Source organism: Eleutherodactylus coqui, chromosome 2 (genome assembly GCF_035609145.1).
Source record: "Eleutherodactylus coqui strain aEleCoq1 chromosome 2, aEleCoq1.hap1, whole genome shotgun sequence".
NCBI classification, from domain to species: Eukaryota; Metazoa; Chordata; class Amphibia; order Anura; family Eleutherodactylidae; genus Eleutherodactylus; species Eleutherodactylus coqui.
Window position 1 is genome coordinate 49,604,021 of NC_089838.1, and position 144,179 is coordinate 49,748,199.

Consider the following 144,179-nt stretch of genomic DNA (forward strand, 5'->3'; position numbering starts at 1 on the left):
AGAGTACGCGCTCGTCCCTGCAGGCTCTCGGGTCGGGTCCCGCGGCGAGAATTCTCGCTGCCGGATCCGACCCGCTCGTCTGCAGGCGGCCTAAAGGAGCCTATATACTTGTCCAAAGTGGGGTTGCGGCCAGGAATGGGTGTCCAATCAGACTTGTTCTTGGCCCCTAGTTTCTCCTGTGATTGGGTGCTTGAAAGTCCTGTCTCCTCTTTTGAAAGAGTTCTTACATGACAGTCTTAGTCTCCTGAAGTATTCCTCCATGTCACCGCAGAGTTCTGTTTTGTCAATGTTTTAGTAGGGCAGATGTCCCCTGGAGAGGACACTGAGCGCCACATTAGTGGGGTTGTGAGATGACAGATTGATAACGCAGCTAGTTATACCTGTGTCCATGTCCTTTTGGGGGTTCTGTTCCATCCTGCCGGAATCGGGGTAGACTGCGGAACCACCTTATCCTCGTCTTCTACAGCAACAAGAAAAAGGCCCTTATGGAGATACACACTTACAGAGGACGTGAACCTGGAAATGCAACACTATTACACAACAGTACGGTGCTGCCTGATTAAGAACAAGGAAAAGAAACTCCAGAGACTTTGACTTAGAGCAGGCCTGTATCCAAACACCGATCTGGAACACCCGAGTCCAGGGCAGGCCTGTATCCAAACACAGATCAGAAACACCCCGAGTCCAGAACAGGCCTGTACCCAAACACCAATCAGGAACACCCCGAGTCCAGAGCAGGCCTGTACCCAAACACCGATCTGGAACCCCTCGAATCCAGAGCAGGCCTGTACCCAAACACCGATCTAGAACCCCCCGAATCCAGCAGGATGGAACAGAACCCCCAACAGGACACGGTAAAATCAGCTGTGTTATCAATCTGTCATCTCACAACCCCAATAATGTGGAGCTCAGTGTCCTATCCAGGGGACATCTGCCCTACTAAAACGCTTGACAAAACAGAACTCTACAGTGACATGGAAGGACCTTTTCCATGACAAAGAGGACACAGGACGTTCAAGCACCCAATCACAGGAGAAACTAGGGGCCAACAAGAAGTCTGATTGGACACCCCCTCCTGGCCGGAACCCCACTTTGGACAAGTATATAGACTTCTTTAGGCATGTGGTGCAATCTACTATACTGGAGAAACAGAAAATGTTTTCTACACTATAACTGGCCACTAGAATTACTCCAAACAGTATAGATGAAAGTATATGCAAATAAGAAAGATGGAGAAATACCTCCACAGCGCCATCTATTGGATGGCAGAATTCCTTCAAATCAAAGTGACTTAAAAACTAGTCTTATCAATGATAGGGAATTGGAAACCAACCCAGAAAGCCATGCACAGACATACACACCTCAGGATGATTGCCCATCATCAATGTGCTGCAGGCTTCTGTCTTAGGAGAGCACACAAAAAGTGTGCCAAGACTAGAGGTGAGCGAGTATACTCGCTAAGGCTAACTACTCGAGCGAGTAATGCCTTAGCCGAGTATCCCCCCGCTCGTCTGTAAAGATTCGGCTGCCGGCGCGGGTGAGAGGTGAGTTGCGGCGGTGAGCAGGGAGAAGAGAGGGAGAGAGAGATCTCCCCTCCATTCCTCCCCGCCGCTCCCCGAATCTTTAGAGGCGAGTGGGAGGATACTCTGCTAAGGCACTACTTGCTCGAGTAGTTAGCCTTAGCAAATACTCGCTCATCTCTAGCCAAGACATATAGGAGGTGAGTGGATATAGGGATGGTATAGTCTGTCCCCAAGAAGAGCACCCAGAAGGGGTATGGGGACACCTAAAATATGAGTATGGAGACTTATAAGGCGATGCTAGCTCCTTTGGGAAATTTATGCAAATAAGGATGATGGAAAAAAACACCTCCACAGCGCCACCTATTGGATGGCAGCATTCCTTCAAATCAAAGTGACTATAACAAGTCTTATCAATGATAGGGAATAGGAAATTTCCCAGAAGTGCTAGCATCGCGTTATAAGTCTTCTTACTCATCTTTTTAGGTGTCCCCACTGCTTTCTGGGTACTCTCCTCGGGGAGAGACTATACCATCCCCTGACTAACTCACCTCCTAGGTGTCTCCACACACTTTTTGTGTGTCAACGCTTCTGACCCAGATGGAAGTATGTTACACTGTTACTGGTCATTAGAGGTCACCGCAGACTGTGGATTCCTGTGGTGATGTTCTCACTGGCCACTAGAGATCACTACAGACTGTAGTGACCAGTGAGTGCAGCACCACATCAATCCGCAAAGTGGTGTTGTGCTCATTAACCACTAGAAGTCACTGTAGACTGCAAATTGATGTAGTGCTGCACACACTGGCCACTAGAGGTCACTGTAGCTTGAATGTAAGAATATTATTTTAAAGTATCATTAATTCTTGGCCGCCGTACAAACGAGAAGAGGATGTAATACATTATAGTACATTACATAAGTATAATCTCCTTACAATGACAATCCGACCGGGCTCACCGCCAGAAGTGTCCTTTAATTCCACTAATCCAACCTATCTACACAGCTGCACGGTAGGCGGACAGTGAGCAGTCAGAGAAATTCAAAAATGAAATCCAGTGCTTCCCGGTAAATAAAAATGGCTTTATTGGTGAAAGAGTTAAACATCGCAGCATGTGGTGCAGTAAGTGCAGCGGAATTCACATGTTTCCAACCATAACTGTATCACAAGTGTGAAGCGTCTCAAGTAATACAGTTATTAATTTGAAATGTTTTCGATTTTCCTGCCAAATAAAATGCTGTAGATTTATCATCAAACGTGTAAATATTGCCTTTGGCGCCGCCGCACTTAACCCCTTACCGACATCTGCCCTTCATGTACAGTGGGTGCTGGGGTCGGTGTACAGAGCGGGTTCAAGTGCTAAGCTGCTGTATACGAGGCAGGTGCCAGCTGTCTTTGACAACTAACAACCAGCCACAATGGGTGGGATGGGAGATTACTCCAATACCAGCTGTTTAACCATTTAGCTGCCACTGTCAGTATTGATACATAAAATGTGATTGTTCTGCAACAGCCGAGCCTAGCGCGCCAAAGTGAGGGAGAACCATGAGGTTTGTAGAAGGGTTGTCACGGGTGGCTCTGTGGCCTCTCCTGACAGTAGCACCAAAAGTGCTCTTTTGGGGCTGTGCAGCGACCCAAAGAGTGTACCATGGTACGCTTACAGGAAGGCCTGTTTTGTCATGTGTGACGCCAGTACTCCAACTAGTCCCTCGGGATGGAATGCCGAATAAATAAATGAAACAAGTCCAATAGCTTGGGATAGTAATCTGGGAGTACGCAGATTTACTGAAGTTGGTACTTAGCAAAACAGTTGAATATACAATTTCTAAAATGCTACAAGACGGTTCAGCAGTATGCAATAGATTAAACACGGTGTAGAACACTGCAATATTGACTTACTTAAGAACTGACTTCAATGCTCTCTCCTTTACTTTCTCTGAACTGATTTGAGAGACAATTTCCCCACTAGTTGTCCTGACTGAAGGGATGACTTATGTTAAAGGAAGTGTAGATGAAGCAGAGTTTAAAGAGGCTGTTAGACTAATCCTGGCTTTGAATTCACCGGGTAGTTTTAGACCGACTTCAGAAAGGCTCTTCTCCTCTCTCCTCTGGAACCTCAAGGAAGCGGAATGATACCTTGCTCAACCCTGGGAAGAACGTGCTGCTACTGCTGATCTTGCTTGTATGCGTGCCTCCTCCTCTCCGACAGGATCTGACTGCAACCTCTCTTCTCTCACTCCTGTCTGAGTCTCTAACTGCTCACTGACTCCTCTTTTTTATTACCTCTCTTTCTTTCCCGCACTTTCTCAACTCCTCCCACTCTTGCATAGGGACTAGTGTCTGTCTTTCCCACCCTTGGACTCTGCACCAGTTACTTTGAAGCTATCAGCCAATAGGACACCAGCTGACATCAGGTTAAGTTCTAGGCTTACAGGATTTCTCAGACGTACAACACCTTCTATGTCCAAGCAAGGCACATAGACAGGTGAGATAGGACAAGTGCTGCTGTGAATGTTCTTTAAGACTTGCTGGGCAACTACAGTTTCTAGCAAGAGAAACCAAGTAAGCTTGTAGATATGATACCTTTTAATGGCTAACAAAAACGCATGATGTTATAGTGAGCTTTTCAACCTCTCAGGATTCTTCCTCAGGCATAACAAAATAGATCCGAAGAGGCATGCATATATGTACACACATGCTTATAATAAGCACAGACATAAATGTGATTTAATTTGCACTTAAAATAATATCCCAAAAGGATGAGTAGAGAAATAAATACTTAAATAGTCCACTGATAAACATATGACTGTTTTATGGTCCCTGAATTAGTGTTAGGGGGTCACCAGGCCAGAGTGTTATCTGTGCTATAAATTTCTCATACTTCCCAGTCATGCATGAATACTCGTGAAAAATTTAAACCTCTGTTGAAAGTTGTTATAATTTGTACTCCCAAATTCTTCTATGACTATGTGATTTGAAATTGCCTTTAAGTATAATAACTTTCATATCTTCTATGTTGTGTCCGTAACTAGAAAAATGCTCATCCACAGGTAATTCTGTCCCCCTCTCTTTAATCGCGTGGTGATGAGATCTCATCCTCGCTTTCAGTTTTTGCCCTGTTTCTCCAACATAAAGCCCCCCCCCCCCCCCCAGCAGGACATTCACTGCACATGATCAGGTACACAACATCAGACGTGGAACATGTGAATGTCCCAGGGATCTTATAGTTCTGCTGTGTGTTGGGGATTCTAGCAACATTTAAATGGCCTGGGAGCTCCCTCTGTCTGACAAATGACCACCAAAACAAAATTAGGAGGGACTGTTTGATTACTATGGCAGCCTGGGGGCTTGTGAAGGTCCCTAGGGCTGCCATGGATTTTTACCTATTAAGCTGTGCCTGTGGCAGGGCTTATTAGTAGCATTCAATGAACCCTGTTTTGAGTTAAACTTTGCTAAACGTTTGGTGAGAACCCAAACCTCAGGTGGTTCATCTCAGCTGAACCTGCTTAAGGGAGGAGAAAAAAAAGCATCTTATTTCCTTCTCTTTTCCTTCATCTTTTTCCTACTATTTTTCTTTTCTCCTTCATTTCTTTTTTTTCCTTTTTTTGCTCCTTTTTTGTTTTCTTTTTTTTTCTTTTAGCTCCCTTTTTATGCATTAACTTTGCCTTAAAAGCAGCTACCCTCCTAAGTGACCTAAGAGTGTTATAAAGGGCTTTTAGGGCTTCTTCTTCCTTCCTTCTCCTACTTCAGTGTTATACACCAGTTTTACAGGTATTGATTTTGTTTAAACTAATTTAGAGAAAACTGGGAATTTTTAAGTTGGCTCATCGCTATTTAATAGGATGCCTCTAAGTGCATACAATTGGACGCTTGCTATTTCAAGTCCTCTATGAAAAGAAAAAGCAAAAGTACCATGTATACCGAGTATATGCTGACTTTTTCAGCACATTTTTTATGCTGAAAAAGCCCCCCTTGGCTTATACTCAAGTGAGGGTCCCGAAAAATAAAATCTATACTTAATGCTCCGCCGCTGCCGGGGGCTCGGCGCGTCTAGCCGTTTAGGTCACTTTACTGTAATGAAGTTCTTTCAGCAGACGGGGATTTAAGGGCTGCGTCTGATTGGCTTAGTACTCAGCCAATTCATTTAATGGCCGAGCGCTGCCTGTGATCGGCTGAGCGCTGTGACCAATCACAGGCAGCGCTCAGCAGTCATTCAATGAAGGGCTGAGCGCTGCCTGTGATTGGCTGAGCGCTCAGCTGTAGTGGCCCAGTACAACGGGACCCCTTCTTGAATGGTGTGTATGCTCAGTCTTGTGTTGTCGGTGTCTTTCATGTTGCCAGATTGGTGTGTATTGCATAGCTGCAGCACTGAAAGAGTTAAGTGTCTGGTATGTGGATGACTTTCTGGTTTTGGATCTTTTCTCCGTCACATGATCATGCCTGAGATGTGTTCTGAGTCTGCACGGAAAAGGGAGTGGAGATCCATTCTGGGTCTTGATCGAGAGAGGTGTGCAAAGCAGCTGTCTGTGGGTACCTTCAACCCACAGACACATAATTGAGGAGGCCGAGAGGATGGCCTAGCGAATGTGGGAATGCTAATCCCCAGCAGCTCTGCAGCATGTTCTAATCTGTGAATATGAACCGGTAGAGTCAGAGAGAGAGAAAGAGAGAGAGAGAGAGAGAGAAGTGTGGTACCGGGCCAGGACCTACAGATAACTGTGGCCGTGGTTGCTCCTGACATCCCATGAGTCTTCCCTGTCACATCACTTGTCAAGTAGCTGCTGAACTGTTCTGTTCATGAAATTAAGTAAAACGACCAGTCGCCCATTCGTTTCCGGAGGCTGTGTCTTAAACTGTACCTGTGTGTGTGTGTGGATTTACTCTATCGCCCAGGAATTCCCCCACGGAAGCTACATGGGAGTGGATTTACTCCATCATCTGGGAATCCCCCGCTGTGGAAGAAACAGTGGCGTCACGAGACAAAACAGGACTCAAGGTAATCCATCCCTTCTGTTCTCCTTTATTAACCTGCCCTTGGCCCTTAGACATGTCACCGGTTACCCTCTGGGTGGGAGATGGTAGGGCTACCGTGACAAGGTTAAACTCTACCCCGCTGTCTCCTAGGCTGTGACCTGCTTCTCGGTCACTGCACAGCCAATCAGACGCAGCCTTTTTAGCAGGTGGGGACTTTAAATCTCCGTCTGCTGAAAGAACTTCATTACAGTGATGGGACCCAAGCGGCTAGACGCACCTGAGCCCCTGCAGCGGTGGAGAGGTAAGTATAGACTTTTGAAAAATTTTTCAGGACCCTCACTCGAGTATAAGCCGAGGGGGGCTTTTTCAGCATAAAAAATCTGCTTGAAAAATCGTCTTATACTCGAGTATATACAGTACGTTTAATAACTATTCCATTTTTAAAAAGTATTAAAAGTTAAACACAACCTCCCAGTTGTGACATCAAAAATAAAAAAAATGGCATTGCTGCATCTGTGAAAGTCCAATGTATTAAAATATCAGCTCATATCTCCTGCATGGTGAACGCCAACAGAAAACACAATTCAACTGCAATTTTTTTGGTCACTCCATCCGAAAGAAAAAATTTAATAAAAAGGGATCAAAATGTTTTGTCCATCCCAAAATAGTACCAAAAGCAAGCACGGCTCAGCCCTCAAAAAGAGACTTTACACAGCATATTATGGGGGGGCATCAGCTGAAAAATAAAAAAGGGATGGGGTCAGAAGATGGTGACAATCTTTTTTTTTTAAGTTCTTTTAAGTGGTACAACATAAAAAGGTATGAATCTGGCATCACTGTAATCGTGCTAAAAAACAGAATACAGACAGCATGTCCTTTTGCTGCACCATGAACAATGTAGAAACAAAACTGCAGGGGTTTTTTTTTCATTTCACCTCACTTGGAAAGTTTTCAAAAGTTTTCCTGCATATTTAGATACCACAGAACAATTCTGCTCATCCCTCAAAAAACAAGTCCTCCTGTTGCTAATATAAAAAAGTGAGTTTTTGAAAGTGGTGAGGTAGTAATTCAAACCAAACTTTTTGCTGGAATTTGGCGATATCAGCCGAACCAAACTTATCAAAAGTTTGCTGAACACTAACAATAACATTATTTAAGATCTTTTGTCTCTTTTTGTGGCCAGGATGCTGTTTTTTTCTTATCTTTCCTTCCTCCCTGTTTTTGAATGTCTTAATTGTGTTCCTGGATGATCTATGGGAGGTGGATGATAAGCTGTAATGGGGTCTGGTGTGTGTTTGGTTCTAACATTCTAAATAGAGATGAGCGAGCACCAAAATGCTCGGGTGCTCGTTACTCGGGACGAAATTATCGCGATGCTTGGGGGTTCGTTTCGAATAACGAACCCCATTGAAGTCAATGGGCGACCCGAGCATTTTTGTATTTCGCCGATGCTCGCTAAGGTTTTCATGCGTGAAAATCTGGGCAATTCAAGAAAGTGATGGGAACGACACAGCAACGGATAGGGCAGGCGAGGGGCTACATGTTGGGCTGCATCTCAAGTTCACAGGTCCCACTATTAAGCCACAATACCGGCAAGAGTGGGCCCCCCCCCTCCCAACAACTTTTACTTCTGAAAAGCCCTCATTAGCAATGCATACCTTAGATAAGCACCACACTACCTCCAACAAAGCACAATCACTGCCTGCATGACACTCCGCTGCCACTTCTCCTGGGTTACATGCTGCCCAACCCCCCCCCTGCACGACCCAGTGTCCACAGCGCACACCGAACTGTCCCTGCCCAGCCTTCAGCTGCCCTCATGCCACGCCACACTCATGTCTATTTATAAGTGCGTCTGCCACAGGAAAAGCAGGCACACACTGCAGAGGGTTGGCACGGCTAGGCAGCGACCCTTTTTAAAAGGGGCGGGGCGATAGCCCACAATGCTGTACAGAAGCAATGAGAAATATAATCCTGTGCCACCGCCATCAGGAGCTGCACACGTGGGCATAGCAATGGGGAACCTATGTGCCACACACTATTCATTCTGTCAAGGTGTCTGCATGCCCCAGTCAGACCGCGGTTTTTAATTCATAGACACAGGCAGGTACAACTCCCTATTGTGAAGTCCCTGTGGACCGACAGCATGGGTGGCTCCCTGGAACCCACCGGCGGTACATAAAAATATCCCATTGCATTGCCCAACACAGCTGAGGTAGTAATGTCGTGCTTAATGCAGGTGGGCTTCGGCCCACACTGCATGCCCCAGTCAGACTGGGGTTCTTTAGAAGTGGAAACAGATGCATTTATAATTCCCTGTGGACCCACAGCATGGGTGGCTCCCTGGAACCCACCGGCGGTACATAAAAATATCCCATTGCATTGCCCAACACAGCTGAGGTAGTAATGTCGTGCTTAATGCAGGTGGGCTTCGGCCCACACTGCATGCCCCAGTCAGACTGGGGTTCTTTAGAAGTGGAAACAGATGCATTTATAATTCCCTGTGGACCCACAGCATGGGTGGCTCCCTGGAACCCACCGGCGGTACATAAAAATATCCCATTGCATTGCCCAACACAGCTGAGGTAGTAATGTCGTGCTTAATGCAGGTGGGCTTCGGCCCACACTGCATGCCCCAGTCTGACTGGGGTTCTTTAGAAGTGGAAACAGATGCATTTATAATTCCCTGTGGACCCACAGCATGGGTGGGTGCCAGGAAGCCACCGGCGGTACATAAAAATATCCCATTGCATTGCCCAACACAGCTGAGGTAGTAATGTCGTGCTTAATGCAGGTGGGCTTCGGCCCACACTGCATGCCCCAGTCTGACTGGGGTTCTTTAGAAGTGGAAACAGATGCATTTATAATTCCCTGTGGACCCACAGCATGGGTGGGTGCCAGGAAGCCACCGACGGTACATAAAAATATCCCATTGCATTGCCCAACACAGCTGAGGTAGTAATGTCGTGCTTAATGCAGGTGGGCTTCGGCCCACACTGCATGCCCCAGTCTGACTGGTAATATGTACCTTAACAGTAACCTCGTTGGTGGTAATGTGGTGGTGACTGCGGACCTGGTAGCGCGGTTTTATGTAGTTGGTTTTCGGAATGTGGCCAGGATTAAGTGGGCCGTGGCGGGGGGATGGTGGTGGTGCTCTCTTGTATCGTTAAAGGTGAAATTCTTGGAGTGCCACCAGACTGACCAATGCAAAGGTATTTGCCAAGAATGTTTTCATTGTTGGAGGAGGAGGGGGATGTTTTGGAGGCACTATGTGTCCTCTACACGTGTCCGTGGTTATATGCACCTTAACAGTAACAGCGTTGGTGGGAAATGGCCTCGCCGCCATCATGTCTTTGTGAAGCCTCTGTTTCCACACCCCAGTGACATACCATTAGCAGCGGTATAGGCAGAGCCCACAATTATTAACATTTCAGCGGTAGCATTAGGGACAGGCCCCACTAACATATCACTAGCAGCAGTATAGGGGGAGCACAGTCTTAGTTCCATTTCAGTAATAGTAGCACTCAAGAGAGGCCCCAGTAACATTCCCATTGCAGCAGTTTAGGGAGATAACAGTCTCTTTCACATTTCAGTAGCTGCAGTATAGACAAGGCCCCAGTTACATTTATGTAGCTAAAGTGTAGGCCAACCCCACACACCTTTCTGTACCATGAGTGCAGGCGAAGAACATAGAAATTACTATGATTACACTGTAGGTGAGGGCCCCAAAAAATTGGTGTACCAACAGTAGTAATGTACCTCAGAAAAAATTGGCCATGCCCAACCAAGATGGCAGGTGAAACCCATTAATCGCTTTGGTTAATGTGGCTTAAGTGGTAACTAGGCCTGGAGGCAGCCCAGTTTAACGAAAAATTGGTTCAAGTTAAAGTTTCAACGCTTTTAAGAGCATTGAAACGTATAAAAATTGTTTAGAAAAATTATATGAGTGAGCCTTGTGGCCCTAAGAAAAATTGCCCGTTCGGCATGATTACGTGAGGTTTCAGGAGGAGGAGCAGGAGGAGGAGGAGGAATATTATACACAGATTGATGAAGCAGAAATGTCCCCGTTTTGGATGGTGAGAGAGAACGATGCTTCCATCCGCGGGTGCAGCCTACGTATTGTTTAGGTATCGCTGCTGTCCGCTGGTGGAGAAGAAAAGTCTGGGGAAATCCAGGCTTTGTTCATCTTTATGAGTGTAAGCCTGTCGGCACTGTCGGTTGACAGGCGGGTACGCTTATCTGTGATGATTCCCCCAGCCGCACTAAACACCCTCTCTGACAAGACGCTAGCCGCAGGACAAGCAAGCACCTCCAGGGCATACAGCGCGAGTTCAGGCCACGTGTCCAGCTTCGACACCCAGTAGTTGTAGGTGGCAGAGGCGTCAGGGAGGACGGTCGTGCGATCGGCTACGTACTCCCTCACCATCCTTTTACAGTGCTCCCGCCGACTCAGCCTTGACTGGGGAGCGGTGACACAGTCTTGCTGGGGAGCCATAAAGCTGTCCAGGGCCTTAAAGACTGTTGCACTGCCTGTGCTGTACATGCTGCTCGATCTCCGCACCTCCCCTGCTACCTGGCCCTCAGAACTGCGCCTTCTGCCACTAGCGCTGTCGGATGGGAATTTTACCATCAGCTTGTCCGCCAGGGTCCTGTGGTATAGCAACACTCTCGAACCCCTTTCCTCTTCGGGAATGAGAGTGGAAAGGTTCTCCTTATACCGTGGGTCGAGCAGTGTGTACACCCAGTAATCCGTAGTGGCCAGAATGCGTGTAACGCGAGGGTCACGAGAAAGGCATCCTAACATGAAGTCAGCCATGTGTGCCAGGGTACCTGTACGCAACACATGGCTGTCTTCACTAGGAAGATCACTTTCAGGATCCTCCTCCTCCTCCTCCTCAGGCCATACACGCTGAAAGGATGACAGGCAAGCAGCATGGGTACCGTCAGCAGTGGGCCAAGCTGTCTCTTCCCCCTCCTCCTCATCCTCCTCATGCTCCTCCTCCTCCTCCTGAACGCGCTGAGATATAGACAGGAGGGTGCTCTGACTATCCAGCGACATACTGTCTTCCCCCGGCTCTGTTTCCGAGCGCAAAGCGTCTGCCTTTATGCTTTGCAGGGAACTTCTCAAGATGCATAGCAGAGGAATGGTGACGCTAATGATTGCAGCATCGCCGCTCACCACCTGGGTAGACTGCTCAAAGTTTCGAAGGACCTGGCAGATGTCTGCCAACCAGGCCCACTCTTCTGAAAATAATTGAGGAGGCTGACTCCCACTGCGCCGCCCATGTTGGAGTTGGTATTCCACAATAGCTCTACGCTGCTCATAGAGCCTGGCCAACATGTGGAGTGTAGAGTTCCACCGTGTGGGCACGTCGCACAGCAGTCGGTGCACTGGCAGAGTAAACCGATGTTGCAGGGTCCGCAGGGTGGCAGCGTCCGTGTGGGACTTGCGGAAATGTACGCAGAGCCGGCGCACCTTTACGAGCAGGTCTGACAAGCGTGGGTAGCTTTTCAGAAAGTGCTGAACCACCAAATTAAAGACGTGGGCCAGGCATGGCACGTGCGTGAGGCTGCCGAGCTGCAGAGCCGCCACCAGGTTACGGCCGTTGTCACACACGACCATGCCCGGTTGGAGGCTCAGCGGCGCAAGCCAGCGGTCGGTCTGCTCTGTCAGACCCTGCAGCAGTTCGTGGGCCGTGTGCCTCTTATCTCCTAAGCTGAGTAGTTTCAGCACGGCCTGCTGATGCTTGCCCACCGCTGTGCTGCCACGACGCGCGACACCGACTGCTGGCGACGCGCTGCTGCTGCTGACACATCTTGATTGCGAGACAGAGGTTGCGTTGGAGGAGGAGGAGGGTGCTTTAGTGGAGAAAGCATACACCGCCGCAGATACCACCACCGAGCTGGGGCCCGCAATTCTGGGGGTGGGTAGGACGTGAGCGGTCCCAGGCTCTGACTCTGTCCCAGCCTCCACTAAATTCACCCAATGTGCCGTCAGGGAGATGTAGTGGCCCTGCCCGCCTGTGCTTGTCCACGTGTCCGTTGTTAAGTGGACCTTGGCAGTAACCGCGTTGGTGAGGGCGCGTACAATGTTGCGGGAGACGTGGTCATGCAGGGCTGGGATGGCACATCGGGAAAAGTAGTGGCGACTGGGAACTGAGTAGCGCGGGGCCGCCGCCGCCATCATACTTTTGAAGGACTCCGTTTCCACAACCCTATACGGCAGCATCTCAAGGCTGATAAAGTTGGCTATGTGGACGGTTAACGCTTGAGCGTGCGGGTGCGTGGCGGCGTACTTGCGCTTGCGCTCAAACACTTGCGCTAGCGACGGCTGGACGGTGCGGTGCGAGACATTGCTGGATTGGGCCGAGGACAGCGGAGGTGAAGGTGTGGGTGCAGGCCAGGAGACGGTAGTGCCTGTGTCCTCAGAGCGGGGTTGGATCTCAGTGGCAGGTTGGGGCACGGGGGGAGAGGCAGCGGTGCAAACCGGAGGCGGTGAACGGCCTTCGTCCCACCTTGTGGGGTGCTTGGCCATCATATGTCTGCGCATGCTGGTGGTGGTGAGGCTGTTGGTGGTGGCTCCCCGGCTGATCTTGGCGCGACAAAGGTTGCACATCACTGTTCGTCGGTCGTCAGGCGTCTCTGTGAAAAACTGCCAGACCTTAGAGCACCTTGGCCTCTGCAGGGTGGCATGGCGCGAGGGTGCGCTTTGGGAAACAGTTGGTGGATTATTCGGTCTGGCCCTGCCTCTACCCCTGGCCACCGCACTGCCTCTTGCAACCTGCCCTGCTGCTGCCCTTGCCTCCCCCTCTGAAGACCTGTCCTGAGTAGGCATTGCAAACCAGGTGGGGTCAGTCACCTCATCGTCCTGCTGCTCTTCCTCAGAATCCTCTGTGCGCTCCTCCCTCGGACTTACTGCCCTTACTACTACCTCACCGATAGACAACTGTGTCTCATCGTCATCGTCCTCCTCACCCACTGAAAGGTCTTGAGACAGTTGCCGGAAGTCCCCAGCCTCATCCCCCGGACCCCGGGAACTTTCCAATGGTTGGGCATCAGTGACGATAAACTCCTCTGGTGGGAGAGGAACCACTGCTGCCCAATCTGAGCAGGGGCCCGAGAACAGTTCCTGGGAGTCTTCCCGCTCCTGAGCATGTGTCATTGTAGTGGAGTGAGGAGGCTGGGAGGAAGGAGGAGCAGCAGACAGAGGATTCGGATTTGCAGCAGTGGACGGCGCAGAACTGTGGGTGGACGATAGGTTGCTCGAAGCACTTTCTGCCATCCATGACAGGACCTGCTCACACTGCTCATTTTCTAATAAAGGTCTCCCGCGTGGACCCATTAATTGTGCGATGAATGTGGGGACGCCAGAAACGTGCCTCTCTCGTAATCGCGCAGCAGTCGGCTGCGATACACCTGGATCAGGAGTTCGGCCTGTGCCCACACCCTCACTTGGCCCTTCGCATCCTCGGCCGCGTCCACGTCCTCTAGGCCTACCCCTACCCCTCAGCATGCTGTATTACCAGTGATTTGATTTCCCAGGCAGGAAATAAATTGGCGCAAGCCTGCTGTTAAACGTAGCTGGCTGCGTATGATTTTTGTTTACGTTCTCCACCCACCACACACGTACCCAGAACGCTGAGGACTGTCAGAGGCAGGCCAAATAGAATGTTTTCCCTTTTTTTTAAAGGAAAGGCCCACTGCGTATATTCAATCAATAATAAATATGTCTTCTGGCCCTGCAAATGTGTCACAGAACTGCAGGGTTGCAGAGTTATTAACTACAGCAGAGCGGTGATTTTTCCCAGGCAGGAAATAAATTGGCGCAAGCCTGCTGTTAAACGTAGCTGGCTGCGTATGATTTCTTTACGTTCTCCACCCACCACACACGTACCCAGAACGCTGAGGACTGTCAGAGGCAGGCCAAATAGAATGTTTCCCTTTTTTTTTTTAAAGGGAAGGCCCACTGACTATATTCAATCAGATAAGATTAGAAATGTGTTCCACAGAACTGCAGTGTTATATGAAGTGCAGCAGAGCGGTGATTTTTCCCAGGCAGGAAATAAATTGGCGCAAGCCTGCTGTTAAACTTAGCTGGCTGCGTATGATTTTTGTTTACGTTCTCCACCCACCACACACGTACCCAGAACGCTGAGGACTGTCAGAGGCAGGCCAAATAGAATGTTTCCCTTTTTTTTTTTAAAGAAAAGGCCCACTGACTATATTCAATCAGATAAGAAATGTGTTCCACAGAACTGCAGTGTTATATGAAGTGCAGCAGAGCGGTGATTTTTCCCAGCCAGGAAATAAATTGGCGCAAGCCTGCTGTTAAACGTAGCTGGCTGCGTATGATTTCTTTACGTTCTCCACCCACCACACACGTACCCAGAACGCTGAGGACTGTCAGAGGCAGGCCAAATAGAATGTTTCCCTTTTTTTTTTAAGAAAAGGCCCACTGACTATATTCAATCAATAATATATGTCTTCTGGCCCTGCCTACACAATTCTGTCCCTGTGCACAGCCGATTTTGAAAAAAAAAAAATGCAACACTGCTAACAGCAGCCTGCACAGTACTGCACACGGTTAAATGTGGCCCTAAGAAGGACCGTTGGGGTTCTTGAAGCCTACACTCACTCCTAACACTCTCCCTGCCTAACCACCACTTCTGTCCCTGTAGTATTACTGCAGGGCGCAATGCTCTGCACAGCCGATTTTGAAAAAAAAAAAAATGCAACACTCCTAACAGCAGCCTCCACACTACTGCACACGGATAGATGTGGCCCTAAGAAGGACCGTTGGGGTTCTTGAAGCCTACACTCACTCCTAACACTCTCCCTATAGCAGCTCCAACACAACAGCACTTTCCCTCAGCTAACTCACAACGCATCTGAGGCGAGCCGCGGGAGGGGCCGATTTTTATACTCGGGTGACATCTGATCTCGCCAGCCACTCACAGCAGGGGGGTGGTATAGGGCTTGAACGTCACAGGGGGAAGTTGTAATGCCTTCCCTGTCTTTCAATTGGCCAGAAAAGCCGAGTAACGAGCATCCCGAACACCCTAATATTCGCCCGAGCATCAAGCTCGGACGAGTACGTTCGCTCATCTCTAATTCTAAACATAACATGCTCGTCCCGAGGGTCCCATTCTTTGTATCAGGATCTTTATTGTCAAATTAGATCTCTGTGACAGTGATTTTTGTCCTTTTTCCAATCATACATTTTTGTTGTAGCCCTCCAAGTCTCGTTCATACTTGGTCTTCTTCGTGCCCATAATACTTGCACCAGAACAGCAGATGTGAACCCATTGTGCCACAGACTGATTTGGCTTACGGCTACTCCAGACGGCCACACCTAGAGTCCTCTGCTTCTCTCCCTTTAACCTTACCAACTGCAGTTTGGTCTTAGCTACAAGGTTCCCCAGGCCATTACCCCAAGAGTAGTCTTGGTACTGTGACTGATGATGCAAACAAGCAGGGAAGTGGATGATATACAAGGCTGAGGTCTGGACAGGCGCAGTTCTTATGTAACGATATGACAAACCTGGTGTCAGGGCAAACCACAGACAAATATAGCATGGACCAGATACAAGTTGAGGTCAAGAATGGATTAGATGTGAAAGCTGGGTGAAACCAGAAGTCTGTCAAAATACAAAAGCACCTTTACATGACCATGGGGAACTAATTGCTCAGGAACCACCCAGTGGGATAGAGTGCCTAAAAGAACCTAAGAACTATCCAGATTGGCCAGTAGTAGCAAAGCTGAGTATGTACACTGGCCGTTTAAGAGGTGGGCTATGCTTATTGAACAGCACATTAGGTTGTTTTAATCTTTGCATCACTAGGAAAGATGTTTTTATGCAACTGAGGTACCAAACTTACTTTTTACCTTTGCATATCATGTTATTTACCATGTCGTGTAGCGTAGGTTTCCATCCTGCCCGTAGGAGGCACTCGTTTTGTGCTTCTAATATGCTGCACTTGCAGAGGTATTTTAAGACCAGGATCTGCAGATGTTATTTAAAAACCTCCCAGACATGTTATTGTTTTTACTTTTTGTTTAATCACATTAATCTTAACCCCTTAACGACCAGCCCATAGTGTTTTTACGTCCTGCCCAAGTGGGCTTTATTCTCTGAGGATGTAAAAACATGCGTCCTACAGAGAATAAAGCCCCGTGGGCTCTGGACGTGACAGCTCCATGCTGTCGGTGCCCGCAGGTAGCCGACAGCATGGAGCTGTCATCCTGGGCTGCGGGCAGTCCCCCCCAGCATTGCGATCGGCGCTATCAAATGGATAGCGCTGACCACAATAAAGTGTAAAAAAAAGTTTAAAAAGTTAAAGATTCAGCTGCCCTGATGGATCGGATCCATCAGGGCAGCTGAAAATACTCACCCGATTTCCCCGATGTCTGCCGCAATGAATTTGTCCTCCGGGACCAAGCGCGGCTCTTCTGCGAATGCGCGCCAGATGAATGACGTCACGCGCATGTGCAGAAGAATGGGAACCCCAGGGAGCCGGGAACCAGGAGATGTCCCCGGACCCGCGATCGCCGCTATCCAGTGGATAGTGGTGATCGCGAAAAAGTTTTTAAAAAAGTAAAAATAAGCTTAATTTCACCTCCCCTCATGGATCGGATCCAGCGGTGTCCCGGTCTTCCGGGAACGGAGGCCCCTTCTGCGCATGCGCGCCCGATGATTGACATCGGGCGCGTGCACAGAGGGGCTCAGGACCCGGGAAATTTAAAATCCCACTGCTCCTGGCTGCCATGTGTAGCCAGGAGCAGAGGGATGTCCCTGCAAAGATGATCACTGTTATCCAATGGATAGCAGTAATCATTTAAAGTAAAAAAAAGTGTAAAAAAGTAATTAAAGTGTAAAAAAAACAAAGTTTAAAAAGTAAAAAAAAGTTCCATCCTCCCGTGAGGGAGGATGAAATTGCGTACCTAAGGCCCCTGGATTTATCCGCGGACCTTACCACAGCTTCTGTGCACGCGGCCGTCGCCAAAGCGGCAGACGCATGCGCAAAAGCCGTGGATTGCCAGGATAACTTAAAATCTCCCTGCTCTTGGCTACAAAACTTAGCCAAGAGCCTGAAAATTCCACGGGGGGCCGCGGTGAGCTGTTCCTGATCACGTGTTCGCCGTTATCCAATGGATAATGGCGATCACGTAAAAGTTTTTTTTAAAAGTTAGTTTCATCTCTCCTCACCGATGCGATCGGTGAGATGAGATGAAACTTTTTACCGGAGGCCTCCGTATTTGCACCCCAACGCGATTCTCATCCGTGAACTTACCCGGATTCTGCACATGCGACCGCCGGCAAAATACCGGACACATGCGCAGGAGTCAAGGAGCCCAGGAAACTTAAAATCTCCTTGCTCTCGGCGACCAACGGTCGCTGAGAGCCTGGAGCAGTGACGGGTGGCCTCATTGAGCGGTCCCCGGTCACGTGATAAAAAGGTAGAGATCTATCTTAGGTCGGTCTCACATGACCAGATAGGAATTACAGATTTCGCATGCGTCTGATCCGCGGTATTACGCAGATCAATCGCATTGGATTACACAATTCCGCTCACATTAGTGGGGTCGAAACTGTAATCCACTCACAGAACATAGAACGCAGCAGGTTCTATTTTACCGCGGATATCCGCAGCATAGAGCCTATTGTGCTCCATGGTCATGGATATACCCGCAGCCCATACGCAACTACCTTGTATACGAGCTGCGGGTACCCGCGTCATCGCTAAGCGACTGTGTGGGAAATACAAACAAAAAAAAATTTGTACTGCGAATGACCGCCTGTGTGAGTAGGCAGTTATGCGCAGTACATTACGCGGCCGTACGCAGGGTCACAGCCGGGCTCACAGATGGGATCCGCTGCGGGCCTCCCCAAGCGGATTCCGCCTACGGCTGCGTGAGCCCGGCGTTATTCAGACCGCTACCAGTAATACGTATTTTACAAGAAACCCCGGGAACGCTTGCCTTCCTGCAGTTCCAGGAGCAGCTTGTTGAGTGCCTTCTGTGTGAGACCACCGCACCTCACCTTACGGAGATTCACAGAGTGACACTTTTTACACCCCATACCCACCACTGAGGTCAAGAAATACCCCCCAAAAAGCATGAGAGGAGGGGGGATACACGGTTTTATTGCCCCATGTGCCCATCTCAACCAGCCTCCGTAATTACCCCTGTCTTCGGAAATACCACACAGTTCACATTATTACTTTTTTCTAAGATTTGTGAACGCCGAAAAGGGTGCGGAGTGTGTGAGGGGGGGGGATATTTTTAGGGAGTCAATTTTTATTCCGTACAAATAAGCAATAAGGGGCCTGAAATTTATTCAGTTGTGCCCTGAAATCCAACGGGTGTTCCCTCCTTTATAGGCCTTGCCATGGGTCCTGTAAGTAAATTAGGGCCACAATGGGTATATTTCTGAACACGGGACAAACGGGGGTATCCATTTGGTGGAGAGTGTCTTTATTCCTATGTACCCTGTACAAAAAAACTGTTTTTAAATTTAAAAAATTGCCAAAAAAATTGAAAAGCGTAACTTTTTCCTTCTGCTTTGCTTAGATTCATTCAAATACTGTGGGGTCAAAATAAGCAGTACACCTCTAGGTGAATTCATTAAGGGGTCATTTGAGGGGGTTCTTTATAGTTTTGGCCGCTCAATGGCTCTATAAGTGGGCAATGGAACCTGGAATTTATTCAGTTGTACCCTGAAATCCAACGGGTGCTCCTTTCATTGTAGGCCTAGCCATGTGTCCTGTAAGTCTATTAGGGCCACAATGGGTATGTTTTAGAGATGAGCGAACGTACTCGTCCGAGCTTGATACTCGTTCGAGTATTAGCGTGTTCGAGATGCTCGTTACTCGAGACGAGTACCACGGGATGTTCGAGTTACTTTCACTTTCATCTCTGAGACGTTAGCGCGCTTTTCTGGCCAATAGAAAGACAGGGAAGGCATTACAACTTCCCCCTGGGACGTTCAAGCCCTATACCACCCCCCTGCAGTGAGTGGCTGGCGAGATCAGGTGTCATCCGAGTATATAAATCGGCCCCTCCCGCGGCTCGCCACAGATGCATTCTGACATAGTTCAGGGACAGTGCTGCTGGTGCCGGAGCTGCTATAGGGAGAGCGTTAGGAGTTATTTTAGGCTTCAAGAACCCCAACGGTCCTTCTTATGGCCACATCTAACCGTGTGCAGTAGTGTGGAGGCTGCTTTTTGCAGTGTTGCACTTTTTTTTTTTTTTTGTATATCGGCCGTGCAGAGCATTGTGTCCTGCAGTAATTTTACATTGTCCAGGGGCAGTAGTGGTGAGGCAGGGACAGAAGACATATTTAGTGTATATAGGCAGTGGGCCTTTCCAAAAACATTTGGGAAAAAAAACTATTTGGGCTGCCTGTGACCGTCCTCAGTGTACTGGGTCCCTGCTGGGGGTAGTTGTCCTAATTCATACGCAGCCAGCTAAGTGTTACAGCAGGCTTGCGCAAAATTCTTTCCTGCCTCTGTGTTGCCTCTTACATCACCGCTGTATTCCTGTCCACAAGTGTACTGGGTCTCTGCTGGGGGTAGTTGTCCTAATTCATACGCAGCCAGCTAAGTGTTACAGCAGGCTTGCGCAAAATTCTTTCCTGCCTCTGTGTTGCCTCTTACATCACAGCTGTATTCCTGTCCACAAGTGCACTGGGTCTCTGCTGGGGGTAGTTGTCCTAATTCATACACAGCCAGCTAAGTGTTACTGCAGGCTTGCGCAAAATTCTTTCCTGCCTCTTTGTTGCCTCTTACATCACCGCTGTATTCCTGTCCACAAGTGTACTGGGTCTCTGCTGGGGGTAGTTGTCCTAATTCATACGCAGCCAGCTAAGTGTTACAGCAGGCTTGCGCAAAATTCTTTCCTGCCTCTGTGTTGCCTCTTACATCACCGCTGTATTCCTGTCCACAAGTGTACTGGGTCTCTGCTGGGGGTAGTTGTCCTAATTCATACGCAGCCAGCTAAGTGTTACAGCAGGCTTGCGCAAAATTCTTTCCTGCCTCTGTGTTGCCTCTTACATCACCGCTGTATTCCTGTCCACAAGTGTACTGGGTCTCTGCTGGGGGTAGTTGTCGTAATTCATGCGCAGCCAGCTAAGTGTTACAGCAGGCTTGCGCAAAATTCTTTCCTGCCTCTGCTGTGCGTTCCGTAAGCGAAGTCAGCCTCCAACCACAGGCCAATAAGCGGCACATTTAATTACAGCGTTCTGTTTCTGCACTACTGGTAATACACCATGCTGAGGGGTAGGGGTAGGCCTAGAGGACGTGGACGCGGCCGAGGACGCGGAGGCCCAAGTCAGGGTGTGGGCACAGGCCGAGCTCCTGATCCAGGTCTATCGCAGCCGACTGCTGCGGGATTAGGAGAGAGGCACGTTTCTGGCGTCCCCACATTCATCTCACAATTAATGGGTCCACGTGGTAGACCTTTATTAGAAAATGAGCAGTGTGAGCAGGTCCTGTCGTGGATGGCAGAAAGTGCATCCAGCAATCTATCGACCACCCAGAGTTCTGCGCCGTCCACTGCTGCAATTCTGAATCCTCTGGCTGCTGCTCCTCCTTCCTCCCAGCCTCCTCACTCCATTACAATGACACATTCTGAGGAGCAGGCAGACTCCCAGGAACTGTTCCCGGGCCCCTGCCCAGAATGGCCAGCAATGGTTCCTCTCCCACCGGAGGAATTTGTCATGACCGATGCCCAACCTTTAGAAAGTTCCCGGGGTCCGGGGGATGAGGCTGGGGACTTCCGGCAACTGTCTCAGGAGGACGATGACGATGAGACACAGTTGTCTATCACTTAGGTAGTAGTAATTGGAGTAAGTCCGAGGGAGGAGCGCACAGAGGATTCGGAGGAAGAGCAGCAGGACGATGAGGTGACTGACCCCACCTGGTTTGCTACGCCTACTGAGGACAGGTCTTCAGAGGGGGAGGCAAGTGCAGCAGCAGGGCAGGTTGGAAGAGGCAGTGCGGTGGCCAGGGGTAGAGGCAGGGCCAGACCGAATAATCCACCAACTGTTTCCCAAAGCGCCCCCTCGTGCCATGCCACCCTGCAGAGGCCGAGGTGCTCAAAGGTCTGGCAGTTTTTCACTGACAGTGCAGACGACCGACGAACAGTGGTGTGCAACCTTTGTCGCGCCAAGATCAGCCGGGGAGCCACCACCACCAGCCTCACCACCACCAGCATGCGCAGACATATGATGGCCAAGCACCCCACAAGGTGGGACGAAGGCCGTTCACCGCCTCCGGTTTGCACCGCTGCCTCTCCCCCTGTGCCCCAACCTGCCACTGAGATCCAACCCCCCTCTCAGGACACAGGCACTACCGTCTCCTGGCCTGCACCCACACCCTCACCTCCGCTGTGCTCGGCCCCATCCACCAATGTCTCTCAGCGCACCGTCCAGCCGTCGCTAGCGCAAGTGTTGGAGCGCAAGCGCAAGTACGCCGCCACGCACCCGCACGCTCAAGCGTTAAACGTGCACATAGCCAAATTTATCAGCCTGGAGATGCTGCCGTATAGGGTTGTGGAAACGGAGGCTTTCAAAGGTATGATGGCGGCGGCGGCCCCGCGCTACTCAGTGTCCAGTTGCCACTACTTTTCCCGATGTGCCGTCCCAGCCCTGCACGACCACGTCTCCCGCAACATTGTACGCGCCCTCACCAACGCGGTTACTGCCAAGGTCCACTTAACAACGGACACGTGGACAAGCACAGGCGGGTAGGGCCACTATATCTCCCTGACGGCACATTGGGTGAATTTAGTGGAGGCTGGGACAGAGTCAGAGCCTGGGACCGCTCGCGTCCTACCCACCCCCAGAATTGCGGGCCCCAGCTCGGTGGTGGTATCTGCGGCGGTGTATGCTTCCTCCACTAAACCACCCTCCTCCTCCTCCTACACAACCTCTGTCTCGCAATCAAGATGTGTCAGCAGCAGCACGTCGCCAGCAGTCGGTGTGTGGCGCGGCGTGGCAGCACAGCGGTGGGCAAGCGTCAGCAGGCCGTGCTGAAACTACTCAGCTTAGGAGAGAAGAGGCACACGGCCCACGAACTGCTGCAGGGTCTGACAGAGCAGACCGACCGCTGGCTTGTGCCGCTGAGCCTCCAACCGGGCATGGTCGTGTGTGACAACGGCCGTAACCTGGTGGCAGCTCTGCAGCTCGGCAGCCTCACGCACGTGCCATGCCTGGCCCACGTCTTTAATCTGGTGGTTCAGCGCTTTCTGAAAAGCTACCCATGCTTGTCAGACCTGCTCGGAAAGGTGCGCCGGCTCTGCGCACATTTCCGCAAGTCCCACACGGACGCTGCCACCCTGCGCACCCTGCAACATCGGTTTCATCTGCCAGTGCACCGACTGCTGTGCGACGTGCCCACACGGTGGAACTCTACGCTCCACATGTTGGCCAGGCTCTATGAGCAGTGTAGAGCTATAGTGGAATACCAACTCCAACATGGGCGGCGCAGTGGGAGTCAGCCTCCTCAATTCTTTACAGAAGAGTGGGCCTGGTTGGCAGACATCTGCTAGGTCCTTGGAAACTTTGAGGAGTCTACCCAGATGGTGAGCGGCGATGCTGCAATCATTAGCGTCACCATTCCTCTGCTATGCATCTTGAGAAGTTCCCTGCAAAGCATAAAGGCAGATGCTTTGCGCTCGGAAACAGAGGCGGGGGAAGACAGTATGTCGCTGGATAGTCAGAGCACCCTCCTGTCTATATCTCAGCGCGTTGAGGTGGAGGAGGAGGAGCATGAGGAGGATGAGGAGGAAGGGGAAGAGACAGCTTGGCCCACTGCTGAGGGTACCCATGCTGCTTGCCTGTCATCCTTTCAGCGTGTATGGCCTGAGGAGGAGGAGGATCCTGAAAGTGATCTTCCTAGTGAGGACAGCCATGTGTTGCGTACAGGTACCCTGGCACACATGGCTGACTTCATGTTTGATGCCTTTCTCGTGACCCTTGCGTTACACGCATTCTGGCCACTACGGATTACTGGGTGTACACACTGCTCGACCCACTCTCATACCCGAAGAGGAAAGGGGTTCGAGAGTGATGCTATACCACAGGACCCTGGCGGACAAACTGATGTTAAAATTCCCATCCGACAGCGCTAGTGGCCGAAGGCGCAGTTCCGAGGGCCAGGTAGCAGGGGAGGCGCAGAGATCAGGCAGCATGTACAGCACAGGCAGGGGAACACTCTCTAAGGCCTTTGACAGCTTTCTGGCTGCCCAGCAAGACTGTGTCACCGCTCCCCAGTCAAGGCTGAGTCGGCGGGAGCATTGTAAAAGGATGGTGAGGGAGTACGTAGCCGATCGCACGACCGTCCTCCTTGACGCCTCTGCCCCTACAACTACTGGGTGTCGAAGCTGGACACGTGGCCTGAACTCGCGCTGTATGCCCTGGAGGTGCTTGCTTGTCCTGCGGCTAGCATCTTGTCAGAGAGGGTGTTTAGTGTGGCTGGGGGAATCATCACAGATAAGCGTACCCGCTTGTCAACCGACAGTGCCGACAGGCTTACACTCATCAAGATGAACAAAGCCTGGATTTCACCAGACTTCTCTTCTCCACCAGCGGACAGCAGCGATACCTAAACAATACGTAGGCTGCACCCGCGGATGGAAGCATTGTTCTCTATCACCATCAAAAACGTGGACCTTTTAGCTTAATCAATCTGTGTATAATATTCATCCTCCTCCTCCTGCTCCTCCTCCTGAAACCTGACGTAATCACGCCGAACGGGCAATTTTTCTTAGGCCCACAAGGCTCAGTCATATAATTTTTGTAAACAATTTTTATATGTTTCAATGATCATTAAAGCGTTGAAGCTTTCACCTGAACCAATTTTTATTTTAACTGGGCTGCCTCCAGGCCTAGTTACAAATTAAGCCACATTAACCAAAGCGATTAATGGGTTTCACCTGCCCTCTTGGTTGGGCATGGGCAATTTTTCTGACGTACATTAGTACTGTTGGTACACCAATTTTTTAGGGCCCTCGCCTACAGTGTAATCCAATTAATTTTTTGCCCACCTGCATTAAAGCTGACGTTACATCAGCTGTGCTGGGCACTGCAATGGGATATATTTATGTACCGCCGGTGGGTTCCAGGGAGCCACCCATACTGTGGGTCCACAGGGAGTTGTAACTGCATGTGTCTACTTCTAAAGAACCCCAGTCTGACTGGGGCATGCAGTGTGGGCCGAAGCCCACCTGCATTTAACATGACATTACCTCAGCTGTGATGGGCAATGCAATGGGATATATTTATGTACCGCCAGTGGCTTCCTGGCACCCACCAATGCTGTGGGTCCACAGGGAGTTATAACTGCATGTGTCCACTTCTAAAGAACCCCAGTCTGACTAGGGCATGCAGTGTGGGCCGAAGCCCACCTGCATTTAATGTGACATTACCTCAGCTGTGATGGGCAATGCAATGGGATATATTTATGTACCGCCGGTGGCTTCCTGGCACCCACCCATGCTGTGGGTCCACAGGGAGTTGTAACTGCATGTGTCCACTTCTAAAGAACCCCAGTGTGACTGGGGCATGCAGTGTGGGCCGAAGCCCACCTGCATTTAATCGGACGTTACCTCAGCTGTGATGGGCACTGCAATGGGATACATTAATGTACAGCCGGTGGGTTCCAGGGAGCCACCCATGCTGTGGGTGCACACGGAATTCCCATTGCGGAGTTGTACCTGCCTGTGACTATTTATAAAAAACCGCGGTCTGACTGGGGCATGCAGACACCTTGACAGAATGAATAGTGTGTGGCACATAGGTTCCCCATTGCTATGCCCACGTGTGCAGCTCCTGATGGCGGTGGCACAGGATTATATTTCTCATTGCTTCTGTACAGCATTGTGGGCTATCGCCCCGCCCCTTTTAAAGAGGGTCGCTGCCTAGCCGTGCCAACCCTCTGCAGTGTGTGCCTGCGGTTCCTCCTCATGGCAGACGCACTTATAAATAGACATGAGGGTGGTGTGGCTATGAGGCCAGCGTGTGGCATGCGTGCAGCTGAAGGCTGCGCAGGGACACTTTGGTGTGCGCTGTGGACACTGGTTCGTGCGGGGGGGGGGTTGGGCAGCATGTTACCCAGGAGAAGTGGCAGCGGAGTGTCATGCAGGCAGTGATTGTGCTTTGTTGGAGGTAGTGTGGTGCTTATCTAAGGTATGCATTGCTAATGAGGGCTTTTCAGAAGTAAAAGTTGTTGGGAGGGGGGGGGGGCCCACTCTTGCCACTATTGTGGCTTAATAGTGGGACCTGTGAACTTGAGATGCAGCCCAACATGTAGCCCCTCGCCTGCCCTATCCGTTGCTGTGTCGTTCCCATCACTTTCTTGAATTGCCCAGATTTTCACAAATGAAAACCTTAGCGAGCATCGGCGATATACAAAAATGCTCGGGTCGCCCATTGACTTCAATGGGGTTCGTTACTCGAAATGAACCCTCGAGCATCGCGATAATTTCGTCCCGAGTAACAAGCACCCGAGCATTTTGGTGCTCGCTCATCTCTAGTATGTTTCTGAACACGGGACAAACAGGGGTATTCATTTTGGGGTGAAAGTCTTCATTTATACATGTGCTGTACAAAAAAACCTGTTTTTAAATTGACGCAATAGCCCAAAAAATGAAAATCGTAATTTTTTCTTACTGCTTTGCTTAGATCTATTCAAAAATTGTAGGGTTAAAATACACTGTACACCCCTAGATAAATTCGTTAAGGGGTCTAGTTTTCAAAATGGGGTCATTTGTGGGGGTTCTCTATGGTTTTGGCCGCTCAAGAACTCGACAAGTGGGCAATGGGGCCTAAAAGGACTTGAAGCAAAATCTATGTTCTGAAAGCCACTGATTACTCCTTTCATTTTGGGCCCCGTTGTGCATGCGGACATAATATTAGTGCCACAATGGGTATGTTTCTGAAAACAGTACAAACAGGGGTATCCATTTTGGGGTGCCAGTCTTCCTTCATATGTGTGCTGTACAAAAAAAGCTGTTTTTAAAATGACAGAAAAAAAGCTGTTTTTAAAATGACAGAACAAAAAAACCAAAAATCCTAATTTTTTCCTTTTGCTTTGCTTGAATTTATTCAAAAACTGTGGGGTCAAAATATGCAGTACACCCCTAGATAAATTCGTTAAGGAGTCTAGTTTTCAAAATGGGGTCATTTGTGAATGCATTTGTTTGCAAGATGAGGACAGTTGCATCATACGCGTTACGTCCTGTGTGAACTCTTACTAATATTTGAATGAGACTTGACCGCATGAATGGATGAGAGTTAATGACCCGTGCTCAGACTGTAATGAATGTAAAATGTGTGATGTAGGCGTTGTGTGCTGATAATTTGGAAGCCTGCCAACAAGCCACAATTATACTGTCTCTGAGAGAATGTTCTGTAGAAGAAACTCGCAAACGGCCATACCTGTACTTACACCTGCTGCCAAACTCTGCACCTTTCTGGGCCTTGTTTCATACTGCCGCCCATGGATCCACTCTGTTTCCGCTCTTATGCAACTACTCTATGACTGTCTTTCAATCATTCTCTCTCTCTCTCTCTCTCTCTCTCTCTCACCCCTGAAGCTCATTTCCCACCCTTTTACACTTTATCCTTTATTCTTTTCTGTACTGAATTTTCTGGCCATATGACGACAGTCTTGACACAAAAGCACGGAGGACAACCACGGCCACTTGGATACTACTCCATGAGGCTGTATCCAGTAGCTCGAGGAGCTCCCTCATGTGTTTGTGCGGTGGCAGCAGTACAGGCAATGGTTGACAAATCTTCGGAGTTGGTATTGAACTACCCCCTAGTGGTCCTCACCCCCCCATGACACCCGGAGCATATACACGCAAGTGCAACCCAAGCACTTATTTCTGGCCCGTCAAATCCAGCTACAATGTGCTCTTGTCATTCTTTGCACTGTTGTTATTACCTTGAACCCGGTTACTCTTCCAATTAAGTACCCTAGTTCAAAGGGGGGGGGGGGGGAGACATAGGTGATCTAGGTATTGCAGGTCAGCTATTTTTAAATTTAAAAATTTTTTTTTCTTTTCCTTCTTGCAACAAGGTTATGATCTATTTGAAATAGAATACCAGCCTGATTGTCTAGCGGTAATCAATGCAAGGGGTTTCAGAAGTGCCAATTCTGCTGGCAGAAACTGAACCGCTTGAGGTAATGTTTAACGGGCCTTCCTTGTGCTGGAAGGTCCTGAAAGCATATTGGGAACTGACGTGATGGGACCCTTGGGATGTTGTATCAAACTTCACCCGTCTGGTGAGGCTTGTATACACCCCGGGTCTGAAAGTCACCCGACCCTCTGTCGGATGGCAGCAGACCAAGCGACACCTCTCCCTGTCCTCACTCTTACGCACGCAGAGGAACAAGCTCTTAGCCCCTTGGTCCGTCAGTACCCCCTGGTACATGTCCAGGAAGATGCAATTGCAGACACTGTCTCTTCTTTATGTTATCTTAAAGCCCCTAAGGAATGTGTCTTCCCAGCCAATACCCCTTTTGTTCCCCGTTAAAGAGAAAGAGTTTAAAGGGCCAGCCAGACTGTCAGTAATTGTTTGCATTTATTTTCAGAGGAAAGCAGTACTGTTGGACAGTGCTGCCATAAGGGGCACAGAATAGCCTAAAACCAGTTCATCAGATGCATGAAGCTGGTATTAGACGCCTGGCCAATTCCCGAGGGCACCGCCCTCTTGTAATATGTTGATGACTTACTTTTGTGTGCTCCTGACCCAAATAGTTGCCTCAATGCATGACTAAACCTTTTGTGTTTCCTCCATCAGAGTAGAATGGCTGCAAAGCTAGCAAGACAAACTTCAGTTCTGCAAATCTCACGTAATGTTCCTGGGCCACTGCCTAGTTCCAGGTACTAAACACCTGACGCCGGAACGCACGAAGGTGGTAAGTGACATGCAACTTCCCACCTCCCATGCTCAGTTGCGTACCTTTTTGGGACTGGACTCATACTGGCGGTCATGGACACGCTCTGCCTCCATGACCATGCAGCCTCTGTACGACTGTTTGGGTTCACGGCCATTTGCCCTGACCCCGCAGGGAAAGTACAGATAACCAGTGCACCCGCACTGGAGCTGCCAGACTATGACAAACCTTTCCAGATGTACGTCACTGAGATGGCGGGACACGCCACCACTGTACTGACACAAATGCATGGTGACAAAAAGCGACCTGTAGCATACTACAGTGCCCATCTTGACGCGGTGGCTAGAGGGTCTCTATCATGCGTCCGAGCGGTTCTAGCAGTCCAGGCACTACTGGACAAAAGTTCTGACGTTGTCCTAGATCACACCATGGTGATCTACACCCCACATGATATACATGGTATCCTGACTCAGGTAAGCCGTAGACATCTGTCTTTTGCCAGACAGATACAGTGAAACTCGCAGTGCATTCCTCCTCGAACATCTCAAGCCAAAGGTGCACCACCTTGAATCTAGCCACCTTACTTCCATTAGGTGACGTAGATTCAAAATGGGGGAGTAAGTACAGGGGATCAGTTGTTTTACAACTCTCTGACTGACGAACAGGAAGCATTTGACATCGGAAACCAGCATGACTGTGTGGCCCTCATGGCCCAGGAAACGGCTGGGTTTGCGCATGTCACAGACAAGCCCCTGCAGAACCCCCAGTTTGAGCTGTTTGTGGATGGATCTAGATACCTAAATGACGAGGGAAGGTTTGTAACAGGTTTTGCAGTGGTCACACAACAAGATGTCCTAAAAGCAGAATGCCCCCGCATGTCTCAGGACAAGAAGCAGAATTAAAGGCCCTCACTGAGGCGTGTAGAGTGGCAAAAGGCAAGACGGCAAACATTTACACTGACTCCCGGTATGCATTTGGCATAGCTCATGATTACGGCCCAACATGGAAGGCCAGACAGTTTTCTTTTACCTCAGTAGGACAGCCAATTAAGAATGGTGCAGTGGTGCAGAGTCTCACGGAGGCCCTACTTACTTCTACTTGACAAAGTGGAAAGCTCACACCAATTCCTACACCAGAGAGACAAGAGGCAACGCCATCACAGACCACACAGCAAAGGCAACGGCCCTCAAGCCGTGGAAGAAAAGAATAAAAGAAGAATTTAACAATAACTTTGGACTTTGACTAAACTTTGGACTTTGATAAAAACTTTGGACTTTGATATAAACCTGGACTTTGATATGCTAAAGACTTTACAGTTATAAGCCAGGAAGGAAGAAAAAGACAAATGGACTAAATATGGGAGCAGCAGAAATGGGACGACGTATGGCAAACAGTCAACAGCACTTGCCCACCACGGTCCCTGTGCCCCATGATGGCCCAGCTGATGCACGGAAAGACGCACCTCTCAAAGCAGCAATGATGTTGACGCTTGAACGAGGACGGTTGGCTTCTGGGTTTTCTGTAGCTGCTGCATCATCATCATCTGTCCAATTTTGCATGATCTTTGCCGTAAGCAACAGGGCAGAAGTAAATTTGCCACATAACACTTGCCTAGACCACTCTACCCATTTCAGGGATTGCAAATTGGCTACACTCAGCTCCCACTTGTTGTGAAGTATGAATATGTGCTTGTTGTTGTTGATTTCTTTTCAGGTTGGAGATCTACCCCGTTACTAAAGTAAATAAGCAGGTAACCGCACAGAAGCTCATGAATGAGGTAATCCGCAGATACGGGGTACTAGAGACAATTGAGGGTGACAGAGGTACACATTTTACAGGTAAAGTGATGCGAGAGGTGATGTCAGCCCTTGGGGTGGAAGCATTTCACACCCCATACCACCCGCAGAGTTTAGACAAAGTTAAAAGATTAAATGGTACGCTTAAGTTAAAAGAAGTGTTGTTTGGCTCTATGCCAAGATTGGAGCTGTATCATCCACAGGCCCTACAGCAGGGCTATGACATAGTAGCCGGACATGTAAAGCACCTGTGTGACCAACTAACAGTAACCCAGAATCTAGTCTTTTTCTCCCATTCCAGACCCAGACAACCTAGGGGGATCTCACTCCCTACAACCTGGAGATTGGGTGGTCGTAAAGAGACGTGTCCGGAAATCCCTAGGGCCCAGATTCATGGGGGCCGATCAAGTCCTGCTGACCACACCTACTTCAGTAAAGTTGAAGGAACTGTTGCTTGTCTTGAGACTAATGGGACTTTTCACGCCCTACTTTGCCCCCCCCCCCCCCCCCCCCATGAGAAGGAAAAATGAAGGACATTTTGTTTATTGATGGACTTTTGGACTCCTCACTCCATGCTTCACCCTTATGAGAGGGTGCAAAAAGACAATGCCCAGAACCACTTTGTTAGACACCACCAAATACTGGTAGATGGACTGAACACCTCACAGGTGAAAGACTGTTGGACTTGTACACACACCTGGTGCCACTAGTTTTCCTAGTTTTCCTTTCTTGGCTGTTCCTGTTCCGTCGAAAGAACTGTTTGCATGGACAAATGATAACTCAGAAACCAGAGATAGCTGGTGGGGTAACACATTTAGTTCCTTGAACCCTGCCAATTGGTTTTCTGGTTTAGGAGGTTGGTTCATGGGGATTCTACAGAGTATATTACAAATTGTGATGATCTTATTATGCATATATATATAGCTATAAAAATTGTAATCTCATGTGTTAACAAATGTAGTGAAAAGGCTTTTGCTAAACTCTAACCCAGATGGACTTTGGGACCACCACATGACTTTAGGGAATCAGGCAGGAGCCGGCACCACTCGGGTGTAGTGCCTCGCATGATGTCCAGAATGGGGGATATGTAGGGGGTTAATTTAGTTGCTAGGTTATCAACATACGAATAAATAGTTTAAATACAAAATGTGTTCTGGTTAGGGAAACAGGTGGTTGAAAATGGACTTCTCTGAAGCTTCAAGGTCTCTCTTATCTAGTGAACAAGAACATCCTGTGTTCTAAACTAACAAGATGTACTGTCTCCTTTTGCTTTACAATAGCTCATTAAGAAGGAATGTATCCTTGCCATTATTTGCTGACCACAAGACAAGTCCTTCCTGCCTGGGCATTGGTCTATGGTTTTTATAATCCAATGTATTTCTTTCAATAAACTAGAAGCCATTTTGATCACACTCTGTGTCAGCGTGTCTTCTCCGAGCGCTCGATTGATTGCTTATACTAATTTGGACCTAGGCAACATTAGCATCTGGTCTCTTTTGGAAGGACCCCCGACAACTCGATCTCGCACAACTTCAAAACCCTTCTTCAACAATGCCACTTAGTGGATATATGGCGGGAAATAAACCCAATCACTAAAGATTACATTCACTTCTCAGATCCACACTCTCTATACAGCAGAATAGATCACCTCCTAGTTCCCGATACCTTCGTACCCCAAATTCCGCAATCTAAAATCCTGTCAGTCCCACGGTCTGACCATAGCCCGCTGTCCATCACCTGCAATTCCTTGATGTCTAAACCCACAAACACATCTTGGATCCTTAACGACTCTTTTATTGATCCCTGAGGTAGTTTCCCTATTAACTCCGCAACTGGAAGAATACTTTCAAATAAATAGCCCGTCCGTCTCCTCCCCAATTTCTCTCTAGGAAGCACACAAAGTAGTGATTCGAGGTCATCTGATACAAATAGCAGCCTGTCGTTAGTGAGAACGCTTGTCACAGCAACTGAAATTAGAACAACAGGTCTTCCAGCTTGAAGAGGTAGCCCAAAACACCCAACTAAAAAAAATCTCCAAGCATTATCCCGCGCTAAAACTGAACTTGATCTTTGTCTTACTGACTCAATAGAACAGAGGTTGCATTGGTCCTGTCAGCGATACTACGTATTTAACAATAAACCCTCCACACCCCTAGCTCGTAGACTTTCTCTCGCACGCCGACACAAACTCTTTTTGCAAATTACGTACAAATCAAAATAGAATTACGGCTAACCCACCCACAATAATGGGGGAATTCCAGAAGTTCCTAGTCAAATTGTACTCTCAACAATGTGCCCTCCCAGGAAATGAAATTACCTCTTATCTTCGAGAAATACCACTACCTAGACCTGAAAAAACATTCCTTGATAACCTGGCATCTAAAATTACCCAAGAAGAGGTGACAAATGCCATTAAAACACTGAAGACTAATAAAAGACCTGGCCCAGATGGTTTCTCGGCCCCATATTACAAAAAAATTTCATCAATTCTGGGCTCCCACCTAGCAGACTATTTCAATGCAATGAGAGACAGCCACCAGACTGGCCAGACAGCCCTTCTGGCTTCGATATTCATGCTACATAAGCCAGACAGAGACCCATTAGACAAAAAAAACTACTGCCCCATCTCCTTAATAAATGTAGATGTAAAGCTCCTCACTAAAATTCTTGCGGCGCTTTTAAATATGGCTCTTCCTTCACTAATTGGTAAGGATCAAGTAGGATTTGTCCCAGGCTGTCAGGCCCCAGATAGTATTCGTAGAATAATCCATCTCACCCACCTGTGCAGAGTCCGAGGTATCCCAGCTATGCTTCTATCCCTAAACATACATAAAGCGTTTGATACCTTTGGCTGGGAATACCTATTCTTAGTCCTTGATCGATGGGGGTTCCCTGATGAATTCCTTTCATGGCTTCAGATATTATAGGCCCATCCTAAGGCATTTGTACGCTTCTGTTCCGACATATTTCCGGTCCATCGGGGGACCCGTCAAGGTTGCCCACTGTCTCCATTACTCTTTATTCTGGCCATGGAACCCCTGGCTATCAAAATTCACAATAACCCTGATATAAAAGGGATTGAAATTGCATTGGTCCATCACAAACTCTCAATGTTTGCAGATGATCTGCTCATACTTATATCTTCCCCACACATACCCAACCTAATGGCGGAACTATTCAGATTCGGGTCAATTTCTGGCTTAACTATTAACCATACAAAATCTAAAGCATTTAACCTCACGTTATCACCTGAGTCGGTTGACTTGCTTCAGAGGAACTTTCCCTTTCAATGGGCGACAGGCTCTTTGGGCTATCTGGGCATCCAATTGACAAACTCCTATGCATCTTTATATAGTCAAAACTACATTCCTCTCCTTCGCAAGACTAGGGCACTCCTGGAAAGTTGGAGACGCTATCATATTTCCTGCATAGGGAGAGTTAACGCTTTAAAGATGTCATTTCTCCCTAAACTACTATATTATTTTAGAGCGCTCCCAATCCAGGTACCCGGATATTTGCTGAAGACTCTTCAGCAGATGTCCCTCCGATTTGTGTGGAATGGATCAGTACTAAGAATCTCGCGATCCACTTTATATAGACGAAAGGGAGGTCTGGGAGTTCCTAATTACTTAAAAATATTATCAGGCGGCCCAGGTGGCTCAACTAGCTCTCTTATACTTCTCCTCTAACACCCCTCTTTGGGTGTCTTTGGAATCAACCGAAATATACCCCCTTACAACCGACTCCATTTTATGGATTCCACCTAAACATAGGCCTCCGATCAGTAATCCCATTGTTAACCACTCCCTCCATATCTGGGACTCTATAAAGTACTCAGGGAAGCTGCTATCTCCCCATTTACCTTTTACGCCACTTTTGCATAACCCTATGTTTCTGCCTGGAATGGAATCTCCCCACTCGTTTGTGAAATGGAAAAAATCAGGCCTCGCTAAACTATACCATTTGCTTTCAACAGATGGACTCATCCCTTTTCCTATCCTACGGGAACGATTTAACTTACTGCCCTCAGAAATCTTCCGATACCTGCAGCTAAAACATTTTATATCTTCTCTCCTTAATAACACAAGCTCTCCATTAACCTTAACTCCATTTGAGAGACACTGTTATAAATACCCACACGCAAGAGGCCTCATTTCGCAGATTTACTCGGACTTGGTGCATTCCTCTTTTCGTACACAATTACCGTACATAATGCGCTGGGAAAAGGACCTTGGCGAAACTCTCTCCGAGGAAGATTGGATTCAGATATGGGAGTCTACCAACAGTAGCGCCAGAAATATACTAATGTTGGAAACCTCATTTAAAGTTTTGCTCCGCTGGTACTTAACCCCAGATCGAGTAGCCCATGCTATACCAGGGCTATCTCCCAACTGTTTCCATGGATGTTCAGCTTCGGGAGAAATGCTCCATATTTGGTGGCCCTGTCCTCAGGCTAAGAGGCTATGGATTTGAGTCTACTCCTTAATATACTCAGTCACAGGCCACAATATCCGCAAAAACCCTTGAGAGGCACTCTTAAATAAATGTATAAATAATATTCCCCCTGACTCTAGGAAGATAATCTCTTTTTTTTTTTCTGGCCACGAAGCAAGCTATTCCCCATTCGTGGTGCAAGGCTTCCCTGGACTTTACCGAGGTTAAACGCAGGATGGACTGGTATCTAATAAATGAAAAGCTGACCCCCATTCTAACCGATAAGCGCAAGAAATTCTTAAGAATATGGTCCCCATGGCTAGATTACTCCTGCCCCTGCAAAATAATAGATTCCTAACCTCCCTGTAAAAAAGGAGAATAATAAATGCCTAACTTGTTATTGTTCTATTGCCCAAGACTGTCCTCGGCAGCGTTCACCCCATTGGAAAAACTCTACTTATCTCAGAAACTACCCCTCCCCCCTTACCTATCTTTCCTAATTCCTCCATATTTCCCTCTAAATCCAGGTTAGGCCCTGGCCAGGCCGTTTGTATTCTGTTACTTTTAATTAACAGTCAATTTTCAAGATTGGGTTGGGATATAGTAAGAGAGGACTACTTCAAAAGTTGCCTACCAGATGTGTTTTCCCTTCTCTCCCCCCAATCCATATCTCTACATATTGCACTTGTTACATATTAATGTGACTGTAATGCTTTTCAGTTGAAAGTTTATTACACTGCTGTAAAATTTGAAAATCTCAAATAAAAACAGTAATAAAAAAAAGTTATATGTCGAACCTTAAGAAGGCAATAAACACAAAATTTAATAGGGCGAGCGTGAAACTCAAAGAAGCATACACCACATTCCTGACATCCCCATCCACACAAAATGGAGAAGCATGGAAAGATAGCAAAATCAGACTTTGATCTCGGGCTAGATAGAAAAGCAAGATCATACAAAGCATACTTCCAGGCAGAGCTCTTTAGATATGGAAACAAAGCGGGACGACTACTAGCCCAATTGGTCAAGGGTCATTTCCCCCTGTTAGGAATATTCCAAGGACCCCAAATGATATGTTGCCAAGTTCCGAATTAGTATATGTTCTTTCAGGCCAGGCGAATTCAGGGACATACACAGGTTGTTGTATCTCAAAGAATTATAAATTTTTATTACAACAAAAGGAGTTTTTATCAAGAAAGGAAAGGAGTGTACATGGCTTTATGCCAAAGCTTCACATAAGGTCTTGTGTGAAATTATTAACTCACGTAAGCAAGTTTTAATTCTCATGTAAAACTAACAGTACATATCTACAAAAACGTGTAACATTTCTACTGTAACATTCTTTGATAACTGAACAAACTGTATTTCATGAGAGATTCTGAAAGAACAAAGGAATGTCTGCACACCCAGATGAATCCTCCTCTCAGGTTGACAAACAGACTTTGGCTAAAGTTCATAGTTAGTGTTGTATGAGACAAGACAAAATGGAGTTTAACTAAACTTCAGTCTTAACATTTCGCCCATTTAAAACAGTTCATCTGAAGATTCTTGGTGACGTTGCGTTAAAGGTATATTCAACTGTGTCTCTGCGAGATTCCCACTGTCACCGACTCTTCAGTGGCTGTTTTATTTACAGGTAGACATTCTGAAGTCTCCTTGCTTGTCTCTGTTCTTAGCAGAACCAAAATGTTTATCAAACATAAAATTACAAAGAAAAACAAAACCAAATTACAACAGGTACAATAACAGATGGCATTATCATTATTTCTGTTTATCGCGCAGTTAGGCTAAGGGTTTTATCAAGACTGTTTTTGGCATGCCCAAAACATCCCATACATAGGAACATTAACCCTTTCCAATCCAATTATTTTTTCTCCCCCATTCTCCCCAGCTCCAAATAAATAAGCTGGTGAGAATGGATGAGAAAAAATACATTTCCCTGCACCCTCCTGAACTGACAGAGTTCAGGAGGGTGCAGATGCTCACTGCACCGTGGGGGGGCCTGCTTACCTGTCCAGTGTCTTCCGCATTCTCCCTCTGCTTCCCGGCTCGGTGATCATGTGACCGCTGGGGTCAGGTGGCACCCAGTGGTCACATGATCGCCAAGCCGGGAGACAGCAGGGAGAATGCGGAAGGCGCCGGACAGGTAAGCAGCCCCCCCCCCCCCCCCACGGTGCAGGCTCCCGGCTCGGCGTTCATGTGACCGCTGGGGGTCAGGTGACACCGGCGGTCACATGATCGCCGGCCGGAATCTCAGTGCATTACATAGCGCTAATTGAGCGCTATGTAATGTGTAAAGGAGAAGGCAGAAAGGGTTAAAAACCCTTTCTGCCTTCTCCTCGGGGTTCCTCGATGAGGACCAGTGCAGAAGTGTATCTGCACCCGATGTGTCTGATGATCGTGTGCAGATGCACTTCCGCACTGCAGTGTCGGCCCTGCCCCGACATCGGAGCTGTGGAGGGAAATTATGATGTCGGGGCAGGCCCGACATTGGATTGGAAAGGGTTAAGGAAGGTATACATTGTATGCAGCAACATAACAATATACAAACAACCAATCAAACAATCCTTGATCCTTATCTTCTTTTATTGATTGTACTATGCTCTGTATCTCCTGTATCTTTTTATGTATGGATTCTGCATTGTTAGTCAAATTAAAATAGCACATTTCCTTTAAACTCCTCACGCTGGTGATTTAAGGCCAGCAGCATGTAGTCAATAGTGGCCCTATGCTGTTAAGTGGCTTTAAGTACCCCTTGTACATCTAGAAGCAAAGTAGCATTCAGAGCCTTGGCCATGTCACATGCTATCCCATTTATTACTCGTCCATTGTATATTGCCAACCCCATACTCCAATTATGAAAGCTCCCAATGCTATCATCTCAAAATTACTTTAAAAAGCTGGAGGACCTTCACAGTTCTTGTCCAGTCCTTTTGTCTCACTCTTACTTCTGTGCAGAGGTTCTGGCTTCTGATACATAAAATACTTGGTCCTCCTGTAATATTTTCAGGAATGTAGGTATATGTAATATTCCTGCAAGAAAAGACCCAACCGGTAGGTAACTTTTACGGTGATGTTACATTTCATATGGTTGGTCATACTTTGGCACTTTGTTCGGTTACACAATATCATTAAATCAGATGTTGCTGACAACTGGTTAAGTGATATTTGTGCACATTTCCCTTTCTCAGATTTGTGCCGGTGAAGTTATAACAGACTTCTGCTCCAGCCACCTGTCTGACTTGAAACTTGGTCATATTTGCCCACTGGATATGTTCTGTTAAGCTCGCTCATGCCCATACTAGTGGGACCCTCGCGAGTAGGGTTCATAAAAAATTGCTCAACAGTCGCAAATATTAGAAAGGTCCTTGCAGTATTAGACACACTAAGGCATCAGACACATCCAGCACCAAATTCAGTACCAATATCCTTAGACGCCAAAAAGGCATTTGACAATGTACAATGGAGTTGGCTGGGTATGGTCCTGGATAATATAACATTACTGGGTCCTTTCTGTACTTACATTACCAGTATCTATAGCAACCCAACAGCAAGAATCTATACACCAAGATTCTTTTTGGACCCATTTCCACTGTATACAGTTACCAGATATGGCTGTCCGCTATCTCCCCTATTGTTTGATCTAGCGCTGGAACCCCTAATATGTCATATGGAAGACAGTACTGGTGCAACTTATCTCCACCGGAACAATGGGTGAAGACATGGGTTAGCCTGCTTGACATACAAGGGACAGCCTGGTGATTGGCTGATGCAATGTGTCACTTTCCCTATTGGGCCTCCCATCCCCACTCTTGACAGTGTCTCATATGCACTGGCATCTACCCTTGCGACCCTGCAGCTGACCTGACAGTGTCCCATCTCCACTGCCATTTTCCCGTTGTGACCCTGCAGCAGTGCGTGTCTCTGCACCTGGACGGGCTCACCTGCTCCCTGACAGGCTCTAATGGATCTGGCACCCTCCCATCTCTGCTCTCTGTAAGTGTATTAGCGGCCGGACAGCAATGCAGCCAATCGCCAGCTAGGTGCCTGTCAAACCCCTAGCTTCTGGTGCAGACAAGATGCACCAGTACCCTGGAAGACTCCCCCGTATTACAAGCAAAATCGGAACACAAGAAATCAAGAGCACTTTCTTTGTGGATGACATTCTCATATTTATGGCAGATCCTAAAGCACATTTGAAAAGAGTAATAATAGCAGACATAACTGAATTCGAGACCTTCTCAGGTTACCAAATTAATCCAACAAAAGTGAAATCCTAGAAATAGGTGTATCTAGCCCTATGTCTTTTTTGGATTTCCCTGGGATGTGGAGAAAGTGTAGTAAAACTGCATATCACATATCTAGGGATAAAAATAGGTAAAGATTAGAGATGAGCGAGCGTACTCGGAAAAGCACTACTCGCTCAAGTAATTTGCTTTATCCGAGTATCGCTGTGCTCGTCCCTGAAGATTCAGGTGCCGCTGCGGCTGACAGGTGAGTCGCAGCGGGGAGCAGGGGAGAGCGGGCGGGAGAGAGAGATCTCCCCTCCGTTCCTCCCCGCTCTCCCCTGCAGCTCCCCGCTCCGTGCCGGCACCCGAATCTTCAGACCCGAGCACAGCGATACTCGGATAAAGCAAATTACTCGAGCGAGTAGTGCTTTTCCGAGTACGCTCGCTCATCTCTAGTAAAGATCCCACTTCACTATACACCCTAAATTATCTGCCATTGATTGATGAGATAGCGGCAGAATGAAGGAGATGGTCAAATCTTCCTCTCTCAATGCTGGGAAGATGTCAAGTCATCAAGATGATGAGCTTTTCCAAACTGCTGTACCCTATGCAAACAATATGAATACTAATCAAGAATGTAGACAAGTCGCGACTTAACTCAGCTTTTACAAAGTTTGTTTGGGCAGGAAAGCATCTGAGGATAAGTTTGCATAAGTTATTGCTGAACAGGAGTGAGGGAGGAGTGAATTTCCCTAATGTCATAAGCTACAATATAGCATGCCTAACAAGGCACATTATAGATTGGATGCGAGGCACAGACATACGTTTATTCCAATAGACTCATTGAAGCCAACCTAGCCGCCCCTTGAAACCTTATAGCATGTTTGTATACATCTTTCTCTGACCTTCTACCAGCAATTAAGCGATCCATAGTACTAAGAGACATGATAGTGACATTGAAGAAAACAAGGAAACTCTTTGGATTTCCTTACTTGTTGTCCACGTCTGTGTTGTTGATAGGCCACCCAGAATTCCCCAGAGGTCATGATGACACAGTCTTTAAAGAGTGGCAAGAAAGAGGACTAGTGGTAGCCCAGCACTTCATGCGCGCGAGAGAAAGCAGATGGCTTAATCCATCTGAGCTCAAGACTAAGTATAACATGCCAGAGACACAATTCCTACAGATTGCGCAGCACTTCAGTTTTGCAAGACTAGGCTTAGAGATCTCAGTAGAGAGGCAGGCAAAACAGACTTTGATTCTATAATCATGTAGTTGCACGAAGTCTATGTTTCTGGCCCCTCTATAAATGTCATACATGTCATGTCTTCAATGTGGATGCACTGTGCAAATTGTCTAGTCTTCTGTTATGTATATTGCACAGCTGCAGCAAGTGAGAGGTTAATGTTTGCATGAGACTGGGAGATGTCTGTAAATGTATCAATCTCTGTCCTGTCATGTAGTATGAGAGACCTTATAAATATGAGTGTTTGAGAGCAAGGTGTGGCCGGAGTTCCATTCTCTTCCGGGTTCCTCATGTGGTGAAGAATGGAAGAGGCAGAAAGGTTTCCTGAGGACACCAATGCCAGGAGCTAATAGAGAGTAAGGAGAAAGAGAGAGGGAGAGTGAGAGGAGTAAAGAAGGCCAGGACCACCGTGCAGAGGCACTGTGCTAAAGGAGTGTCTGTGCAGAATTTGCCCCTTACCCTTCCAGTAGCGATACCATACAGTGAACAAGGACTGTAGGGCTGGCATCATCCTGAGTTACATCCCTGACCTCCTTTTTTCTGTCTTACCTGCACCAGTGTGTTCTTGAATTGTAAAGTGTTAAAGTTTTCAAGTAAAGTTTTGCCAGGCCCTGACTGTTCCCAGAGATAGTTAAGCACAAAAGCATGTGTGAATTCTCTTTTATTATCGCCGAGGATCATTCCGGTGAGTAAAGGAATGGTGGCGTCACGTGACAACATGTATTCCTGTTATATGTATATTGGCCATCCCTCTTCTAGGGGTGTCCGGAAGAGGCCTAGTGCTGCTCTGGCCGAGGCTATGTGTGTCCCTCTGGGAAGGAGTCTGGTATGTGCCACCATGACAAGTGACAGCTTTACCCTCCCAGCTCCTCAGCGTATGCCCTGTGTCCTGAGTCACCCTACAGGATGCTGCAATCGCACAACCAATAGGAACATTCTCATTATCTACGCTACAAAGGGAAATAAAATCCTAAAAATCGAAAAGCAAAAAATATTTTCCAGATGGGAAAAAATAACACAAGACACAGATATGTGAAAAAAGATCGTGAAGGGTTGGTCAAAAATCAGAGCCTGCTTGATCAGTGAGACCTGGAGGGAAGCCTTCTTCAAAATGATGCATCATTCCATATATGGCTTTGATACACCAGCATCTCCTTCATTCCCTGAGCGCATCACACAGTGCCCAAAATGTGGCACACCAGCCACAGATTTAGTTCATTGCATATGGAGTTGCGCTCAGGTGCAGGATTTCTGGAAGAAACTCATAAAGTATATACAGGATCAATGGAAAATAGTAATACCGAGGGAGATACAAACTATAATCTTGCACAATGATGAAAGAGCAGGACTAGATGGATCTACTCCTCTAAAATTCCCTAAATTCATCCACGTAGTTCTCCTAGCAGCGAAAAGACCAGGAATCACAGAGCTGGAAGCCCAATTTAAACACATATTAATCATGGAATGAGTAGAGACAGAGAGGTACAAAGAAAAGCCAGCAAAAACATTTTTCAAAAAATGGCAGATTTTTCTCCAGTCACACTACACCAACCAAGAAATCAGAAAGATAGTCACTGACCTTTGATATAAAACGTAGTATCTAATAGAGGAGGCTAGAGACTCTCTGGGAAGACTAAAAATCAACAGAGAGTAGGATAACGAGACAGACTAGAGTGGAATATGAGACATATAAGATAGGGTCTGGACAGGAAAGGGAGGGGGAGAGTAGAGGAAGAGGGCAACATTAAAAATACCCCTTCTGGTTATTTCTCTTTTTGCATTTTATTATGTTTTTGCTTTGCTTCTTCTTGCCTAATTTGAAATAAATAGATTTATATGAAGATAATGGAAGGATTGAAATTGACAAGTAAACCAAAATAAGGAAATAGCACAAGAGATCAATATATTTAATATTTTATTTCCCAATGTAAGTCATATCTGTAATTGCAAGGTTTTTGAAAAATATCATTGTATTGTTTCAAGATGTACTTTATTTCTGTATTTTTTTGGAATTGTAATGGAAAAATATTTACAAAAGCTCAAAATACATGTTTGAAAAAAATAAATAAAACAAGGGCGACAGAGACAACAACTCTTAATCGTTCTGTCTCCTGAGAAGATGACTGCAGCAACGTTATATGAACAGCGCAGGGAACTGTCAACCAGGGGGCGCAATTAAACCTAATAAAAAGCTTGCTCCATAACTCCCTCTTCGGTATGAGGCTTCTCAACCAATCAGCAGCGCTGAGGCTGGTCATATGACTCCTTTCCCCGAAGTCCTGCCTCCAGTAAGACTGGAAGTGTCCTGATTCTGAATATGTAGGGGGCAGGGCTTTTTTCTACCATCTGTTATGAGTTTTAGGGGGACATTTGCCTGATACAATCATGCCCACTTGTTCAGCCTTGATAAGACATTGTATATCTTCTCTTATCAATGGGAAATTTATTCTGGTGGTGGTCTCCCAGCCATTGTCTACTCATTTTATACATGGGTCCCAAATTTAAGACTCATGAAGCTTTTCAGACTTGATTTTCCATAATACTGCTTAAACAGAAACCAACTGCACCCCACTTTCACATGGTGGGCCTCTCAGAGTCTGATCATAGGGGGTCTCTATACTCTGATATAATCAATAGTTTCCGGTAAGATTTCCCAAGTCTTCCTGTAAAAGGAGCTCCGCTGAGTATATTTACTTTTCTAGAAGAACTTGGCAACTTCTAGCTGCCGTACATCCTTTGTATGTTTTATTACCGTGGTCTTTGGACTTTCTAGGGCTACAAAGTTATTGGCCACTAGTTGCTTGATTCTGCAGCAGAATTTACGATACCATAAAACACTAATTGCACCCACACCTGCGTGGATAATATGAGAATTAATATCTCATTACTACCTTGGATGAAGGCTTCGACTTGTGGAACCAGTTCTATTTTATGACTCTAAGGCTGCATTCAGACGAACGTATATCTGCTCGGTTTTCACGCCGAGCCGATATACGTTGTCCTCGTGTGCAGGGGGGGAGGAGGGAAGAGCCAGGAGCAGGAACTGAGCTCCCGCCCCCTCTCTTCCTCCTCTCCGCCCCTCTGCACTATTTGCAATGGGGAGAGGCGGGCCGGGGGCAGGGCTAAGTCTCAGAACTTAGCCCCACCCCCATCCAGCCTCCTTTCATTGCAAATAGTGCAGAGGGGTGGAGAGGAGGCGGGAGCTTAGTTCCTGCTCCTGGCTCTTCCATCCTCCCCCCCTGCAGAGCAGGGCGACGTATATCGGCTCGGCGTGAAAACCGAGCCAATATACGTTCATCTGAATGCAGCCTAATATAGAAAATAAAGCAACATTCCTTATCACCTTGGTTTAATAACTCTTACTCTCAGAAGTGTCGCCGCAGTGACAGGTCGAACGGGACATGGGAGTCCCATTCTGGAAATTTGGACTCATAATAGGTATTACCACATTCGTAATATCACAGACAATGAAAATATTTTGTTGTTTATCCCGCATGGCAAATGTCGTAAAAATTACTTTAAAAAGCAATGTTGGAATTGCTATCTTTCTTTTGCTTGCTTACAAAAAAATGCAATAAAAAGCAATCCAAAAGTCACATGTACCTCAAACTGATGCTAAGTACATCTCTTCCCACAAAAAACAAGCCCTCACAGAGCTCAGTGGCCGGCAAAATTAAAATGTTCTGGGTTTTAGAATGTGACAATGCAGATTCAATTATTTTTCTTTGAAAATGTGTTTTTATTGCGCAACAGTAGTCAAAATTGTGCCGATACAATAATTATTGTGTTATTTTTACCGAACGGTTAACGCTATAAAATCAAAACCCAAAAATGATAGTGGAATTTCTGCATGTTTTTTCCATGTATTCCCCCCAAAAGTAATAAAAGTTGTACAACACATTATATATGAACCCCAGAGAGGTGCCATTAAAAAAACCAACTCATCCGACTAAAAACAAACCCTCATACAACTGTCAACGAGTTATGTCTCTTGTAATGCGATGATGAAAATCACCTGGTCCTTAAGGCACCAAGTAGGCTGGTCTCTAAGGGGTTAAAACAGTAATATTCGTGAACTGGACAATTCACAGTCCACATACAACTTAACCAGGTATGACAATTTTTTTAAATAGCATAGGAGAAAAGTAAAAGCATCCACATATGTAAAGTGGATAGAAAACTATCCACACAGGTTCACGGCTGTCATTGCTACTAAAGGTAAACCTTAGGGTGCGTTCACACGAGCGTCGCCGTTTACGCGGCGAAGCGAGTGCGACGTAAATGCGCTTTGGCGGTCGTATTTCACGCGGAAAGTTCTGCGGTGTCTCGCCCGTTCATACGAGCGTCGAAGCGCTGGCGAAAAAACGTCGATAAGAATGCAGACGCTGCAAGCTGTGTGCCATTACCGCTTAATGAGCTGGCCCTGCCCCTTGGCTTACGAACGTTACACAAGGACTTCTTCACTCCACATTGACTGCACTTTGCAACAGGAGACACTGAATCCTCATTGCAGAAATCCTGCAGTTACTGTTCATATGCTGCCCATCACCAGGGACGATGCCGCCGCGGCATGGCTGCTGCATCGCCGTTTCTGTCGACGGCGCAGAAGGCAACGGCGTCTTTCTGGAGCAGAGCATGCATTGTTGCTGCATGATGAGCCAAACATGCTGCGCAGGACAGAAAGTGAGCGGCGCTTTTGGGTGCATCCCATAATGCTGTCAGCGCAGAGCCAAGACTTCTTCACACAGATGTATGCTGCATTACGCAGCTATCCGGAACAGTTTAAGCTGTTCTGCAGGCTCACGATACTGCAGTTTGACTCTCTCCTACAGGGTTTGTCTGTTGCTCTCACACGCCAAAACACAGTCATGCGAGACTCAGTGCCACCTGAGGAACGCCTCTTACTAACCTTGCGGTAAGTAAGCTTTTTAAGTAAGTTCCATAGCGTTTCGCAGACCACTACCTACATAGTTGTTCCCCTTTGGTTGACTTACACGCCAGGGCAACAAGTCTTTGAAATTAAAGTGCATTGTGTCTGGCCGAGAAAGTTACCGCGGGTTCATGTAGCGTAAATTAGCATGCTTATTGCGTTGTTTGCCACGAGAGTATCTTGACACAGATAAAATGAAATCTCTGCAGCCTTTTGTCTTTGCATTGCATTATCAGTGCAGGTTCTCTTGCATGCTGAAATGAAAGTGTTACTGGTATTTATGCAGAGATTACTGATGCGACGTACAGTATTTACAATAGCACTTTGAATGTGAAAGTTGCAATATTTCTTGGCACTGTTTTGAAAAGACGCGCCGGAAGCTTGCCAATACTCTCTTGAAACAAGGTGCTGTCACATACTGCCGGTGCTCTGCGCTCGCCAAGCTCATAGTCTTGCCTCATGCGCATGTTGCATTAGGGATACAGCGTACATAAAGATGCCATTTCTACGCCCCCACACCATACATTATAGCAGCCACAGTCTTTGTTCTGCTTGAGCTCGTAGGGCAGAGCAGTTAAAACAGTTAGGGTGCTGCAATCATTTTGTAAGCCTTTGTCACATTGTTGCCTATTCTAATATTGCAACTCTGCCAGTGGGCCGTTTAAGCACCGTCTGTGACTTGTTATAACACTACGTTACGCAATCATTGGTTACGCGCTGCAAATTCCATTGCTGCTAGCACTAATGAAACGGCGTTGGGCATTGGCTGTGCATGTCAAACGATCCTATGGCCTATGTGGTGGCTGTGTAGCAGGTGATAGTGGCAATTGTAAAGCGACATCACGTTTACCCATTACATCAACCTATGACATTTTGAGGTCAGAGTCTGTTCGAAACAGTAATGTGTAGTCAATGGAAGTCAAAGGTATTGTTATACTATTAACCCTTTTTTTGTTTCATAGGTTTCTGTCAACGGGACATTCATATGCATCGCTGCGGTTTGCATTTCAACGAGGGCGTTCCACAATTTCCGTTATTGTCCCTGAAACATGCACTCTCATATGGGAGTATCTAGTTCCTATAGTAATGGCCCCTCCATCGCAGCAAGATTGGCAAGAAGTTGCGAGTGCCTTCTGGGAGAGGGCCAACTTTCCAAATTGTCTTGGGGCGCTGGACGGCAAGCATATACGCGTTCGAAAGCCTCCTAATTCTGGCTCCCGATATTTCAACTATAGGCATTTCTTTTCTATGGTCCTTCTTGCCGTCGCCGATAGCAACTACTGCTTCCGCATAGTTGATATTGGAGCATATGGTAGCAGTGCTGACGCACGCATTTTTAGCACCTCACGAATGAGTAGGAGGCTTTCGGCTGGCCAGCTTGCCCTGCCTGAACCATGTGCGCTTCCTGGTCTGACTGAACCAGCCATTCCTTTTGTTTTTGTGGCGGATCAGGGTTTTGGATTAGCAACCCATGTTATGCGGCCCTTTGCTCGCAGGAACATGAGCACCAGGAAGCAGGTATTTAATTATCGGCTCACACGCGCCAGGCGTTTTGTTGAGTGCACTTTCGGGTTGCTCTGTAACCGGTGGCGGGTGCTGCACTCAGCTATACAACTCACGCCGGAGCACATGTGCGCTGTAATTAAAGCGGCCGTGGTCTTGCATAACTTCTGCCGGCGAAGCAATGTTGCCTGGAATGCTGCCATTCACAATGCAAACTTAAACCTGAGGCAGTATGCAAGGCAAGTACCAACTGCTGTGCGAGTGCGAGACAGTTTTTCTCACTTTTTTATGAGTCCACATGGACACCTTCCCTGGCAGATGGATCATGTGCAGGGAGGCAGTTGAACTTGCCCATCCTAGCAGCATTTTTTTTTTTTTTAAGCCTATAAGTTTTATTAAAGCAGATGAATTTGGGCTGCTCAGTTGTTGGTACAACAAAGGGTAGGGACTCGCAAGCATCGAGGACCCGTGACGTGGGTTGCGAGCTTAAGCATCATATGCCGTGCAGATTTCTTTCATTTTCTCCTTGCTTTGCACAGCTAAGCAACCATTTGCACGGCATATGTTGTAACTAATAACTCGATTTCTGATAATTCTAATGTCTTTAGCTATGTGTACTATTTCATGACAACATCGGGAGCTTCCTCAGACACTTACCTTACCTGCCAACTAAGCCCGGCACTTATCCAAAATTCGGTGCCCGCATTCACGACTCAACAGGAAGATGTCTTTATTTCCACAAATTTGCTGTCCATACTTCACAGCCATGTCCGATAATGAATGAGTTGCTAAGGCGATCGCCCGCAAGCTGTCATTATGTCTTTTGCTGGTTTGGCGCAACTTACCCTTTTCTTGAAACATCGTAGCATCTTAGTTGGCACTCTGGGAATAAGTTAGCAATGCAGTGTTATATGGCTTCCTCTGTTCTTGCTGTCAGCACTCCGTTACTGCAGTATCACTGATAAGTCAGCTGAAATGTAATAGCCTCCGTTTCAGCGAATACATTCTGTTAGCCGATAACGGAGTTACTGCCACTACCACAAAATGAGTATTCATTCCTGGAATTAAACACACTGTAGCTCGGTGAAGCAATTAGAATGCTGCTGCCGACGACCAATACATTGCACGGCAACACACAATACCGGTCCGGCCATTGTACCTGCTGGCTACTGTAATGCCCCTTAGCTGTTTATAGCATAACCCTTGGGCAACTGTTTTCACATGGAGTGTTTCTAGTTTTGTGCATCGGGACTGTAACAGGAAAGTGGATGGTATGGATAATTAGTGTAATGGTGGTGATTAAAACCTTCATTGCAGCAATTTTCCCCATAGGCTGAGCATTTAGTTCTTGGTTGAGAAATTCTGACATTACTGCTTTCCTAAATGCCACTGTTTAATACCTGAAGCCTTGCGTAACGCAGCACTGCTGTGGTTTCAAAGCTGTGCTCTGACATAAGAGTACAGCAACGGGCAATGGTTTGCATTACTGCAGACGAAAGCAACATCGGAAGTAAGGACCCAAACCAGCAAGCGACAGCATTTGGCCGTCGATATGCCCGTACCTCACCATGGTTGCTGCGCTGATCAAACAATGTCTGTGTGCCATACCGCTGCCATTTGTGTGCAGTATGCCACTTTTCAAGAACAGTGGAGGCCCAATACAGTGCTTTGCATTACTTTTCGCAGCTACAATTCTAAGCCCTGTGCCTACTAAATGTGTATTTATTTGTACTTGTATGGGTGTACTGCATGAACTCGCACGTTTAAATGCTTTGTAAAGTTAAGCTGCCCAAGACCTGATCAGTTACAGAACTTGTAAGGGAAGGTTTTTGGCATGTTCAAAGCTGCATTACAGCGGCGCATTTGCATTTTGCCGCCTGACATTTTCTGATTTACCGTCAGCTCTCCACGCTCGAATCGGTATGCTTTACGGGTTTTTCACCTCTTCGACTATTCTAAACTCTTTGGACACTCCACAGTTTATCGTCCGCGTTCACGCGGAAGTAGAAATACTAGGTGGTTACGTCGAGCGCACATGCGTTCTCCTCATGACCAGGGGGGGGAGCTGGAAGAGCCCTTGAGCAGAAGAACAGCTTGCGCTACCTCACTGTCTCATCTGCACCACGCTGCAATGTTTGCAAAGGGAAGAGGCGGAACGGGGTGTGTGGCTAACTTCCCAAAAAGTTGCCCCGGCCCCGTCCTGCCGCGCCTCCTTGCAAATACTGCAGAGCGGCGGAGAGGAGGCAGTGTGGCGGCGGGAGCACAGTTCCTGTTCCTGGGCTCTTCCAGCCCCCCACCCCCCTCTGCAGATGCGGACTACGATTATCGGCGCGGATTTAAAAGTGGCCTAAAAAGAGGACAACCGAATGCACACTTCTGCCTAAACAAGTTCATAGCTCGGTAAGTTATTATGACAAAGAAGGCAATGTCTCACTTCTTTGTGTGCGCGACAGGCTTAAGGGCAGAAGTGTTGTCGAAGTACTAAGATCCCTCGGGGCACGTAACGATGTTTCAACGCTGGACCGTGTGCTGCGCTGCCACATGGTTTTGATTACATTTTATGAGGGAATGCATGAAGCATTTAAAAATCCAGGCCATAGTGCGGATTCACGCATATGGGTTTCTTTCAAAAGGGCATGGGGCACTTGCAGTCCAATTAGCGGGGTTGTAAGGCTAACTTTCTGGTGTCCATTATGCGGACAGAGGGATAGAAGCGGTTTAGTACCTTTTTCAGCCCGTTTGTCTGTCTCGTATTGTTAGTGGTGTTCCAACGGCACAGCTATCATGTCTACTCATTCATGTGGGTGTCCAATGAAGAGTTGTATTGGGCGGAAGTTATTGTATCTGTAAGCGCATCTGCGAACACAGAACAATCTCCGTTGTGCATATCCTGCTACAAGTTGACCCAGCAGAGATAAAAGTAGTGCAGAAATTGCAGAAGTGTGTAACTTTTGTTTTAATACAAAATGACAGCAAGTGCTGTAATAGAACAAACACAAAAAAAAAAACAAATACAAAGGGCTGCAATGTCCAATTTAAAAACAGGAGTTAGGGCGAGCACCCACTGGCGTTTGCGTTTTCCGCGGGAAAAAAACGCAGCGTTTTCCGCGATTTTTCCGCGCGTTTTTCGCGGCGTTTTCGCGGCTTTTCCATTAATTTCCATTGACTTTCATGGGTGCATTAGGAGAAAAATAAGGACACATATGCAACTGACAGTTCCTATGTTAAAAACGCAAACGCAACGCAAAAAAAACGCCAGTGGACAGGAACACATGTTATCTCTATGCCTGTGCAGGAAAAACGCAAAACGCAGGTAAAAAAACGCCAGTGGGTGCTCGCCCTTAAACTGGTGATTATTATCACTGTTAAAAAAACAAGCCGTACAAACTTAAAGGTGCGTCCCGATATTTTCTTCCCGCCACGCCTCTAGCTGGGCTACGCACTCAAGGGCCTCAGAAATGTGGTGCTGTGCCGCCAGCAGTGACGCCGTGCTGCTCAGTATCAACTGCTGCACCGTGCTGGAATTGGTCTGGTTCGGCTCCGGCATGGAATCTAGCAAAAGGGGAAGAAAAGCTGTGGTCAGATGACGCAAGTCGACAGTTACACCAAATTGTGCAATGTGGCTTTTCAGAGCAGTCTGCCTTGGCAAGTACAACCTAACCGCTTGCTTTGGCATCATATTCTCTAAATTGGTCTTCTCTGCTGATGAGTATTCAAATGGAATGCAACGTTTGGTGGAACGCACGCAATTACGGTGCTATGATTCTACCGCTTCTCCTGGTATTGCGCCGGGCAACTTAGGGAAGGGCATGTCATATTCTAGATGCTGTTGCAGTGCGATTTACACCGAAAGAGCATCTTAACGCAAAGTCGCATATGTCACCGAATGCAACATAATAGTATGGATTTCTAAAATGGGCTATCGCTATTCCCCAACTGCAGGGAGCAACCAAAGCGAGTGCGGCCAGAACTCGTAAAGCAATATATTTGCCATTGCCTAACTATGCATCGATTCTCAGTGAAATTCTGGTTAGTGGGAAGAAGGATCCCTAATGCTTCCCCCAAGCAGCAGTGGAACCTCGGCTGGAACATTACAACTAGACCAATGCTGTTTGGGTCCCAGTGGTCTAGGTAGTTGTGATTACTGCTAGTTGTAGCATTTGTGGAACGCATCACAGTGCTCTCAGGTCTCCTTGCGCCACAGGCATAATGCGCCAATATGCCCAAACAGCGGTGCACTGTCGCAACGTCCGCAATTTGCTTTCAATTGACGCCCGTTGCAAGATACCGCTGGCTGAGCTAACGGCGTGTGGCAGTCTAACACTTCCATAACCATTTAAAGGGCCCACAGCTGCTTGAGAGATAGCGTTTGTTAATATCTTTGTATGCCCCGCCTTTAGCTTGCCCGGGGGGGGCCCAGTGTGCGCAGCTTTGCGATGTGCAGCGTGTGCGTGTCCAGTTACGTCCTCCTTTCCTTTTTACCACTGCAGCCTCTGTAGCACGCACACTGTGAAGCTGTCCTTTTGTTATTCGTGGTATCAAGAGCTACCCGCCACGCATTCAACATTACTTGTTGAAACTGCAATGCACTGCCACCTCAGCGATGAGTTTAGCATTACATGAAAGACTGCCTCGCCATCCTGGAAGTAGTAGCAGCGCGGTGTGAAACGAAAAACGCTTTATGCGTGGTTGGGCTTTCAGATGGAAGAGATTAGAAGCTTTACATAGTAACATAGTAACATAGTATGTAAGGCCGAATGAAGACATTGTCCATCTAGTCCAGCCTGTCTATCCTACTGTGTTGATCCAGAGGAAGGCAAAAAACCCCAAGGCCAGAAGTCAATTAGCCCTTTTGGGGGAAAAATTCCTTCCCGACTCCCTAATGGCAATCAGACTGTTCCCTGGATCAACCCCTAATAGTTCCTACCTGCCTATATACCAGGATTGACACTTAACCTAATATTTATATCCTGTAATATCCTTCTCCAGAAAGACATCAAGTCCCCTTTTAAACTCCTCTATTGATTTTGCCATCACCACTTCCTCCGGTAGAGAGTTCCACAGTCTAACTGCTCTTACAGTAAAGAACCCCTTTCTGTTTTGGTGATGAAACCTACTTTCCTCTAATCGTAGCGGATGTCCTCTTGTTACCGTCGTGGTCCTGGGTGTAAACAGATCGCGGGAGAGATCCATGTGTTGTCCCCTCATGTACTTATACATGGTTATTTGGTCGCCTCTTAACCTTCTTTTTTCTAGAGTAAATAGTCCCAATTTGGACAGCCTCTCTGGGTATTCCAGTCCCGTCATTCCATGTATTAGTTTAGTCGCTCTTCTTTGAATCCCCTCAAGCACTGTGACATCTTTCCTGAGCACCGGTGTCCAGAATTGTACGCAGTATTCCATGTGAGGCCTGACAAGTGCCTTATATAATGGAAGGATAATGTTCTCGTCCTTCGCCCCTATACCTCTTTTGATGCACCCCAAGACTTTATTTGCCTTTGCAGCGGCTGACTGGCATTGGTTACTCCAGTTTAGTCTATTATCCACTAATACCCCCAGATCCTTTTCCATATCACTTTTCCCTAGTGGTACCCCATTAAGTGAGTATTTGTGACATCCGTTCCTCCTGCCCATGTGCATAGTCTTACATTTTTCAACATTGAACTTCATTTGCCATTTTTCTGCCCAAGCCCCCAGCTTATCCAGGTCCGTTTGTAGCCGCACATTGTCTTCCGTTGCATTAATTATATTGTATAATTTTGTGTCATCTGCAAATATTGATATTTTGCTGTGCAGCCCCTCTATCAGGTCATTGATAAATATGTTGAACAGAGTGGGGCCTAATACTGAACCCTGTGGCACCCCGCTAGCGACTGTGGTCCAATCAGAGTACGAACCATTTATTACCACCCTCTGCTTTCTATCGTTGAGCCAATTTTTTACCCACTTACACACGTTTTCGCCCAGTCCGAGCTGCCTCATTTTGTATATTAGCCTATTATGTGGCACGGTGTCAAAGGCTTTAGAGAAGTCCAGATATACAAGATCAATAGATTCTCCCTGGTCCAGCTTAGAGCTTACTTCATCGTAGAAACTGATCAGATTTGTCTGACATGAGCGACCCTTCATGAATCCATGCTGGTGAGGAGTTATTCCCTTAATCTCCTTGAGGTACTCATCGATGGCGTCTCTCAGAATCCCCTCGAAAATTTTTCCCGTTACTGAAGTGAGACTTACTGGCCTGTAGTTACCAGGCTCACTTTTGCTCCCTTTTTTGTAAATTGGAACCACGTTGGCAATGCGCCAGTCCAATGGTACTACTCCGGTCTTGATAGTGTCTAGAAATATTAGGTATAGCGGCCTAGCTATCTCGTCACTTAGTTCCTTTAGTATCCTTGGGTGTAATCCATCTGGGCCCGGTGATTTATCAATTTTAGTTTTCTTTAGACGCTTCCGCACCTCCTCCTGCGTTAGGTATGAGATATTTTGTGAGGGGTTCGTTTTATTCCCCTGCATCTCGTGTGGCATTTCCTTTTCTTTGGTGAACACACTTGAGAAGAAACTGTTTAGTAGATTTGCTTTCCCTTCGTCATCATCAATGATTTCTCCTGCATTGTTTTTTAAAGGGCCAGAGCTCTCCCTGCAAATCCTTTTGCTGTTTATGTAGTTGAAAAATAGCTTCGGGTTGTTTCTGCTCTCTTTTGCGATCCGTCTTTCTGCTTCCTCCTTGGCAGTCTTAATCGTATCTTTGCATATTTTGTTTTTTTCCCTGTATGATTTTAGCGCTTCTTCGCTGCCTTGTTGCTTTAGTAGTTTGAACGCTTTCTTCTTTTCGTTTATTGCCCCTCGTACCGTTTGCTATTGCTCATTGGACACAAGGCCAAATTAGAAAGAATTGGGTCTTGGCAAGTTCAAAAGACATGCAATGTGGATGAAAGAAATGCAATGGCCTGTCCCAGAACAGTTGATCGGAGCGGAATGATGTAAAGCAGAGCTATAGAGTTTTTCCCTTTGTTATGCTTTTCAGCGACCAAAACAAACTGGCTGTTTTGCTAACGGGTTTAGGGGCTGGACTCCATGTAGTTTTCCATCTATCACACTTCAGGCGGTAGAGTATCTCGTCCATGGCGCCAGTTACACTGCTCCCGCTACAAGTTCAGTTTCACTAAGCCAATCTATGCAAATACTTCTTTTGGTGCTAGTCGCTTAAAGAGTCAGAAAGTACTTAGCATGCGTGGCGCGGAGCATAGTTGGCGACTCGGCAACATGTAGGAAGAATGCCCACTTCGACCCCCAGACGACATAACAGTTCTTTTAGTGAGTTAACAGTGAAAGCATTCCATACCCTGTTCACGCCACTCTCTGCTGGCTGACTCAGGACGCTCTGGCGCTTGACGACCGTGTTGTTGAGCAATTCTGCGCCCACTATGGCGGCGAAAATCCCCTGGGGGACTGGCCCGTCGAGAATCTGCACTGCCTGCAGAGAAACATAATTGTTGTGGGGGGTGGTTGTTAATGGACTGGAAATGGAGCCACAGATAAACAGGGCTAGAAGCACCGTAGTTTGGTACAGCTGATAAGGCGAAAAAATGACAGTACACTAGACAGTATTCACAGTTGCTCTGCAATTACCTTGACTACTTACCGTTCTGGGGTCCTAACTGCTCCTCACCGTTCCTTGTTGGTCGTCTGTGTGGCGGGCCTGTTTGCAAAGGTCAAGATGCAATTGTCATTTCACTGCAGACAGTATGCATGCCACTCAAAATGAATTTTGCTTTCGACTGTTAAAACTACTAACAGATGTATTGCTAACGAGACACGTAGCACCGTATGAAACGCGTGGAATGCATGCAGCTTGATTACACGCTGCGTCAGCACAGTGAGCGAGTAGCCCTTCATTCTCCATGTTGTTTGTGCATGTCCCTGAAGTCTGTTTGTAGACAGTTTACAATTACCGTACTGCCGCATAATTACTGCCTCTGGAATGCAGAATTTTTTTTATTGTATTTGCTGTTTGAAAAGAACAGAACAATGTAAGCGGACAAATGCGATTGCATTCTGCGCTTGCCGCAAAGCGGGGGGTGGCCGTCAACGCGCATTCTTCCGGAGGTAAACAACGGTGCTGCGGCACGACACAGTCATACTTTGCTGGTAAAGCCATCTCGTTTGGCCCCGGATATGCCAGTTAGGAACCGCTCTTCCCTGCAGCCTTAGGGATGCACACACTGGGCAACCAAGCAGAACCGGAGACCGAGGCACGCGGCGGTAAGATGCCCAAATAAATGATAAGTTCCCGACTTGGAGCACTGCAGTTTGTCGTGCTCATCGTGTTGTGTACTCGAGAACAGAAAGTTAGTATGGCTGGAAAACTCGGAGTCATCCTTTGCACCAACATTGGCTCACTTTATCAAAGGGCTGCAAAGGAGTGAGCAAAGCACTACTGATGTTGATTTCACCAAACAGGGGCACAGCAGGGCATGGCATCGCCCATAAAACATTACTGCATTTGCCAGACGTTTCTTTGTTTCCGAGACAAATGCGTTTCCCCCAACGGCTATGCAACTGCACAAGGACTAAAGCCATTTTCCCAAAAGAAGGCCCATAAACTTCCTGCATGTACCATTTTTTGCCCCCAATTTCCCAAACCCTAGAAGTTGAGCATGCGTTCTCACTGCACACCGCACTGCCGACAAAGTTTGTCGAACGTCGTGGAATATATAAGCATGAGCATGCCATTTCCCTTTGCGTACGTCTTCTCCGGCGCTGCATTACAAACCCCCAACTCTGCTGATCGACAGTTGTTTGCAAGTGTACGCCCGTAACACTATATTTTTCCGTAAATTTTCGCTCGAGCGAATTGCTAACGGAACAAACCCCGCGGAGCTTCTTAAAACTTCCGGCATGTCACTTTAACCTTAGCAAAACAGGGCCTACCTCTTTCGCGGCAACGGTTGCGTCTGCGGATGGAGCGCAGTCCTTCAGGGTCCTTTGCCTTCATGTCGCTCCACTTCTTTTGGAGCTGGGTGCGGCTTCGGACGGTCCCATAGCGCCGCTCCAAAGTTTTAGCGACTTCCCGCAAAACAGTACGCTTATGAGCGTTGGGGCGCAAGTAGGGCCCCTTCACTCCATCATAGTCCCGAAGATCCATAATATGCACAAATGTGTGCAGTTCTCGTTTGCCAAGTGGAGCGGTGCGGGCAGCCATCTTAGACATATTTGGGGTATGTGGGGGGGGGGGGGCCTGGGGTGCGCGCCAAATCGCTGAATTTTCCCGCCTTTCCTGTTTCGGGGCGCCGCGTTGACACGCCTTTCCGTTGTAGGCCCAGAGACAAGCCGTCATTGCAGACATATGCAATCTCATTACGGAATTATTCGCGAGGTTGCGATTTTTCCAACAAATGGGCGACCTTTCATCAAAAAAATCGCAATTCGAACGGGTATCTCGCCCTTTCATGTCTCGACAGTCGGTGGAGCGTTTTTATATTTTGTATTTGGCTGTTTCACTAGCATCGCAGCTACGCGACGCGAAAGCGCGTACAGGACGAGCCTATGCACTTTGCCCGCGAAGACGGTAGCATGACACCACCGTTTACACTTACGGTATGTACTGGGTCGTAATAAAACATTCCCCCTTATGTAATGGCTGTATGCACCTGCGAGCGTAGCAAATCCCGTTACTCTGCCGTTTCAGAGGCTGCAAGAAGTTATTCATTAGCAGAGGTTGCAGTTAAAAAGCTTACTACTCGCCGTTAAATGTGCACCTAGGCGCAGAGCGATTGCCGGAACGTCCCATTGCTGACCATGGCTTTGCCAGCACCAAAAAGCCACGTAGCGCTGTTGCCGGCAACTGCCGTTTTGTGGGTGGTGCGTTAAAGCAACCCAAAAAAAAAATTGTGGTCCCTGACACACGTGCTAGGTCGTTTGCTAACACTGCTGTTGCACTTGCAGCCATTGGCAGTTGGCGCAGGAAAGCTGCGTTCCCTGAGTTGAGCTGCACGTGTGAACACCCAAGTAGGACAGTCACATCCCACTGCAGTGCAAACTGAACTCACCCAAGTAACTAGAAATGGCTTTTACTTTGGATGTTACCAGAAATAATGTTAACGCATTAAGTACACGACAGCAAAGTGCTCTAAATACATGCTGAGTAACCCTTGCCCATGCAAATAGATACATTACCCCTTCTCCCCACTGCTACCCTGTCTGTAACCCAGTACCACAAGAAACACGTATCCCCATCCAAGCACTGCAAGGCAATGCGTAACGCTTTGGAAAGTATTTACCGGTGTGTGTCGTGACTGCAAGTATAGCGCTGACTCCTCATAGACAACGCGCCAATCGCTTGTCCCACTAACCACTACGCCGGGCTGATTGTGCATTTCATATATACACAGCCTTGTCAATACTTTGAAGACACTGCCGTGCGTTACAATGAGCGTGGGGCGGCCATTGGTTGGTCACACCTGAGCCCTTAAAGACATGCAGGGTAATTGAAAGTCCAAAAGTTTCCATTGCTGTTACGCAGTTGCCAGCGTTTGCAGCAGCACGTCTGACGAACAACTATGTCAGCTATGGGTAATCCAACCGTTACGCAACAATTTGTAATGGACGGCTTGTCTCCCTTTTATGTTTGCCAGCTGGCTAGATATATGAGAATACCGTCTCAGAATGATGTTTGTGATGGGAGGTAGTTAGAAGCAATGCTGCCCTGAAATAGTAACATAGCGGGGCTCGGCCGGAGCGACAGAATAGCACAGGACGTTTAATTGACAAACCACAAGTCACATTCTTTTTGACAAATCAGTTTACTGGCAAATAAAAGAAAAACAAACATGTACTTGGATTGGAGTAAACACGAGCTTAAATTTTGGCATGCAAGCGCTTGGGAAGTTGCAGGTGTGAATTAACCAACAAAAAAGGATGCGAAAGCAAAGTTATGCGTCCTGCTTGGGCAAACAAGAATGCTCTTGCAGCGACCGAGTCTTATCATCGGTCTTATTAGTCCACAAACCCCACTTCCCACCATTTGCCTGATCGGCAAAACAGCAGCAAGAAACAAAATGGCTATGCAGCATGTCAGTCAATCCATCTATTTCGACATACAGTTCACATATAGCACTATCTCGCGGTTCACTCATCATCCGCTTCGCTAAGTGAATCCGAAGTGTGGGCGTAGCCGCTCAAGAAATGCTTTGTTTGAAATACTTCTGGCTCTGCTGCTGTACTGCAGTGGGATTTTCGGAAGGGGATTTCCATAGTTTCCTCGTTAAAACACGATCGAGAGGCTTCTGCCCTTAATCGTGCAACGCTTGCGACCAGCGGTATGGCCGGAGAGCGAGCAGCCATACTCGCACTTGTTCCCGCAGTGCCACCGGGTGCAGGCGTTAGGCGGGGCCTGCTGTATCTAAGGTCCTCTTCGCTGGAAGTTGTCTCCCAACCATGGCGCTGTTGAAAGACTGAGGACGTTCTTGTGGCAGTTCTGCGCTGTAATTTCACGCGGGGAGGTGTGGGGCACAGGACCGATCGTTGCGTTGCGGTGGGTGTTGTCATTCCCTTCGGCTTGTGCACTGTCTGCAACGGTTGTGGCACGTCTGTGTCGCTGTTTGGCCGCTGACGCGCCGGTAGTGCATTGCCGGGACAGCTAGGCTGATGTACGGCAACAGTGTTTTCACTGCTTTGCTGCTGCGCGGCAGGTGGCTGCGTTGTAGCTTGGTTTGCAGTGATTGGTGCTGGAATAGGTGACCTGAGGCCCTCCAAAAGTGGCGAGAAGTCCGACACTGGCTCTGGCCCGGGCTCAACCGGGTTGACTGCTCTCGCTGTTGGGTCCCAGCTGTAGGTTCCCCGGCTGGGGTAGCGATCGCGGCCGTGGAGACTCCATTGCGTGAGCATCCAGAAGCATTCTTCTGTTGGGTTTGGCCCCAGCGCTGACTCAAACAGAGTCTCCACGGCCACTTTCATTTTCGGGACAAAATGGGCAGGGAGAGCGCGGAAACTGTGGGCCAAAGAGGCGCAATACGCATCCGCCCAGTCCCCGCCCTCCCTCCCCCGAAGGTAACCCAAAACGGCCTGGTCAACCCGTGAGCACGGGGACAGACTTCCAGGCGGCGGGTTCGTTCTTGAGGGACCCGATTCTGGACGCTGCTGTTCATCGCTGCGCCGGGCGCGACGTGCGGATATTTCAGAGGCCGAGCTGTTGCCTGGGCGCCTCTCTGTGCGCTGTACGTCTGGACGAGTGGCGATCGCCGCAGCTCGCCTGTGCACTGTGCCCGTCCCTTCAACCTCCTGTGCCGATGCGGAGTCCTGTGCGGCCGGCAAATTGGTGGTAACCCTGTTGAATTGGAAAAAGGAGAATAATGGTTAGTCATTACAATGACAAGGTCCAGGAAGAAAGATCCCTGTTGTCAATGATACATTGCGTCTGTTAACAGGGGACCAACTTGTAAACAAACAATGTGCAGTTGCCCTTCTTGGACACTTAACAGTTACCGGTAGTGTGTCAGCGAGTGGTGAACGAGGCTATAAGGAGAGGTGACGCATACGTAACCTTGGACATTCCATATGGCCAAAACCCACGCCGCCCAAAACGTCACCAGCTACACATGGCGATCAGAGGTGCATGCATCGAGACAAAGAAGGAATGCTAGAGTAATCTTCTTAACCTTCTGTGCGTCACTACTCTGTTCGGGCGTTGCATTTACACCGCCTTGGCATATCGCACTTCTGATGGAAAAATATTTGCACTGAAAAAAAAAGCATACTCAGGGTGCGTGTTCTCGCGAGATGTACAGCATTGTAACATTTACCAAGACCGCCAAAGTTCTAAGAAGGTCCTTCTACATTGACAGTTTAATGGAGACAACAGTGCTTTGTCACGCTGTACCGTTTGGTACTCCATATACTATGCATGTGCACACTACAAGGTGTTAGAGCTTTCAGTCTCGCGCGCGTTATGGAGGACACAGTACAGTTTGGGGCTCACTCCAGCTAGCACACATAAATTGTGTGAAGGAGACAACCCACACACTGTGCGTCATGCCGTCACTTGGAAGCAGGGCAATGTAATGCTTTAAACTGTGGCCCAAGAAGCCGCATGGGTGCTTACCATCCTGGTGCATACCTTACTAAGAACTGGAGTCAGCTAATAACATGTATTGGCCGTTATATAGTTTAAGGTTTACACAGGGTCTCTGATTGTCTCACCGTGCAACTGTAGTTCAGGAAAAGGGAGAGCTCAGTATTGTCAAAGCAGCATGCAAGTGCCTAGTAGCAAGGCTAGAGGTTACTACGTGTCCCGCTCTCTGTGGTATCGAATTACATTGCTGTGTTTGAAAGAGCGTTTCTGACCCCTGTCCCAGGCCTCTCACTAGCAAAAGCCAGACTCCTACTGTACACTGATGATGGGCAATAACCCGGAAACAGCTGTATGTACATGGAGTCTGGCTTTGCTTTTGATTCCCATTCATTGTAAGAAGACTTGTATAAAAAGTCCCACTTTGACTCGAAGGAATGCTGCCTTTCAATAGGTGGCACTGTGGAGGATTTATTCCATCTCCCTTAATTGCTGTGTTTGGCATGCATCTTGTGTGGTAACGCTCAATGGAAGTCTGTAATATGGTCAACGAAGCTCCAGTTCGATAATAAGTTTGCAACAGGAGTACTGTAGAATCTAAACTGCAGTGTTGTTGGACGTTCAGTTACTTATATTTTCCGGCCGTCCGGAACACATTTATAAATTTGACAAGGCAACACTGCAATAATGCAGAAGGGCTGCTTGCCGGCCGAAACACGGTGAAACTATGTAGGAGCTGTTAACCGTTTGCTGCATGGCAGCCTTCAAATAACTGTTAGTGCTTGTGTACTAGTGAAAGGAAGCAAATGTTTGCAAAAAAAAAAAGGGCACTACGCAGTGTTCAGTGTGCGCTTGGAGACTAGGCAGAGTCTGTTGAACCAAAGTCTGCTAGCAGTACTGCAGTATGTCCCACTATGCTCCAAGAACATATCATGCATGCGTGTAGTTTCTGTGTTATGTTCGGCGAGGACGTCATGCAGCGCTAAACAAAAAACAACACACAGAAAGCACACACAGCGTTTAGAGTGTCAAGCGTGAAACAACATACAGAGCAATATGCATTAGTGACTAATACTGTAATGCAGATTTAGAGCTACCCATGGAACCTACTTTTGTAACGTTTCTTTCTTTCAAATAAAAAGGATCTACTTTTCCCTGGTGTTGGGATGCGTGCGCTGCAGTCTGGAATGCGGCGAAGCTATGCTGGAAGAAGGACCGCGCAAAGGACATAAGTGTACATGAATTTCCCAAATTAGGAAAGCATTGGTACTGTTGCCAAAGGAGTCGGCAGCGCGCAACAAGAAAGCTGTTGCAAGCAATGCAACCAACATTGGGCATGGCTATGTAACATTGTTGGCAGCGAAAGTGCTAAATGCTTAAAGAGTCAGTACCCGAAAAACAAAGAAAGAAGGTAGCAAAACAGACGCGCGCATAGCAATGCAGAATCCCAGCCACACTTAACATCTGTATGGCCAACATGCAGCGTCTGCCACTCGCTAATACATGCATGCAGTTGAAAGAGTGTAATGGGGAACTTACGCTCCAACATCCATTATAATGTCTAGGAAGCCCAACAGGTGTGCAAATTTGTAGCGTTTCTTTGAAAGCTGCTCCCCGCTCTGCGACATTCTGGATTCGCGGCGGTACTGGTCGCGTGCCGACTTCCAATTGCGCTGCACCGCGGCCAATGCAGGGATAGGAAAAAAACCTGTTAGTTACCAGTTGCAAGTTAGCTAGCTATTGCACTCACCTTTTCCCCTTTCAACAGCTGTATGCCAAGGCACGCACGCAATCGCATACTTTGTGGTGTAATCGAAAAGGTAACTGCTTAAAGGATAGTGTCCCTCGGTTACCACTGCATTGGGTGCGTCTAATGATGGATGTAGGAACATATCGGTTAGCGTTCGTGAGCTTGTCCCAATGTTTGCGTGGTTGAGATATCATGTACTGTCTGCACACTAAAACAAACCGCAGAACAAAGGCTTCGCAATGCAACACCTTGCGACTAAACAGACATTCGTGGATTACTTGTAGCAACTACAGTAGCGCCGTGACAGTTATTCTGGCTATGGCCGTCTGGGGGAGAAATTGCATATAAATCGCTTACCTAATTCCGCACGCTCCAATGTGTTTGCCGCCCACCACTGGTTCCTATGGGTCGCTTGGGCGACTTCTCGCCAAAGGGCGTCCTTCTTCTGGACATTCCGAAATTGGCGGTGCCGCGTGTCTCACAGTGGGGGGTGCGCTTCAACGGCAGGGATCAGCCTGCTCATGACGTTACAATGGTGACACCGCAAAACTGCTGGAGGCCAGAGCGCACTCAAAGATCGCTGCTTTTTTTTGTAGTTGCCGCCTACCGCCAGGTGCACGCATAATGTACAGCTGATCATCTTTCCCGATAGAAAGGCTTCGCATCCGCGAAACACAGCTGGTCCGTTCGGCTAATCATACTAATTTGGAAAAGCGGCAGCACCTGTTTGCTTCTGAAAACAATCACGGCAATACGGCGGACGCAGCGTTTATATACCACTACGCCGTTTTTACGTCGCGCACAATACAAATTTCTACTGCCCATGTACATACGCGACGTACATTCGCTCGTGTGAACCACAGCATTGCAAGGCTATGGTAACTATGGCGATGTATTTACGCTGCAACGTTTTTTCGCGCCGTTTATGCGCTAGTGTGAACGCACCCTCACACCTTTGACTTGAAGGGATGAATGATTTGCAATTAATAATTGAAATAGATGTAGAGCATTATGTAGTTAATTGTTTGCACTTTGGCCTATAAAAAATCTTTTGCTCTTGATCAATGTCCATAGGCATGAATACGTTTATATCATAGACAGACCAATGCTATTTAAATATATACAGCCAATACTGCAGGTACATAGACAAGCTCTATTATCCATTAACTTCAAAGGGAAAAATAATTTAATACTGAACAGACCTAGAGGGTTCTCCCGTGGCAAAATATAGAAAAGTAATCCATACTGGGCCCATCAGAGCATTTTGTGGACAGAGAGCTGCCACCAAAAGCCCCGAGACCACCTGCAATAAATCAAAACATGTGATATTCAAAAGGATAGAGAGAGACGTATTTCTTATAATGCACTCTTTGTCGAAACCAATCCCTCCCATAGATGTTCTCGGAATCAGATGAAACTTTATGTGTGATTGTAACATTGATATAAGAAAGTGATTACAATATCATAGCAAAAGAATGAAAGGAGGCACTAGTACCCTGTTGTACCACTTCTAGCTTGGATGCAAGATGTGATATGGGCGGGCATGGAGGCTCTAGTATCCTGTTGTACTACCTCTAGCTTGGATACAAGATGTGATACGGGTGGGCATTGAGGCTCTAGTATCCTGTTGTACTGCCTCTAGCTTGGATATAAAATGTCATACAGGAGGGCATGGAGGCTCTAGTACCCCGTTGTACTGCCTCTAGCTTGGATACAAGATGTGATACGGCAGGCATGGAGGCTCTAGTACCCTGTTGTTCCACCTCTAGCGTGCATACAAGATTTGATACAGGTAGGCATGGAGGCTCTAGTACCCTGTTGTACCACCTCTAGCTTGGATACAAGATGTGATGCAGGTGGGCATGGATGCTCTCTCTCACTATTACTACTGGGGCTACTGTGGGGTCACTATTACTAATGAGGCTACTGTGAGGGTTACTATTACTATTTAGATCACTGTAGAGGACACTATTACTACTGTGGCTAATATTGGAGACACTATTACCTATGAGGCCACTGTAGGTCACTATTATTACTGGGGCCACTGTGGGGATTACAACTACTACTGAGGCCACTGTAGGGGTTACAATTACTACTGAGGCCACTATTACTACTGAGGCTACTGTGAGGGTTACTATTACTATTTAGGTCATTGAAGAGGACACTATTACTACTGTGGCTGATATGGGAGATACTATTACCTATGAGGCTACTGTGGGGTCACTATTACTACTGGGGCCATTGTGGGGATTACAATTACTACTGAGACCACTGTGAGGGTTACTATTACTACTGAGGCTACTGTGAGGGTTACTATTACTATTTAGGTCACTGAAGAGGACACTATTACTTCTGTGGCTAATATAGGAGACACAATTGCCTATGATGCCACTGTGGGGTCCCTATTATTACTGGGGTCAATATAGGGGACACTATTACTACTGAAGCCACTGTGAGGGTCACTATTACTACTGAGGCTACTGTGAGGGTTATTATTACTACGGAGGTAACTTTGGGGAACACTATTACTACTGTGGCTAATATAGGAGACACTATTACTACTTAGGCCACTGTGGGATCACTATTATTACTAGGGTCAATATAGGGCTCACTATTACTACTAAAGCTACTGTGGGGGTTACTGTTACTACTGAGATCACTATAGAGGGCATTATTACTACTGGGGCTAATATAGGGAAAACAATTACTTCTGAGGGCACTGTGGGGGACACTATTACTACTGATGCCCCTGTATGGGTCACTATTACTAATGAGGCCACTGTGGGGTTAATATTACTACTGGGGCAACTGTGGGGGTCACTATTACTACTGAGGCCAATATAAGGGAAACTATTACTACTGAGGCCACTGTGGGGTTAATATTATTACTGCAGCCAATATAGGGGACACTATTACTGCGAAGGCCACTGTGGGGGTCACTATTACTACTGGTGCCAATGTGGGGGTCACTATTACTACTGAGGCGAACATAGGGGACACTATTACTACTGAGGCCAGTATAGGGGATACTATTACTACTGGGGCCACTCTGCACATGGCAGAGTACCTCAAGCTGACTTACGAGATGTTTACATGTGGCAGAAATTTCCGAGGCAAATTCTGCAGCATTTGTGCATCCAAAAAACAGTCAGAATCTGCACCATTGTTGTGGATTTTGACTGTAAATCAGCCTTGTATTCGCAGCTGATTTCATACTACAGAGCACTCCCCCTCACCTCCTCTGTAAGGTTTCCACTGTTAGTGCTTCCCGGCATCCGGTTCCCAGCAGACTGGTCAGGTGAGGCACCGCTGGTGAAGTGAGACCACAACAGGACACTGGAAACCAGTAGCTGGGGTGTGCTGACTGTGGGAAACCTTCGGAGGAGGAGCACCGCATAGTATGAAGCCAGCTGCAGGTACGCGACTGATATTCAATCAAAATCCGTGCCAATGGTACCCCAGGGCTTCAGCTAGTAAAGAAATACAGGGTGTTTCTCCCTGTCTATTTTGAAACGGTCCTGTCCTTTTTAGAATGATGGAGGTAAAATCATACGTTTTGATAAGCCCCGCTCACTGATGTTTTGGCACTTTGCGATAATTCAGTGAGTTTTGCAGTTTGGGCACTCGGTCTCTAAAAGGTTCGCTGTCACTGGTGTAGATCATGCAAAATTGTAGGCTGTAGAAGTTGATGTCTGGGATGGTCCCATACATGTTTTATTGATGATAAGTCTGGCGACTGGGCAGCCCACAAAATTGTGACATTTTTGTGGGGGCGTTCCTGTGACATCCTTGTAACTAGGTATCCACACAGACCACCCTAGCATAAATTATATGGCTCATCAGCATGTTAAGATACATCTTAAAATACATCTTCCTTAAATTATTGGTTGCAGGACAATACTCCAACTGCAAATGTTCCAATAATGATCCTGGCTCCATATGTTTTCCTTGACTTTTCTTGTTCCAGAGATGCACCCCATAGCTGTTCCTCAGCGACATTTTTATCTCTTTCGGTTCAATCAACTCAAAGAATTTTTTCCAGTCATGCCAGTCAACTGGATAGAACGATTCCTTGGGAAGAATGTTCACCCCTCTACAGCTCTTCTTGTCCCTCAGTCTATGGATCCCACACCACCTCTTATAGACTCGGGTCAAAAGCTGAGGTCCTTGATGCCCATACAACCAGTAGTTGTAAGCGTCTACAAAGTCATTCATGCAGAGCTCAATAAACTTGTGTTGAGGTTGAAAAGTGAGGAAGGCTCCATTGATAATATACAGGGATTGTACCCCCATTGCATTGGTGAAATTTCCTAAATTTTTGAGGATAATGAAATCTGTATCCAGGTAAATCCCACCCCATTTCCAAAGGGCAGCCAAGCGAGTGGCGTCTAAGAGAGTCGTGTAGTCCACTAATTCCCAGTGTCTTTCTACTTTGGAGTACCATGTGCCCAGAGGTGTATCTGAAAACAGTTTCTTCAAGTCCAGATAAACAAACTCTACGTTTGAGAAACAACTGAGAAGAGAAAGCCCCAGATTTTGGGGTAGCGATTGATTGCTGCCCATTAACCCATTCATCATTATAGTTATTTTTGTGTGCGGGTTGGCTCGAGGTGCTGACTCTACTGCGCACATCATTTGGAGAGTTGGGCTAGTCTTGTCTGAGGTCTCCATGAAGAAGATGCCACCAACACGGCCGTCACCAGTGACATAGGTTTGAGAGTTGTTGGATTCATTCAGGATGGACCCTGGACAGGCGATCTCCTTAGGTAAGTGGTGTAAGTGGGCTTCTTCTTTGACAGAAGTGAACTTTAAATATACAAAGAGAAAACCAAATGAAAGTGTACAGAATGAAGCCAGAGATGTCGACCATGACCTCATCACCCCTGAAAACAGATAGTTGGATAGCTTCATGTTTTTGGTCAGATCGTAAAACTTTCTAGTATCTGCAAGAGAAACAAAAACTTTGGTAAACTTTGGTCACTTTACCCCAGATGATAAGTCGGATCAATTTTGTACAAGAGACAACAGTAAATTAATGGGAACAAATTACCCTCTACTACCACAACTTTCATTTATGGTCATTCTGAATTCATTTTTCAAAAACTTCACAGATTGTTGATCGTTATGAATACTTAGGGGTCCTTAAAGAAGTTGTCTCACTAAGTCAAACCTGTAGATATGTCTTTTTACAGTAAAGACTGGATGTCTTGGAGAGAGTCCCAATATAATAAAGTAATTGCAGCACAACAGATAAATAGGAGAGATATACTCACTAGAGCTTAGTGGGCTAATGGGTGCCAAGCTGAGATTGGACGCAGACCTTACATCCAAAGTAAATCAGGATACATAAATATGTCATCAGCAGCATCCAGGGTTGTTTGAAAAGATGTATAAAGTTCCTTGAGTTTTAAAACTTCACCTTTAATCCATTTCGCATAAAAGTACAGCAACGTTTCGACTGTGTGGTATACAGTCTTTGTCAAGCAAAGGGGGAGAGTCTAGTGGTCAATATTTCCTCGATCCCACTGTCTGACACTCAAGTAAAGGTACTGTCCAAAGGTCTATCATTTTGTCCCTCACAGAACACTAACTAGTTTGATATTGACATTGATTGCAGGGCCTTTATCAGGAGATTGAGGTTGAAGACACATTTTGCAACAGCCACAGAAAGGTCGATGGCCAGGAGAGACGACACGGTTTCCTTGGACACTTTTTCGGCGGCTGAAGTGGGTCTACGCCCCGTAAGTAAATATCAGCCACCAGAACAGGACCACGCTATAATGACATATGCCACATTGGTACAGAGGGATCTACATAAATTGAGAACTAGGAGTCATAGCACTAAGTTTAAAAACAATATGAATATACATGAGTATAAGGCAATGAAAATACTTGGTGATGACGCCAGAATAACGATACGCGCCGCTGACAAAGGCGGCGCGGTAGTTGTTATGGATTCCATCAAGTACCATGATGAAATTATGTCACAGTTAGCAGACAGCTCGGTTTATGAACCTCTCAGGGGAGACCCTACAAAACAATACCTGACTGAATTGAGCCTCTTTTTGGGTGAAGGACTAGACTTGGGCATTATAGATAGGAAATTACATGATTTTCTACTTCCCCAATATCCAATCGTACCAGTACTATATACTGTCCCAAAAATACATAAGAATTTAAATACACCACCAGGGTGGCCGATAGTTTCTGGACGCGGATCCCTCTATAACAACAGCTCACGTTTTTTGGATAAGATTCTGCGTAAATATGCTATGGGGGCAGCATCATATATTCGTGACACGTCTGACTTACTATCAAAATTAAGACAAATATCACCTGATGTACATACAATAATTGGATCATTTGATGTATGCTCCCTGTATACAAATATAGAACATAGCTATGGCCTCCAGGCAGTCCGAGAGTATTTGGTTGCCTCGGACTTGTCCAATAGAGCCATTGAATTTGTAATTCAACTGTTGACGTTACTGTTAGATCGGAATTTTTTTGTTTATGATGGAAAGTTCTATAGGCAAAAACAAGGAACGGCAATGGGGTCCAATGTGGCCCCAACTTATGCCAACATTTTTATGAGACATGTGGAGGAGCGTCGTCTCTGTGCCTCCCCCTCCTGGGCTTCGGTCCAGGTGTGGTGGAGGTACATTGACGACATTTTCTTCGTTTGGAAGGGCACAGAATCTGAGCTTAGAACTTTCCACGATGAAATCAACAGTTTGGTTCCCAAACTCAAATTTACGCTAGTGCACTCAACAGAAAAAGTTCAGTTCCTGGACGTATTGGTCCAAAAAGTTGGACATACCTTCAGGACTGACTTATTGAAGGAGACTGATCGCAATAATTTGCAATAATTTGCTATTGTATAACAGCCAACATCCTCCAGGGATGGTTAAGTCACTTCCCTGGAGTCAATGTCTGAGGGTGAGACTAGTTGTTGAGGAGGAATACGCGGACGCATGACTGTCCACTATGTGCGAGAAATTCGTCAAACGGGGTTACCCCAACGAACTGGTATTACAGGCCAAACAAAGGGCCCTTATGACATCGAGGGAAGAGACATTAAGAGATAAAACAGCCAGGACATCGCTCACACGTATACCGTTCGTGACAACATTTGGCCCCCATAGTGGTACTGTCAAAGGTATACTGAATAAACATTGGCACATTTTGACACACAGCCACCCCGACATTAGGGATTTTCAACAGCCGCCTTTGATGTCGTATCGCCGGGAAAAAAATTTGAAGGACAGGCTTGTACACACGAGTGGCACTATCTCGCATGGGGATACACAGAATAGACTGGCACCATTGAGAGCGGGGAATTTCCCGTGTCACAACTGTATAAGTTGCAATAATTTAATCAGAGGTCAGAGTTTTCAACATCCTCATACAGGTAAAACATACAAAATTGACATTACACGTGCCAGTCTACATTTGTAGTGTATATTATCCAATGCCCATGTAGTTTATACTATGTGGGTGAGACGATCAATGAGGTGAAAAACCGGATCTCAGCCCACAAAAGCACCATTAGGACCTCAAAAAAAGATTTGCCTGTTCCAAAACATTTTTTGGAGTTTGGCCATACTACCAGCCAATTACGTTACAGGATCATAGATTCGGTTGAATCGAACCTTAGAGGAGGTGACCGTGAGAAACGCCTTAAGGGCCTTGAGGCGAAGTGGATCTTTGAATTGCGCACGTTATACCCCAGAGGTCTCAATATTGAATATAACCCTTTATTATATAGATGAGCCAAAGGTATCACTGTTTTCGATTATGAATGTATATATGTTGGAAAGCATCGTTTACAATATACCTAACTAGCCATGATTATTGATTTTATGTTTTTGTACTTTTAAGGTTATCAAGACTAGAGTGACCGGGCAGCTGCATCGACCAATCAAGACCTCATAAAAACATGCCGTGTCAAACAAATGGGCATAGGAACCCAAGAATTTTTTTCATCAAATTTAACATTATTACCATAAACCTTGATATGTCTCTATTTTCTATATCCCCTTATCTTTACTATCTAGGATACGGTTAAAAATTTTCTCTTGAGAGGGAGACCCCTATCTTTAAAAGCTGCAGATTGGGCTCACTTTATATATAAAAAAAATTTTATCTCTTAAAAAATTTTTTCCTTTAAAGCTCTTTGAATTATGTTAAGTTTAAAAATGATCTCAATGTACTAATAAATAAGAATAAACTCAAGTGTTAAATAAATATGGCATTATGAATAATTACTCCTCCCTTGTTTTTCTATATAATTATTATTTAATCGAGGCTTACGTCCTCTGACAAATACTGCAGTACAGATAGAGTAAATATTGCAAGAGATGGGGTAATAGCAGTGTAAAGATTAAAGGGGTTGTCCCGCGCCAAAACGGGTTTTGTTTTTTTTTAACCCTCCCCCCGTTCGGCGCGAGACAACCCCGATGCAGGGGTTAAAAAAACAAACCGCACAGCGCTTACCTGAATCCTGGCGGTCCGGCGTCTTCATACTCACCTGCTGAAGATGGCCGCCGGGGTCTGCTCCCTCCGTGGACCGCAGCTCTTCTGTGCGGTCCATTGCCGATTCCAGCCTCTTGATTGGCTGGAATCGGCACGTGACGGGGCGGAGCTACACGGAGCCGGCATTCTGCACGAGCGGCCCCATTGAAGACAGCAGAAGACCCGGACTGCGCAAGCGCGGCTAATTTGGCCATCGGAGGCCGAAAATTAGTCGGCACCATGGAGACGAGGACGCCAGCAACGGAGCAGGTAAGTATAAAACTTTTGATAACTTCTGTATGGCTCATAATTAATGCACAATGTACATTACAAAGTGCATTAATATGGCCATACAGAAGTGTATAGACCCACTTGCTGCCGCGGGACAACCCCTTTAATTATGCATCTGCTGTTTTAGAGTTAACAACATTATTGTTTATGTAAAGAATTATAGCAATAATAACAACAATATATAGACCATACATTCTCCACTGACTCTAACAATTGGACACATATAGCTTTATGGATTAAAAATATGCATATACTGGTCACATAAGGAGAAATTGAACGTGTGGTTATGATAAAATGAATAGTAGAGTTATAGGTTTGCCCATTGAGTTACTGTGTCTTGAAATACAACTGATAGAGTTGATCTTGAGGTTAACGTGCCGATTAATATAGGATATAAATGCATCACAAAGGGGACGGAGAGGACGGCACCATATTAGCATACACATCTAACGTCATTACGCTGACGCAGACGTATGATAATGAACAGCGGGAGCTTAGTGGTGACGCCAGCACGCCACATACGCGACGTGGTGGGCGGGCACACGTGCGTCGTGACCTCAGCGGTGACGCCAGCACGCCACACAAACGACGCTCGGGGCGTCTACTCATCGACCCGTCCACTAAGACGGCATCACGGTGATGCCGACGAATGTGTAACGCCCCTGGAGTGACGGAGAGACAACCATGGGGCGGAGTAAGCCGAACACGCTTACTGATGACGAAGTGACCGGCATTATGAGGCATTGATGGATGTGTATTGGATACAGCTGCACGGTCCGGGAGGGCTCCTATTGAGTCACAGGTAACAAAACTCTAGACACTATTGACAATTTTTATTGGGTGATAATTGTGGTGATGGGATATTTAAGGGCTGCATGTGCAGCCATGTTTTTATGCATTGGCTTGACAAAGACTGTATACCACACAGTCGAAACGTTCCTGTACTTTTATGCGAAATGGATTAAAGGTGAAGTTTTAAAACTCAAGGAACTTTATACATCTTTTCAAACAACCCTGGATGCCGCTGTTGACATATTTATGTATCCTGATGTCTTGGAGAGAGGTAACTCTCACTGAGGATCTTCCCTTATTAACCAGCGTAGGGAGCAGCTAAGAAAAATGTGCCCCAACTGGACATTGGTATGACCTGAGCTTTGCACGCTCTCCTATAGTTTGTAAGGTAAAAGGGTATTCCTATCTTATAAAGTGACTATATGAATATGAAATTCGTAGGGGGCTGACTTCTGGGACCTGAGAATAAAGATACGGTGGCACCCCAGTTACCTGCTAAGCAAGGAACTGCAAAATGGCCATATCCAAGCGACCATGGCCAGCTGCACAGCGCATGGGAAGGACGCCCCTGTACAGGAAAGGATTAAAAGAGGAAGTAGTGCTAAACCAGCACTGTAGCACCTTAAGGCCACTCTCACACACAGCGTCGGCAAAACAACAAGATTTGATTATGGCGTTTTGCCGCGATGTTACTGCTATTTTTACCATAATTTTGCTGTGGTTTTTAATGCACCCCATCATTATGATAGGTGATGAGGTGCCTTTAAAAAGTGGAAAAACATGGCAAAAAAAGAGCAGACAGACCTTGAAAATCGTTTGGGCACATGTCTGCGAGGCCCCATTTTATGCCGCAGTAATCGCGGTAAAAAGCGCATGTGTGAGAGTGACCGTATTCTGAGGATCGTGTGGATTCCAGAGTTCACTCCTTATGCTGTTAACAAATACATCTATCTTCCAGATAAAGATCTAAATCTCCAGCTTTTGGTTATAAAGTAATAACCAGGTGTACAGTATAAATCTTTCGCTTTGCTGAAGCATTTTGAACTGGAGACAAGTAACAAATTTCAAAAGCAGCAGGAAACACAATAAATTCCATTCTACAATTGTGGAAGGAACAGATATCACAGCAAGAAGAAGTTATCTACAGAATTAGATGATCTCAATGATCTCCGCCAGTCGCAATGACATGTTAGGAGATCGTTTTAGGTGGAATTTTCTTTTAAATCTTTCCATTTTGTCCCCAGTTCCTCACCCAAACTGTCTGATAGCGCTAAACTATATGTTATCCATTTTAGAGATTTTAAGATTTTGTATGTCAGCAGTTAAGAATTTGGTGCTGAATATTCCTCTGAAGGGCATATTCTGTCCTATGTGAAATCTCCCTAAAATGATTGTTTAAAGTATAAGTTGTGCAGTGTCGTATACTAGTGATCGAACGGTTACATCTTCAAGTCCTCCTGAGGAACCAACAAAAATGTGAAAAAAGTTAACGTTTAGTTTTAAAAAGCATGTAAAAAAAACAAAAACAAATTTTTCCCTACAAAACTGCATTTATTATGGAAAAAATAAACACATTATTAAAAATATTACATCCCTTATTCCCAATTGTTAACAGCATAGAAAATAAAAATAAAAAGGCCAGAATTGTCATGGTCATTCGCCCACTCTTTATAAGAAAAAAAAATCAAGCACCTAAAAGAAGTTGTCATTTTGCTCTAAAACCCGTCCTGCAGTTCCATCTCAGGCAGATCTGTAAATGATGAGAGTTGTGCTGATTAGATGAACGGTCTTGTCACCGGAGGCCCTAAAAGTGGTTCCCCCTTGTCCTATAAAAGGCTCTTGGAGTCTTCTTGTGTGTAGTGACCTCTTCTTCCGCTTGTATAGAGCTTGTTGACCACTAGACGCCTCTACGACGTAGAAAAGACACCATTACCAGAGTCTGAGAGGGGCGCATTATTGGGGTGTGAGAAGCTGGATGATCATATTGATGCATTTTCCTCCACCTGGCCGTTCTGTCCAGACTGTTAGGAGGTGTTGGGACCAGTGAATGTGTGAGGGAACACAAGGTGACCAGGCTCAGGATGCCCCTACAGACCACCAGTAGAGAGGAGTGTCTGACCAGACTGCTAGAGGGGTGTTGGGAGCGGTGGATGGGGGCACACAAGGTGACCGGGCTCAGGACGCCCCCTGCAGACCACCAGTAGAGAGGAGCGTCTGACCAAACTGTTAGGGGGTGTTGGGACCAGTGGATGTGTCAGAGCACATAAAGTGACCGGGCTCAGGACGCCCCCTACAGACCACCAGTAGAGAGGAGCGTCTGACCAGACTGTTAGGAGGTGTCCGGGCTCAGGACGCCCCCTACAGACCACCAGTAGAGAGGAGCGTCTGACCAGACTGTTAGGAGGTGTTGGGACCAGTGCATGTGTGAGGGCACACAAGGTGACCAGGCTCAGGATGCCTCCTACAGACCACCAGTAGAGAGAAGCGTCTGACCAGACTGTTAGGAGGTGTTGGGACCAGTGGATGTGTGAGGGCACACAAGGTGACCAGGCTCAGGACGCCTCCTACAGACCACCAGTAGAGAGGAGCATCTGATTGTCCAACAAGCACCAGCAGCTCCAACTGTTCCGTTGTCCACCATCTAAAGACAGGGGGGCGCCATCATTACAGGCTCCTGTGTCTCTCTGAACCCTTTCCAGGTGCTTGGCTGAAGGACATTTGGTCTAGCTGCCCCCATTACATGTATGGCCCTTGACCACCACTGTTGCCTCTGTTTGCAGTGATGTTGTGAACTATGAAACTGGACACTGCAGAGGGGAACTGAGTTGTCTTCATCGATAAATCCAGGTTTAGTTTGGGCGCTGACGACGGCCGTGTTCGTGTCTGGAGACCTCGGGGGGAGCACCTCCATCCTGCCTTTGCTGTGGAGCGGCAGACTGTCCCCCGCTGGTGTGATGGTCTTCGGGGGCCATTGCATATGACAGTCGGTCCCTAGCAGTGGTACGAGGGACAATGACAGCTCAGCGATATGTTCAGGACATCCTGCAGCCACAAGTGTTCCTCTCATAGCAGGAGGATAATGCTCGGCTGCACACACAAGGCGGTCGCAGGAAGCCCCCACAACATTGTCACACTTCCGTGGCTGCCCGGTCACCAAATTTATCACCAATAGAACATGGATGGGACCATGTGGGATGCCAAGTTCCATAGCCAACGGGTTTGCATGATCTAGAGGCTCAGTTACAGCAAATATGGAGTGATATGCAGTAGGATACCATACAGAACCTGTATGCCTCCATGCCCGCCTGTATCACATCCTGTATCCAAGCTACAGGTGGTACAACAGGGTACAAGAGTCTCTCTGCCCACCCGGATTACATCTTGTATCCAAGCTAGAGGCAGTACAACAGGGTACTAGAGCTTCCATGCCTGCTCGTATCACATCTTGTATCCAAGCTAGAGGCGGTACAACAGAGTACTAGAGCCTCCATGCCTGCCCGCATCACATCTTGTATCCAAGCTAGAGGCAGTACAACAGGGTACTAGAGCATTCCTGCCCCCCATATCACATCTTGTATCCAATCTAGAGGCGGTACAACAGGGTACTAGAGCCATGCCATGGCTCCCCAGCTGGTAATTGCTCACTGACAGCACCACACTGATATCAGTGTGTGCACATAGGTTCCTCCTTCCCTGACCTCTCCTACAGATTTTGACTATTTTTTGGATGTGGAAATGCGGAACTTGTTCCTTGTATTTTTTTGAACAGCCCCGTACTTCTTATAATGACGAAGGTAAATTCATACGTTGTGATAAGCCCTGCCCCCTGACCACACCCCTTTTTGGATGAGGAAATGCTCTGGAATTTGCAGCAGAAATTTCCGCTGCGGGCAGCAGGCCACAACAACTGCCAAATTTATTACTATGTGCGGCGCACCACACCAGATCATGACTTTCCACACATTTTAGGAGAACAGCAGAGCCACTGTGACTACCATCTTATTCCCAACTGCTTTTCCCCCCTATTGTAGGTCTGCACTTGGCCGTGCCCACTGCATGTGTACATGGCCTCCTCCTCCCTTCTCCTTTCATCTGCGTAATTAAGTAGGAGAGGTCAGGGAAGGAGGAACCTAGGTGCACACACTGACGTCAGTGTGCATACATGTTTCTCTGACCTTCCACCAGCAATTAAGCGATCCATAGTACTAAGAGACATGATAGTGACATTAAAGGAAACAAGGAAACTCTTTGGACTTCCTTACTTGTTGTCCACGTCTGTGCTGTTGAAAGACCACCCAGAATTCCCCAGAGGTCATGATGATAGAGTCTTTAAAGAGTGGCAAGAAAGAGGCCTAGTGGTAGCCCAGCACTTCATGTGCGAGAGAGAAAGCAGATGGCTTAATCCATCTGAGCTCAAGACTAAGTATAACATGCCAGAGACACAATTCCTACAGATTGCGCAGCACTTCAGTTTTGCAAGACTAGGCTTAGAGATCTCAGTAGAGAGGCAGGCAAAACAGACTTTGATTCCATAATCGTGTAGTTGCACGAAGTCTATGTTTCTGGCCCCTCTATAAATGTCATACATGTCATGTCTTCAATGTGGATGCACTGTGCAAATTGTCTAGTCTTCTGTTATGTATATTGCACAGCTGCAGCAACTGAGAGGTTAATGTTTGCACGAGACTGGGAGATGTCTGCAAATGTATCGATCTCTGTCCTGTCATGTGGTATGAAAGACCTTATAAATATGAGTGTTTGAGAGCAAGGTGTGGTCGGAGTTCCATTCTCTTCTGGGTTCCAGTGAGTGAGCGCCAGCCACATGGGGCTACCTTCAACCCTCATGTGGTGAAGAATGGAAGAGGCAGAAAGGTTTCCTGAGGACCCCAATGCCAGGAGCTAATAGAGAGTAAGGAGAAAGAGAGAGAGAGAGAGAGAGAGTGAGAGTGAGCGAGAGGAGTAAAGAAGGCCAAGACCACCGTGCAGAGGCACTGTGCTAAAAGAGTGTCTGTGCAGAATTTGCCCCTTACCCTTCCAGTAGCGATATCATACAGTTAACAAGGACTGTAGGGCTGGCATCATCCTGAGTTACGTCCCTGACCTCCTTTTTTCTGTCTTACCTGCACCAGTGTGTTCTTGAATTGTAAAGTGTTAAAGTTTTCAAGTAAAGTTTTGCCAGGCCCTGACTGTTCCCAGGGACTAAGATAGTTAAGCACAAAACCATGTGTGAATTCTCTTTTATCATCGCCGAGGGTCATTCCGGTGAGTAAAGGAATGGTGGCGTCACGTGACAACATGTATTCCTGTTATATGTATATTGGCCATCCCTCTTCTAGGGGTGTCCGGAAGAGGCCTAGTGCTGCTCTGGCCGAGGCTATGTGTGTCCCTCTGGGAAGGAGTCTGGTATGTGCCACCATGACAAGTGACAGCTTTACCCTCCCAGCTCCTCAGCGTATGCCCCGTGTCCTGAGTCACCCTACAGGATGCTGCAATCGCACAACCAATAGGAACATTCTCATTATCTACGCTACAAAGGGCAATAAAAAAAAATCCTAAAAATCGAAAAGCAAAAAATATTTTCCAGATGGGAAAAAATAACACAAGACACAGATATGTGAAAAAAGATCGTGAAGGGTTGGTCAAAAATCAAAGCCTGCTTGATCAGTGAGACCTGGAGGGAAGCCTTCTTCAAAATTATGCATCATGCCATATATGGCTTTGATACACCAGCATCTCCTTCATTCCCAGAGCGCATCACACAGTGCCCAAAATGTGGCACACCAGCCACAGATTTAGTTCATTGCATATGGAGTTGCGCTCAGGTGCAGGATTTCTAGAAGAAACTCATAAAGTATATACAGGATCAATGGAAAATAGTAATACCGAGGGAGATACAAACTATGATCTTCCACAATGATGAAATAGCAGGACTAGATGGATCTACTCTAAAATTCCCAAAATTCATCCACGTAGTTCTCCTACCAGCAAAAAGACCAGGAATCACACAGCTGGAAGCCCAATTTAAACACATATTAATCATGGAACGAGTAGAGACAGAGAGGCACAAAGAAAAACCAGCAAAAACATTTTTCAAAAAATGGCAGATTTTTCTCCAGTCACACTACACCGACCGAGAAATCAGAAAGATAGTCATTGACCTTTGATATAAAACCTGGTATGTAATAGAGGAGGCTAGAGACTCTCTGGGAAGACTAAAAATCAACAGAGGGCAGGATAACGGGACAGACCAGAATGGAATATGAGACATAGGATAGGGTCTGGACGGGAAAGGGAGGGGGAGAGAAGAGGAAGAGGGAAACATTAAAAATATGTTTTTTTCTCTTTTTGCATTTTTTTATGTTTATGCTTTGCTTCTTCTTGCCTAATTTGAAATAAATAGATTTATATGAAGATAATGGAAGGATTGAAATTGACAAGTAAACCAAAATAAGGAAATAGCACAAGAGATCAATATATTTAATATTTTATTTCCCAATGTAAGTCATATCTGTAATTGCAAGGTTTTTGAAAAATATCATTGTATTGTTTCAAGATGTACTTTATTTCTGTATTTTTTTGGAATTGTAATGGAAAAATATTTACAAAAGCTCAAAATACATGTTTGAAAAAAATAAATAAAACAAGGGCGACAGAGACAACAACTCTTAATCGTTCAGTCTCCTGAGAAGATGACTGCAGCAACGTTATTTGAACAGCGCAGGGAACTGTCAACCAGGGGGCGCAATTAAACCTAATAAAAAGCTTGTTCCATAACTCCCTCTTCGGTATGAGCCTTCTCAACCAATCAGCAGCGCTGAGGCTGGTCATATGACTCCTTTCCCCGAAGTCCTGCCTCCAGTAAGACTGGAAGTGTCCTGATTCTGAATATGTAGGGGCAGGGCTTTTTTCTACCTTCTGTTATGAGTTTTAGGGGGACATTTGCCTGATACAATCATGCCCACTTGTTCAGCCTTGATAAGACATTGTATATCTTCTCTTATCAATGGGAAATTTATTCTGGTGGTGGTCTCCCAGCCATTGTCTACTCATTTTATACATGGGTCCCGAATTTAAGACTCATGAAGCTTTTCAGACTTAATTTTCCATAATACTGCTTAACCAGAAACCAACTGCACCCCACTTTCACATGGTGGGCCTCTCAGAGTCTGATCATAGGGAGTCTCCATACTCTGATATAATCAATAGTTTCCGGTAAGATTTCCCAAGTCTTCCTGTAAAAGGAGCTCCGCTGAGTATATTTACTTTTCTAGAAGAACTTGGCAACTTCTAGCTGCCGTACATCCTTTGTATGTTTTATTACCGTGGTCTTTGGACTTTCTAGGGCTACAAAGTTATTGGCCACAGGTTGCTTGATTCCGCAGCAGAATTTACGATACCATAAAACACTAACTGCACCCACACCTGCGTGGATAATATGAGAATTAATATCTCATTACTACCTTGGATGAAGGCTTCGACTTGTGGAACCAGTTCTATTTTATGACTCTAAGGCTGCATTCAGACGAACGTATATCGGCTCGGTTTTCACGCCGAGCCGATATACGTTGTCCTCGTGTGCAGGGGGGGGGGGAGGATGGAAGAGCCAGGAGCAGGAACTGAGCTCCCGCCCCCTCTCTGCCTCCTCTCTGCCCCTCTGCACTATTTGCAATGGGGAGAGGTGGGCCGGGGGCGGGGCTAAGTTGCGGAACTTAGCCCCGCCCACATCCAGCCTCCTTTCATTGCAAATAGTGCAGAGGGGCGGAGAGGAGGCGGGAGCTCAGTTCCTGCTCCTGGCTCTTCCATCCTCCCCCCCTGCAGAGCAGGACGACGTATATCGGCTCGGCGTGAAAACCAAGCCGATATACGTTCATCTGAATGCAGCCTAATATAGAAAATGAAGCAACATTCCTTACCACCTTGGTTTAATAACTCTTACTCTCAGAAGTGTCGCCGCAGTGACAGGTCGAACGGGACATGGGAGTCCCATTCTGGAAATTTGGACTCATAATAGGTATTACCACGTTCGTAATATCACAGACAATGAAAATATTTTGTTGTTTATCCCGCATGGCAAATGTCGTAAAAATTGCTTCAAAAAGCAATGTTGAAATTGCTATCTTTCTTTTGCTTGCTTACAAAAAAATACAATAAAAAGCAATCCAAAAGTCACATGTACCTCAAACTGATGCTAAGTACATCTCTTCCCACAAAAAACAAGCCCTCACAGAGCTCAGTGGCCGGCAAAATTAAAATGTTCTGGGTTTTAGAATGTGACAATGCAGATTCAATTGTTTTTCTTTGAAAATGTGTTTTTATTGCGCAACAGTAGTCAAAATTGTGCCGATACAATAATTATTGTGTTATTTTTACCGAACGGTTAACGCTATAAAATCAAAACCCAAAAATGATAGTGGAATTTCTGCATGTTTTTTCCATGTATTCCCCCCAAAAGTAATAAAAGTTGTACAACACATTATATATGAACCCCAGAGAGGTGCCATTAAAAAAACCAACTCATCCGACTAAAAACAAACCCTCATACAACTGTCAACGAGTTATGTCTCTTGTAATGCGATGATGAAAATCACCTGGTCCTTAAGGCACCAAGTAGGCTGGTCTCTAAGGCCTTAGTCAGACGGGCGTTTTTTCGCGCGATTTGCGGATCGCATGACGGATGCGCATCCGCAAATCGCGTGACCGGTGCGGGCAAGTCGCCCGCAAATCGCCCGAAAATCTGCTCCTAGCCGCATTTCATTAGAAACGGGCCGGAGCTGTCCAGCGCATTGCATTCAATGGAGACGGCAATAGAGCCGGCTCCATTTAAAGCAATGCGCTGCGGGCGAGCCCGGGATGAATTGTCGGGAAGGGCTTAAATATATAAGCCCTTCCCTGCAATTCATCCTAAAATGTGTAAAAATAAAAAATATATATGTACTCACCTTCTCCCGGCAGCCAGAGCTCCGCGCGGCCGTCCTGCAGTGGGTGTGAAGGGGGTGTGAGTCAGACCTGCCCCCTGATTGGCTCAGCGCTGAGAGGCAGCAGTCACTCACCCATTCATGAATTCATGAATGGGTGTGTGAGTGAAACCTGCCTCTGATTGGTCAGGGCTGTGACCAATCAGAGGCAGATCATTCAGCAGGCGGGGATTTTAAAGCCCCGCCGGCTGAATAGTGCCGAGAAGCAGTTCAGGAGAACTGACAGCGGCCGCGGCTGGACTCCGGCTGCAGCGGAGAGTATACAATTTTTTTTTATTTTAACACATTTTAGAATAAATTGCAGGGAAGGGCTTATATATTTAAGCCCTTCCCGACAATTCACCCCGCGCACGCCGGCAGCCCATTGCTTTCAATGGAGCGGCTGTATTGCCGGCTCCATTGAATTCAATGGGCAAACATCGTTCTTCTCTGTCACAGCTGTTACAGCTGTGGCAGAGAAGAATGATTTGTCTTCTATATGTTCTCAATGGGGTCGGCGCTGCTACCGCCGACCCCATTGAGCGCATATAGAGAAGAGAACAGGAATCGCAGATCGCAGACAGGTGCGATCTGCGATTTTTTGTTCTATAATTTATCGGACGAGCGCAAAAAAAGCGCTCATGTGTCCGATGCCATTGCAAAGCAATGGTTTTATAAAATCGCCGGACGCATGCGCATGCGCAAATCGCGGCTAACAACGCCCGTCTGACTAAGGCCTTAGGGGTTAAAACAGTAATATTCGTGAACTGGACAATTCACAGTCCACATACAACTTAACCAGGTATGACAATTTTTTTAAATAGCATAGGAGAAAAGTAAAAGCATCCACATATGTAAAGTGGATAGAAAACTATCCACACAGGTTCACGGCTGTCATTGCTACTAAAGGTAAACCTTACACCTTTGACTTGAAGGGATGAATGATTTGCAATTAATAATTGAAATAGATGTAGAGCATTATGTAGTTAATTGTTTGCACTTTGGCCTATAAAAAATCTTTTGCTCTTGATCAATGTCCATAGGCATGAATACGTTTATATCATAGACAGACCAATGCTATTTAAATATATACAGCCAATACTGCAGGTACATAGACAAGATCTATTATCCATTAACTTCAAAGGGAAAAATAATTTAATACTGAACAGACCTAGAGGGTTCTCCCGTGGCAAAATATAGAAAAGTAATCCATACTGGGCCCATCAGAGCATTTTGTGGACAGAGAGCTGCCACCAAAAGCCCCGAGACCACCTGCAATAAATCAAAACGTGATATTCAAAAGGATAGAGAGAGACGTATTTCTTATAATGCACTCTTTGTCGAAACCAATCCCTCCCATAGATGTTCTCGGAATCAGATGAAACTTTATGTGTGATTGTAACATTGATATAAGAAAGTGATTACAATATCATAGCAAAAGAATGAAAGGAGGCACTAGTACCCTGTTGTACCACTTTTAGCTTGGATACAAGATGTAATACAGGCAGCATGGAGGCTCTAGTAGCCTGTTGTACCGCCTCTAGCTTGGATACAAGATGTAATACAGGTGGACATGGAGGCTCTAGTACCCTGTTGTAGCACCTCTAGCTTGGATACAAGATGTGATATGGGCGGGCATGGAGGCTCTAGTATCCTGTTGTACTACCTCTAGCTTGGATACAAGATGTGATACGGGTGGGGATTGAGGCTCTAGTATCCTGTTGTACTGCCTCTAGCTTGGATATAAAATGTCATACAGGAGGGCATGGATGCTCTAGTACCCCGTTGTACTGCCTCTAGCTTGGATACAAGATGTGATACGGCAGGCATGGAGGCTCTAGTACCTTGTTGTTCCACCTCTAGCGTGCATACAAGATTTGATACAGGTAGGCATGGAGGCTCTAGTACCCTGTTGTACCACCTCTAGCTTGGATACAAGATGTGATACAGGTGGGCATGGATGCTCTCTCTCACTATTACTACTGGGGCTACTGTGGGGTCACTATTACTAATGAGGCTACTGTGAGGGTTACTATTACTATTTAGATCACTGTAGAGGACACTATTACTACTGTGGCTAATATTGGAGACACTATTACCTATGAGGCCACTGTAGGTCACTATTATTACTGGGCCACTGTGGGGATTACAACTACTACTGAGGCCACTGTAGGGGTTACAATTACTACTGAGGCCACTGGGGGGGGGGGGTCACTATTACTACTGAGGCTACTGTGAGGGTTACTATTACTATTTAGGTCATTGAAGAGGACACTATTACTACTGTGGCTGATATGGGAGATACTATTACCTATGAGGCTACTGTGGGGTCAGTATTACTACTGGGGCCATTGTGGGGATTACAATTACTACTGAGACCACTGTGAGGGTTAATATTACTACTGAGGCTACTGTGAGGGTTACTATTACTATTTAGGTCACTGAAGAGGACACTATTACTTCTGTGGCTAATATAGGAGACACAATTGCCTATGATGCCACTGTGGGAACACTATTACTACTGTGGCTAATATAGGAGACACTATTACTACTTAGGCCACTGTGGGATCACTATTATTACTAGGGTCAATATAGGGCTCACTATTACTACTAAAGCTACTGTGGGGGTTACTGTTACTACTGAGATCACTATAGAGGGCATTATTACTACTGGGGCTAATATAGGGAAAACAATTACTTCTGAGGGCACTGTGGGGGACACTATTACTACTGATGCCCCTGTATGGGTCACTATTACTAATGAGGCCACTGTGGGGTTAATATTACTACTGGGGCAACTGTGGGGGTCACTATTACTACTGAGGCCAATATAAGAGAAACTATTACTACTGAGGCCACTGTGGGGTTAATATTATTACTGCAGCCAATATAGGGGACACTATTACTGCGAAGGCCACTGTGGGGGTCCCTATTACTACTGGTGCCAATGTGGGGGTCACTATTACTACTGAGGCGAACATAGGGGACACTATTACTACTGAGGCCAGTATAGGGGATACTATTACTACTGGGGCCACTCTGCACATGGCAGAGTACCTCAAGCTGACTTACGAGATGTTTACATGTGGCAGAAATTTCCAAGGCAAATTCTGCAGCATTTCTGCATCCAAAAAACAGTCAGAATCCACACCATTGTTGTGGATTTTGACTGTAAATCAGCCTTCTATCCGCAGCTGATTTCATACTACACAGCGCTCCCCCTCACCTCCTCTGTAAGGTTTCCACTGTTAGTGCTTCCCGGCATCCGGTTCCCAGCAGACTGGTCAGGTGAGGCACCGCTGGTGAAGTGAGACCCCAACAGGACACTGGAAACCAGTAGCTGGGGTGTGCTGACTGTGGGAAACCTTCGGAGGAGGAGTGCCGCATAGTATGAAGCCAGCTGCAGGTACGCGACTGATTTCCAATCAAAATCCGTGCCAATGGTACCCCAGGGCTTCAGCTAGTAAAGAAATACAGGGTGTTCCTCCCTGTCTATTTTGAAACGGCCCTGTCCTTTTTATAACGACGGAGGTAAAATCATACGTTTTGATAAGCCCCGCTCACTGATGTTTTGGCACTTTGCGATAATTCAGTGAGTTTTTGCTTGCAGTTTGGGCACTCGGTCTCTCAAAGGTTCGCTGTCACTGGTGTAGATCATGCAAAATTGTAGGCTGTAGAAGTTGATATCTGGGATGGTCCCATACATGTTTTATTGATGATAAATCTGGCGACTGGGCAGGCCACAAAATTGTGACATTTTTGTGGGGGTGTTCCTGTGACATCCTGGTAACTAGGTATCCACACAGACCACCCTAGCATAAATTATATGGCTCATCAGCATGTTAAGATACATCTTAAAAATACATCTTCCTTAAATTATTGGTTGCAGGACAATACTCCAACTGCAAATGTTCCAATAATGATCCTGGCTCCATATGTTTTCCTTGACTTTTCTTGTTCCAGAGATGCACCCCATAGCTGTTCCTCAGCAACATTTTTATCTCTTTCGGTTCAATCAACTCAAAGAATTTTTTCCAGTCATGCCAGTCAACTGGATAGAACGATTCCTTGGGAAGAATGTTCACCCCTCTACAGCTCTTCTTGTCCCTCAGTCTATGGATCCCACACCACCTCTTATAGACTCGGGTCAAAAGCTGAGGTCCTTGATGCCCATACAACCAGTAGTTGTAAGCGTCTACAAAGTCATTCATGCAGAGCTCAATAAACTTGTGTTGAGGTTGAAAAGTGAGGAAGGCTCCATTGATAATATACAGGGATTGTACCCCCATTGCATTGGTGAAATTTCCTAAATTTTTGAGGATAATGAAATCTGTATCCAGGTAAATCCCACCCCATTTCCAAAGGGCAGCCAAGCGAGTGGCGTCTGAGAGAGTCGTGTAGTCCACTAATTCCCAGTGTCTTTCTACTTTGGAGTACCATGTGCCCAGAGGTGTATCTGAAAACAGTTTCTTGAAGTCCAGAGAAACAAACTCTACGTTTGAGAAACAACTGAGAAGAGAAAGCCCCAAATTTTGGGGTAGCGATTGATTGCTGCCCATTAACCCATTCATCATTATAGTTATTTTTGTGTGCGGGTTGGCTCGAGCTGCTGACTCTACTGCGCACATCATTTGGAGAGTTGGGCTAGTCTTGTCTGAGGTCTCCATGAAGAAGATGCCACCAACACGACCATCACCAGTGACATAGGTTTGAGAGTTGTTGGATTCATTCAGGATGGACCCTGGACAGGCGATCTCCTTAGGTAAGTGGTGTAAGTGGGCTTCTTCTTTGACAGAAGTGAACTTTAAATACACAAAGAGAAAACCAAATGAAAGTGTACAGAATGAAGCCAGCGATGTCGACCATGACCTCATCACCCCCGAAAACAGATAGTTGGATAGCTTCATGTTTTTGGTCAGATCGTAAAACTTTCTAGTATCTGCAAGAGAAACAAAAACTTTGGTAAACTTTGGTCACTTTACCCCAGATGATAAGTCGGATCAATTTTGTACAAGAGACAACAGTAAATTAATGGGAACAAATTACCCTCCACTACCACAACTTTCATTTATGGTCATTCGGAATTCATTTTTCAAAAACTTCACAGATTGTTGATCGTTATGAATACTTAGGGGTCCTTAAAGAAGTTGTCTCACTAAGTCAAACCTGTAGATATGTCTTTTTACAGTAAATGGATGTCTTGGAGAGAGGTAACTCTCACTGAGGATCTTCCCTTATTAACCAGCGTAGGGAGCAGCTAAGAAAAATGTGCCCCAACTGGACATTGGTATGACCTGAGCTTTGCACGCTCTCCTATAGTTTATAAGGTAAAAGAGTATTCCTATCTTATAAAGTGACTATATGAATGGGAAATTCGTAGGGGGCTGACTTCTGGGACCTGAGAATAAAGATGCTGTGGCACCCCTTTTACCTGCTAAGCAAGGAACTGCAAAATAGCCATATCCAAGCGACCATGGCCGGCTGCACAGCGCGTGGGAAGGACGCCCCTGTACAGGAAAGGATTAAAATAGGAAGTAGTGCTAAACCAGCACTGTAGCACCTTAAGGCTACTCTCACACACAGCGTCGGCAAAACAACAAGATTTGATTATGGCGTTTTGCCGCGATTTTACTGCTATTTTTACCATAATTTTGCTGTGGTTTTTAATGCACTCCACCATTATGATAGGTGATGAGGTGCGTTAAAAAGCGGAAAAACATGGCAAAAAAAGAGCAGACAGCCCTTGAAAATCGTTCGGGCACATGTCTGCGAGTCCCCATTTTATGCTGCAGTAATCGCGGTAAAAAGCGCATGTGTGAGAGTGACCGTATTCTGAGGATCGTGTGGATTCCAGAGTTCACTCCATATGCTGTTAATAAATACATCTATCTTCCAGATAAAGATCTAAATCTCTAGCTTTTGGTTATAAAGTAATAACCAGGTGTACAGTATAAATCTTTCGCTTTGCTGAAGCATTTTGAACTGGAGACAAGTAACAAATTTCAAGAGCAGCAGGAAACACAATAAATCCCATTCTAGAATTGTGGAAGGAACAGATATCACAGCAAGAAGACGTTATCTACAGAATTAGATGATCTCAATGATCTCCGCCAGTCGCAATGACATGTTAGGAGATGGTTTTAGGTGGAATTTTCTTTTACATTTTTCCATTTTGTCCCCATTTCCTCACCAAAACTGGTTGACTCTAAACTATATGTTATCCATTTTAGAGATTTTAAGATTTTGCTATTTTCAGTTCTGCATCAAAATCTGCATGTCAGCAGTTAAGAATTTTGGTGCTGAATATTCCTCCGAAGGGCATATTCTGTCCTATGTGAAAGGTCCCTAAAATGATTGTTTAAAGTATAAGTTGTGCAGTGTCGTATACTAGTGATCGAACGATTACATATTCAAGTCCTCCTGAGGAACCAACAAAAATGTGAAAAAAGTTAAAGTTTAGTTTTAAAAAGCATGTAGAAAACAAAAACACATTTTTCTGTACAAAACTGCATTTATTATGGAAAAAAATAAACACATTATTAAAAATATTACATCCATTATTCCAAATTGTTAACAGCATAGAAAAAAAAGAAAAGAAAAAAGCCAGAATTGTCATGGTCATTCGCCAACCTTCCAAAAAATTCAATAATAAGCAATCAAAAAGTCACATGTACCCCAAAATACACTCTTTCTAAAAAAAAATCAAGCACCTAAAAGAAGTTGTCATTTTGGTGTAAAACCCGGCATGCGGTTCCATCTCAGACAGATATGTAAATGATGAGAGTTGAGCTGATTAGATGAACGGTCTTGTCACCTGAGACCCTAAAAGTGGTTCCCCGGTTGTCCTATAAAACGCTCTTGGAGTCTTCTTGTGTGTAGTGACCTCTTCTTCCGCTTGTATAGAGCTTGTTGACCACTAGACGCCTCTACGACGCAGAGAAGAGACACCGTTACCAGAGTCTGAGAGGGGCGCATTATTGGGGTGTGAGAAGCTGGATGATCATATCGATGAATTGTCCTCCACCGGGCGGTTCTGTCCAGACTGTTAGGGGGTGTTGGGACCAGTGGATGTGTGAGGGCACACAAGGTGACCGGGCTCAGGACGCCCCCTACAGACCACTAGTAGAGAGGAGAATCTGACCAGAATGTTAGGGGGTGTTGGGACCAGTGGATGGGGGCACACAAGGTGACCTGGCTCAGGACGCCCCCTGCAGACCACCAGTAAAGAGGAGCGTCTGAACAAACTGTTAGGGGGTGTTGGGACCAGTGGAAGTGTGAGGGCGCACAAGGTGACCAGGCTCAGGACGCCTCCTACAGACCACCAGTAGAGAGGAGCGTCTGATTGTCGGACAAGCACCAGCAGCTCCAACTGTTCCTTTGTCCGCCATCCAGAGACAGGGGGTGCCATCATTACAGGCTCCTGTGTCTGTCTGAACCATTTGCAGGTGCTTGGCTGAAGGACATTTGGTCTCGCGGCCCCCATTACATGCATGGCCTTTGACCACCACCGTTGCCTCTGTTTGCAGTGATGTTGTGAACGATGAAACTGGACACTGCAGAGGGGAACCGGGTTGTCTTCAGCGATGAATCCAGGTGTAGTTTGGGCGCTGACGACGGCTGTGTTCGGGGGAGCACCTCATTCCTGCCTTTGCTGTAGAGCGGCAGACTGCCCCCCCACTGGGGTGATGGTCTTAGGGGGCAACGCATATGACAGTCAGTCCCTAGTAGTGGTACGAGGGGCAATGACAGCTCAGCGATATGTTCAGGACATCCTGCAGCCACAAGTGTTCCTCCCCCACAACATTGTCACACTTCTGTGGCTGCCTAGTTGCCAGATTTATCACCAGTAGAACATGTATGGAACCGTGTGGGATGCCAAGTTCCATAGCCAATGGGTTTGCATGATCTAGAGGCTCAGTTACAGCAAATATGGAGTGGTATGCAGTAGGATACCATACAGAACCTGTATGCCTCCGTGCCCGCCTGTATCATATCCTGTATCCAAGCTAGAGGTGGTACAACAGGATACTAGAGCCTCTCTTCCCCCCCCCCCCCCCCCGTATCACATCTTGTATCCAAGTTAGAGGCAGTACAACAGGGTACTAGAGCTTCCATATGAGCAGAAAATAGAGATGGAGGGGAGCTGCTACCGTTAAAAATGTCCTTCTTTATTGAATAAAATAAAGCATACAGCTCACAAGTGCACGCTGAACGCGTTTCGGCAAAAGCCTTTGTCAACAGCTCTCCCAGATCTTCCTGCAACATTGAAAGTTACTGCTGGTGAGGTGAGCCCACATCTCTCTTTTTTGGCTTACTAGAGCTTCCATGCCTGCCCGCATCACATCTTGTATCCAAGCTAGAGGCAGTACAACAGGGTAATAGAGCATCCATGCCCCCATATCACATCTTGTGTCCAAGCTAGAGGTGGTACAACAGGATACTATAGCCTCCATGCCTCAGCTCCCCGGCTGGTAATTGCTCGCTGACGGCACCACGCTGACGTCAGTGTGTGCACCTAGGTTCCTCATTCCCTGACCTCTCCTACTTAATTACGCAGATGAAAGGAAAAGGGAGGAGAAGGCTAGGGCACGGCTGAGTGCAGACATACAATAGGGGGGAAAAGCAGTTGGGAATAAGATGTAGTCACAGTGGATCAGCTGTTCCCCTAAAATGTGTGGCGATCCGTGATCTGGTGCGGTGCGGTGCACCGCACACAGTGGTACATTTGGCAGTTGTTGTGGCCTGCTTCCCGCAGCGGAAATTTCTGCTGCAAATTTCGTAGCATTTCTGCATCCAAAAAGGCGTGTGGTCAGGGGGCAGGGCTTATCACAACGTATGAATTTACCTCCGTCATTATAAGAAGTACGGGGTTGTTTAAAAAAAGATACAAGGAGCAGGTTCTGCATTTCCACATCCAAAAAATAGTCAAAATCTGTACCATTAGGCTATTTTTTCTAGCGATGCGAGATAGAGTGCCTTGCAGCACAGAGAAAACGCTGCAAGGCACTTGTAGGTGAGTATATATATATTTTTTTTTTTTTACAGCTTGGGCTGATTTTCAGAGAAGGGCTTATATTTCAAACCCTGAAGACAAAAAAATATGTATCCTCACCACCTGCTTCTTAAACACTCGATCTTGGTAATTCGGCTGTATATCAGACCTCCGTGATGAGTCGTGTAGTCCCTCACGACATTCATTTGAAGCAGTCCAAGAAAAATAATTCACCTTCGGAGGTATGAAAAACCTTTGCCTTTATTCATCGTGTCACAGCATTATTGATAAAAACCAGGGACGCGTTTTGGTCGGCGTCCGACCTTGATCACATTGAAGACTGAGTCTACTTAGAACACCCATGTAATTAAGAAAACATTAATAACATATGAGACAAGCTCAGTACTCTTCCTCCTGAATTAACATACCATAATTATATGCACGATAGCTGCGGAAAACCCCATATGTTATGCACTATTTCTTGAAAAACATATGGATCTGCATCTAGACAATGAAAGCAGTTATGTAAACATGATAAGAAATATAAACATTATCGTTTGTATTCAAATACACAATTGCATAAAATACAAAAAAATACCAAGGTGAAATACCTGTAAATGTTACAAAAAAGCCAATATACATCTTCCTCAAATCTGTAGGGATGGGAATCATTGATATTATTCATAAACTAGTATTTTTGAATGATTTAGAGATCTTAAATAAAAAAATTGTCATTATCCTACTAATAAATTAAGTTTTCGAATAGCAAAAAAAACCCAAAACTAGTGTATGTATAATAAATCAGACCTATGATTGAAACCACCTGGAAATCTGGTGCCTAGATATTGTAATGGCCCATTTACACTAGCCGATGATCACTAAAAAAAAACGCTAATCGGCGATCGTTTTAGCGATAATCAGTGCGTGTAAATGTTCGCCCATTGTCTGCTTTTCGGGCACTGCTGGCTGATAGTTAAAATCAGGCCAATTTAAAAATCGTCCCTCACTTTTATCAGTAGTTCTCCATGGGGAATGCTGATAGCATTGTTACCCCTTGGAGAACAAAGGATCTGAGCGCATGTAATAGCCTATGGCTATTAGTTGCCTTCAGTGAGGGCTTCATTTGCATACCTAATTGGTATTTAAGTAGCTACTTAAATACAATTCATTTTTATGCAAAATGATCGCTCAAAGCTGTTACTGTCCTTTGAGCGATCTTTTAGCAATCATTGGCCTGTGTAAACCAGCCTTAAGGGAGTGGTTTTCTCTAACCTGTATAGTAAGAATTTTAATGATTTGAAAAAAAAATCATTTATGCTACACTTGCCTATCCTGCAACAGGATAATGATATTGATGAAATATTAAAAAGAGGTATTTGCTACGTCTCTAAAAAAAATCTAAAGTTTACATAGTATATTGTCCCCAAGTTTATTTAAATTACCACCAACAAGCTCCAGGACATGGTTAGAGCATAAGGGTTCATTTAAACGTGGCAAGAATAGATGTAATGTTTGTCATGGAACTAACTCGACTGAGTTATTGTAATTATAATAAAACAAGGTATTTTTCCATTAAGAGTTATATCAACTGTGAGAGTACTGGTGTGGTATATGATATAGAATGCACCAGTTGTAATAGAAAATATATTGGTTGTACCAGCAGAAAATTAAAGGGTAGAATAACGAAACATATCTATTACATTAAATATAAGGAGTCTGAAAAATCAGGAGTGGCCAAACACTTTGTTGATTGCCATGAAGGAAAATTTGATAATCTATTGTTCTATGGCATAGAACAAGTACATTGTAAAAGGAAATTTAGGGTCAGCCAGGAAGCCTTATATAAAAGAGAGGCTTTCTGGATTATGACTTTAGACACCAAATTTCCAGGTTGTTTCAACCATAGGTCTGATTTATTATACAGACACTAGTTTTTTTTTGCTATTCGATAATTTAATTTATTAGGATAATGACAAAAATTTTTTTTTTAATTTAAGGTTGTAAATCACTCAAAAACACTAATTAAGCCACTCTGGCAGGAGGTGGGAACGCTGTATATGGCGGTCAGTAAAAATACGATCAACGTCACTCCTGAAATTGCTCTGTTGTCCATAGTCCCAGGCTAATTGTCTCGCATAAAAGGCTCCTTGTTACGATTCTTTTTACTAGCCATGAGGCAAATCGTCCCTAGAAAATGGAAGTCTACGGCACCTCCGTCGAGACTGATGTGGCTGGAGGCTCTAGACAACCTAAGGGTGCATTCCCACGAACGTATATCGGCTCGGTTTTCACGCCGAGCCAATATTCGTCGTCCTCATCAGCAGGAGGGGGGGAGGATGGAAGAGCCAGGAGCAGGAACTGAGCTCCCGCCCCCCTCTGCCTCCTCTCCGCCCCTCTGCACTATTTGCAATGGGGAGAGGCGGAATGGGGGCGGTGCTAATTCTGAGAACTTAGCCCCGCCCCATCTCCTTTCACTGCAAATACTGCAGAGGGGCGGAGAGGAGGCAAAGAGGGAGCAGGAGCTCAGTTCCTGCTGCTGGCTCTTCCATCCTCTTCCCCCTGCAGATGAGGACGACATATATCGGCTCGGCGAGAAAACCGAGCCGATATACGTTCGTGGGATTGCAGCCTTAGATATATGGAGGAGCTGTGTGCCAGGGACGACATGAGATCCACCAAATTTCACGCAATATGGGCGGTGGGGTTACAGTTTCGCTCTTCCCCGGAGCTGAACACCTGGTTAGTTAACGGGGCTCTTTTACCTTGAGGTGGCATGATCAGTCCCGTATTATCTGAACCAAGATGCTGCTTTGTGCCTAAACTAAATCCATGATCTAGCTGAACAGACTTTTCCTTATCCCTTATGCCCCTGTTCCCCGTTCTCCCCCCCTCTCTTTTTTTTTCTTTTTTTTCTCTCTTTCTCTTTTTTTCTTTTTCTCTCTCTTCTTCTGTTGGTTTTAGTTGTTCCTTCCTTCATTTTCTCCAGACTGTTGAACCTTGAGGGAAAAACTGTACTGGGGACTATATTATAACCACTGTATAAGATATAATTTAGTCAGCCAGAAACAGGATAATGTTGATATTCCTTTATTGCAATCATATGTATACTCTGTTGGTTTGCTGTTGATGATGCAGTAAATAAAATACTTTTGAACCATAAATCACTCAAAAATACTAATTTATGAATAATATCAATGACTCCCTACAGATTTGAGGAAGATGTATATTGGCTTTTTTGTAACATTTACAGGTATTTCAACTTGGTATTTTTTTGTATTTTATGCAATTGTATATTTGAATACAAATGATGTTTATATTTCTTATCATGTTTACATAACTGCTTTAATTTTTTAGGTGCAGATCCATATGTTTTCAAGAAATAGTGCATAACTTACAGGATTTTCCGCAGCTATCGTGCAGCTATCCTCCTCCCTTCTCCTTTCATCTGTGTAATTAAGTAGGAGAGGTCAGGGAAAGAAGAACCTAGGTGCACACACTGACATCAGTGTGGTGCCGTCAGCAAGCAATTACCAGCCGGGAAGCCATGGCATGGAGGCTCTGGTACCCTGTTGTACGCCTCTAGCTTGGATACAAGATGTAATATGGGGGGCATGGATGCTCTAGTACCCTGTTGTACTGCCTCTAGCTTGGAAACAAGATGTGATACGGGCAGGCATGGAAGCACTAGTACCCTGTTGTACTGCCTCTAGCTTGGATACAAGATGTGATACGGGTGGGCAGAGAGGCTCTAGTATCCTGTTGTACCACCTCTAGCTCGGATACAGGATGTGATACAGGCGGGCACGGAGGCATACAGGTTCTGTATGGTATCCTACTACATATCACTCCATATTTGCTTTAACTGAGCCTCTAGATCATGCAAACACATTGGCTATAGAACTTGGCATCCCACATGGTCCCATACATGTTCTATTGGTGATACATCTGGTGACTGGGCAGCCACGGAAGTGTTACAATGTTGTGGGGGCTTCCAGTGACACCCTTGTGTGTGTGGCCGAGCATTATTCTCCTGCTATGAGAGGAATACTTGTGGCTGCAGGATGTCCTAAACATATCGCTGAGCAGTCATTGTCCCTCGTACCACTACAAGGGACCGACTGTCATATGAGATGCCCCCGAAGACAATCACACCAGTGGGGGGCAGTCTGCCGCTCTACAGCAAAGGCAGGATTGAGGTGTTCCCCCCGAGATCTCCAGACACGAACACAGCCGTCAATAGCGCCCAAACTAAACCTGGATTCATCGCTGAAGACAACCCGGTTCCCCTCCGCAGTGTCCAGTTTCATCATTCACAACATCACTGCAAACAGAGGCAACGGTGGTGGTCAAAGGCCATGCATGTAATGGGGGCCGCGGGACCAAATGTCCTTCAGCCAATGGTTCAGACAGACAGAGGAGCCTGTAATGATGGCGCCCCCTGTCTCTATGTGGCGGACAAAGGAACAGTTGGACCTGCTAGTGCTTATCGGACAATCAGACGCTCCTCCCTACTGATAGTTTGTAGGGGGCGTCCAGAGCCTGGTCACTTTGTGTGCCCTCACACATGCACTGGTCCCAACACCTCCTAACAGTCTGGTCAGACGTTCCTCTCTACTGGTGGAGTGCAGGGGGCGTCCTGAGCCCGGTCACCTTGTGTGCCCCCATCCACTGGTCCCAACACCCCTTAACAGTCTGGTCAGACGCTCCTCTCTACTGGTGGTCTGTAGGGGGCGTCCTGAGCCTGGTCACCTTGTGTGCCCTCACACATCTACCGGTCCCAACACCTTCTAACAGTCTGGACAGAACGGCCTGGTGGAGGACAATTCATTGATATGACCATCCAGCTTCTCACACCCCAATAATGCGCCCCTCTCAGACTCTGGTAACGGGGTCTCTTCTCTGTGTTCCGAGTTTTACAGCAAAATGACAACTTCTTTTAGTTGCTTGTTTTTTTTTTATAAAGAGTGTATTTTGGGGTACATGTGACTTTTTGATTGCTTATTATTGAGTTTTTTGTAGAAGGTGGGCAAATGACCATGGCAATTCTGGCTTTTTTCTTTTCTTTTTATTTCTATGCTGTTAACTATTTGAAATAATGGATGTAATATTTTTAATAATGTGTTTATTTTTTCCATAATAAATGCAGTTTTATAGGGAAAAATGTGTTTTTGTTTTTTTTCCATGCTCTTTCAAACTAAACTTTAACTTTTTTAACATTTTTGGTGGTTCCTCAAGAGGACTTGAAGATGTATCCGTTCGATCACTAGTATACGACACTGCACAACTTATACTTATATTTGAATACAAGCGCTAATGTTTATATTTCTTATCATGTTTACATAACTGCTTTAGGCCTCATGTCCACTTACGAATTGTTATTTAAAATCGGAAGCGTTTTTCCTGCACGCGGATCCGCTCCCCATAGGGCTGCATTAGACACCCGCAGGTAGTTAAATACCTGTGGATTGAAGTGCTGCCGCCAGCCCCATTGAAAACACTATGAGCAATATTGCAGATTTTTTTCTCTGTGCTGCAAGACTTAATAATAAAAATCACAAATGAGTATGAAACCACTGAAAATCATTGGTTTCATAATCATCGCTCTCGCATCGCAAGAAAAAATATCGCTAGTGGGTAGGCACCCTTAGTGTAGATTTTGACTGGCAATCAGCCATGGCTGATTTCAAACTATGTGGCGCTACTCCCTCACCTTCTCCAAAGGCTTCCCGCTGTCAACCTCCCCAGCCTCAGTTCCTAGCAGCCTGAGCAGGTGCAGCGCCGTTGGTCAGGTGATGCTGGTCAGGTGAGGCGGATGGGAAACAGAAGCCAGGGAGCGCGGACACTAGTAAGCCTACGTAGGAGATAAGGGGGAGCGCTGCATTGTATGAAATCAGTTGCGGATATGTGGCTGATTGACAGTCAATATCTGCACCGATGGTACGAATTTTGACTATTTTTGGATGGGGAAATGCTGCAAAATTTGATACCTGCTATTTTTTATACGGCCCCTACTTCTTATAATGACAGAGGTAAAATCATACATTGTGATTAGCCCCGCCCCTGACCACACCTCTTTGTCGTACTTTTGTAGTGGCCCGAAGTCTATGTATCTGGCCCCTCCATAACTGTCTTGTATTTGTCTCACATGTCATGTTTTCACTGTGGATGCACTGTGCAACTTGTCCTGTCACTAGTTATGTGTATTGCACAGCTGCAGCGTGCAAGTGGTTAATGTCTATGAATGTCTGGGTTATGTTTGGAAATGTAACAGTTTTGACTTATCACGTGATGTTGGATGATACGAGCTCATATATGTGCTTGCAAGGTGTGCAAGAGGGAGTTCTTCAGATGGAGTTCTTCTTGGTTGTTTTTCTTGGTTGTTCTGAGAGAGTGTAAGCCACATGTAAGTACCTTGGTGAAAAATGGAACTGGAAGAGAGGTATCAGAGGTTTCTGCCCAAGACCTCATCTGACTAAGGCCGCTTGCAGACGGCCGTGTCGGATCCGGCAGCGAGAATTCTCGCTGCGGGACCTGACCCGAGCACCTGCAGAGAGCAGCGCATACTCACCTGCGCCCCGCAGTTCCGGATCTTTCATGTGCCGGCAGCCGGGCAGCCGACGCATGCGCAGACCAGAGCCGGCGGCCGGTGAGTGACGTTTCTGTGCGAGGCTCTGCGAGCCCCGCACAGAAATAGAACATGCTGCGGTTTGTTTGCCGCGCGAGATTTCGCGTGGACAAACCGCAGCTGTCTGCCTAGGATTGCGTTTGCTAACGCAATCCTATGGCAGCTTCCGAGGGTAGAAATTCCGCAGGAAATCTGCAGGCGGCCTAAGATGTAAGGAAGTGAAGTCTGCTGTGCAGTGTCTGGAACAAAAGGTGTGAGTGTGCAGCGGAGTGTCTCTTTTTTCCTCCTCCGGAGAGTTCTGCTTTCCAGGAGCGGCGCTGCACAGATAACTTGGACTGTAGGCCCGGTTTCATCCTGCATTCTCCTCTCTGACCTCAATTGTTTCCTACACTGGCGTGTAATTTACCAACAAGCTGCCTGTAAATTCACCTGTTGGAAAACTTCAATTACAGTTTTGGTTGCTGCCCATTCCCAGCAACTGTGTATTCTACAATTTACCCGTGTGTGTGTCTGGACTTTATTTCGCCCCTTTATGGATTTCACCGCAGAGTAAGGAACGGTGGCGTCACCCGTTACAACTTCCTATACAGGTAAACTGCACCATCAGCATTTGCCTGAAGAGGCCTGTCAATGCCTTGGCAAAGGGTCACATGCATCCCTCAGGGGAGGAGTTGGTAGAGCCACCGTGACAAGTGCCGTGTCTACCCTCACCATCTCCTCAGTGTTGTGCCCAGCGCCTCGTTCGCTACACTTTGACCCTGGGAAAATCTGGTCACCTTACAAACATAATGGTACTAATGCAAAGTGCAACTCCTGTCCCAAAAAAGCAAGATCTCACACAGCTTACTTGCTGTGATGCAAATACAATTTTCTTTAAATTGTTTTTATTGTGAAAAGTTAATAACACGTAAAAAAGCCATATAAATTTGGTATCATCGTAATTATATCAACTCGCAGAATAAAGGTAAGGCCCAACGCACACGGGCGTATTTGCTTTGCGTAATCTGCAATACAGAAAAGACAACTGCGAACAGGTATGCTGGGGTCACCAGCTGGGCACAGGGTCGGATTCCGATTCAATATCCCGCAAGCGGAATCCGACCCAGCCGTGCGCATTCGGCCTAACATTTCATTTCGGGTATATTCAGGGGCAACTTTCCATGCGAGCTCTTTTCATTTCCAAGATGGACAGATCTTGCACCCATTCATTTTGAATAGGTAATTCACAAGAGCGTTTTTTTCCCTCAGCCTGAGAGTCCAAGTTAAAAAATCGCTGCATGTCCTATTTTTGTGTGATTCTTCTTCAACAACCACGCATTATTTTCTATGGGAGTATTTAAAAACACATTGCAATCGGATGTCCTGTGATTTTCATGTGATTTTCAAAAGTGTGCGATGTGTTTTTTAACCCCTTAGTGACGCAGCCTATTTTAGACCTAAAACCAACGATTTTTTGGGGAGATTTCTATCTCTAGATTTCAAAAGCCATCTGTTCTCATTTTTCTATCGACACAGCTCTGTGAGGGCATTTTTTTTTGCATGGAGAGCTGAAGATTTTATTGGTGCCATTTTTTGGATGCGAACAATATATTGCAGAACTTTTATAATTTTTTTGGAGAGAAAAACAAAAACCTAAATTCTGCCATTGTTTTTTTGGTATATTTACAGCATTAGTCATGCAACATAAATGACATGATACATTTATTTTCTGCAGGTTGATATGATTACAACAATACCAAAATCATATCTATATATTTTTAGGTTTTCCACTTTTGCACAGAAAAAAATGGTTTTTTTGCATTGCTGCACTTCAAACCCCAGTTTTTTTTCCCAGATGGACAGAGCTTTGTGAGGGCTTGTTTTTTTGGCGTGAAGAGCTGAAGCATTTATTGGGAGCATATGACTTTTTACATCACTTTGAGGCTAACTTTACACCGGTGAGTGCGATATTGGGATGTGAATCATGTTAAAACCGCCTCACATCACTTTGGTTAAGACGCTGAGATTCTCCCATTGCTCTTAATAGGAGATCTTGCATTGTGTGCACCCAGCACGTAGTGCAATACTGCCGCTGGCCTCATAGAAAACAATGGGCGCTGCGATGCAAGAACATAGATAGGACATGCCCTTAGGGCTCTTTCAGTGCATAAACGGTGACAGCGTTTTTATGTTTTCACACCCGCTCCGTATAAGCGCCTGAATAGGCTTTTCTTTACGATCACGACCAGCATTTTCTTATCCAGTCACACGATCGCAAGTGTAGATTTTAGCGAACAAATACACTGCGCTCCCTCGCTCTGCCAAAATCCTCGGGATGCCTCCCAGTGCCTATATAAAGGCACCTGTAAGCTTTTCGCAGCATTGGACGCTGCAAAAATGCTTCCACCTCTAGAACAATATGGGAAGATCAGAACAATATGGGTAGGGAAGTGAAAGGCCAGGTAACAATATACAGCTAATTAATGCATTTGAGATCCTCGCTATTATAAGTGGAAAGAAAGAACAAAGACAAAAAATTCAATTGGCAAGTAGAGGAGCAGGAGACACCGAACACAAACTAATATGTTTTTACACAAATGCCCAGAGCATGGGAAACAAGGAGAATTGGAGCATCTAACACAGGAAGAGAAATATGATGTCATAGGCATCACGGAAACTTGGTGGAATGATACACATAATTGGAAGACAAGGCTTGAAGGATACAACTTATTTATAAGAAACACACCCAAAAAAAGGGAAGGAAGTATTGCGTTGTAGGTTAGGAAAACATTCATCTCCACAGAGATTCAAGCTTCAGAGCTTGGTGGTTCTGTAGAAACTGTTTGGGTAAGAATACAAGGAGAGAACAACAGAAAGGACACCATTGTAGGCATTTACTATAGGCCACCTGGACAAGCAGAAGATATGGATGAACTCTTTCTACATCAGATGACCAAGCTCTCCAAAAAGCATGACATAGTTAGTGATCATGGGAGATTTTACCTATCCAGACATTTGTTGGGAATCTCTCTCAAGTAAAAGTAATGGATCCAACAAATTCTTATCCGCTCTTGCTGACAACTTTATCTTCCAAAAGGTCGAAGAGAAAACAAGGGGATCTGCTATCTTGGACCTAATTCTTACCAACGGTGAGGGAATGGTTGAAGTACGGATGGCTGGGACCTTAGGAGATAGTGATCATGCTATCCTTGAATTTTGGATAAAAAGGGGAGAAAGACGTGAGGAAGCTCAGACCTCAAGGTTGGATTTCAGAAAGGCAGATTTCAATGAACTCAGAAAAAGGGTAGGAAGAATCTAATGGTTCGATGTTCTTAAAGACAGCAACGTCCAGGAAGGTTGAAAAATATGGTAAAATGAGATTCTCAAAGCACAATCATTAACAATCCCTAAAAGCAGGAAGAATGGGAAGCATTTAAAGAGACCAGGATGGATGAACAGAGAACTTGCACACGTTAAAAACAAAGAAAAATATGTTTATCAAATGGAAAGAGGGGGGAATATCTAAAGAAGAATATAATGTGGTCTGCAGGAAACTGTAGGGCAAGTGTCAGAAAAGCTAAAGCTAATAATGAATTGAGACTTGCAGCAGAGGCCAAAAGCAATAGAAAAGGATTTTGGGGTTGTGTCAAAAGCAAAAGTAAAGTCAAAGATGCTATTGGATGCTTACAGGATGAAAATGGTGAATTGGTTAAAAATGATGTTGAGAAGGCCGCACTTTTAAATTCCTATTTTGTTTCTGTTTTCTCTCAGAGTAGATGGAACATCAGCTGATCTTCCCTGTACTATTGGGGGAAAAAAAGAATGAAGGCTATCTGTAAGCGGAGAGATGGTGACGGAACACTTAGCTAACTTAAATGAATTCAAGTCTCAAGGTCCAGATGAATTACATCCTAGGATACTAAAGGAAGTAACAGAGGTAATTGCTGAACTCCTTGCCATAATCTTTGAAAATTCCTGGAGAACAGAAGAAGTCCCAGAAGATTGGAAAAGGGCAAATGTTGTCCCTATCTTCAAGAAAGGGAAGAAGTAAGCTACAGGCCTGTGAGCCTGACATCTATACCGAGAAAGATCTTTAAACAAATTATTAAACAGCATGTATGCTAGTACTTGGATGAAAATGGAGTAATTAACCAGAGCCAGCATGGGTTTGTAACGAGTCTAGATCACGTGAGGTAATTATTCTCCTCTACTCTTCCTTAATCAGACCTCATCCGGAATACTGTGTCCAGTTCGGGGCACCCTACTTTAAAAAAGACATAGACAGGGGCGTGGCTTACCGCTCGATGGAGTGAGACGTGTCCGCCGGAGCTCCTGCCTGACCCGATGCTCTAACACGCTGATCCCCCGCCGCCGATATCAGAAATAGCCACCATGGGAAAGAAGAAGGCACCCGAAGTCCCCAGGCAGCCGATGAGGTCTCCAGCCCCGAGTTTGGAGCGCTTTCTCCGCTCCCCGGAGTCCCGACGCCAAGCGGCAGAATCAAAATGGCGCCGCGCCGGCTGGCGCGGGAAGCCGGCATAGAGGAAGAAACGCAGCCACGGGCGCAGGAGGAAGAGGAGACCCAGGCCGAGGCACCGCGCGAAGTGGAGGAAGAAGCCCAGCCAGAGGAGACAGCGGGAGATACCAGTGAGGAGGAGGTATGGCCTCGGGCAGGAGACAGGAGAATGGACGGCCCGACAGAAGATGCGGGAGGGGGAGTCAGCGTGCCAGACAGAGAGGAGGGAGAACCCTCAGAATTAGACCCCCAAGGCACGCAAAAAGCCCGCTATCCCCAGATACTGAGCCCTGCAGGGAAAACCACAACATCACAAGTGTCACACAAAAGTACACAACAAGGCAGCCCAGAATGCCAGGGGCTCCCAACAGAAAAAGGGGGAAGTGGCAAAGGAAAGAAGGGGAGGCAAGAAACCCCCAGATACCTGACCCTGACACTAACCCCCCCTCGCAAAGACCCCTCCAAGGCACGAAGGGAACACTACCCCATAACAGGCCATTGGAGATGGAGGGGCAAAAAACCAACCGAGGAAGGGCACCTGAAAGCCCCCCCTGCGCAGCCAAACAAAAGACCCGTAACAACGCGGGCTCCAGGCAACACGGAAGCTCACCACATAAGCTATACGGAGCCCCAGGCCCCACAAGTAAATGATGAAGAATGGGACTGGAGAGCTCACCTGAAGGCAATCCCCACAAAAGGGGAGATGAACGAACTTCTACAAAAATTGGACGCAGCACACAAGCAGGATATAGTGGTCCTACAGAAAGATATCATAGAAGTGGGGCAAAGAGTGACAGAAGTAGAAAAAGTACAAGATGTGTTCCAGAATACTATAGTAGAACACGTGCATATCCTGGAAGCACAAGCACACCAGATAGCAGAATTGACCAATCACATTGATGACATAGAAAATTGCCACAGGCGTAACAACCTTCGGGTTAGAGGCCTGTCTGAGGAGATAAACAACGACCAACTTGAGGACTGGATCACCGAGTTCTTCAACCACTTGCTACAGAGACCCCTGGATTCCGCCGTGGAGCTAGACAGAATACACCGCGCTTTAGGCCCGAAACCGACAGACCCCTCCAGGCCCAGAGATGTTCTATGCCGAGTCCATTTTTATAAGGAAAAGGAGCAAATCCTACAGCGAACGCGTACACTCGATACTCTGCAGTTCAAAGGTCAATCGGTCTGTGTGTACCCGGACCTGTCTAAACGCACACTACAGCTACGCAGGGCCCTGAGGCCCCTTCTAAATGCTCTGTGAGAAAGGGATTTCCCATATAGATGGGGGTTCCCCTTACAGCTACATGCAAGCAAAGGAGGGAAATCGGCTGTCTTTAGACATCTGGGGGACTTACCCAAATTTCTGGGGACTTTGGAGTTACCGCAGATTGCAATACCAGACTGGCCCAAAATTGGCGAGATGCCGGTCCCCCCTCCTAAAATGGAGTGGCAGAAAGCGGGAGGCCTGCGAAAGGAGCCAAGAAACAAACCCTCAAGGACCCAAGACAACGGATGAAAGAGGAGGCACAGCAAACCTGATGACCCACCTGCATGAAGACTGGCGTATCGAACTGACCAGACAAGTCTATTTCTTTAAATGTCCAGATTAACCCCTAACGATAATGTGCTCTATCCTCCACCTCCTCATCTTCCTTTTTCTTCCTCCTTTCTCCCCTTATATACTGAGAAGTCGGACCCGGCGGCAGCCGAGATCAGTGTCATCAGCTACACAAACTTATCTCTTCATCTGTTTTGTTCAAACTGTCTTTCTTTCTTTTCCACCCAGCGACGGCGAAGGGGGGGGGGCAGGCCTCTGTTGGTGGTCTCCCCTCCGCCACCCAGGGTAGGCAGCTTTTAGCTGCGCTTGAAGCTAGTTTATAGTGACTAATATTGACTAGTTTAGATTAGTGAGGCCTATTCCAAGGCCTGCAGATGTTGTATGTTTTTTACCCCCCCCCCCCTCCCTGTGTCATATTCCTCCCCCAGTATTCCCAACCCCGTCCAACCTAAACCTTGCCAGAATATTGCGATGAGAGACCTGTCCTGATCAGATCATGGCTAACGTGACGATCACCACGTACAATGCCAAGGAGCTGAACATTCCCTCCAAGAGGGGTCAGATACTTTATCATATGCAAAAAAAAAGGGAGGAAGGTGCTTCTCCTCCAGGAGACTCATTTTAAGGCAGATGAGATCCCTTCCTGCTCCACAAAAATATTTCCTACCTGATTTCACAGCCCGAACCGAAAGGCAGGAGGGGTATCTGTTGCATTCCACAACTCATTACAGGGGCAACCCCTTGGCATTTTACGAGATCCAGAGGGTAGATATCTATTTGTTAAGACGGAAGTATTTGGAAAGTTGATCACATTTGCAAATTTATATTTCCCGAACCAGGGACAGATATCCTTCGGAGTGGTCGCCCTGAGGGAGTTGGCGAAGTTCGCAGATGGTACAGTCATCACCCTGGGGGGCGACTTTAACCTGGCAGTAAACCCGGAGCAGGATACATCATCAGGTAAGTCCTCTGTCTCACAGGCAGCAACTAGATCCCTGATGAGAGAACTGGGGGACATGCACCTAGTGGACCTGTGGCGTCTGCTGCACCCAGGCGTCAGGGACTACACATTCCACTCAATACCCCACAATAGCTATGGCAGGTTAGATTACATATGGGTCGCACACGCCATCCTAGATCACCGGCCTACATGCGAATTCGGGCCATTTGTTTGGTCTGACCATGCCCCGGTATATGCCAACTTTGACGGCTTTCCAAAAGACCTACAACTCAGAACGTGGAAACTTAACGACAACATATTAAAAGATCCGCAATGTGCCCAGGAGATCAAAACAACTATAGCTAACTTCGTGAGTGACCACCAAAACGATAGCACGCGGGCCCCGATCAAATGGGAAGCAATAAAATGTGTCTTAAGAGGTACCATGATCTCCCTGGGGCAAGGTTAAAAAAAGAGCGAGCTAGGGAACTAGGAGGCTTACTGACAACCTTGCAAGAGAGAGAGACGGCCAATAAAAAACCCCCCAAATGACGTTACTCGGGCAGAGATATCAGCATTGCGCCAAAAGATCCTGTCAATATTGGACCAGAGGACGCTGGCCCTAAGGGACAAGATCCGTAGGGAAGCTTACGAGGCTGGGGACAAATGTGGAAGAAAATTGGCACGGGCGCTCCACCCTAGAACCCCGGTGACATTCGTACCTAAAATACAGCAAGCAGGGAGGACACCAGCGATCTCCACAAGAGACATCCTGGAGGAACTCCGTCTATATTATGAGAGACTCTATAACATAGAACAACCCCCATGGGTGCGTGAAAGTGAGGGGGGAGGAGGAGAGGACATACCTAGAAAAACACGGCCCGGGTCCGTTGAAAACAGATGAGGCTGAAGCTATGGAGGAAGATTTCACGTGTGAGGAAGTTAGGGAGCTAGTCAAAAATCTCAAGATAGGCAAAGCGCCAGGCCCGGATGGGTTTTCGGCCGGATTTTATAAACTCTTTGGAAAGGAACTATCCCCCCTGTTAACACAGATGTTTAACAAGGTCTCTCAGGGAGGGTTTTCGGCCTGATTTTATAAACTCTTTGGAGAGGAACTATCCCCCCTGTTAACACAGATGTTTAACAAAGTCTCTCAGGGAAGCCCCATTCCGCCTCAGGCCCTCCAGGCGCATATAGTGGTAATACCGAAACCGGGGAAAGACACTTCCTCCTGCGCAAATTATAGACCCATATCCCTGATAAATTTAAATGTCAAGATGTTAGCGAAACTTATAGCAAATAGACTTAGTAAACATATCCCTGACCTGATACATAGAGAGCAGGTAGGATTTGTCCCTGGTAGGGAAGCCAGGGATAATACGATTAAAACTATATCATTAATATAGGGCAGCAAACAAACCACTGTGTATGCTGGCAGTGGATGCAGAAAAGGCGTTCGACAGGGTCAGGTGGAGGTTCTTGGAGGGGACCCTCCGTCAGATAAGCCTTGGGCAGAGGATGAGGGAATGGATCATGGCCCTGTACAAGAGACCATCAGCCAAGATCCGGGTAAATGGAGTCCTCTCGGACTCAATCTCGATCAATAATGGGACTCGCCAGGGGTGTCCCTTATCTCCCCTGCTCTATGTCCTGTCCATAGAATCCCTGGCCAATGCCATCAGAGAAAATGGGTCAGTTAGAGGGCAGACGGAGGGCCCCTCCAAACACAAGATGGTGCTATTTGCGGACGACCTCCTCCTGTTCCTGTCGAACCCGAGAGTGGGGTTGCCAGTGGTGATGAAGGAGTTCGATAGATATGGAAGAGTAAGTAATTTTAAAGTCAACTTACAAAAATCGGAAATCCTAAATGTAACCCTAACCCAGACGGAGGTTGAGGCCCTGTCGGAGTCTTTCCCCTTCAAATGGAGGTCATCGTCCATTAAGTACTTGGGGGTTCAGATCCCGGCAGACCCTTCACAGATTTTCGACCTAAATTTCCTGCCATACCTGGAGGGCGGAATTGAAAAAGTGGAGCCCACTATACGTATCATGGACAGGGCGGATAAATGCAGTTAAGATGGACTCCCTTCCAAAGTTTTTGTATCTTTGTCAGACCCTCCCGGTGATCCTGAATCGGCAATACCTTTTAAGTATCCGTTCCCTAATCATTAAATTCGTATGGATGAACCGCAAATCCAGACTGAGTCACAGGCTACTCACGAGGACCAAAGAAGAGGGGGGGGGGCTGGGGCTTCCGGACTTTTCGCTTTACTATAAGGCTTGTGTTGCAAACTTCGAACTCTCGTTATTGCAGGCGAAAGCAACTAAAATATGGGTAGAAATGGAGCATGAAGCTGACTCCAGGACAATTTAGGGGGCCCCCTGGATTCCTGGACAATATCTAGAGGAGCTAGAGAACCTCTCACCCTTCCTCTTAAAGGTCCTCAAGAAGTGAGAGTCGTGGGCTACAAGAGCAGGATTGATTTTAATCCCAGGCCCGGTCACACCACTTGTAGCCAACCCACAGTTTCCACCTGCGAGAGACAAAGATACAATACTGTCCATCCCAGACACCCCAATACCTAGAGTCGTTGATGTAGTAACTCAGGGCGGGATGAAGCCCCTGAAAGAGCCATGCTCCTGGGAGGGGGGGTCAGATTGCCATATAGCTAAGTTATCTACAGGTGAGGGGCTTTGTGGGGTCCCTGGCGCCCGGGGGGGTGTTAACAGACAATTGACGCCATTTGAGACGCTGTGCACGTCGCCGGGGCCTACGGAGGACGGCATATCAGTAATATATAAGATGTTGCTGAACGGCGAGACAGGGGACTCTCTCCCGAGTTATACGGGTCAATGGGACAACGAGTTAGGCGGTAACCGATCTACATCAGACTGGCAGAGGGCTTTCCTCATGTGTCATAAAAGTACCAGCTACGACAGACTGCAGGAGCAGAATTTCAAGATCCTATCACGATGGTATTGGACACCGGCAAGACTGCACCAAATAGATAATAGAATACCTCCAATATGTTGGAGATGCCAAAACGGCCCCAGGACCATGACCCACATATGGTGGGACTGCCCCTCAATCAGGGCCTTGTGAAGTAACGTGGAATTACTATATAATGCCATGACTAGGTCTGAAGTGTCCATAACAGCGGAGATGGGCCTGCTCCTGCTGCTGCCCGGTTTTATGGCCAGGATTAGGGACGATCTACTACGGCTGGTTATTCTAGCAGTGAGGATGTTGGTCCCTGAATTATGGAAATCTGGGTCTCTACCCACGCGAATAATGTGGTCAGAGAAGCTCAATATGCTAATGAGATATGAAGAGGAGGGAGCTGAGAGCGAACAAGAACGTATTAGGATGCATAACCTCTGGAGCCCGTGGATATCGATGAGAGCCTCTGACATGTTTAAAACATGGTTGGAATCAGGTCGATTAGAAACGTGAGAGAAACTCAACATAAATCGGCGAGGTTGTTCCTTATCCCCGAAACCCAGCTTCCCCTATCCCCTAATACCCATCCCTACCCATCTCCTCCCCCCACCCTTCCCCGTTAGTTAGTTATAGTTTTAACTATATTCATTTGTTCAGTATTAAACATATATGATGCAGATAAGTATTGTCTAATTATTACCATTGGATATGCTGATATGATGAAAAGACAAAATGTTAAGACAGACTATACAAGATATCACTGTTTATTGTACTGCACCAACTTGGTATAACATGTAAAACTCAATAAACTTAATTGAATCAAAAAAGACATAGACAAACTGGAGCAAGTTCAGAGAAGAGTTACCAAGATGGTGAGCGGTCTGCAAATCATGTCCTATGAAGAACGGTTAAAGGATCTGGGAATGTTTCGCTTGCAAAAAAGAAGGCTGAAAGAAGACTTAATAGCTGTCTACAAATATCTGAAGGGCTGTCACAGTGCAGAGGGATCAGCCCTATTCTCATTTGCACAAGGAAAGACTAGAAGCAATGGGATGAAACTGAAAGGGAGGAGACTAGAGATGAGCGAACGTACTCGGATAAGCACTACTCGTCCGAGTAATGTGCTTTATCCGAGTACCTCCCCGCTTGTCCTGAGAGATTCGGGACGCGCTGCGGAGCGGGGAGCTGCAGGGGAGAGCGGGGAGGAACGGAGGGGAGATCTTTCTCTCCTTCTCTCCCGCCCGCTCTGCCCCGCTCCCCGCCGCAACTCACCTGTCAGCAGCGGAGCGCCCCGAATCTTTCAGGTTGAGCGGCGAGATACTCGGATAAAGCAAATTACTCGGACGAGTAGTGCTTATCCGAGTACGTTCGCTCATCTCTAGAGGAGACACAAATTTAATATTAGAAAAAACTTTCTGACAGCGAGAGTGATCAATGAGTGGAACAGGTTACCACGGGAGGTGGTGAGTTCTCCTTCAATGGAAGGGTTCAAACAGAGACTGGACAAATATCTGTCTAAAATAATTTTTTTAAATCATGCACTGAGCAGGGAGTTGGACCCGAAGACCCTGGAGGTCCCTTCCAACTCTACCATTCTATGATTCTATGAGTCTATAGGACCCGCTTGCGTATATTGGCCAAAAGATAGTTCCAGAGCTATCATTTTGGCAACCGTATATACGTCGGACGTATTTCGGCTGCATATGTTCCATTTTTCATGGTGCCGTATAATCGCCCATGTGAACGAATGCATTGGAAATCAATGCCTCTCATGGGTGCATATATAGGGCTGGATGTAAAAATGCACCGTATATGCACTCGTGTTGTGATAGACATGATGATTATTTTGTATAAAATGTCTATCGATTAATATAACCCAAATGTATTTTGCTATTGTAATGACTTCAACCTAATGTGGAACTCTGCTGCATAAGGAAAGAGTTAAATCACAGTGTCATATATATATATATATATATATTGCTTGTGCTCATGGATGAATCTCCAGCCCTGCCCCCCACGCTGAAACTTCTACAACAAAGGAATTCATTCAGCCTGAGCACATGTTGATAAGACTTGCCACATACACAGAAACTGCTTAAGGTTGCCTGCATAGAGGGCAGAGTCCATGTTACATCCTGGCTAGTAGGAGGTGGGCAGAGAGGTGGGGGATTCTATATGATCCGACAAATGAGAATCCTATATGTTACTGATGTAACCTGTTGCACGCCCATTGTGTGTCTGTACAATAAAAGGTCCTGTCTGGCTGTTTCTGGGCAGAGAGCCATTTTGGATATGAGATTGATCAGCTCGTGTCTCAATCTGCGCGACGATGTGTGCACACAATACCCAATTTGGAAGCGACAAAATACCCCAAAAGCCTGCTGGAGAAACCGTAATCCAGCACAATTGGCGTCTCCTGGGTGGACCGAGTTAAGAGATTTTGATTTCTTTCATTCTGGAAAAATACAGAGATCGGCAGACGGCACGCAGAACTCAGGGGCCCGAAAATCTACAGAACACGGTAAAATTGCTTTATGTAAATCTACCGATGTGATCTGGGTTCTGACTGCTTTTCTGCCTGTTCCTGATCCAGAGTGATAAATCAATGAAAGGCAGGTAATATAGTTCTTTCTTACTCGGAAAAAAGACCACCGTTTTAACCTGCTCAAGGGGTATTTTGTATGCTGTGTATATTATGTCTGAGACGGTTAAAAATTGTGTATGCAAGACCAAGAGACAAATTCTGTGAGGGTTAATGTGTCGGGAGGGCGGACTCGGCTGTTTAAGTCTGAGGGAACACGCCAGTGACACGTGCTCCTAGGTAAAACTAGTGTGAGGTTAGGAAGATTTATGATACGTATACTTACATTTATGATTGAGCGTGTTATGTTCTCATATGTGGAAAGGTATATACTGTGAAGTATAGCCGTGCTTTGTGACGGCTGATTTCTCCAGAATATTGTTGAAGTTTTGGTCATTGAAAATAATCGTCAGTCTCTGTGTATAGCTAAATGTCCTGTCTAGATCATGTACAAGGAGTGCTCTTGGGGATTACTAGACGGTGGGTTGTTAAAAAAGGTAGATGAGATATATACCTTGGGTTGATATAAAGGTGGATATATATATATATACCTTGAGCCGTTGTGGGTATTCTCCAGTAATCCCGTCTGTCTGCTATTATAGAAAGAATGTGCAGTGTTGATTATTGGGGGAGGGGTGCTGGTAAGAGAGTGGACTGAAGTTAAGCCACTAAGAGCACTTCTCAATTAACCCTTTCTGTTTACTTTGTCTTTCCCTGTGTTTTATAGAATTAATGCGTATTGTAATCTGAGTGGGAAAGAGGTTATATGGGAAGGATTTGAAGAAAGCAGATTTTACAAGAGAAACACTACTGTGTCTTCGAATAGAATGAATAGAAACTTTGAATAGAATAGAATAAGCAGGTAGCATAGAGTTGAGCAAAGTGAACAAGGACAAAGGTCATAGAGCTTGTGATTTGGTTGCTGATGGGAAAGGATCAGGAAAAGTTGCAGAAAGAAATGTTAGGTCATGGACAGGTAAGATAGGTTGTAGAAAGTTTTCAGAAGATGAGTAGGAAGCCCAGCAGAAAGAAAGGTGTTTTTAGATTGCTAGGAGGAGGTATAATGTACTTAAGAGATTAAAGAGGGGAAAGCATGTAGGGGGGTATGTGTATTGCTAATGAACAATGTAATGTCTTTGTGTTGACTACAGCCCCTCCCTGTAATGGCGGCCGTGCTTGCAATGTTTACAGTCCAACATAGTGTGACTCTGCAGAAAATGTAGTGAGGCCTGCCCCCACCCTGAAGTTACTTCCCCCCCCCCATGTGCTCACTTTCAGGGTGTGTGATGTTACTTCAGGTCCCTCCCCATCCGGGACAGGACCTGGCCCCGCCCCTTCCTCCTCCAGCGGCCATCTTGCCTCACCTGGAAGTGCTGCTACTCAGCAGCCATTTTGCCTCACCTGGGAGTGCTGCTGCCCCTGGCCCCGCCCGTTCTTCCGGCAGCCATTTTGCCTCACCTGGGAGATTTGTAGCCCCGCCTCCTTCTGCCTCTGGCGGCCATTTTGCTGCATTTGGGAGGCCTATATTCCCCAATGCCACTGTATCCAGTGCTAACATCATGATTGTCTGAAGTAAGGTTTTGTTTGACCAGACTTTGTTACGCTCCAAGATGTGGCCACTTTGGATGTGTGATAAGTTCAGGGAAACAAACCTTTGTGGAGATGCAGCTTAGGACATAGTAGATGACTAAGCTGGTTTATAGTGCATGGAAGATTGGAGTTGATGCATGGTGGACAGAGACCAGGAATACATGACAGGGGACGCTCTCTCATGTTCCCAGGGGCTCTGTTTTCCACTGCCCGCTTCTCCAATGGATACTCAGACAGATGATGTTACGGAAGGCTCCTACAGATGAAATAATTTCACTATAGTCACCCAGCAAACTTTTTCATGCAATTTGGTGAAGTAATTTAACTTTTTATGTGAAGAAAGAGGGATTGAATTGCCCAGAGTAGGATGTTAATTCATCCGTATTCTTTAGTTTTTCTTTAAGTCTTTTGTATATTCTAGTGTCAGTTTACACTGAAGCTATAATTATATTCCGACAGGAGAGTAAAAGCTAAACGCTGGCCATACCCTGAAATACTATTACACTGGGTGACGTAAAATTTGAATCGTGTGGCGCCCGCTTGTGTTAAAAAATGCTAACTGCGACCTGAAAAAAAAAAAAAAAAAAATTTTTTTAAGGAGATTTTCGCTCAGACTTCGCTGCATACAATGTCACCTTGACCTACAAAGTGCTTGTTTTTGTGCCTCTTGGTTTACTAGTTTGAACGCAATGACTCTTTTTCCATTGAGTATTGCGGTTCAAAAGGGGGGAGGCAGAGGTGATCTTGGCCATAGATGATCTAGGTGTTGTAGATCAGCTATTGGGTTTGAAAAAAAAAGAAAAAAAAGAAAGAAATAAATGATTTTGTGCTACAAGATTCCGAGCCATGTGAAATAGAACATTAGCACGATTATTTAGTACTAATTCAGTAAGAAACTGCAGATATGCAAACATTTACCAGAACCCCTGTTGATAATGCATATGTTGAGCTTTTTGCAGATGGTACCAGGGTGAGGATTGATGACTCCACATCGGATATGCAGTGGTCACACAACAAGATGTCCTAGAAGCAGAAGCTCTGCCTCCGCATGTCACAGTACAATAAGCGGAATTGAAGGCCCTCACTGAGGCGAGTAGAGTGGCGAGAGGTAAGACGGCAACCCTTTACACTGACTCCTGGTATGTATTTGGCATAGCTCATGATTACGGCCCAATATGGAAGGCCAGACAGTTTTTACCTTAGCAGGACAACCAATTGAGAATGGTGCAGCGGTACAGAGTCGCATGGAGGCCCTACTTCTACCTGACAAAGTTGAGAGTTCGCACCGATTCCTACACCGAAGAGGCGAGAGACGACACCCTCGCTGACAGCGCAGCAAAGGCAGCGGCCCTCAAGCCGTGGAAGAAAGAAGAAAGATACTGACAGCATGAGTCAGTGGCAAAAAAACTTTGGACATTGACAAAAATTTGGACTTTGATATGCTAAAGACTTTTACAGTTACCAGCCAGCAAGGAAGAAAAGAATAAATGGACTAATATGGGAGCAGCAGAAACAGGACAGCGTGTGGTGAACGGTCAACAGCACTTGCCCACCACAGTTCCTGTATCCCATGATGGCCCAGCTGATGGACGGAAAGACCCACCTAGTAAAGCAGCATTGACGACGACGCTTGAAAGAGGTTGGGCGACTTCTGGGTTCTCTGTAGCTGCTGCATCATTTGTCCAGTTTAGCATGATCTATGCCATAGGTGAGTCAGGGCAGAAGTAAAATTTGCCACATCACACTTGCCGGGACCACTCTACCCATTTCAGGGATTGCAAATTGACTACGTTCAGCTCCCACTTGTTGGGAAGTATGAATACGTGCTTGTTGTTGATGTCTTTGCAGGTTGAAGGCCGACCCTGTTACCAAGGCAAACAAGTAGGTAACCGCAAAGAAGCTCATGAACGAGGTAAACTTTGAATATGGGGTACCAGAAGTGATTCAGAGTCAGACAGAGGTATAAACCTCGCAGGTGAATGTAACATGTCATGTCTGCTCTGGATGTATCCCAGGCCTTTTACATACTGTACCATCTTTAAAGTAGTGGAAAGATGGAGAGACGTAGTGGCACGCTAAAAAGTAAGATACTTAAAAATGACGCCACTTTGGAAAGACTGTCATCCAATAGCCTTATACAGTGTTAGATATGAACCCAGGGGGGATCATGCATTATCTCCCTACGAGATTGTTTGGGCTAGCCCCAAGGCTAGGTTGTTACTATCCTCAGTAGTTACAATTACAATCTGATGTGTTGACTGAGTATGTGATTTCCGTTGTTAAAGAACTAACCAAAGCCTATGCACAGGTGTTCTCTTCCAGACTCAGAGGCAGACACTGGGACACATATCTTGCAGCCTGGGGATTGGGTGTGCGTCAAGAAGTTCCTCAGGAAGCACCCTCCTGAGCCCCGATTTGATGGCCCCTACCAGGTGCTTCTGACTACTGCCACAGCTGTGAAACTAGCCGAAAGACTTACATGGATCCACGCTTCATACTGTAAGAAAGCTTCAGATCCGGGAGACCAGTCTTAGTTGTGCCAAAGACATTACTCTGGTTAGGGCTAGTGAGAGAGGAGGGTGGCAACTGGAATCCTTAGTCGGAAGAATATGGGGGTATGGTTATCTTCTAGTATAACTCGTTCAATGCTCAAGTAGCCGCATATTCCTTCGATTATTGTACTGTGGTCCCGTGTCTAGGCGCAAGATCCCACCGCAGGCCAGATTTAGCTCAGTCCAGCTGGTTATATGACTTATATACCCGGGGAATACAATATGTTCGCGCCACTGATAATGTCTGGGGAGAAGACTGCCGTTATTGGGGATTAGTGGGATGTAACATAGGAATAGACTAGTCCTATAAACCACGAAGTGCCTTAAATAAGAAAGATAAGAGCGGGAAATCCCTAATTAGTCGTATAACCCTCCTTGAGAATAATGACAGCAGGTATTGGAAGGCTGAACTTAGTATGTTGCTTGGTTTTAATGCGGTTACATTAACCATGGGAGATCCAAGCCCGGGGGACGGGGAGACTTATAGTCTGGGGACATACCGGTACGGGAGGACAGATCCCTTAGGGAAGTTTAAAATAAGGGATATGGTAGATGCAGCCGAATGGAAGCCTTCACTTAGTCCCGTGCCCATAATTAACCCCCTCCGCCGTAAGATAAAGACCTTGACGAACATGATGATCATAGCCGACCCTACCTTTTGAGGACACCTTGACAGTAGCGACTGGATACTCTGACCAGAATCTCTGGTTGGAGTTGATGAGGTACAATGCTAACAGGAGCAACAAGTCTAACTGTTGCGTGTGCGGTAGTGCCCGACTACACTCGGGGATGGTCCCCCTAAATCTCCCTGTAGATGCTGAAGAGTGGTTTATTAGTCTCTTCACGAACATTTCCGCTAATTACACCGTCCGTGAGAAATGGAAGAAGGAATACTCTATAACTACTTAAGTGTTTTGCACCGGAGAGAGTATTACTGACTACCCTGGAAACTACACCTGCCAGGCAAATAGGCAGGGTGGAGGGAGATTTTTGGGGAACTCACCAACAGGTATTGCTCCTCCTACAGTATGATAGGAGGGGAATAGATGCAGAATCAGGTCCAGTCCTTAGGAGACGTTTACTGGCTTTGTGGAGACATGAGGTAGAGGACCCGCCTGGAGGGTAATTGGACAGGGGAGTGTGCCTTAGTAAAGCCCTTATGCTCCTCCACATCCTGTCAGACACCAACGTTTCCCTTGTTTGAAAAAGATGAAGAGCCAGTTCTGATAATGCCAACCACGTACGCTACCAAAGAAAAGGAGGAATGTACTAGTACTGTGCCTGCCCCGATCTCCTAAGATGGATTGTCAGTGGAATTCCCATTTGCCTAGGGATAGTGCAGAAGACCTTAGGTTCCGGCGAGGGCACACCCTGTGGGGTGTTAACTTGTACAGATAGAGGGTATGGATGCCCGGAAATGAGCCCAGGGAATCCATGGCCTCCCTCTGAGGTGAGGTAGGGATCCCCCCCCCTCCTAGGAGTAGGGACTTACGGGCAGTGGGAAAACCCTGACGCAAGGGTGAGGCGACTTGGACGTGTTCACCATTAGGACTATCTCCAGGAGGGACATTGGTGTGGGTGAAGATTAGGGAGTCCCACGCCGTGCGTACCTGTGCACGCTACTAGTATTGTAACATTATACTAGAGCGAGAAGAGAGACCCCTGGTGGTAGTTTTGATCTACACGTGTACATTGACGTCATAGGATAGCCAAGGGGGGTACCTGACGAGTTTTAAAATTAGAGACCAAGTTAAAACTAGATTCGAGTCCATTTTCCTGATCATTATGGTAAATAAATGTTGACTGGATTAATTATGTTTATTATAATTAGCAGTGGTTTATAAATTATACTAGAGACGCCTTATAGGGACTAGTCGACCAATAGGACCTACCTCGACTATGACTTTTCAAAATAGAATGACCTTAGATATGACTTTAGCTAAAAAGGGGAGTGTCTGTAAGATGATAGGGGAGACTTGTTGTACCTACATCCTAGACGACACGTGACCCGCGGGTAAAGACGCACTTGTCATTAAGAAGCTGACCGCACTAACTAAAAAGAGCTAACTTTTGGGACCAGCACTCGCCATGGATGAGCGGGTGGTAAAGGATCCTGGCACAGACGGGCGTCGCTGTTGTATGTGAACTGATGGTTACCTTTTCTGTTCTAGTCTGCTGTGTTATTCCCTGTGTCAGAGAGACCTGTGAAACTGATGCTGGAAAAGCCGCTCCCACCATGAGTTTGCTGGATGCATCCCCAGAAGGAGTGGACAAGTCCTACACCCCCTTGAAGACCCTAAAACGAACCTTCAACGCGCTCCAGTTATAGGCTCATGCGCAGGGAACTGTGAAAATTAGATAGAGAATTAGAGGATAGACATTTTAAGGGGGGATTGTGATAGACATGATGATTATTTTGTATAAAATGTCTATCGATTAATATAACCCAAATGTATTTTGCTATTGTAATGACTTCAACCTAATGTGGAACTCTGCTGCATAAGGAAAGAGTTAAATCACAGTGTCATATATATATATATATATATTGCTTGTGCTCATGGATGAATCTCCAGCCCTGCCCCCCACGCTGAAACTTCTACAACAAAGGAATTCATTCAGCCTGAGCACATGTTGATAAGACTTGCCACATACACAGAAACTGCTTAAGGTTGCCTGCATAGAGGGCAGAGTCCATGTTACATCCTGGCTAGTAGGAGGTGGGCAGAGAGGTGGGGGATTCTATATGATCCGACAAATGAGAATCCTATATGTTACTGATGTAACCTGTTGCACGCCCATTGTGTGTCTGTACAATAAAAGGTCCTGTCTGGCTGTTTCTGGGCAGAGAGCCATTTTGGATATGAGATTGATCAGCTCGTGTCTCAATCTGCGCGACGATGTGTGCACACAATACCCAATTTGGAAGCGACAAAATACCCCAAAAGCCTGCTGGAGAAACCGTAATCCAGCACAGTGTGAATAAGCCCTTAGACTTTATTCACACAAGCATATATCAGGCGCCGTTTTCATTGGATTCTAATGCATCAGATCAGATGGACGATTTTACGCCACGTAAAAGCGGCCGGCCGGCCAAGAAAGCACATTGGAGCGCATTTCAGACATTCAGGAAAGACAGTCCTGGAACTATCTTTCCCAGACGGAATACAGCCGCTGCCATAGTCTCCTATGGGAGCCTATGACAGCTGCCAGAGAAGGGAGGTGAGACGGAGTTTAGTAGCATGTCTGGTAAACTCCTACCCACTCTCCGTCCCTTGCCGACTGTTTTCAAAGGGAGGGGGCCGGGATGGGGCAGGAGCTAGTTGCTAAGCTTCCTCCTCATCCCGCCCCCCTCATTTGCCGAGAGTCTGCGAGGGGGAGGAAAGGGGGAAGGCAATTTTGCAGAGCAGAGCTAAACTGTCTTCCCCTGCACAACGGTATCTCTGGCTCAGCGTATATGCGCTGGGCCTGGGCTGTTTTTGAACGGGTGCACAAACAGTAGCTTTATGCAGCCATTCATGCATTTTTACGGTGCTGGCAGGGCTTAGGGCTTATTTACATGAGCGTAGGCGTTTTTACATTCGCTCGCTGGTAACGTAAAAACGTGTGAATGGGCGCACAAATCTAACGCTTTTGTGCCCATTCAGATGGCCCGAGACCTACGCATATATGCTGAACCCGCAATGCCATCAGACGGGAGAAGACAGTTGCTAAGCTGTCTCTCCCCTTCACCACCCCTCAGTAAGGGGAGGAGGTTGGGCGGGGCAGGAGCTAGTGTGCTAAGTTCACGCCCCTTCTCTGCCCCTTGTTGGCAGCCAGCAATGGGAGGGGGCAGGATGGGGTAGGAGCTTATCAACTAGTTCCCTCCGTCCCACCCCCTCCCATTGCAAGCAGCCGGCAAGGGGCAGAGAGAAGGGGGAGGAAGTTTAGCAGTCACGTTCCTAAACTCCCTCCCACCTCCCTTCTCCGGCAGCTGTCATAGGCTCCTATTGGAGTCTATGCACCCGCCGACGTATACCGGCCTGGAAAGATAGTTCCAGGACTATCTTTTCTGGCCGACAGAAAAGCACCCGGCACTATATTGGACAGCCGGGCGCTTTTTTTTACGCTGCAGGAATACACCGATCTGTGTAGTGTCCCAGAACATCATTCTGGACCCCTCCATAATTGTCATACATGTCTGTCTTATGTGGATGCACTGTGCAAATCTGTCATGTCTATTTTCTGTATGTGTGTTGCACAGCTGCAGCGTCTGAAGGGTTAACCCGCTTAAAATCTTGTCCGTCAGCTCTGCTGCATGCTGAATGTATCTATCTTACAGTGTCCTGTGGTACAAGTGAGGTTATAAATGTGAGTGTCTGAGAGCGGGAAAGAGTCTTCTTCTTTCTGTGTTGAAGCAGGGTTCCATCTTACCTGCTGCTCGGAGCTAACACAGAGCCGCATGGGAGCACCATCGGCTCCCATGTCGGTGAAGATGGAAGAGGAGGAACAACATCACGTAGCGTATGGGGTGTGGATGTAGGGGAGTGAACAGCGTCCAGAGAGAGAGAGAGAGAGAGAGATTAAGCAACCCAAATCCTAATTGCTACTAAACCAGGTGCTCGTTTACATCACGGCAGTTAATCTTTCCTGTGTGGCTGACTGCCAATAGATCACCACACAGAAGTACGTGATTTCAACACCCATGTGGAGAATTTGCGGGGTGCTTTTATTCTTAGTCTTCTGCTAAGTAATTGTATTTTGCCAGAGAGTATGTGGAGAGGATCTTGCTTTCTTGCCTCCTCCGGAGTATATTTTGTGTCCAGGACCGGTGACATAGATAACGTGGACTATAGGGCCGTACTGTTCCTGTGTAATTTTTACCTCCCAACCTCTGAGCTTCTGTAACTGCTGCCGTGAATGTACCTGTAACTACCTGCTTTTGCAGTTATTCAAGTAAAGTTTTACTGAGCCTCAACCGTTCCTGAGGACCCAAGGTACGATACACTTGTCCAGTGTATCAATGCCGGTGTGTGTAACGGTGGGGTCACTCACGAACCCACCCAATGACAACTTCTACCCCCCTCATCCTCAGGACTACTGGCCCTATCCTTTGCTGCGGTAACTCCCTCCGGGACCAGGAGTTGGTAAGTGCCACTGTACAGGTCCATGCACTATACCCTCCCAATTACATCTGATCTGATGCATTGGAATCAAATGCATTAGATGGTAGCGTATATCAGCCAGCCGTGAGAACGGTGGCCGATATACACTCTTGTAAATAAAGTCTCATCAGGGAGTTGTTGGTGAGTAGGACTGTTTCCTGAGTGGGACGGTCCTCATAAGGGGTCTAGAGCTGACTGTGATGGATTCCTGAGTGGGATCATCCTCAGGCTAGTTTCAGGCAAGCGTTTTATCTCGGAGATTTTGCCGCTATAAAATGCCAGCCGAAAATCGTGACCATGTGAAGCATTGTGCATACGGAGCGCATTCTGGCCAGCCGCTTTTACGTCAGCTGTTCCCATAAACTCCTATGGGAGCCTATGAGAACCATTAGAAAAGGGAAGGGGCAGGGAGTTGCGCAGCGGCTCGCGTTGCTACAATCCCTCACCCTTCCCTTGCTGGCTGCTGCCATAAGCTGGGGAAGGAGGGGAGGGAGTTTAGCACGACTAGCTCTGCTAAGCTCCCATCCCACCTTCTCCCCTTGCCGGCAGCCAGCAAGGGGCGGAGAGGGGGAGGGAGTTTAGCAGAACTGAACGCGGCACCCGGCCGTCTGAATGGGCGGGAAAACGGGAGATGCAGCCGCAAATTGGTCGCTGCTGCCTCTCTTTCATGTAATTTTCGTCCGCGATTTGGGCAGACGAAAATCACAGTGCCCTGTGAAAGATCCCTTATCGTGGATTTACAGTTGTCTAGGACAGAACCCTGAGTGAAATCAGCGTTATCAGGGGTCTAGGGCTACGTAGGATTGGCTCCAGAGTGGGATCATCCTCATCGGGAATCTAGAGCTGACGATGATAGGCTCCAGAGTGGGATCAGCCTAATCAGGAGTCTAGGACTGAGAGAACTCGTGGGAAGTTCTTATATTGGTTATAACTAAATATTAAAGATGTTATAATTCGTGTTGCTCATTGTGATCGGTCGCGTGATAAAAGTGGACAACTTTTCACAGAATTGGATCAGCCTGACCTGTGTGTGTGGCTCAGTGGTTAGCACTGTTGTTGTGCGATGTTGGAGTCCTAGGTTCACATTTAACCCAGGACAACAACTGCATGGAGTTTGTGTTCATCTGCAGAGAAGGAAGAAGTGTGGTGGCTTAGTATCAGCACTGCTGCCTTGTAGTCCTGGGTTCAAATCTGACCACAGACAATATTTGTATGGAGTTTTTGCATTGTCCATGATTTTTAAACTAGAAAAGTAGAGTTTGTCTGGTGAATTAATAGAGAGCAGTTGAGTCTCTTGAAGTAGCAGAGCTGTGTTTGTCATATACAGTAAAGCTGAGTTTGCACTGTAGTTCAGCTAGACAAGGAAATTGTCAGAAATAGTAGATATGAGTTTGTCAGTTAAAGCATAGTTCTTTAACCATTTAAAGCAGTGTTCATTAGAACTAAAATGACCAGCAATCTCTCCCAAGAGTTTGCTGATATTTATCTGCAGCAGACAAGGGGGATTAGCTGCTGAAGAATATCACACCCATCCAGCCCAATTAACCCCTACCTGTTAAGGTGTGCACAAGGAAGCCTGTTGAACCACAGGTCCAAGATGCACAACCTTAACAAGAGCTTAGTTTTTCAGATCTAGCAGTATTACGTTGGTCAGACATAACAGAGCAGAATTTGCATAGTAGAGCTGAATTTGCACTGTAGTGCACGTATAATACAGTTTGTTACATATAGCACAATTGAGTTTGTTAATCAGTTGAAGCAGTCTGCCTCCAAAAGCAGCTTTAGCATACCCAATCATTGATGAGGTGAGCTAAATGCACAAAATAGAACAGACAACACTTGGAAATTGCGGTACTAGAAAGCGCCATCTGCCGCCACAATTGAGCGCATGTCTGAGAGGCTCCATTTAAAACAATGGGAACCGCTGGCAGCATGTAGTGCTGCGCTAGAAGCGATTATTGGTGTAGGACAACAGGTAAACCTGCCACATTATTCACACTCATTAAGTTACTGCTATTCACAAAAGAGACAAATCAATGACAAACTGAGCTCTGCTGTACCTGCAGATGGACAGGAAGGAGTCGTACCTGATCTGCTGTTCCCGTCACAGTAAGAGAGTCATCTCTGCACTTCGGTCATTGTATGATGTGAATGCCAGTCCCAGATATCAGCTACTTCCTTATGCTTGACACCTCCCTTGTGGATGTATGGGCCGAGGCGTCAGGTATCCGCAGCTTTATATTCCATCATTGGGAAATAATCTCTGTCAGATAAGACCGCCTGAAGTTCAGCTAAGAGAGGGTAGGTGAAAGCACCTGGATGCAAATGGAGTAATTAACCAGAGTCGGCATGGGCTTGTACCAAACAAGTCTTGACAGACAAATCTAATTTCCTTCTATGACAGTATCACCGACTGGGTTGATCAGGGAAATGATGGATGGATATAGTATATCTTGCCTTTAGTAAAGCATTTGACAAAGTATCTCATCCATTGGCGATATCTCCTTTTGTTTCATCAACTACATCAAGGCCTTTGACTGCATGACTGGGGACATTGAACTTACTTACCAGCTCACTTACCTAATAAATAAACGAATGTCTACAACTTCTTGCTGTATAAAAACGTGGGGTAGGCCACAGCTTTATTAATTAAAACAACATTAATAATAACTTTTAACGATCAAGACCTATCCATGCTGTCTGCAGATTAACTTTATCAGTCCGTAAACCGTCCTCCAAGGACGTTCGTAAGCCCCGGTCCTTCGGCTTGCAAACCTTCCTCTATTCCCTAACCAGCATGGACAAATTCCGGGCCAAACGCAAGCTGTGACAACTTCCAACAACTGCCATTTGCTACAGTCCTTTCTCCTCCCCTACCCAGACCTTCCGGGCGGGTGTCTTCCCGGCTCCTATCTTCCTTCTTCTCCTTGTGTGTCTCGTCTCTAGTCTTCTTCCGCTCCCCTCCCTCTTTGCTTCCTGTCCTAGCTCCACCCCCTCTAAGCTCGCTTTTCTTAACCCTTCCTATGCCTGTCCCCAGTCACATGCCGCTTTCTTAACTCAGTTCACGGCATACGAGACTGGGGACATTAACTTACTTACCAGCTCACTTACCTAATAAATAAACGAATGTCTACAACTTCTTGCTGTATAAAAACGTGGGGTAGGCCACAGCTTTATTAATTAAAACAACATTAATAATAACTTTTAACGATCAAGACCTATCCATGCTGTCCGCAGATTAACTTTATCAGTCCGTAAACCGTCCTCCGAGGACGTTCGTAAGCCCCGGTCCTTCGGCTTGCAAACCTTCCTCTATTCCCTAACCAGCATGGACAAATTCCGGGCCACACGGGATGTGCCGCGTTACTGCGGCTCATTCCGTCCCACCCCACCAACCCTAGCTAGAGCTGCCTCTACACCGTCCTGCAAGCCGGATAAAAAAGTATCCAAACCTACGTCATTGAGGTGGACCCCGTCCTCCCTCAATGCCCCTCTCTCCCTATCTTCTAGCTCCCAGTGACGAATCGCCACCCCCCCAATGGACTGAACGAACTGAGACATCTTCATATTAACTAACCTCCTTGCTCTTTCTATTGCTTCTATGTTTCTCACTCCTCTCCAGTGTCTTCGCGCGATTATGTCCGACCAAACGATAATAAATCCTTGAAAGCATTCGCGGAACCGCAAAATGTCCTGCTTCATGATAACCAAAAGATCCCGCGTCTTCATCTTACCGAGATCGTTCCCCCCAGCGTGAACGACCAAAACCACTCTCTGGGGGGTACGCCTGGATATGTCCGTTATCAGTTTCCACATGTCGGGCCATACTAGCCCCCGTACTCCATGCCAGGTTACGGATGTTCCGGTCAGGCCTAAGTCCACTCCCAATGGGCGCACCCCTGCCCTCATTTTGGCCCAGTAAATGTACGAATGCCCCACGATGCACACCTTCCAAGGCTCCGCGGCTGAGAAAAACAAAAAGGGAAATACAAGGGCAAAAACCCGAACTATCACAAACACAACAAAGAGAAAACGCAGAGGAAAACTACTAACTAAAAACCCCCCACCATCAGGTCGGGCCTCACGTACGTCTTATAAGCTTGAGATTTCGATCTACCAAGTCTTTTTAAACCTTCTTCATTCATACATCCCGCATCCGCCGATGTGGCCGCCCCAATTCTAAAAGAGTGAGTCCCGAACTCTGCCGGATCGAGGCCCGCTGACCTTAACGTCGATCGTAACACGGCCGACACTTGAAAACGAGTTAAAGGGAGGCCCGAAGAATGGACCAAGAATTGCTCCCCAGATGTCCTCGCGGCCATGTAACGTACCACCGTCTCGACCGGGCACCACTGTGAGCCCAGTCAGCTGATCGACACCCACTCCCCTCTGCCATACACATCGGTCTTTAATTTTCTTATTCTCACGCGTAACGCCCCGTCGACCACCATAACGTCGTTCCACATTAACCCGCCGACCTTAAATTTGCTGGCGGGAACAAGCTCTCCGATCCTCAAAGCCGCAAAAAACGCGAGCAAAAAGGCCGACCTAAACAGCAAAATTTCCGAACCGTTGGAACAAGTGTTTTCTAACGTGTCTAGCAACTTGCATAGAACCGGATATGTGATCGGGCGACGATCATCCGCGCGGACCTTCTCTTTCTTCCAACCCCGTACAATCTGGCGAAATACGAAATCTTTAGTAACATCTACAAAACCATGCAATTTCAACAAAAACACCACACCAGCCAGGTGCTTTTTAACCGTATCAACCGAAGACCGATTTTTTCGCAAAGACGCTAGCATATCCAGCATAGCCGAACGGGCCTTATCGCCCCCCGCCATGCAACCCCTGGCAAAAATCAACCATTTTTGCTAGACAGCGTTGTAATTTTTCCACGTCCTGACTGCTACAGATGTCTTGACTAGCTTCAGCAGCTCTGCTCTGCCAGATTCCACGAGAAATGCGGGCAGCGTACCCCCTCGGCGTCCGCCAGCGGGTGCCGCTCCCTGAACCGCTCCATCTGCGAACGAGAGAGTGCGTCAGCTGCTAAATTTTTATATCCCGGTACATGCTTTGCACATAAATATATATTTCGTTGCAGACATCTCAGAACAACGTGTCTCAGAAGCGCCAACACTGGTGGGGAAGCTGAGGATTGTCTGTTAATAATTTGCACCACCAAAACATTATCGGACCAAAAACACAACTTATGGTCCTGGAGCTCTTCGCCCCATAACTCCAAAGCAGCCACTAATGGGAAAAACTCCAACAGCATGATGTTTTTATTCCATTGTTTCTCCATCCAGGATACTGGCCAGGGTTCTCTGCACCAGTGGTTCCGGAAAATCACACCAAAACCGACCGACCCCGCTGCGTCAGCAAACAAGCAGAGATCGGGTCCCGACCACTCCTCCTTGGGGCACACCACTTGCCCATTGAAGGATTCCAGAAAAATTCTCCAGATATGTAAATCACCGCGGATTTCTTGCGTGATCCTTACGAAATGGTGGGGCTCTTTTACTCCCACTGTCGCCAGCGATAGCCTTCTGGAAAAAACACGGCCCATGGGTATCACTTTGCAGGCAAAGTTCAACAAACCCATCAGGACCTGTACCTGGCGCAGCGTGGCCTTCTTACATTTCGCAACGTCTTTTACCGTTTGTCGCAGGCAGGCTATTTTTTCTACCGGCATACCATTTCCTCGGTGTCGATCTCGATCCCCAGAAATGTTAGCCTGCTTAACGGGCCCATCGTCTTCTCTTCAGACAATGGGACCCCTGCTTTCTGCATCAAAGTCCGGAACGTCTGTAGCAAAAAACCACACGAGCCCGACGTCTCCGTTCCGATGAACAGAAAATCATCAAGGTAATGTGTAACCGATGAAATGCCCGTCTCATACTTGAGCATCCATTCCAGGAAGGAGCTGAACAGCTCAAAGTAATAACACGAAATAGAACAACCCATCGGTAGACACATGTCGAAAAAGAATTGATTGTCTACTTTGCACCCCAGCAGATGAAAACACTCGGGGTGAATCGGCAGTAGCCGGAAAGCAGACTCGATATCAGCTTTCGCTAACTGAGCCCGTTTTCCTGCCGTTCTAACTAGTGACACTGCCTGGTCAAAAGACGCGTAAACTACCGAGGCCTGCTCCTTTGAAATGCCATCATTTACCGACTCCCCCTTAGGGAAGGATAAATGATGTATCAGGCGAAATTTGCCGGCTTCCTTCTTGGGAACTGGCCCCAATGAGGAAACCCGCAAATTAACAAACGGCGGTTCCTCGAAGGGGCCAGCCATGCGGCCCGCTGCTACTTCCTTTTGAACCTTTTCCTTAACTAATTCTATGTTGTCTGTTGCCGATTTTAAATTTGGACACAGAGTGGACGTGGGCTGAAACGTGAACGGAATAACTAAGCCGTCGGAAAAACCCTGCCTAAGGATTTTTGCCTCCTCCTTCCTGTGGTACTTGTCGAGCCACTGGAAGAGGTAATTGCTTCTCACCGGGGTTCGGTGCTCCACTGGCACCGCCCCCGGCGACTGGTTGTCTTTGCTTCCTAAAACAACGTACCGCGGCATGTTGGCCCCCACAGACAGAACACTCTCGTCTGAACTTGCATGTGGAGTAAAACCTGCAATGGCCCTCGTTGTAGAGCCAACAGGAGCCATTCGGTCTTGGAGAGGCCGCAGGGGGCTGTTTACCGCCCCCCACGGCTCCCCCTTGAAAAGTAGGTTTTTGCGGGCGCTGCGCTAAAATAAGCTGTAGCCAGACATCAGTAGCTTTAGATGCCCAATTTATATGACCGATGCCCGAGACTCGACGGCAAAAGTCTTCGTCATAGCGCCACCATGCGGCGCCTCCGTGTAATTTATACGCGCTGAATATTGTGTTAAGGTACACTAACATCTCAGGAGCTTTTTTCGGCTGATGTTGGCATGTAATATATGCCAGCACCATAAATGCCTGCAACCAATTGCCGAAAGTCTTAGCGACTTTAGGCTTTTTGTCCGCGCCGCGCTCCGTTACCCGCTCTTTATTCACCATCACGTGGTCCGCCGACAGCAAGGACCAGATATCCACGTAAACACCTTTACGAATCTTATCCACTAACTCGTCTGACAAACCGACCCCTAACGGGGCAACCCCACAAAACAACGAGTCAGCATATCGTAACCCTTCCAACGGGTCCGCATCACCACCGGCTGGTGAGCAACCACCATCCTGCCCCGCAGGCAGGCCCACGCCCCCTTGGATACCACAGGACACTGACAACACATCTTTTTGATCCATCTTGCTCAACAGCGATTTTAACACCAACACCAAATCATTTCTATCTGCAGCCTTGGCGGGATCCATCACATTTTTCCAAGCGCTTAAACAATGAGACTCACCGGCATGACCGACCTCCGGCGTTGCCAAGGGCGTGGTCCCTGCCAGTCTTCTTCCCGGGCTCCTGCGCCCGCCGAGCGATGGCTGCCGCGCACTCGCATGCGGAGCCTCTCGCGCCCTCCTTCCATGCTCTGTTCCAAGGTGGCCCAGCTCCGGCCGTTCTTGCGACGTATCCCGCCTCCTGTGGTGTATACTGTCCCTGTTTGCCGAAGCTGTTGGCAAAGCGGCCGCTTGGCGGTAGGTTTCCGTTTGGTGCCGGTGCTCCGTACTACAGAACCCGTCACCCTCGTTCCCTCTACTGGCCCTGCGCCTTCCTCCACTTGCCTCTGCAACTAACCTAACGTGCTCTCTATCGCGCTTGCGCTGATATCTCTCTCTCCTAGCCCTCTCCCTCTGTCTCCGCTTAGTGCCCTGGCCTTGTCTATTGCTGCTAGCGCGACTAGCGCAGCTGTAAGAAGACTCACCTCCCCCCGAGGAGGGGGGTACCACGAAACGTGGGTTTACATAGCGGCGTCTATGTGAAATTGGGGGCGCGTTATCGTGCTGCTGAAAGGGGGGGTTGTTGCGTGCACCGTAATAACTGTGTTCGCGGCAAGAGGGTCTGTATGCTCGCACGGGGGGGTGGGGGGTGGGGTTGGAGGGCTTGGAGGCTATGGCCTCGTATGGGGGGGTGATCCAGGTAGTACGAGGGGGTGGGCCTCACTGTTGTGCTGTCCGAAAACGGACTCATGCTCCCCTCCGTTACAACCCTTCTGTTCCTGCTGCCCTGCTTCCTGCCCCTTCTGCTGTCTATGCTGCTCGCAGTACTAGAGGCCGGGCTATACCTCCCCCTACCCCCAGCCACTATATGGCTGGGTGCTGCAACGTTGCGGCCTCTGTCCCCTCGCCTCGCTGGCGCTCTGCAACTCGCCCCTGTAGGTCCTACCTGCGCCTGCTGCTTGCTTACGCCGCCCTCTTGGGTATGCCTGCACTCCTGTTGCGCGCCTCCGCGCGCCTCTTTCTATCCTTGCTGTTCCGCCCTTAGGCTGGATTCGGAGGCCGTGCGCCTTGCCGCGCGCTGGTCCATTGGGCCGGAGCATGAAAGTGATGCTGCCGCCTGCACCCTTCTTCCTGTCGGACTGCCAGCTGGCGGTGACAGTGGCTCCACCGCGGGCGCTCCTCCCGCCGCGCAGTTTGAATTTGGCGCGTCCTGCTCCTGGCATCCTCTCACCTCCGCGACTGTTCTTCCGGCCGCCTCTCTTTGCGGCGGGACTCGGGCAGAGCCGCGCCAGGGGTTTTTTCTTCTCTTCGGGCGGCCTCGCCCGGCATCCCCCTCCTGTGCCGCTCCTTCTCCAGCTTCCGGCTCCTGTGCTGCCGGTTCCACCGGCCTCCCGGACTCCGACCCTGACCTGCAGCTGACGAGCAGGTCCTCCAGCCATCTGGCACCATCACGCTCGATTGCTTGACGGATCTTCAACTGTAAGTCTTCCATTCTTGTCTTGGGGCTTCTCCCTTCCTCCGACAGCTCTGCAATCTCCCCTCTTCTTACTTGCTGTGCCCAAACTGCAGCTGCTTAAAGGGGTTGTCTCATGCCGAAACGTTTTTTTTTTTTATTCAATAGGCGCCCCGTTCGGCGCGAGACAAACCCAAGGGATGGGTTAAAAAAAAAAAGTTTATTACTTATCCGAATCCCCGCGCTGCGGCGACTTCTTTCTTCCTTTACCAAGATGGCCGCCGGGATCTTCACCCACGATGCACCGCGGGTCTTCTCCCATGGTGCACCGTGGGCTCTGTGCGGTCCATTGCCGATTCCAGCCTCCTGATTGGCTGGAATCGGCACACGTGACAGGGCGGAGCTACGAGGACCAGCTCTCCAGCACGAGCGGCCCCATTCACCAGGGAGAACACCGGACTGCGCAAGCGCATCTAAAAACACCAGAAGACAGCGAATTTAGACGGATCCATGGCGACGGGGATGCTAGCAACAGAGCAGGTAAGTGAATAACTTCTGTATGGCTCATAATTAATGCACGATGTATATTACAAAGTGCATTAATATGGCCATACAGAAGTGCTGAACCCCACTTGATTTCACGAGACAACCCCTTTAACCCTTGCTGTGCTGCTCTGGTCTTCAGCTGTTTTTGCTCTTTTCTCTGTCTTCTATTGCTTTCTTTCTTTCTGTTGTTCATCTTCACCTCTGTCTTCCCGGCTCCTTTCTTCCTTCTTCTCCTTGTGTGTCTCGTCTCTAGTCTACTTCCGCTCCCCTCCCTCTTCGCTTCCTGTCCTAGCTCCACCCCCTCTAAGCTCGCTTTTCTTAACCCTTCCTATGCCTGTCCCCAGTCACATGCCGTTTTCTTAACTCAGTTCACGGCATACGACGACCATGACAAGCTATGGCGCATCTAGTCAAGCTAATAAAACCACCAATCAAGAAGCCACTGTGAGAACACAGTATGGTGACACAGATTGGTTTGGGGTCCGACAGGGCTGCATCCTCTCACCCCTCTTGTTTAACCTTTTATGTGGAAGTGATCATGCGAAAAATGCACCAAGACGGATTGGAAACTGGGGTGAAAAAAGGTGGAAGAAACATCAAGTGCTGAATCGCATAAGACCCGATATATCACTGGAAGGTAAGATGATTAGACTTAGGAGCATCTATTTTGACCATGTAATGCGAGCAGAGTTGCTAGAAAAATCTATAATGCTTGGATAGATCAGTGTCAGAAAAAGACCTGGTCGCCAAAGAACACGATGGCTGATTCTGTCAGAGCGGATACTGTCATGGATATCACACAACTGAAAGAAGCAAAACTGAAAAACATGGAGGGAGCTCGCCTTTAGGGTCGCCAAGGGTCGTAAATAACCAAACTGCTAACAACATCTTATACCATGCTTGAAAAAATGACCAAATTGTTTTTCCATTTCCGTTTTTTCCTCCCCCTTTTTAAAAAATCCTAACTCTTTTATTTATCTATCGACGTAGCTGTCTGCGGGATTGTTTTTTTGCGGGACGAGGTGTATTTCTCAACGGTACTGTATAATGTACCATATAATGTACTGAAAAGATGAATTCATAGAATTCAATGAATGGACCGAGCACTGCCTGTGATTGGTCACAGCGCTCAGCCAATCACAGGAAGTGCTCAGCTGTCACTCAAGGAATGGCTGAGGCCTGCCTGTGATTGGCTGAGGGCTCAGCCAATCAGAGACAGCACTTTCAGACGGCAGGGATTTTAAATCTTCGCCGGCTGAAAGATCTACACGCGGCAAGACCCGCCAGACTCTGACAGCGGCGGACAGGTGAGTGTATTATATATATATATAATTTTTTATTTTTTTTTTTAACACAAGCTAGGGATGATTTTTAGGGTACCATTTGGAAAGGTGAGTATATATTTTTTAATTTTTTACACCAGATAGGGATGATTTTCAAGGAAGGGCTTATATTTCAAGCTCTTCCCAACAAATCACTGCTGGGATTGCCTGCATCCCATTGCATCATATCTCCTAAACTACACTAAATATTTTTTTAAATATTACATTCCCAAGTACAGAAAAAAATCATAGAATTTAATTTGCTAATCTTAAAAAATTACGTTTTTTAAGCCGAAAATAACGAAAAAATGCGCCACTTAAGTGGTTAACTCCAATTTAAAAAACAATAAGTGCCATTAACTGTAACAAAAAGAAATTAAAATTGCATGAAAACTAGAGCATGCACAAAAAAAAAGATTTCAGATTTGGAATCAGCAATACAGAAATATATAGAAATTGTTCTAAAACCTCATGCAACAAAAAATGGAAAAAAAATTGTTCCCTGGGGTAATTAGTAAAACTTTATTATTCTTATCTTTACTTTAATTCTGTGTCTGAGACGACCCTTAAGAGCTTTGAGAATATTTGGTAGATGTCAATAAGTCTTGTGATCAATAAGTATTTTCACCTTTGTAACAGTAAGCTACGTAACACTAATCTTTGTACCAGGCAACATTTGGATATGCCCATTCTTTCTGTATAAGAGTTGGCAATGTTGATAATAAAGTAGAATTCATTGGAGACGTGTCTTGACATAACATGGAGTGATTTCATGCTATTGATAGATAATTGCTAGCAAAATCTCTTCATCACGGGTTTCAATATCTACCAATTTGGCACCTGGCAGCGAGGTCATCAGTTCGGTACCGGTGTGGTCCGATAACAGCTGGCGCCCGAAAGCAGGGGTCGAGTGTGACCAGAACCTCTGACCCAACTTACTCTCGAACGGACAGAATGCACAGACCCATAATCAGGACAAAGCCGGCTGGTAAGAAACTGTTATTCTTATCCCTCATTGTGTCTCTGTGATTCTGTCTGCTCAAAGTTGGGTAAGTGTGTTCATTTATATTAAGTGGTTCATTTAAGGTCTAAACTCAGTCTATTTTATATGACAAAGAACCCTGTCAAATAAGCTGTCTCGTCTAGGTTTGAATGAATGTGTAACCCAGTGTGTTTAAAGGCCATAATAATATCAATAGGTTGAATAATTGTCCTAGTGTGGCTATTTTATGATCTAAATTGCCTAATCTACTGGTAACGTGTTCCGGTCTCTGACGAGGGACTGATGGTTTAGGTGGGTCCTGCAATGTGAAGTCTGAGTTTTTAGAGTCAAACAGCGGGAACACTTGTACTGTATGTTGTCTGTAGGAAAAGTGTCTGATTTGTGACAAGAATCTCTTGCCATAGTTGACATGATATCCTCAGATGGGGTTACCCTCTCCTCAAATAAGGAGGAAAAAGGTTATTAAAAACCCATATAGATTACCAGTAAAACATGGGTAATGGATGGTCTAAGAAAGCCACCTTGGATGAGTCAGAATGGACAATGGCCAAAAACATAGTAAGGAATATGGAAGGTAAAGAGATAGCTAAAGAATGTAAGGCTTTGATGTCTATCATGAAACAAGACACCAGACACGGGACCCTTAGTCCCTGTCTGTGGTTAAATGCAATGATAGCATATAAAGGTAGTTTTAAGGATGCTAATCTCCTAGAGGCAGCTGAAGGTTGGGGCCGATATGCCCGTCTGGTTGCCAAAGGGAAGATTGAAGAAAGAATTGAAAATGACAGTGTCAGTAAGTACAAAATGAGAAAGGCAATATCTAGAAATATACCCCCGCCCTATAACCCCAACGGTGGCCCCTATTGGGTTTGTCACACTTGTGGTCAACAAAACCCCACTTGGAGAGACATCTGTCTGGCTTGTGGAGCCAGCAGACAGTTTGCCTTAAGAGAAAAATTTCATCAGCCTGTTGGGAATACGGGGTTATATCCTATGTTGCCTGAAGGTAAAGATTTTGCCCCTCTGCATCCACAAGTTATAGCACCTATGATACACTCATATAATACGAGGTCAAAGGGTCCTGTCACCACAGAGGAAGCGGTAATAGAAGAAGTGATAGAGGAGGAAGGGGCCACTGCACAGACTCCTAAACCTCTCATTACCTGGAGGATCAAAACCAATGATCCTGACCAACATGTTGACTCTGACTGCAAGGACTATGTTCCTTGGCTCCCCCAAGATATTATTAGTATCACTAATAAAAAGGCCAGATCCTGAGAAACAACCCATGGGATTTTATAGACCTTGTCTACAGTTAGCAGGAGTTTATGACTGTTGTTATAAAGACCTAGAAGAAGTGGCCAGACATAAGGCTGATCCCTTCTTCTTCCCTTGGATGATGGAGGAATTCAATCCACCACCTGACCCTAAGGTGTCAGGTTCAGGGGCAATTTTCCTACATCAGCTGAAAGACTGGGCTTCAAAGCATATGACAGAGTTAGGAATTACCCTACATGATGTTAGACAGGAGGAGACAGAATCAGCAGAAAAATGTTTGTCTAGGATTCTGGTAGCGTGGAGGGACTTGAGATACAGTCCTAATGTCCCTGCACATGCCCAACTTCTTACGCAAGCCTTTGTGGGAGGTCTTATAAAGACCCTGAAGGACAAATTAGAAGCTGCCTGTCCTGAGTGCGTATTCTAGAGGCTCAGGCTCTTCTTTAAGTTGTCAGCAGTTTGGAGCTAGGCTCCTGTACCACTGTACTTGTAAACCTATCACTTGCTACAACTGTGGCAAACAGGGCCACATGCGTAGACAATGTAGGGCACCTCCTAAGGCTCAGACTGGACAGTCCAAATCCAGACCATCCTCCTCTGACCATTAGGAAACAGGTAATCCAGTGTCTGTACTCATTGATGACGTCTGCCCTTTGCAAGTTAGCAAATCCAGAAGGGGCCCAGTACCTATTGTCTCTGACTGTAGGTTTAGAAGGTCCTCTCCCCTGTCTGGTAGACACTGGAGCAGCCACCAGTGTAATACACAGCAGACGTGTTAAAGAGAGTGACGTCAGTAAACAAAGTCTTTCATGTGTAGGAGTAGATTGAACACCAAAAGATACTACTTTGTCTAAGCCAATGGAAGTGAAGTTGACAACCAATTGTTCTCTGACTACTCGATTGTTGGTTAGTGAAACCCCTCCTCTCAACCTATTAGGAGCGGATTTGCTGCAGAAAATCCACACCTCTTAGAGTTCAGGGAGGATGGGTCAGTTAAAATCACAGGTTAGTTAGAGGAAGAAATCTGTATACTAGCTGCATTTTGTCATTCTTCAGAAACCCCTATAGCCGTATGCACACCTTTGTTGTCAGAGGAGGAGCTGGAACAATGCTTACAACAAATTCCAGCCTCGCCTTTGAAGTGAGGGAACAGCGGATATAGACAGACTACCAGTACTTCCAGTTCAGGTTAAGTTGAAACCATGAGTCCCATTGTCATGTATTTTTCTATCTCTCTGTATAAAAGACGGTAGGTATTTGTTTGCTTTCACACATAGGCAAACGATATACCCTCCCTGTTCTCACAGCTCATGGGTCAAGTGTTGGAAGGCTGGCAACCTGAATCATAGGCTGTTGTTTTGTTATAATACGTTAATGACCTTTTGCTCTGTGCTCCAGACAAAGCCACACGCATAGAAGCTTCAATTTCTCTTCAATTCCTTATAAAGAACTGATGTAAGGCGTCAAAGAAGAAGCAGTAAATCTGCTGTTATGGACATTAAGGTACCCGCTTCTGTCTCTAAACTATGTACCTTTCTAGGACGACCCTTAAGAGCTTTGAGAATATTTGGTAGATGTCAATAAGTCTTGTGATCAATAAGTATTTTCACCTTTGTAACAGTAAGCTACGTAACACTAATCTTTGTACCAGGCAACATTTGGATACGCCCATTCTTTATGTATAAGAGTTGACAATGTTGATAATAAAGTAGAATTCATTGGAGACGTGTCTTGACATAACATGGAGTGATTTCATGCTATTGATAGATAATTGCCAGCAAAATCTCCTCATCACGGGCTTCCATATCTACCAATTTGGCACCTGGCAACGAGGTCATCAGATCGGTACCGGTGTGGTCCGATAACATATGTATATATAATGATTTTAAAAACCTTCAAATCATGTCTCTGCCTTCAGTGTGTTGCCGGTGCTTTGTATTTTTAGGGATACCAAATTCTTGATATGAATTTTATAGTATACTTCTTAATATGTTCAAATATGCATTTTTTATTCCATTGATTATTTCATATATGCAATATTATTCATTTTGTATTTATTTATTAATTTTTGGTTATCAATCAGTTTTATACTTTAACCCCTTAGTGACGGTGCATTGCCTTTTTACGTCCTCACTAAGTGGGCTTTAATCCTAGAGGACGTAAATACATGCATCCTCTTAGGATTAAAGCCCTCTTAGCTGAGACGTGACAGCTCCATGCTGTTGGTGCCCTCAGGTAGCCGACAGCATGGAGGTGTCACCCTGGGCTGCGGGCATTCCCCCCCGGCAATGAGATCGACGCTATCCAATGGATAGCGCCGATCGCAATAAAAGGGAAAAAAAAGTGAGAAAAGTTAAAGATTCAGCTGCCCTGATGGATCAGATCCATCAGGGCAGATGAAATTACTTACCCGGCTTGTCGGAGGTGTCCCGCAGTGAATGGGTCCTCCGGGACCCGGCGGCGCTGTTCTGTGCATGCGTGCCAGACGTATGACGTCACGTGCATGCGCAGAAGGCCGGGAGCCCCGGCAAATTCAAAAATCTCCTGGCTCACGGTTCCTGAAGGTAGCCGGGAACCAGGAGATGTCACCAGTGGATAGCGTCAATCGCGAAAAAGTTTTTAAAAAGTTTTTTAAAAGTGCCAGTTTCACCTCTCCTCATGGATCCGATCCATGAGAGGAGGTGAAAATACTCACCCCGAGTCCTCCGCAATGCCCTGGTCTCCCAGGACCCGAAGTCCCCTTCTGCGCATGAGTGCCCGATGTCAATCATCGCCCCAAAGGGGCTCGAGCCCCGGGGAATTCAAAATCCCTCTGCTCCTGACTGCCATGTGTAGCCAAGAGCAGAGGGATGTCACCAGGGACATGATCACTGTTATCCAATGAATAACAGTGATCATTTCAAGTAAAAAAAAAAGTGTAAAAAGTAAAAGTAAAAAAAATAAAGTTTTAAAAAGTTTTAAAAAGTTTAAAAAGCTTACGTTTCATCTCCCCCCACAGATCATATCCATGAGGGAGGATAAAATGACGTACTTAAGGCCCCCGGATTTATCTGTGGACCTTACCCCAGCTTCTGCGCACGCGCCCGTTGCCAAAATGGCAGACGCATGCGCAAAAGCCGTGGATTGCCAGAGTAATTTAAAATCTCCCTGCTCCTGGCTACAAAACTTAGCCGAGAGCCTGAAAATTTTGTGGGGGGCCGCGGTGAACGGTTCCTGATCACGTGTTCGCCGTTATCCAATGGATAATGGTGATCACGTAAGAGTAAAAAAAAGGTGAAGCTTCATCTCCCCTCAACGATGCGATCGGTGAGAGGATATGAAACTTTTTACCGGGGGCCTCCGTATTTGCACCCCGACGCGATCTTCCTCCGTGAACTTTCCCGGATTCTGCACATGCGACCACTGGCAAAACACTGGACACATGCGCAGGAGGAGGGGAGCCCAGGAAATTTAAAATCTCCTTGCTCCCAGCGACCAATGGTCGCCGAGAGCCTGGAGCAGTGACCTTGTTGAGCGGTCGCCAGTCACGTGATAAAAAGGTAGCGATCTACCTTAGGCCGGTCTCACATGACCGGATAGGAATTACGGATTCCGCATGCGTCTGATCCGCGGTAATACGCAGATCAATCGCATTGGATTACACAATTCCGCTCACATTAGTGGGTTAGGAATTGCGTAATCCACTCGCAGAAAAGAGAACGCAGCAGGTTCTATTTTACTGCGGATATCCGCAACATAGAGCCCATTGTGCTCCATGGTCGATAATATACCCGCAGCCCATACGCAACTACATTGTATACGGGCTAAGCAACAGTGCGGGAAATACAAAAAAAAAAAAGTGTACTGCGAATGACCACCTGTGTGAGTAGGCAGTTATGCGTAGTACATTACGCAGCCATATGCAGGGTCATGGCCGGGGTCACAGCTGGGATTTGCTGTGGGCCTCCGCAAGCGGATTCCACATCCGGCCGTGTGAGCCTGGCGTTATTCAGACCGCTACCTGTAATACGTAATTTACAAGAAGCCCCGGGAATGCTCGCCTTCATGCAGTTCCAGGAGCAGCTTGTTGAGCGCCTTCTGTGTGAGACAGCCACACCTCGGCAAGCTTATGAAGACTCACAAAGCGCCACTTTTTACATCCCATATCTGCCACTGAGGTCACAAAATACCCCCCAAAAAGCATGAGAGGAGGGGGGATACCCGGATTTATTGCCCCATGTACCCATCCCAACCAGCCTCCGTAATTACCCCTGTCTTCGGAAATACCACACAGTTCACAATATTACTTTTATCTAAGATTTGGGCAAGGCCGAAAAGGGCGCGGAGTGTGTGTGGGGGGGATATTTTTAACATGTCAAGTTTTATTCCGTACAAATGGGTAATGAAGCCTGGAATTTATTCAGTTGTGCCCTGCAATCCAACAGGTGTTCCCTCCATTATAGGCCCTGCCATGTGTCCTATAAGTAGATTAGGGCCACAACGGGAATCTTTTTGAACACGGGACAAACTGGGAGATCCATTTTGGGGTGAATGTCTTCATTCCTATGTACACTATACAAAAAAACCTGTTTTTAAATTGACAAAATTGCCCAAAAAATGAAAATCGTAATTTTTTCCTACTGCTTTGCTAAGATTTATTGAAAAATTGTAGGGTTACAATACACAGTACACCCATAGATGAATTTGTTAAGGGGTCTAGTTTTCAAAATGGGATCATTGGTTGGTGTTCTCTGTCGTTTTGGCCGCTCAAGGGCTCTACAAGTGGGCAATGGGGCCTAAATCGCCTTCATGCTAAATTTCTGTTCTGAAAGCCACCGACTACTCCTTTCGTTTTGGGCCCCGTTGTGCATCCAGACATAAGATTAGGGCCATAATGGGCATGTTTCTGAACACAGGACAAACACGGGGATCCATTTTGGGGTGTCAATCCTCATTTTCATGTGCACTATAGGAAAAAAATATATGTCTTTAAAATGACATATTTGCAAAAATATAAAATTTTATTTTTTCTCCTCTAAATTGAATTCCTGAAAAAAAATTGTGGGTTCAAAATACTCCTGACCCCCCTCAGTGAATACGTTAAGGGGTGTAGTTTTTTAAATGGGGTCATTTGGGGGGGTATCTATTATTCTGACACTCATTAGCCTTTGCAAACTTGGCTTGCTGTAAGAAAACAAAGTGTTCCTCAAAATGCTGAAAAGTAATGTTAAATTTGTACGTCTCCTAAATGGTTAAAAAAGAAAAAAAAAACACAAAAGTTTTTCAAATGTGCGTCCAGAATAAAGTAAACAGATGGAAATATATATCTTGGCAAAAATTTGTACAGTATGTTTGCACATATTTGAGAAATTACAGTTGAAAATGTGAAAAAATGACATTTTTTTCAAACTTTTCCCAATATTGGTACTTTAAATAAATATACACAAATTATATCGGACTATTTTTACAACCTAAATGAAGTACAACATGTGGCGAAAACACAATGTCAGAATCACTTGGATATGCAAAACCTTTATGGAGTTATGCTATGTTGAACGACGCATGTCAGATTTCCAAAATTTGGCTCCGTCACTAAGGCGCAAACAGGCTTCGTCACTAGGGGTTTAAGGCTTGTACAATCTCACTTTTTTCATGAAAATGTATATATTCTGGTAAAAAAAACCTTCAGTATAGCTTGTTTTGATAAATTTGATGCCCTCCACTTTCTGTCCCTCTTGCCCACCTATAGTCCATATTCTAGTCCGTTCATGACAGCCTCCCGGAATGCTACGTGCTTTCCATCCTCTCCTTATGGAGTGCATAGTGCGCTCCATGGTCATGGATTGGTGGTCCGATCACATGACTGAGTCACATGGGCGCCACAATGACGTTGGAAATGACAGCGACACCGTCCCCACCGCATACAGTAGTGCCGGTAACACACTGAAAGCAGAGACATGATTTCTAAGCTTTTTAAATCTATATATATAAAGACGAAAGCACTCACTGACTCACTCACTCACTGACTGACTGACACACCACTAATTCTCTCACTTACCGATGTCGTAGAAACATGAAATTTGGCATAAGCATAGATTATGTCCAAAATAGAAAAAGTAAAGGGGTCCCAACTCGATTATTCAATTCTAGTGCAAAAGAACTAGCGTCCAAATTGTACGTGCGGAATCTAATTCTCCAACTTTCTGATGTCATTGAAACATGAAATTTGGCACGAGAACAGATTATGTCATAAATAGGAAAAGCTAATGGGTCCCAACTCAATTATTCAATTCTAGCGCAAAAGAATTAGCGTCCAAATTTTACGTACGGAATCTAATTCTCTTACTTCCTGATGTCATTTTATATAAAGGAAACGAAGCATGGTTGCGTCCACATGGTGTTTCCTGGGTAACGCAAAGAACCATGCAAAATGGTGAACATATTTTTTTCCTCGGTATCTCTAAAGTAACCACGACTTCATAAGATTTTCTGTGTGAACACCAGATAAACACCAGTACCAAATTAACTCGGGTGAAGTCGGGTATATCAGCTAGTTATATATATATATATATATATATATATATATATATATATATATATATATATGTGTGTTTTTATTGTCTATCTATATTGGCTTGAAAAAGGTGCCCGTAGAGCACCAAAACGCGTTGCCATTGTTACTGTGAATGTTGTCCACCACGGATTAAAGGACTTCTTTTTAATCCATCGTGGCAAGGATTTTATCTTTACTGTACCATTTGGAGTTGTCACTTCTAGGAGGGAGCTTCTGTTTACCACATCCCCTCATAGTAAGTGCTATTCCTTTACTCTTTTACTGGTTGTCTGCTTTATTGTCACATATTCCAGGAGTGCAGGACTTTTCCACTGCGGATAGTGTTAAAAATAATTTTTTAATCATGGCGGGTGCTCGCGGATTCTGTGTTTTTTCCGCATTGGCATACGTGGATGTACGCTGATTTGTATTGCGGATTCCGCACAGAAATTAAATGAACAAAAAATGGGAAAGGAAGCCAAACGCCTTCCAACTATATCCAGCCGATTAGCCAACCCCTAGAAACCATTTTGCTTTAGCTTTGCTGAGAGCAAGATGGCAGTTGCTGGAGCAAATCTGAATTTTGTGCTGTCATGGCTGATTTATGACCTATTTTTCGATGATAATGAGCTATCTGATGTTGAGGAGGAAGTCGGGGAGCCCAAGTCAAAGAAAAGACGCTTTTGGGTGCACCCCATTGTGCAGGAGCACCCTTGAAAGGGTCATTTTTCCGCCCTCTTCCAAGACCTGCGCAGGCATGAAGAAAAATTTTCTTCATTCTGTTGGAGGTGTCCAGTTATTTGATAAGCTTCTGGAGCTGCTGCGTCCTCACCTGAAATTATAGGACACCAACATGCAGGCCAGCTGCACCCCAGAGGAGCGTCTGTTTGTCACCCTCCGGTTAGTTCATATATGTAAATTTGTTTTTGCCCCATATGAAAAAACTTTTTTTCTTTTCTTCTATATTTTCTTTATGTTCTATACTTTCCTTTGTTCGATTATGTGTGTTTGCGCACATTTGATTGTGTGTGTAGGGTTGCATTCTGAGGGTGCATGTCTGTTTGTGTGTGCAGGATTGCATGTCTGAGGGTGCATGTGTAATTGCATGTGCAGGATTGCATGTCTGGTTGCGTGTGCAGGATTGCATTCTGAGGGTGCATGGCTGGTTGCGTGTGCATGGTTGCATGATTCTGGGTGCGCAATGCAAGCTTAGCTGCATGCATTTGTGTTGTACATGTAGTTTTTAGCATAAATTACACATTTTCTTTCTTCTTCTTACAAGTTCCTGGCCACCGGCAATATGTTTGCCTCGCTGCATTTTGAATTCTTGTTGGGCCACTGCATAGTGGCGAGGATCGTGAGGAGGACATGCAGCATAATTTGGGAGCAGCTGAAAGCCAGTATATTACCCCCACCAACTGAGCAGCATTGACAACATATTGCTGCTGGTTTTCATAATGTTGCGCAGTTTCCAAACTGCATCAGGGGCCCTGGATGGCAAACACATCCGGATAAAGAAGACGCCGCGCTCAGGGTCCCGATATTTCAATTACAAACAGTACTGTTCGGTAGTCCTGTTGGCTGTAGCCGACAGCGACTACCGATTTGTACTAGTGGATATCGGGGCCTATGGAAGACAGACTCACGCGTGCTCGGAGGTTTGTCAAATGCGCCTTCGGCATTCTCTCCAGCAAATGGAGAGTTTTGCTTGGGACCATGCAGATGAACCCTGAAAACATGTGCACGGTAGTTAAAGCCGCTTTGGTCCTGCACAATTTTTGCTGGATCAATGATGTGGGTTGGACTCTTGCGGATGATCAAGCGCCTTCAACTCCACCAGTTGTTGGTGCAGATCTGAACCAAGCGATTAGGCCTGCTGCTTCAGGAGTTCAGGTTAAAGACCACTTCGTGGACTATTTCCTGACCACTCAGGGAGCAGTACCGTGGCAGCTGGCCTCTATCCATGAGACCTGAAGCACGGGCAATTCCAAATCGCGTTTTAATTTTTTTTCCCTCCTTCCAGATTATTTTTTTAGCTAAGTGTTTGTTTTTTATTTTATTTTTTCTGTTAGCTACGGTCTCGCAAGCTAATGAGGGCCCGTGATGTGGGTTGCGAGCTTAAGTAATATGGTAAAACATAGCTTACGTGAAGAATCAATAGGAGCTATATTTGGCCATATTATGAACTAATACCTCATTGTGGTGAAAGGTCTTTGTTTTTTGTTTTTTTTAAAAAACCTTTGGTTTCAATAAAATGAATTTATTTAAAAAACGTTTCTGGTCTTATTTCAAGCGCCTATGTTTTTAGGTGTGTTGTGTATCATTACTCACTGGTGAAGTTAGCTTGGGAACTTCAATTTGTAGCTGTACCCCAATATAACCTCACACATTCAAATTAACATTTTTTAATAGACATTACAGAGCCTTGCTCGGTCATGGTCCCTAACGCTGTTCTGTAAGGTTTCCAAAGGTAGGCCTGCCAAAGATATGTGTCAAGGGCGAGGAGCCTAGACAAACAGCATGAGGGACGCTGATCGAGCATGGTAGATGCATAATAAAGATAGACGTTTCCCTAACGTAAGACCTAAGTTACATTTTTTTGTAGACAAAATGTAGAAGGGGTCTTATGTTTAGGATAACATGACGCATTAAAAAGACAAAGGACACAAGGTACTATTTAAACTTTTTATTTGCACACATTAAAATTTTTTCACCTTGTTATTTTGGGTAAACTTTTCAAACTATTTTTTTTTCGGTATAAAAATATAAATTGTATGTAACTGTATTTTAAAGGTTATGATACTGGCTGTATCCATCATCACTTTGAGATGGAAAGGGAAGGCTTGAAAAGCCAGAACTTGGGAGAATCCTCTGAGGATTCTCCAGATTGCCTGCCCACTGTCTGTGTCGGCATTTGCCAACCGGATGCTGATGGAGGGCCATGTTGTGCATAACTATAATGGCCAAAGGCATGAAGCCCTTCGGCCATTGGTTGGGCTGGCGGAGTTGGGGACGTGGTGGTGGCGGCTGCGGTGCAGGCTGTGAACTCAAGTATAAATGCTGCCTGTGGAGCATTCATAGCTGCTCTATTTGAAAATGCAGCTCATAAGGGTTTTTTGGCGGGGTTGCCATTTCTATTATGAAGGAGATACAATCTTGCATGCTCACCTGCAAAGCATCGGGCATGGCCCGCAAAGAGGCAGCTACAAACTGTGCATATGTTCCCGTGACATCAGTGGTATTTTGCTGCTGACGCAGCATTTTAATGGCCTCTTATCGCATGGCCTCCCGTCCAGCAGCTTTTATGGCCGCCTCTGCTTTCGCAGCTGTAGGCTGCCCGCGCCTTCTTTTGGCTAGAGGGGCCGAGGTCGCAGGGGGAGTATGGGGTCTTTGTGCAGGCACAGTCAGCATTTGCTGCGAAGTCCCTTCTCCTGGGGAGTCAGGATACTCTTGGGGGGAGTCGCCTTCCTTTCCAACCTCCGCAGGTTCCACAGCTGCTGGTTGCACCGCTGCTGGCAGTAAGTTGTCAGAGGACCTGTGGGAAAGAAAATAAAAGTTATTAGACAGTTTGCATAGTAGACTGCCATCACACTGGATTTGCCCCACTGGGGGTCTACTGCATAAACAAACACCAGTGTGAGGGGCCCAACTTTCAACCTGTGGCACGCTTCTGGGCAACTTTTTATTTATGGCCGCAAATCCATGGTTTTCTGTAGGTAATGTAGCTGATTGTAGTACATGTATGGTTTTTTTTTCAGCGCCCTGTCTCCACTTCTCGCTTTTGCGCTGTATTCTTTGCGGTACTGCTCCCGCACGCTCCTCCATTTTTCTTTAAGTGTTTTTACTCCAACAAATGGAGGACAAAAGAAAAAGGTGAAATTGGATTTTTTTACCTTATAATTCCTAAAGACAATAGAAAAAAGCAGTCAAACATGCGCACAGTCATGCAATCCTGCACACACAACCAGACATGCACCCTCAAAATGCAATCTCTCAAACGCAATCACACATGCACCCTCAGACATGCATTCCTGCACACCATGCAAAGTAAGTACTTACACATGGTGGCTTTGGCTAAGATGCTGCCACTGGTCTCTTCAACAATGCTCCCAGCTTCTCCCAATAGCGAGTAGTCGTGCCCTTGTCTGCATATCCTTCGCTGGAGGTGTCCCAAATGGCAGGATAGACCTCCATCAAGGCCACTAGTCTGCCCATGTTGAACATTTTTGCTGAATAAAATGGCCGACAGAGATGTGTCTGAGAACAGCTTCAAATCCACACGTGCGATCCGCAAATGCATTTAAATGTATTTGCGGATCACTGCGGATCCACGACTCCCATAGACTTCAATGAAGCCAGATCCGCGATGAAAAATGGAGTAGGCTGCGATTTTAGATCCGCACAGATAGTAAATAAATGCCATAAAATCAAATCCGCGGACCTAAAATCAATCGCGGAAGCTCCATTAATTTCTATGGGCGGCGATCCTCGCAGATTTCCGCATCTCAAATCCGCGTGGATTCTGTAAATGAAATCTGCCTGTGGACATTAGGCCTTACTCTTTTTCTGCCTGGGGGAATTTTTCTGTCTAGAATACCCCCTTGTGTCCCTGTAGCTCTCCCCTTTTGGAGGATGGGAATTGTCCTATGATTGGCCATTTTAAGAACCCTGAGTCGCTCTCTATCTTTGACCTTTTTGGTACATACAAAGGTAGGCACTTTTAAGCCCTATACCACTCAGCATGTACAGTGGTGAGCGAGTGTCCTCTGTATAAAGCAGGATTGGCTCCTGATCCTGCTCCATAGAAACCCCATATGTCCAGAATGTATACTCATTGTAATAAAAACTAAATAAAAAAATTACGCCCTTAGAAGAAGTTGTGTTGCTGGAGAACCCAGCATGCGGTTCCATCTCAGGCAGGTATACAAATGATTAGAGTTGTGGTTATTAGATGAATGGTCTTGTCACCTGAGAACCTAAGAGTGGTTCCCCCCTTGGCCTATAAAAGGCTCTCGGAGGCTCCTTGTGTGTAGTGACCTCTTCTTCCGCTTGTGTAGAGCTTGTTGACCACTAGACGCCTTTACAACGCAGAGAAGAGATTTCATCCTGATACCAAAGTCTGAGAGGGGCGCATTATTGGGATGAGAGAAGCTGGATAGTCGTAGCGATGAATTGTCCCCCACCGGGCAGTTCTGTCCAGACTGTTAGGAGGTGTTGGGACCAGTGGATGTGTGAGGGCACACAAGGCGACCGGGCTCAGGACACCCCCTACAGACCACCAGTAGAGAGGAGCGTCTGATCATCTAACAAGCACCAGCAGCTCCACCTGTTTAGTTGTCCGCCATCTAGAGACAGGGGGCGCCATCGTTACACCCCGGTGTCTGTTGGAGCCATTTCAAACCACTTGGCTGAAGGACATTTGGTCTCATGGCCCCCATTACATGTATGGTCTCATGGCCCCCATCGTGATCTCCATTTGCAGTGGTGTCATGAACGATGAAACTGGACACTACGGTGTGGAATCGGGTTGTCGTCAGTGATAAATCCAGGTTTAGTTGGGCGCTGATGACGGCCGTGTTCATGTCACCTCGGGGTGAGCGCCTCAATCTTGCCTTTGTTGTGGAGCAGCACACTGCCCCCTGCTGGTGTGATGGTCTGGGGAGCAGTCGTTCACCCCTAGCAGAGGTACGAGGGACAATGACAGCTCAGCGATATGTTCAGGACATCCTGCAGCCATATGTATTCCTGTCATGGCGGCTTTCAGCAAGGTTCAGAGTTTATACCTTGCATGGGGAAACATGTCCCCATCCCCGGAAGGACCCATCCCCAGCTATCTGGCCCTACTTACAGCTTCTTCTCATCAGCAGCGAAGGTTGTTTATTGAAATCTCTGACGTTGACTTAATTGAAATTAAGGATGAAGTAGTGCTGCATTCAGCACTAGACCGTCCTGTAAAAGCGAATAGACCTCGTTAAAGCCAATAAGAACTTTTTGGCGCTTTTTGTTCCGTCAAAAGATAGATCTGCTTGGCCAGTGGTTTCCTGCTCTCATTACTGAACAGAAACGAAGACAGTGATGTGCAGAAAGCCTTCGTTATACCCCAATATCCGCCTGTATGTTATTCGCTGATATGCAGATAAATACATTATAGTAAAAAAACATAAAGCGCGCAATTAAAAATCTCCTTCAGATAAAACAGAAATAAATACATGAAAAAAAAAATTTCACGAGAAACACCCCAACAGCACATAGACGTTATCTCCACCACATCCTGTGATATAAGCCGATTTATTTATGCACCATCGAAGAACGCTCATCCCATTAAGAACATAAATGGCACCTGCTGCGTCCACTGAAAAATAACAAAAACAAAAAGCTTATAAAAGCAAACAGAAAAAAGTCCATAAGGCGCCAATAATAATGCTCCTGAGAGGGAAACAAATGCCCATGTGTACTAATGTATGGGAAGAAAGGCACAGGGCGGTTTCTTGTGATACATCAAATTACGAAGAATTACCTAATGATACCCGAGGCAAGAAAGAACAATAAACATAAATCACAGCGGAGCACCGAGATCACTTCAGGCCTTACAGATGTATCAGAACAGGCGAGGAGAGGCTGTCAGAGACAGTATCACACAAAGGAGGATTAGATACACAGCTCAGCAGATGGTATCACACACAATAGGGTTAGATACATAGTGTGCTCCTCGAAAATAAGACCTACCCCGATAATAAGCCCTATCCTGATTTTCAGTAAAGGTTTGAAATATAAGACCTACCCCAAAAACAAACCCTAGCTACACTACAGGTGCCGTTGGGGTCCCTTCCGCTGGGCTGCGGCGCTCCAACAGGCTTCTGTGTAGTCCTCAATGCCGATGGAGCATCTCTTGCTGGTGAAGGGGCTTGAATACTCCGTCTCCAATAAGCAATTGCTCTAATTGGTTCAGGAGCACCACCTCAGCCAATCAAAGTGGGCGCTCGATGAACCAATCACAGCCATTCAATGATGTCATAGGATGTTACAGCAGCGCAGCAGAGCTTTAAAATTAAAAACCATAACAAAGGATAATAACAAAACAACTTGAAAATGGCAAAAAAGAATATAACAACTCAAATTATCAAAATGCCATAGTCAAAGTAAGGTTTGATTTGATTATACCTACCGGATAATTGGGTTTTCAGGAATCCCCATGACAGCACCAGCTGAGATTGCCTCTTCCTCATAGGACAGGAACACACAGAGAGGTTTTAAAGCTTCCCCCTCTCCGACCTTCCTCAGTGATTTCTAACAAACCGCCAGGGGTAGGAGCTTAATTGAAGTATTACCTATAGTGGTATAAATAAA

The 144,179-nt window shown here is 46.3% G+C and overlaps 2 protein-coding genes across 3 annotated transcripts; both read right to left on the minus strand.

Moving 5' to 3' along the window:
• Positions 1–63,453: 63,453 nt before the first annotated feature.
• LOC136611338 (lactosylceramide 4-alpha-galactosyltransferase-like) lies at positions 63,454–119,545 on the minus strand. Of its 2 annotated transcripts, XR_010790252.1 has the most exons (3): positions 119,414–119,545; positions 81,915–84,844; positions 63,454–63,555 (listed from the first exon to the last, which is right to left on the minus strand). XR_010790252.1 is itself a non-coding variant. In XM_066590862.1 (2 exons), exon 2 carries the CDS (start codon positions 84,810–84,812, stop codon positions 83,760–83,762), a length of 1,053 nt encoding a protein of 350 aa, XP_066446959.1. In that variant the 5' UTR covers positions 84,813–84,844; positions 119,414–119,545; the 3' UTR covers positions 79,870–83,759. The 2 variants fall into 2 exon arrangements, 1 of the variants encoding a protein (XP_066446959.1); XM_066590862.1 differs by lacking the exon at positions 63,454–63,555 and having other exon boundaries at positions 79,870–84,844.
• Positions 65,150–66,265, minus strand: LOC136609976 (lactosylceramide 4-alpha-galactosyltransferase-like). Its single transcript, XM_066589250.1, has one exon. The coding sequence runs from the start codon at positions 66,263–66,265 to the stop codon at positions 65,150–65,152; it is 1,116 nt and encodes a 371-aa protein (XP_066445347.1).
• Positions 119,546–144,179: the final 24,634 nt, after the last annotated feature.

Bases quoted from the DNA above. Each gene is read 5' to 3' on its own strand.
- LOC136609976 (XM_066589250.1), bottom strand. From the start codon at position 66,265: ATGAAGCTATCCAACTATCTGTTTTCAGGGGTGATGAGGTCATGGTCG.
- LOC136611338 (XM_066590862.1), bottom strand. From the start codon at position 84,812: ATGAAGCTATCCAACTATCTGTTTTCGGGGGTGATGAGGTCATGGTCG.